The sequence below is a fragment of the Nelumbo nucifera genome, chromosome 2 (assembly GCF_055504915.1).
Source record: "Nelumbo nucifera cultivar China Antique chromosome 2, China Antique-T2T, whole genome shotgun sequence".
NCBI classification, from domain to species: Eukaryota; Viridiplantae; Streptophyta; class Magnoliopsida; order Proteales; family Nelumbonaceae; genus Nelumbo; species Nelumbo nucifera.
Window position 1 is genome coordinate 19,027,184 of NC_142650.1, and position 144,179 is coordinate 19,171,362.

The 144,179-nt window shown below is 38.2% G+C and overlaps 6 protein-coding genes and 3 long non-coding RNA genes across 18 annotated transcripts; 8 read left to right on the plus strand and 1 right to left on the minus strand.

Moving 5' to 3' along the window:
* The first annotated feature begins 1,752 nt into the window (after positions 1 to 1,752).
* Positions 1,753 to 11,751, plus strand: LOC148801970 (uncharacterized). The gene is made up of 2 exons (XR_016082663.1): positions 1,753 to 7,396; positions 9,667 to 11,751. It is a non-coding gene; the product is annotated as an uncharacterized LOC148801970 (long non-coding RNA).
* A 2,167-nt stretch (positions 11,752 to 13,918) lies between these two features.
* LOC104595041 (peptidyl-prolyl cis-trans isomerase CYP20-1-like) lies at positions 13,919 to 17,027 on the minus strand. 3 transcript variants are annotated; one of them, XM_010255596.3, is made up of 8 exons: positions 16,869 to 17,019; positions 16,564 to 16,626; positions 16,112 to 16,187; positions 15,243 to 15,290; positions 15,113 to 15,136; positions 14,595 to 14,777; positions 14,379 to 14,454; positions 13,919 to 14,189 (listed from the first exon to the last, which is right to left on the minus strand). In XM_010255596.3, the coding sequence occupies exons 1-8, from the start codon at positions 16,941 to 16,943 to the stop codon at positions 14,051 to 14,053; spliced, it is 684 nt and encodes a 227-aa protein (XP_010253898.1). In that variant the 5' UTR covers positions 16,944 to 17,019; the 3' UTR covers positions 13,919 to 14,050. The 3 variants fall into 3 exon arrangements, with proteins under 3 accessions (XP_010253898.1, XP_010253897.1, XP_010253899.1); XM_010255595.3 differs by having other exon boundaries at positions 16,564 to 16,638; XM_010255597.3 differs by lacking the exon at positions 16,564 to 16,626 and having other exon boundaries at positions 16,869 to 17,027.
* A 5,082-nt stretch (positions 17,028 to 22,109) lies between these two features.
* LOC104595042 (E3 ubiquitin-protein ligase APD2-like) lies at positions 22,110 to 35,015 on the plus strand. Of its 4 annotated transcripts, none has more exons than XM_010255600.2 (10): positions 22,110 to 22,499; positions 22,648 to 22,754; positions 22,841 to 22,966; positions 23,442 to 23,535; positions 24,600 to 24,674; positions 24,753 to 24,835; positions 25,056 to 25,202; positions 27,956 to 28,028; positions 28,108 to 28,459; positions 34,496 to 35,015. In XM_010255600.2, the coding sequence occupies exons 1-10, from the start codon at positions 22,460 to 22,462 to the stop codon at positions 34,569 to 34,571; spliced, it is 1,173 nt and encodes a 390-aa protein (XP_010253902.1). In that variant the 5' UTR covers positions 22,110 to 22,459; the 3' UTR covers positions 34,572 to 35,015. The 4 variants fall into 4 exon arrangements, with proteins under 4 accessions (XP_010253902.1, XP_088754781.1, XP_010253900.1 ...); XM_088898655.1 differs by having other exon boundaries at positions 22,115 to 22,499; positions 22,645 to 22,754; XM_010255598.2 differs by having other exon boundaries at positions 22,133 to 22,507; positions 22,645 to 22,754.
* Positions 29,540 to 31,128, plus strand: LOC148801971 (uncharacterized). Its single transcript, XR_016082721.1, has 2 exons — positions 29,540 to 30,598; positions 30,836 to 31,128. It is a non-coding gene; the product is annotated as an uncharacterized LOC148801971 (long non-coding RNA).
* Positions 35,016 to 40,526: 5,511 nt separating the features above from the next.
* On the plus strand, positions 40,527 to 55,061 carry LOC104595044 (O-glucosyltransferase rumi-like protein (DUF821)). Of its 2 annotated transcripts, none has more exons than XM_088897682.1 (6): positions 40,527 to 40,775; positions 40,869 to 41,458; positions 42,783 to 42,972; positions 43,106 to 43,170; positions 44,012 to 44,222; positions 48,566 to 48,847. In XM_088897682.1, the coding sequence occupies exons 1-6, from the start codon at positions 40,665 to 40,667 to the stop codon at positions 48,674 to 48,676; spliced, it is 1,278 nt and encodes a 425-aa protein (XP_088753808.1). In that variant the 5' UTR covers positions 40,527 to 40,664; the 3' UTR covers positions 48,677 to 48,847. The 2 variants fall into 2 exon arrangements, with proteins under 2 accessions (XP_088753808.1, XP_010253905.1); XM_010255603.3 differs by lacking the exon at positions 48,566 to 48,847 and adding an exon at positions 54,266 to 55,061 and having other exon boundaries at positions 40,534 to 40,775.
* Positions 55,062 to 56,985: 1,924 nt separating this feature from the next.
* LOC104595045 (putative pyridoxal 5'-phosphate synthase subunit PDX1) lies at positions 56,986 to 58,530 on the plus strand. The gene is made up of 2 exons (XM_010255605.3): positions 56,986 to 57,147; positions 57,265 to 58,530. The coding sequence occupies exon 2, from the start codon at positions 57,302 to 57,304 to the stop codon at positions 58,229 to 58,231; it is 930 nt and encodes a 309-aa protein (XP_010253907.1). The 5' UTR covers positions 56,986 to 57,147; positions 57,265 to 57,301; the 3' UTR covers positions 58,232 to 58,530.
* A 25,486-nt stretch (positions 58,531 to 84,016) lies between these two features.
* Positions 84,017 to 93,321, plus strand: LOC104595046 (phosphoinositide phospholipase C 4-like). Of its 2 annotated transcripts, none has more exons than XM_010255606.3 (9): positions 84,017 to 84,679; positions 84,911 to 85,107; positions 88,347 to 88,482; positions 88,579 to 88,821; positions 88,946 to 89,154; positions 89,301 to 89,418; positions 91,057 to 91,194; positions 91,273 to 91,359; positions 92,700 to 93,321. In XM_010255606.3, the coding sequence occupies exons 1-9, from the start codon at positions 84,365 to 84,367 to the stop codon at positions 92,991 to 92,993; spliced, it is 1,737 nt and encodes a 578-aa protein (XP_010253908.1). In that variant the 5' UTR covers positions 84,017 to 84,364; the 3' UTR covers positions 92,994 to 93,321. The 2 variants fall into 2 exon arrangements, with proteins under 2 accessions (XP_010253908.1, XP_010253909.1); XM_010255607.3 differs by having other exon boundaries at positions 84,232 to 84,679; positions 88,621 to 88,821.
* A 20,205-nt stretch (positions 93,322 to 113,526) lies between these two features.
* On the plus strand, positions 113,527 to 129,295 carry LOC104595047 (ethylene-insensitive protein 2.1-like). Of its 3 annotated transcripts, none has more exons than XM_010255608.3 (8): positions 113,527 to 113,764; positions 115,005 to 115,884; positions 117,076 to 117,162; positions 117,335 to 117,445; positions 117,540 to 117,752; positions 125,126 to 125,317; positions 125,494 to 128,178; positions 128,539 to 129,295. In XM_010255608.3, exons 2-8 carry the CDS (start codon positions 115,627 to 115,629, stop codon positions 128,911 to 128,913), a joined length of 3,921 nt encoding a protein of 1,306 aa, XP_010253910.1. In that variant the 5' UTR covers positions 113,527 to 113,764; positions 115,005 to 115,626; the 3' UTR covers positions 128,914 to 129,295. The 3 variants fall into 3 exon arrangements, with proteins under 3 accessions (XP_010253910.1, XP_010253911.1, XP_088754507.1); XM_010255609.3 differs by lacking the exon at positions 113,527 to 113,764 and adding an exon at positions 113,794 to 114,067; XM_088898381.1 differs by lacking the exon at positions 113,527 to 113,764 and adding an exon at positions 114,148 to 114,609.
* Positions 129,296 to 131,383: 2,088 nt separating this feature from the next.
* Positions 131,384 to 132,614, plus strand: LOC104595048 (uncharacterized). Its single transcript, XR_016082605.1, has 2 exons — positions 131,384 to 131,727; positions 132,089 to 132,614. It is a non-coding gene; the product is annotated as an uncharacterized LOC104595048 (long non-coding RNA).
* The last annotated feature ends 11,565 nt before the right edge of the window (positions 132,615 to 144,179 follow it).

The following is a 144,179-nucleotide window of genomic DNA, read 5'->3' on the forward strand; positions in this document are numbered from 1 at the left end:
TTAGCCTAGAATCCAATCAAGCTTGGCTTGTGAGGCTTGTGACTCTAAAGCCTGGCAATCCTTGAACTTTGACAAAAAGCCACTTTTTGACCTTGAAGAATTTATAGGGTTATTTTGGACCTTAAGGTTGTGTTTGGAAACGACGCAAATGGAGTGTAAATCCCGGTTTGGTAAATTTGCACTTCGATTCACTTTTCCCTGTATTTGACATTACATTTATGCATTGACAAATGATAGACTAATGCATATTTACATTGATAATAAGATGTAAAAGTACATCAGTAAAAAGTAGTAAATTTGCATTCAAGTGAGCTTTTGATAAAAAAAAAAGTATGCTTTATTGAAATTTATGTTTGCATCTATTATAGCTAAAAGTCTGTTTGGTAAGAAGGTAAATTTGTTAGTGCAAAACTAATCTAACTTTACAATTTATATGAACCGATTTACATTCTACATATTTGTATTCACATTTATTTCCATCATTTCCAAACACAACCTAAATTAAGTTGAAAAGTTCAATGTTAGACAAAAACACACAATGTTAATGTTAGAGGCATTTTTTTTTAACGCCAAAAGGCAATATTAGCGACATTGTTGATAGTTTTGTTAAATAGTGGACATAATAATATGGTTGTTCAAGTTAAAAAAAACTGAAAAAATTATAGGTAGCTTGTACTTGAAACTCCAGGATTGGGGGTGACAATTTTTACCCTACCCAGATTGGGGCGGGTTTTTTGTTTGAAGGACAGGTTTTGGGGTGGGGGCTACTTTTAGGATTTTATAACCTGTATAGGTACAGGGTATGTTATTAGGTTAAACTTGATCCTCCCTAATTTGTTGAAACTTGAAAGCATATAAACTTAATGTATTAGATGTTAAATTTAATAATATTTTAAATTTTATGTGAGGGATAATTTGATAATTTACATGTCTTAATCAAATAATTGGAAAATTTGTTGTTTGTTTGTATTATTTATTTATTTAATGCTTATAGGAAATAAGCAATAAACTAAACCCACCCCAACTAGTATATTATTTTATTTTAAGTTTATAATATTAAGTTTATATTATTTTACTTATTTATTGCTTATATATAACAAAAAATAATAGGAAATTAGATGTAGGTTCTAAACTAAACCCACCCCAACTAGGGATGCAAACAGATCGGATCGGATTTGTATAAGGGTATATTCAAATCCGATCTAACACTGTTCATGTTGGATCCGATCCGATCTAAAGATTCGATCAGATCTGATAGAACTCGATTTGAATTCGAATCCTATCGGTAAGTTGGATCTTCGGATATGATCCGATCCAACTTGTTTTCTTTAAAAATTAATAAATTATTAAAATAAAAATAAAATATACTAATTTAAATAAAATAAAAACAAAAAATACAAGTATGTTTTAATTATTTTCATCATATATATACATATTTTTTATAAAAAATAAATAATATAAGAAATTTATAAAACTATAATATAAAAATATATTTATAAATAAATAACATATATATGTATTATAAATCCAATCCAAAGATTTGAATAGGGGGATCCGAATTTGACCAAATAGGGTCGGATCTTGGATGATGATCATGATCCGATCCATTTGCAGCCCTAGCTCCAAACTTTGAATGTGGGGAGGGTTTTGTATTTTCATGTGTGGGGAGGGTTTGGATTCTCAAAATCCAACCTACCATAGGTTTTGGGGAGGGTATGGGATGGGTTGGGAGGTTTAGGGAGACAGATATAGGATCTTTAATCTCGGACGTTACCAACAATAAAATAAAAACTATTTAATGTATAATTAATAATTGTAGAAAAAAATATATAATTGGATTCCTATTGAACCTCAAGTCAAAAAAAAAAATCTAGGAAATTATAAGTGGGTCCCATTTAAAATTCTCTCGTATTCACATGTGGTAAAAAATAAAAACAAAATTAGTTATTTTATTTAATAATAAATTATTAAAATTCTCTCATGTTCCCACAAAAAATCCCCACACCTTTCTTCTTCCCCTACTCTCCCCTCTACCATAACCACCGTCCTCTGCAACTAAACCACAAGTGACAAGACCAACGTTGTTGAACTGTCACCGGTAGCAAGGGCCAAGGCCTTTCCCAACTTTTCCATCTCACGTTCTAGAGTCTCCGGGTCTCTTCCGGGCCAACCCGGTCGACACTCGAGTCGAACGTGCTGCAAACCGCGTAGAAATATCTCCGAGGGCGGTCCGGCGTGGTGGAAGATATTTATAATTTTTTATTTATATATTTATCCAGTCGATTACACCTCTTAGTCCAATCAGAAAAGGTATTAGCCACGCCGAGTCAATATTCGCTCTCTTTCCTTGCAGATATATAAATACTCGATCCTCATCCCTATGAATCCACTTGTTTCCTTCGATCCAAAACGAGCTATCCATTAGAGAGAATCCGAGAGGTTGAGACGCAGAACACTCGTTCATGTATGACAACGATTGATTCTTCCTCCGCCGCAGAATCGAGCATGGACAAAAGCTCCAATGACCACCAGCTTCGTTTCCATGACGAGAAGAAGAACGGCACCTACAACGAACGACGTGGCTGCGGTGGTAACGGATTTGGAGATGGCGACGATGTGAACTGCGACGACGATGCCGAGGGAGGTGACATGGGGGCATGGGAGACTTTAAGTAAGAGTTTTCGTCAGGTCCAGACGGTCTTGGATCAAAATCGGGCTTTGATTCAACAGGTTAACGAGAATCACCAGTCCAAGATTCCAGATAATCTTACAAAGAATGTTGCCCTAATTCGGGAGATTAATGGGAATATCTCCAAGGTCATCTCGCTCTACTCTGATCTCTCTACTAATTTCACCAATATCGTTCATCAGCGCCGCGGAATGACCTCCAAGAACAATGGCAACGCCAACAGCAACAATAGCAAGGGGGAATATGCGAAGGCATGAAGCGATCTCAGTAGTTCCAGTTCCCCCACTATTTCCTATCGTAAAGTTGGTCATGTTAAGCATTCTTCAGCGGTCAGTACTTGCTTCTCGTTAATTTAGTCGGGCTGGTCGTGTCTGCGTCCAAAGGAAATAAAATTTAAGTGGTCTGTTTAATGTGCCAGTGTGTCCTCGTCTAGTGCAGGTTATATGGATTAGTCTCCTCAGTTTTTCTGATCATAATTCTGCTAGTGATTATATTGCTTATGTGATCAAGTGTCAGTGTGTCCTCGTCTATTGCAGGTTTTATGGATTAGTCTCTTCAGTTGTCGTGGTCATAATTCTGCTAGTGATTATATTGCTCATGTGATCATGTTTTCTGTTGTCTTTTAAGGACTATTGCTGTGTGGGCTTAGCATCTTCCTCTTCCACCCGCAAACATGATGAGGTATTTATGTTCTAAATGCTTGCCTTTCCTTGCTTTCACATTTCGTTGAGAATAACTGATAGTGATTAGGTAGGAAGAAGCCTGAGTTTCTCAATCTCTGAAGTCTGATCTGGCACTGCAACAGTGCTCTGGGTTACAAAGAGGTAAATGCCACTTGAGATAGCTTGTTGGTTATTACCTTCAAACTATTGTTTTTCAAAGCTACCTATGACTAGAATTATTTCTTCCCATGAGAAAGTACAAACTAGCTGGTGAGTTAAGTTACTGTTAAACAGTTTCAGGGATGTGGTTGTATAATCAGTAAGCATAGTCCTACAGTTTCCAAGCCATTATATGAAGCGTCCAGTTATGGAAAGACCAAAGATCGTCTGTCTTGAACGAAATTTCCGGGAACGTGGACCATTACCATTAAGGAATAGATACTATTCTGGCATGCATATATTAGTAATTTTTTATATTAACCAATAACATTAGCCTGTTCTACTATGTACAACTGGTGCGAAGTTTTCTTGAAAACCTTGAATTAACTTTTGCTCTCACTTTGGACTGGAGACAGACCTAACCTCTGGATTTTTTGTACGAAGCAGCCGTTCTTAGACTAAAACCTCAATTCTCATGCTTTCCAGGCTTCCAGCCCAAGATTTAACATTGCACAAAGCAATAGCTCCTATGTTCTTTTATTTCTTCTGATCAAATGGATGGTGATTAGTTAAGTTCATAAAGAAGCCTATGGTAAGTGTATTAGTATTTTGATTTTAGTAAATTTTCTTCACCTGCAGGAGGTAATTCCAAGCATGAGAATGAATGGATAGTGAGCTCAATTTGTTGTGAGGACAAGTTATGATGGAGGGTTCTGATGATATTTTCTATCAAAGGTAAACTTGGGACAAGTTCCCTCATTGGAGGGGGGGGGGGGGGCAAAGATCAAGCCAAACAGGTGGTTGCTCTCTTGACAATCTTCAGTAGTGGCAAGAAGGGACTTCCCTGTTCTATGCAGGATTCTCTTAGGAAACATATATCGGTTCCTTGGTTGAAAAATGCCAAATTAGGTGGGTAGACCTTAATGTGGCATTCACAATGACCCCTCTTGTGTGTGTGTATGCTTTGGGGGGAGGGTTGAAATTGGATGGTGGTTAGAAATCACCCCCTTCATGTGGTGACATTTATAAAAATCCTATAATTTTTTTAGGGGGTGTCTAATTTTAAAATCCACTTGATACAGTAAGTGAGTTGAAAAGTATAGAAATAAATTCTTGCTTCCAGGATTTTGGTTTCGGAAGGGGGACAGCCCTCTTGTTCTTGTTTCCCAAGACTGCATTCCCTATCTTTCTATAGACTTAGACTTGGTGTCCTTCTCAGGGAATGGGTTGTCTCGGGACTTTGGTTTCAGAAGGGATTTTAGGGACTATGGTTGGGAGGAGGTTGTTCCCTTCTAGGTTTCCTTAAAGAAGCTCTTTTCTAGTTGGTGTTGTTGATAAGAGAATCTTGGCCCATGACACTTGGTGTTTTTCTCTTGTTCTTCTTTCTTTTGTGCTCTTAATGTATCATCCCCCTCCTCCCCTCCTTTCCCAAAAAAGGGACTTATGGAGGCCTTGCTCCTCCAAAGATCAAGGTCTTCTGTTAGGAAGCAGCATTGTACACAATCAAAACTTGTGAAATGCTTAAATGCTCCAACACAAATGGAAACTATTTTGCTTCTCATCTAATATGTGCATTCTTTGTTTCAGGAGTGGGAAAGACACTAATCACCTGCTCCTTGTCCCTATACTACAAAGTACTAATCATTTTTTTCTCAATGTTTGTGATGCACCTGGCACCATACCTAATTTATGATGGATTTGTTCTCCCATGTAATTCAAGTCCATACTAATAAGGGAAAGATTCTTTGGTCATGCACAAGGGCAGCTTGTATAATGGAGTATATGGTATGAACAAAATGTGGGAATTTTTGAAAATAAAGAATAGGAAGTGGTATAGGTGGTTCATTGGACCTTGACGTAAGGAGGATTTCAAAGGATCCTTGATGGACTCATTGCTCAAGAGGGTGGTCTACTGTTGCTGGTTTTATACATCCAAGGATACCAACCATCCAACTTTTGGAAAATCCTGTAAGAAGACTCAAACAAAATTTTGGTGGATGTAGTTATGGAAATCCATGACAGTCAAGTATAGGTGGGTGATAAGAGATGAAAATGAAACTGTATTACTAAACTTCTCATGGCCTCTTGGAATGGGTAACTCCTTCAGATCCAAGATGCTTGCTTTACGTCAAGGTCTCAGATTGGCATCATTTTACAAATTTTCAAATGTAAAAAAATAGTGGAAGGTGATTGCAATGTTGTCATTTCACGGTTTGCTCCAATAGATTCAAGTCCTTGGACTCTTGGTCATTTGATTAAAGAAAATAACTTGAACTGCTTGTTCAAGTGAGCTCCTCAATTTGCTAATAGCCTTACTGATTCTTTAGAAAGGGCTAGAGAGAATTTGATTTGGGTGGACCCCAGGCCCAGAGGTTAATTTGTATAACCAAGTGTAATTGAAGAGATTGTGTTATTGGCAGCCTTGGACCGTATTTCCTTTCTCTTAGAATTGAAGTTACCGTTTCTTTCTTTTAATGCAACATATGTTCAGTTATTGATAATAGTTAAAAAATAAAAATAGATCTATGAACCAAGGACCCTAGAGGTGTGCAAAGGTAGAATAAGATGTGCTGGATTCCTTTGAAGGATTTTGTGAACCCAGCAGTGGTATCTCACACCTTGCAAGGTATCCTCATAAAATAGTTAATAGATTCATGTCTTTATTTGTCACATAGTGGTTTTTTATGTCTATGTTGGGAAATCTTTGAAGCTATTAGGTGGTTTCAGTAGAAATTATTAGATTTCTATTCTCTTTATTTTGAAGATCAATATTTCCTAGTAATATCCAGATTTCGTCTCTATGAATTTATAAAGCAGGAATTTCTGAAACAGGGGATTTTGCTTACTAATAGAATTTTGGTTTTCTTCTTTAAAAGCTTAGAGTGTGGTATAATCCATGCATTTTGATGGTCATAAACCATAAAGTCCTCCAAATTGGACATCTTCTTATCTATTTTCACTTTTTTTTTTGGATTAGTAGATTCAGTTAAGGTTGGTGTGGTGCTAATCCAAAAATAGGGAGAGAGTTGTGTCTGTAATCCTTCTTTATATTTTATGGTACTGTGTGCTTTACAGAAATTCTAGTTTTTTATTTATGATTTTAATATTATTACCAGAATAAAAAGTCTTTAGATTTTGGATGTTAATCACTCTATCCGGTAATTATCGAAAAAAAATTGCTCTATCCAGAAAATTTTACTTCTTGTTCATGGTAGTTGAATGCTGTTTCTGATTTCTGGACATTCTATTTACTAGAAATATTCCCTAATCTTTCAATCCCAAAACTCTGCTTTATTTTGTTCCAAATTTGGCCCCAACAAACTATCAAAGTCCCCTTGAGGCTTTTCATCATTGCATGACCATTTTTGCTTGGATCTTCTCAATTTCTTCAGCTATTTTGGACCTTCTTTAATGCCCCTTGCCTTCATATTTGAGTACTCTGTAGGCTCTAGGTGTATGTTGGGATATGGGGGTTATATCTGGAATGCTGGTTATTTTCATTTACTCTGGTTAGGTGAGGAAAGATGTAGACTATGAAACAGGAATAATGGGGTGGTATAGGATCTACTTGCACTCTTCAATTTTCTGATAATGCATTTACGCTGTTCTTTCTCATGGGTGTAAACTACTGAGCCAAACTACTTAGATCTTGACATCTTGTTTCTTGTTTCTGTTTGTGTGTGTGTGTGTGTTTTAACCTTTCCATTAATGCTCTGTTTTGTTTGATGGTATAGTCGGGCTTCTACTTGCACTCTTATCCAAAAACTTGCTGTTGGATCTCCATTCCTCCATTTGACAAGGTACAAGAGCTTAGAGCTTTCCTCTCGATTGACAATCAACAACTTTGGCACAATTAAAAAGTGAAAGAGGAGCTAATGAACATAAGGTGAATATCATTTTTCCCCCGAGCAGTGTGCTGTGGCTCAAGGAATCACAATCCAATTTGGACTTGTATTTTATAGGTATTTACGCTTTAGGTCTTGAAGGCCTAACTCGTAGCCTTGGTACTCCCCTGCAGCTGCAAGGGTGTGATGCAGCAGAAACCCAAAATTAAGACTTAGAGGAACTTGTAGCCTTGTATGGTGGTTTTGCACAGAAATGGCAAGACCAGAGAAGAAAGAGAAGCATAGAAGCAAAGAAGTATGGGGATGCGAACTAGAGTAAACTTGCTTTTTTTTTTTTATTTTACACAATGGGGCGGTAGTCCATCCCCTAAAACCCACAACCCCCCAAACTCTGGTGACACCGTGACAGTGAAACCGAATGTGTTAATAACAAATGATTCCAATAAATCAACGAATAAGATACTATAACGACACATTGAAAACATCTCCCCATGATGGAGGTTGGGAGACGGGCTACCCCCAATTCGCGGCTGCAGACTGCAGTGGCTTGTTGGAAGAAGATCAAACTCTGTGACAGTAGGATTTGATCCCAAGTCTCTTTTACAAACTGCTAGAGACCTTACCAGCTGAGAAAGGGTGAGTTGTGGGAAAATCATTTAGATATTTCCTAAAGTTTATTGAACTTCCCACAATTTTATAATTCTCACTTATTTTCAAGGGGTAATAGTTGGTTCTAATATGTTGGAGGACATGCATCCTATCACCTCCTGATTTTTACATCTAAACCCTAAACCTTAAAATCTAAACTCTAAATTTTAAACCCTTAAATTCTAAATTAGTGTATAATTCTGTAAAATGGCTGTAGGACACATGTCCTCCAACATGGTAGGAGCCAAGTATTTTCCTTTTAGAAGCAAGTAAATACAGCCTTAATGAACTAGAAAGTGGAGTCTCGTGTCACCACTAGGGCTGCTTCGACCAAACCCAATCCAAATAGTCTGGTCGGGTTAGGGTTAAGGCCTTAGGCAATCTGATCCCAAGATTTCCAACATTCTAAGTTTAAAGGCTAGGACTTTTGGTGTGACACAAGTGTAATATTTCTAAATCACCATGGTTTTGTACCCATGTATAAACTAATATTAAAGCTATCAATTAATCACCTAACCTTGTTTTTAAAAAATTGGAAACGACTTTTTAGGAAGTAAAAAGAATTGAAGAAATTTGGCCAACCCAAGCCCAAGTGCCCAACCTTAAAAAATGTTGGGTTGGTTGGCATCCTTTTTGACTTTAAGGCGTCCCTCCTTTGTGGTTGTCTGAATCTTTAGAAGATGGTGGGCGTGTTTGTTTGCTTGAGCTTTGCTCGTCTTTTTGACTTTTGTTTTTGTATGTATTTTTTTTTTTTTTTGATGAATGTTTTTTTTTTTTTGAGTATGTTTTGTTTCTCTTTATCTCTTTTTTTTCTTCCTTACTTTGTATGGGTTTTCCTACCTTTCCCTTCCTTTTTCTAGTTTTTCCTTCAAACCAAACAGTGTTAGTGAATCTTTTTACCACAAAAAAAAAATGAAGGTTGACTCAATCTGAGCTTACTTTAACTCTCTTTTAGAAATATAAATCTGCTGTATGCTCAAAACTAACTGTTTTCTTTCAACTTGGGAAAAAATAGGAATAACAGCCTTGTGCAGTAAAATAGTAAATTACTAGGGTTCCTCTTGGCAGAAAACCTCGTTTGGTTTACTAGATAAAACACAAACCATTCTAAACTGTTGTTTCTAGACTCTTCAATGATGGGTAAAACAAGTGTGGAGACATATTTTCAACTTTAAGATTCTCATAGGCCATAACCAATTGATCACACTTGTTTCCTCAAACAATTCACAATTTCATCATTAAAATCCCTAGAAGGATCTCCAAGTTACAACTGCAAATGAGATTCTCCCAAACGTCTCAAATATGTTGACTCAGAACCCTCAACATGAAGATGCTCCCAAACGAAAGAATTTCATAGCCATCTCAGTTTTTGCTCGATTGTGCCCATTTGTGATTTTGATAAAAATAATGAGAGTATACGTGGCCAGGGGAAGACATTTGAGCAGTGGAATGGCCATGGATTTTTACAGAGGACAAAGAACTTGCCTGATTTAGATGCTTGAACAGAGCAACGGATACGGAATTGTTGTTAAAGTTGGGAAAGAATCTAGTGACAATTCAGAGTTCAGTATTTCAGATTACACAATGGAGCATAATCCATGGTAAAGCCAAACATGATTGAATGCATTCACAATCCGTGGACGGTGTCTAAGCTCGATTCTAGGCTTCAGGCAAAGAGCCATGAGAGACGTGAATACGTGATCTAAGCATGAATTGCTTCTGTCTGCGCTTCACCAGGATGTCTACGACATGTGGCAAGGGATACCACACTGCCAAGGTGGCCACGGAGGTTGCCACCTGGTTTGTCCTCCCATCTGATAATCTTCCTACCTGAAAATTATTGGGTATACCCCTTCCGTGTATTCAAAGCTATAGACTATAAGGTGTTTGGAACCGTGGGCGTTTATTAATAAATGTTATCACATAAGTGTCACATTAGCATTTTTCCCATTATGTGAATCCGTACACATAGGGACTTACAAAAGTAGGCTTCGGTTTATGTGTGCGTTTACTATTGGGGAATCTTCATTTTAGCGTTTCTCCCAACGGGTAGGTGTATTCACTATTTTGCTAATGTGGTGCTTAATGGTGCCTAAGTGTCAATAAAATGGTTTATTATTTTTTTTGAATTTTTAAACAAATCAAGTACAAAACATTTAGTAAATAAACGTTCGCGGTTCCAAACACATACTAAATATTCAATGTTAACTTGAAGTGGGTGTTAGCAATGGGGGAAAGAACAGAAGCCACATTAGTTCACAAGCGGGTGAAGAAAAGAGCTGTTAAGGGTTTTTTTTTGTTAAGAACAGTCAAGTGCATATTTTGAAAATTTAAAGCACAGTCAAGGGATACATTTTTGTCCTTTAATTTTTCATGTCAATCTTTAAAAGCCTTAATAAGACATATTTAAGTAGTTTTGAAAATCACAAGGTGGTAGTTTAGTAAAAATATAGGGTATAGTTAAGTAATTAACTCTATTTTTTTAAGTAATTATGGTGTTTAAACATTGGTCAACAACCAGTCTCTACAATGCAGACAGAAAATTTCGAATTCCCCTAGTTCAATTGCTACCTAGAATCTTTCTGTTATTTGATGTGCTCTGGATGCTGTATTTCTGTTTTCTCTTTGGCTTAATGAATTTCTTTGTTCACCAAAAAAAATGCTAACTAGAATCTCGATAATTAGCTAGATCATTTCACATACATGCACATATAATTAGGCATGTAGTGTTTAGCTACAAGTATTAAGAAAAGAGTAAATTGCCGAAACCTCCTGAAGTTTAATAATTGCAATCCTCTCCTAAACTTTCTGACACAGTTGCAAGTAGACCCTCTTTGTTAGAATCTTCTAATTAGAGGCACAAAAATGTTATCAACCGTTCAGAGGTAAAATTGCAACATTAAATTCTCTTATTTTTTGTTCATAAAGTTTATAATTTTCTGTAGAAATCAATCTCAATTATAATTGCTTAGGTATTTTAGACATTTTGTGTCTCTTGTAAGACTGAGAGAAGGTCTTCTTGCAATTTTGTCAAAAAGTTTAGGGAAGGTTATTGCAATTACCAAACTTCAGGGGAGGTTTTATCCTAAAAAAAAAGAACTACAATTGTTCATAGAAAGTTGATCATTTTAAAATAAAACAATATATTTATAAACACTATGCATTTTTATGGAATAAAAAAATTAAAAGTTGCCAAGAAAAGGTATAAATTTCAATTTACAAAGATAGTGAAGAAACTTTTTGCACTGATTTACCTTATTTCTATATTTATGCCACTGCATCATAAATCTAGTAGAAGTCCCTTTTTGTATTCAATGTTTATTTATTATATACAAAAAAAAAGAGGTTCAGTTAATTACATTCTACCTCCCTATTATTGGGGATGAAATTTAGGAATTCATGCAATGACCCTATATAGTTGGGACAAGACTCAAATGATTATGGTTAACTAAACAAAAGAAATATAAAAATAAATTATATTTTTAGTTTTATGAAAGATAATACAAACATGAAAAAATATAAAACACACTTAATTTTTTAATAAAAATCTGACAATTATAACAATCAAAAGAATCCTTATGGATATCTGAAAAGCTATTTTAAAAGTAGTTGGATAGAAGCTGAATATGAAGGCTTAAAGGCTATGTTTGGAAGTGATGTAAAACGTCATTGATGTAAAAGTTTATGTTGGTTCAGTTTTATCAATGTTTGGATGGAGTGGAATTTTATATCATAAATCGATATAAAACCTCATCCAAAATAAAGTTCTAGATCGATTATCAATATAAATACTAGATCAATAAAATTGACATAAAAGCTCCACGCTTTTCTCATTGATAAACTTTTAGGGTCTGTTTGATTGTTGAGAAAATTGGACTGAGAAAGGATGGGATGAGAAAAAGAAAATTTATTTTCTCAGTTAGTTATAATGTGTTTGTTTGCTGAGAAAATTTTTGTGAGAAAATCCACTTTCTAGTGTTTGTTTTGCAAGAAAAATTTTTTGAGCTGATTGTCACCAGCAATCAAAGACAGAACTTCGGATCGTCGCCAACAAGATTGGATCCAGAAATCCGAAATTGCTAGAGATTTCAATTGTCCTGAGATAGTCGGCAACCATTGAGACACGAAATTAACCGTTGTGAGGTAGAGATCGTCGGATTCGTTGGCGGTGAGTATCCCCCGAAATGGTTTTTCAACGCCAATAGAGCCACCGAGTTCTCTGGATTGCTTAGCACGAGGATCGCAGTCTGCTTCATTATGATCTTTGGCGTGTTCAACTATTCCATGTTGGGATGGCGCATCTTCAGAATTCCTGGCAATGGTTGGCTGGGATTGGGGCTCAGAAGCGAGACAGAGCTTTATCCCGTTTTGTTTGGAACAGCCACTGTCTCCGACGCCTTCCTCTTGTTTGAAATCAGGGTTAGGGTTGGGATTTGAGCTAGTGGGGGCGGTGGTGCTGGAGATGCAAGACAGAGCTTTCTCCCGTTTGCGGAGGAGAATCCTGAAATCTTTGAGGGAAATGCGAGGGATTGGCATGAGCCATCGCCGAGGGACGTCGGGCGTCCTGTGTAGGTTCCCTCTGTACAGTGAGATCGCCACCATCTCGTTACTCGAATATCGATTGATCAAAAACGACGACGACCGCCCTTCTGTTCCGTTTCCTGTCGCTTCCTTCTATTCGGAATTTGGACTCTCGAGTTCCGATCTCGGATTTTGCCCATTTTCCTCCTCTTTTGATGTTTCTCGGCCGCCTGAAGGCGAAGGGCGCCACCTTCGTGAGGGAATGCCTTTTTTCTTCGTCCGATTGGAATCTATTTTACACCGCATCCCACCTTGTATTAGATTGCTCAGCTTGCATTTTCTTAGCGTTTTCTTTTCTCACCGGGGTCACACTGTTTTGGTGCAACCTCGCTCACTTAATTTTGGGATCCCGTGTCCCTCTTGTTTCTCATCCCAAAACATTATTTACCGGTAAACAAATACAAGAAAGGAAGAATAATTCGGGAATATTCCCTTTTCTCATTCCTTTCTCAGCATCAAACGGACCCTTACATCGCTTCAAAGAGGACACCAATAGGCGCAAGCCTTGGTTAGAGGAAAAAACTTTTAAGATTCTTTTTTTGGGAAACGGTAAAAGCTTTTAAAGATTTCTTTGACAAAAATTGATATAATGAATTATAATAATTTTTAATACATAGTTTAAATTTTGAAAATTTCCTCCATGCCTGACCACAACATCCTACAGCCGCACATCAAGGACATCTCACGTACCTCATGTCGTAATTCATTCATGGACGGTCCCAGAAGCTCATTGGGAAAAGTAAATATATTTCCCATTTGCATTACATCCAAGTTAATTAAGGGGGTGTATATGATTTTGCTTTCCAAAATGAAAACCGTCTCTAGTGTAAGTTTTATCAAGATTTACTAACCCACATATTCTCTACGATTTTGTATCCCAAAACAAAAATAACTGTCACATCCACAAAAACAAAATGATTTTTATTTTTTGATATGCAGCCGTCTTTGTTTTCAGAAATCATCAACAATTTAACACAGGATAAATTGTGACTATTTTCCAGACAGCCACTGAGCCGAAGTATTTCCCTTGATCTAAGAGGTCTTTGCCAATGAGTACTACTGATGTGACAGTTATTTTTATTTTGTAAAAACAAAACTGATAAATGCTGTTGCTGCCAAACACCCCTAACACCAAGGCTGTGTTTGGTTTCAAAGAACAGGTAGGAGATGGAAGGGAAACCTATACCTTTCCCTACCTTTTCTTTCAAACCAAACACAGCCTAAATGCTCTTCACAGACCATAAATCAGGTGCCACTGCCGCTTGCATCAGGAGCCAACAGCATCAACACAATACCTTGAAGGCACAGCCTTTCTTGGCCTCCAAGAACCAGAGTGAGTCAAGGCTGAAAACTATATATAATTAAAATGCTATCGTACATAACTTATAATGTATCACATAGACGATATTGAAAAGGGAAGGTCGTTATAATAGACAAGCTTGACGTGAAGGAGGAAAAACAAGTGATCACAAAGGAAGCTCGCCACTGTCTACGATGACAACTTTGCTTTTAGGCGTGCCACTTTGTCTCCCTTCAGCCTCAATCTTATAAACCACATCCATCCCAGATACCACTTGGCCAAACACCACATGTCTGCCATCTAACCTGTATCAAAACAAGAAAAAAAAATGATTGTGAAGCCTACAAAATCATTGACCACCCTTTGGATAAGGAGTATTGAAAAGCCTCGACTGTACAGCTTATACAACAGTTGAGGTTTGCAAATTACTAAATCCCTTGATAGTTGATACATCTAAAACAATGAGAACTGAAAATGGTAGGACAGACGGTTACCAGCTTGTAGTCACTGTTGTAATGAAGAATTGTGAGCCATTGGTATCCGGCCCAGCATTTGCCATTGACAGCAGCCCTGTACTCAAGAAAAGTACCCTTTTTAGGCAACCAAGCAGTCTTTTAACATTTTATGTACACCCAATGGTTATTTAATAGCTGCTCAATCTTCAAATGGTAACTAGTAACTATCAACTGCAATGGGGTTTACAATCTTACCAGGACCAGTGTGCTTCAATTTGAAGTTCTCATCAGCAAACTTGGTACCATAAATTGATTCTCCACCTCTTCCATCTCCTAGTGTGAAATCGCCACCTTGAATCATAAAGCTGGGAATGATCCTATGGAATGTACTCCCCTTGTAGTGGAGAGGCTTCCCACTCTTTCCAACACCTTTCTCCCCTGCAATGGAAGAGATATCATATATAAGACTAACATCCATAAAATTCTAATTCAAAAAGTCAAGCAACCCAAAATGGAAAACCTACAAGGTCTCACTTGGAGATCAGTCATAATTGGTGTATTTCATGAAAAGCAAATAACCCATAAAGAAGCTGCCAAGACTCATTGGATGTTTGTATTGAGTAACCTCTTTAATTGCAACGAAGTCGAGTAGCAAAATTATGAAATTTTAAATTTAGGATGCAACTAAAATGACAGACTTAAAACAATTTGCTCTCAATACTTGAAAAGATATGAGGTTTATGAAATAAAACCCAGAGAGAGAGAGAAAGTACCTGTGCAAAGTGCTCGAAAGTTTTCTGCAAAACCAAGATGCTTGTAAAAAGAATTAGACCTAAAGAAAGGTTATCTAAGCAAACCCACTATTACCACATTTTACTTCAACATGCACCTATTATACTGTACCTGCAGTTTTGGGGACTGTTTTCCCAAAAAGGCCCATTACAATGCGACCTGCAAGTGAAAAGATTTTTATTAAACATGTTTACATCTAAAATAGCATATTAGTGGCTGATATTCACACAGAAAAGGAAACTTCATGTTCATTGCTTCAAGCAATATTAACAATGCGTGTCATGATGCGATATTGTAATCATATCATGCAACAAAAGTCTCTTCAATATATTATTTCAACTTCAAATGGAAGAGAAAGTCTTCTGGTTACTATTACTACATACTATTGCTGGGCAATATGATGATAAATAAGATAGTACAGACTGTCAGATTATGTTTCTCTCTGCAAATAGTTTGTTCTATTCTTTCTTTCTTCAAAACCTGCATGCATTTTACCTTTTCTTCTGCCATTACATCATATGAATTCTTGTTCCAATGTTAAATCAATATGATCTAGCATTCACATTTGGTGCATGCATAGTGGTTTAGATAGCATTATCAAACCATCAACTAGTCACTCAAGAGTCATACTGACTAAATCATTAACTAGTAGATGTTGGTCAAGCAATGCACACTAGTTCCTTTAAGCACTTGTGATGCAAGCATGTGGTTGGGTGCGGTGTTTTAAAAGCGAGGATGCAAAAGGAAGGGGAAAAAAAAAAGAGCAAGAGCGTTCAAGCACCCAATGTGCCAGTCCAATCTGAGTAATTGTTTTCGGTGAGGATCCAGGAATTTTTGCCTTTTTTATTGACTATTTCACAAAATTTTACCAAATAATTTTGATCATAGATCTCTTTTTGGGTTTGTTAAGCATATATACTTTGTATTCCTTAACCATGCATATATAGCACCTTATTAAAATTTACATGGAAATCACATACCAGCAGGTTTTCCATCAATCTCAATGTCGAAGTATACTTTGTGGGTCACCTCCAAATCCTCCTTTGATTTCTTTGCCTGAAAAACCAAAATATCAAATGATCAATTGGGGAAAAGGAGGTTGCTCTGTAAGACCAATTCTGACCACTCCGCATTGCTAATCCAACTTGTATATAACTAAGAGTACCAAGAACTCATCTGAAATTTCAACTCCAGCAACCAGTGGAGCACAAAATCAAGAAACAATAAAGGACAGAAGCAGATGGCAAGATGGTCGTTGTATGTATGATTAGGGGAGGAAAAAAAACCTATGGCTAGAAATATGGCAAAAGAACATCAATGTGCATAGTCAAGGCAGTAAGAGGATGGAATGAGATGTATAAACAGTCAACGCCCGAAACACAACAGTAGAAAGAGAAGGAGAAGCAAGCCCGTAGGCAGCTACTTGCCTCACCTCATCGAGCTCGCTATCAATCCCGTTTCGACCAGAGGGAACTCCAGCATTGCTTAATTGATTCTGGGAACAAAACTAACAGCAATAAAAGGGAAAAAAAAAAGCAGATTGAAAGAGATATCTGAGAATGAAAAGGGTTCTCATTCATGGATCGACTCCGTAGAACACCTAGAAGGACAATTTGAGGACAATTCATGCGGGAGAGATGAATCGACGCGGTAAAACTCCATACTCCATAAGAGTCACCAAGATCATCAACTGAGAAAGTAAGAAAAGGGGGAGAGAAGAAGTGGAAAGCGGAGTACCTGAATGATAGCTAGGGTTCCGAACAAGACCAGAATCCATAGAAGCGAGACAGACAACAGCTTTGTTGGGGACATCCTGATCCTGCTCTCCGCCGATCTACACTCTCGCCCGACCGCTGTAAACGAGATAGGTACGAGAAAAATCTCGCATTTTAAACGAATTTTCAGATCCATCTAAATGGACGGATCAAGGAAAAATCGGACGTATGGGATCCGAACACGGCATAAGATAAGCTCTCCTCCAATGAAAAATTGCCATCTTAACCCGATCCACGCTGTGCGTTTCTTACATCACAGCCCACTGCCCAGTTGGAGGACTGTTGTCTGTTGTCAACTACAACTAGCTCGGTTCTTTCCCCATTCATGGTCCAGCCCGCTTGATATTGGAATACCGAATAAGGATTCCGGACCTGTCGTGGTAAATATACCTGTTTCATGGGCCGGACCGACCGGGGTTTGTCTTTTTATGAGTAGAAAATGTGCAGGCCCGAGTCCGACTGTCTGAGAGCCTGGTCCTTTAAGTCTGATTTGTACATAAAATATCTTATTTTTAGTATTTTTATAAATTAATAAATTAATTTGTATTTTCTAACAATAAATTAATATTTATTAATAATTTAAGAAACAAATATATATTATATATAACATAAGTATTTTTTTATTATATGTAAATATCGGGCCGAATTGGGCTTATTTGAAAAGGTCCCAGTCTGGCCCGAAAAATGTTCGGGCCTAGTATTTAAAGCCCAAGCCCATGGGCCTTAAATTTTGTCCAAGCCCAAAAATAACGGGCCAAGCCAGACTGAACCATCGGACTACCTAACCCATGGCCATGAACAAGTCTAGTGGTAAGGTAAGGTTGCAACTTTTTGAAAACTGCCAATTTGGGTTAATCCGGTTTTTTCACCAAATATCATGCGCTTTTGACATCAAAGAGTTTTACAAGTGTTCCATTTCTGCTAATGTGACATGTAATTAAACAGAATTGACAAAAAAATGGCATTTGACAATCCTATTTAGTACCTTTAAGTTTCCTGACAAATAGTCTAGAACCTCCGTTGTTGTCCGTCACACTCTGTTACATGTTACATGTAATTGATATATGTTTCAAAAATTCCTAAAAATACCTTTTCTCACAAATTATTTAAGCCCACTCCATCTCTGTCTCTGTCTCCTTCACACTATCCCGCTTCCGCAGTTCCTTCTTTTCTTCGAGTCCAGGGGCTTCCTATTGGATGGAGAAAACAGAGGGTGGAATTGGCCAGCCAAGGCCAATCCGATTGGCATTTCCATTGGTCCAGTTGGTCGAGACGTTCTCTTCCGCTCTCTAGAAGAAGCCACGCAGAGATTTTAGGAAGTTTGTCAGAGAAGGGAAATGTTTCCTCAACGAGTTCTAGTTCTTCCCAGTTCCAATGGTACTGGGAAGCCCATTTTTGCGAAAGCTTGCAGAGAGTCTCTTGGGAAAGGAATATGTAATGAAGAAACTTGCGAACCCAATACCACTCTGTGGTACAGGTAAAAGAAAAGAAAAAACAATTAAATAGAAAAAGCGATTCAAATAGTACATAATTTTCTTGCTCTTTGATTGATTAATGTTCTCTAAGTATTCTAGCTTTTCTTCTTCTAGCAGCTTTTTACAAGAAATGTCTAAGATCTACTAATAAATGTGGAAAGCGATCCCCAAAATACCTACAGGAATCTCAATTAAATTTTCCTTCTGAATTAGCATCAATGGGCGATCTTGTCCAGTGAACACGGTTGTAAAGAAAATTGTGAAGGGTCAGAACCCTTATTCTGGTCAGAATTAGAAAGCTGGTACCAAACAGTATACTCATTGTAGGTATATAGTGACCATTCATACCATCGAAGTACAGAAGATACCAAATTGATACTACACGGAGAATACAAGTGTATAATTCATCGAACATCTGTAATGAGAATACGACTCAACGCACATGCACGATGAACTCGTACTCAACACAAGTCAGGATAAACTTTGACTAATGTGAACTCGCGATGAACTTTAGATGCACGCAGTTTTGCAATAAACCTCGGATGTGCATAGTTCCATGATAAACTTCGGATGTGTGCAATCTCGCAATGAACTCGAGACCATTACGGAACCTTAGGGTCACCGTAGGCCAGGAATAAATATTAGTTACACGTGCGCCTTTAAATTATGTGCGTGATAAAGCGCCATGTGAGTCTAATAAAAGTGTGTCCGCTAGTAAATGACGTCAACAGTGTCACATTGGTTAAATGGACTACAAAAGGAAGTAGCACACGCGGATTATGAGAATCCTCAAATGAAAGGAAAGTCAGTCCTTGAGGGATCTCATAAGACACGTGGCGAAACCCTAGCAGTACTCCTTAATAACTGACAACGAATCCAATATTCACTTTCCTAATGGGAATAAAACACTTTTGACTCCTTCCTTTCGGGACCTCGGGATTGCTCCTTATAAATGAGAGTCCATCTCTTAACGAGATCATCATTTAATCATTCTATTCTGCCACATTATCACTTCCATTTACCCTAGCCTCCAAATCTACTTCATGCACCCGGTTTTCCTTCGTCTTTCAAGGAGACCCCTAAACATAGCCTAACCACCTTACTTACACTCATCTCTAAATCTATTACGCAAAACACATAGAAGTCTTATGTATGTATACCTGGATGCTATTAGATAGAGGATTTCTGACATGTAAGGTTCGAAGAACTTAGAATAAAGAGATTTGTGCTCGAAGGATTTCCGACAAGGAGTTTAATCCCAGTATAACCGGTTGCATGAGAGGTCACCACGTAAAGCATCTGATACAGAAATGGAGGTGGAGGCTAAGACAAAGAGGGAGATGGAGACAAGGAGAGGGAGAGAGAAAGAGAGAGAGAGAGAGTAGTGATCTATTTCCTCATTTTTTTTTGTTAGTATTTAATGACGAGGGTACTTTAAGAGAATATATAAACATTAAGGGTAGAGCTAGTCAATTTCCTACACCATAGGGGTACTCTAAGAAATTTGCCCCAAGTCAGATCACTTTAAACACCCAATTAGCCTATATCTCGAAATTTTGTGTTTTTCATAGAAACATATAAAACCAATGTTTTTCGAACCGCCATTGACTAGGATGGTTGGATCGTTCAGCCTAGGAACCATCCTTGTAACCGGTTCCATTTTACCCCAAAACCTGATCCCAAACCAAAAATCGTTGAATTGGTCAACAACTTGTTGACCGGGCGGTTGAACCATCGACCTGTTTGATTTTTTTGCCATTTTTTATTTTTTTATTTTTTTGTTAGAATGGGTCGTCCATTTGAACTGAATGGTCGAACCATTGACCTAGAAACCGATGGCTGTAATGGTTCCAGTTCTAGTTCAGTTTTTAAAACGTTGGGTAAAATGAATCACTTGTGAATCAAAGCTAGGGATGGCAATGTCTACCCTACCTGATGGGTACCCACCCCTACCCACCCCAACGGGGAGGGATTTTTGCTTGAATGATGGGTTTTGAGGTGAGTATAGGTTATGGGATTATACAACCCATATGAGTATGGGTAGGGTATGGTATTAGGCTAAACCAGACCCTCCCTGACCCGCATATTGTTGGAAAGCATATAAACTTTTAGGGTGTTTGGAACCGTGGGTGTTTATTAAATAAACGTTGCCACATAGGTGCCACTTCAGCATTTCCCCCATTATGTGAATCCGTACGCATGGGGACTTGCAAAAGTAGGCATCGGTTTATGTGTGCGCCTACCGTTGGGGGAAGCTTCATTTTAGCGCTTCCCCCAACGGGTAAGCATTTATTCATTTTTTTGCTGATGTGGCGCCTAATGGCACCTAAGTGTCAATAAATGGGTTCATCATTGTTTTTCTCAGTTTTCCAAACAAATCAAGTACAAATGTTTAGCGTCTGTTTGGCATCGTTGTCGTTGCTCTAGAAAACAACGCCACATCAGCACCACATCGGAAAAAACGGTGCTCCAAGAAACGAGCATTTGTTTGAAACCGTTTTCCATAAAAAAACAGTGCTCCAAGCCACGCCTTGGAAATCGGGAAGGCATGGCTTGGAGCAACACCAAATTTGGCGTTTCCTTGAGCTGCAACTCATTGCTGCAAATAGGGCAATGATGTGGCATTGGATAATGGGTACCGGTGCTGAAAAACGTTTCCTGGAGCATTGGTACCAAACAAAAAAAGTTGATGTTTTTCCGGGAAACATCTTATCTGGCAACAACGATTCCAAACATATACTTAGTCAATAAACATCCACGGTTCCAAATACATACTTTATATAGTAGGTGTTGAATTTAATAATACTTTGAATTTTATGTAAAGGATAATTGCTAGTTTATGTGTTTTTTACATGTCTTAATCAAATAATTAAAAATCTTAATATTTATTTGTGTTACTTTACTTATTTATTGCTTATATATTAAAAGAAATATTAGGAAATTAGATGCAAGTTTTAAACCCAACCTGTCCATATCCTTGAATGCGGGGAGGGTTTTGCACTTTCATGTGTGAGGAGGGTTTGGATTCTCAAAAACTTGGATGTGAGTTGTTAAGTTTAGGGAGATAAATAGAGTCTAGAATTTACAAAATCCTCTCCAAACTCGCCCCATTGCTATCCCTAATCAGAGCACATTTGTGAAATAGAACGCATGTGAAACGCTCAAATACTATACGACGATAAAGTATATGATAAAATACATGGGACTCACACCCAGCATGGAGTACATGGGGCCACAATGAGAAATTAAATAATTGTAGGTTTCATGTATTTTATTACTGGCGTGGAGAGTTATCGTTGGTTCCACGGCCTGTTCAATTCAGTTAATCCTTATTTTTTCAGTTCAGAATAGTTAATCCTTACTCTATGGCATGGGCCTAGCGGTGTAATGTGGGCCATACGGCCTGGGCCGGCATGCAAGTCAGTGGTCATGCTGCCTGATCTTCTGGAGGGCCGGAACCCCTCAAGAGGGGTTCCACATGGGCTTGGGTGTGTATGGGTCATACCGTATTGGTCGCGACTCGCGGGTTATGCTGGCATGGCCCACTTTATCGTATCGTACCGGTCGGCGGGTATTAACATGTAGTCCACCTTACAGCGCTAGACGGGCCCGTCCAACGACCGGCCGACAGAGAGAGAGAGAGAGAGAACCAACTAACCGTCGAAAACCAACTAACAGTCAAAAAAGACAGAGAAAGAGCGGGGGAAGACTGCTTGGTGCAACACTGCAAGTCAGATTCAACCAGGTGAGCGAGGACTGCGCTCATGGCCTTTACTGTTTCAGTTTCCCGCTCTCACAGTCTCACCCTTCTTAGTTTCCGTCTCTATCTTTCGATCTTGTTGTGGCAGGATGGAAGAGCAAAATCACTATTTACCCATCTCTTCTTCTGCTTCCATCCATGCCCATCCCTCTGATTCCGCTCCGTCGTCGTCGTCGTCATCTTTCCTGGCTTCCTCTTCCTTGCAAGCCCAGGAAGAAGAGGCCCAGATTCTTCAAGAGCAGGACCAGCAGCGTCAGGCAAGCGTCTCTTATCGTGTCAACATCTCAATACCCGCCATGCCATCCTTCGAGATGATGGATGATGCCTGGTCCTGCCTCATCGTGCTCATCACCTTCTGGTTCTTCGGTTCATTTCCTTCTCTCTTTGTTTTGTTCTAATTGATTATCTTTCTTATACATTTAATGTAATTTGGCTTAAGCTTGGCTTGGAAATTGGTTTGATTTCGTTTAGTTTGGCTGTTGATTTCCAATGTTCATCACCAGCAGCATCCATGACTCTGATACTGGGCTTTTATGGATCTGTGAATTTACAATTGACCCCAAATTACTCCCGTCTCCTGCAAGCTAATTCGATCTTGGTGCAGGATATCAAGGTACTTTTCCGCTTCTCATTCATTTCTTTCGTATTGGTATTTGTATTGTCTTTCTGATGTTTGGCTATGGCTTGATTTTGTTCCAGGTGCAAGAAGAAGGAGACCCAAAACCTAGTCCGATCCTATATGGCTTTTACGGAACACCTCGTCTTGATGTCGAGACGACTTGGTCTCAAATCCATAATGCTTCTATTCCACCCAATTTCCACAAGGCAAGACATTTCCCACACACCTTTTTCTTTTTGTTTGAAAGATACATTGTTTAATATTGGCAAAGGTAATCCATCAATTTCAAGCTCATGCACTTCTGTTTCTTCTGCCTTTCCTTTTCTGCTTCTCTCATTCCAAGGATGTGAGTTGAGTTTACTCTTAGGGTCCGTTTGGTTCACAGCCAGAATCGAAATCCTTCAGAATTGGAATCGGAATGGTCTATTCCCATAGTCTGGTTCAGACAAGAATGGGATTTCATTCGCAAGGAGGGGCAGGGAATGGCCATTCCCTTATATGGGAGAATGCCATTCCAGCAGGAATGGGAATGGGATTCCGATTCGCTAAACCAAACAGTTGGAATCGGAATAACCCATTCCGATTCCGATTCCAGACCCCTATTCCCGTGAACCAAACGGGGCCTTAGATCTTTAGGTACTGTAGTTGATGAGGTGGGTTTAATATCTGCTTGTGTTGCAGGAGTGGATGTATTTCCTGAATGTAGGATCCCAACTGGATATTTTCTACAGTGTGAAATCTCAGAACTCCCCTTTATTCCTTGTAATTGCTGAAGGTAACACTTTTGAGCAGTCCATATGTATACACCAAACAAACACATAAGTGCAAAGAACCTAAGGACTTTTAACACTTTGTGGTATTGCAAAGTTAGAGCAGAGAATGGGTCTGTTAGAACAAAATGTACAGGAAGGGTAGCTGGTAGAGTAAGATGCTTGAAGAAGAACCTGGTGTTTGAGTCAGGCTCATTGATACTGGGTTTGAACTAAGTCTGTCATTGTATGGGTGGGAGGTGGGGTAGAGACAGGAGTGGTTTTCTATTTCCACTCCTTGTTTCCTCTTCCACCCCAATCCAAGCATAGCCTAAGGACTTTCTTCCCATTCAGAGTAAGATGCTTTCACTGTCCAAGCTAAGAATGAAGGGGATAGCAGTATCTCTTCATGTTGGTAGGAAAATGCTACTTAAAAAATTTCTGTTCTGGTCTATAGGAATCAGAGGACACATATTGCTGGGGTATGCACAAGTCTATATGTTAATACTTTTTCCCCAGAAAACTTGTTGAATCTTTAAGTGTATATTGCTTCTGCCTAAGGTGGCATTACCTGCACCGCAATCTTCTCATTCCCACTTAGACTTCCAAATGTGAGAGTTTAATAAAGTAACCATCACCACTGCAGCTAAAAAACATGCATTATTTAACTATGTTTATCATATTAATGCACGTTCTTCTTAAATAATTGCTATTTAAGTGTGCAATGAAGATACACTCCTCTCTCATCTGCAATTCAAGCTTATAGGACCAATCTACGATGCATTTATTATTATTAGGGAATAGTGCTACTAATCATTACTGGTCCATCCATTTGGAAATTCTTGATCCAAACACAGGGAACTTTAGCAATTTGCTTCATTACACTTCCATGAAGCATCAGGATAAGGAAAGCTTCTTTGGTAGCAACCACTACCAAGAGTCTAAGAACTGCCAATTCTTTTTTTTTCTGTTTTTTGGTTAAGATGGTAGAGTATGCTTGATTTCAATTTGTTTTCTAGAAATGTGTCTTAATGTATTTTGCAATTTGTGTAATCTTTCTCAATTTTAGAGTTGGCAACTTGGCATGCAGGTAAAGAAAACTTTGTCGAGTGGATAGAAGATCCATCATATCCAAATACTACATTGTCATGGAATATCATTCATGGTAAGATTGAAAATAGAGCATATATTGCATTCCATGGTAGAACTGTATTGATTAAACTCATAAAATGTGCCTCTGCAGGAAGTGGGACGATTCAACAGAAAGTTTTCAAGTCATCTAACTACTTTGTTGCATTGGGTAACTTAAATTCTGAGGAGGTGAAGGTAATAATAAGATTGTTTTCTATATTCCATTTCTTTCTTTTATTTGAACACTTACATGCTTTTAATAAGCCATTTATGCACTGCATAGATCTATCTCAAATGTGCAAGTTATAGTTGTTTGGTACTAGCTGACTATTGATTTATTATATTGTCTATGCAAGTTTCTTACCATGGCATGTGCCTTTGTTGCAAACTTATGTTCATTCTCTATGCTAAACAGGTAAAGTTGGAAATTACAATATGGGCTCTCATGTATAATACAACAGAGGCATATTACAAATGCTCCGTGTCTCACAGTTCATGTGATTTGAAGCTTTTCCTTGTGGGGTCCAATGCTGCTGTCCTAACCTCTTCTGGTCCAGAACAGGTAAAATTGTTGCACTTCTGTAAATTCTCTTGTTTGGAATTCTTGAATGGATGAATATTTTCTGGTAAAATGATAAAAAGAATCCCAAAAACGTTATGTGGACTACATAATGGGACCCATTTAGTTCCTTTTTTTTTGGTTTTCTTGGTTTCTGAACTAGAAACTTTTGTAGCTCTCAAAGAACCATTCAACCTAAAAGCTTAAGCTGTTAAGTGAGGTCCTTGAATAGGTTTTATTCTCTAACATGCCCCCTGACATGAAAGCCCATTGGGCTTGAAGCGTGAACAACACAGGCCCACCCGTACCTTGCTGAAACTTAATTAATTATAATGGGGGTGACAAGAATCAAACACTAGACCACTTGGTCAAAGTGGCTCTGATACCATCTCAAAGAACCATTCAACCTAAAATCTTAAGCTGTTAAGTGAGGTCCTTGAATAGGTTTTCTTCTCTAGCACTAGCTTTACGCTAAAATTTTTTTTCTGCAAATAATTATTTGAATGAACTTTAGTTACTGGATAAAAAAGAAATGCTTTTGGGCATGAGGTTAAAAGAATACCCAAATAAGAGTACTGACATAATGGCGGGAGGATAGAAATGGTCATAACACCCTACCTCTGCTTGACATGTGACACACATCTAGGAATATCAAACCTGTTATTGATCCCAATGGCCATAACTAAAAAACATAGAGAAAAGATGAGGAAAATTCATTTTGAGTGGGTAAAACCTCCTAGATATGCCTCGTTGAAGGGGCAAATCCCCCACTAGACCAAATACTCCTAAAATATGATTCTTCCTCTCAGGGATGCAAATGGTATCCATTTGTCTGAAATCGAATTTGAATACAATCTGGTTAAGGGCAGTCCAGATTCAATCAGTTTATAATTGGATTGGACATGGATCCATCCCTATCCATTCTGATATCTTCTGATCTAATTCGATTTAAGTATGGCACATAACATTTGTATTGTATCTATTAGTAAAATTGGTTTAAATATACATTCAAGTTTCATATAAGTTATTTTCAATTAACTTTTTTTCATTATATAATAATATATAATATTTTGATCACTTTTAGGTTAATCTATTAATTCTATTCAATCTCTGACTGCAATCAAAATTCCATTCTGATCTGAATAATGACTAGAAACAAATCAATTTTGGATCTAGGTATATCTGATTCAATGTGATCTATTTGCAGCCATACTTATTTTGCTAGGTAAACTTGGAGATGGTAGTGGGGAGGGTGAAGGCAGGAATCAGTCCTAGACCAATAGGACATCCACTGACACCAACTCAGCCAGCTGGAACCTTTTAATTTTTGTTCTTTTATTGATTGTCATATGGCATCTACATTTTTAAAATTTATTGCTCCTAATTATGCAAACCACTAAGATACCTTTACAATTATACCTCATCCAAATCTACCTATTAGAGTATATTAGATTAAGTAGAGCAACTAGAAAAATAGTAGGTTTTTGTATGTTTCTGAGTGAGACATTCTAGTTGAAGTTTCATTTTAATGAGAATAGATTTATGTCTGGAGTGTCTAATTGAAATTTTTACTAGCAAACCTAAAGGCAGGTCATACAGTTATGAGTTGCTTTTAGAGGAGAATTCCTTGGTAGGATAATCAAATTTTGTTTTCAACCTTCCTAACCATTCTGTGTCTACACCAGAACATGGAATGGCAGAACTGTACCAATAAATAGAGTGAGAGAACTGTTATTTTGGGAAACCTCCATTTTTTCAGTGTTCAGTTCCCAGGAAAAAAAGAACAAAAAGAAGTAAAACCACAAGCAAATCCAAGGTGAAAAGGTTGCAAAATGACTTATACCTATTTCAAGCATAAGTCAATTTACTTGGATGGGATCATGGAGAGTCCTGAAGAGTTCCTCTATCTCCAACAGACCAAAGAAAACCCTTTGCACTTCTCTCTCTGTGCCTTCTTCCAAATTCTTGTCCCAACAACTAAACAATTCTTAAAATGGCCCATAGATGTAGAGTTCATACTTCTTTTGGTGGCAAACTGTGATTTGAACTCCTTTTTATTTGGTGTTTACAATGGTATGGTTGTTATTGTTTTATGATTGCTCATGAGTTTGGTGTCTAGGTGAAGACAGTTGGAATCCTGATACTGATACAGCCTCCATCCTAAGAAATTCGTTTGAAGTATTAATGATATTTACATCCATATAACCATGTTGGCCCCACCTCCTAGTAATTGTGCCTTAGCTTGTTCTTTTATCCTTGAACTGTGCATTGTTCATTATGTTTAACCAGGATTGACAGGTGATGGATCACCAACATAGGAGATGCTACTAATTCTTGTTATTGTTTAAGTACAGGAAAAGTGTTAGTCTATTAATAGGACTCTCTTTATACACGTACTAGTATATATATGACTATAGAATGCATTTTCAGGGCTACAATCAACAATAGGACACACATGGGTGAAAGTCAAAGTTTTACAAACCACAGTTTTCCCCTAGTAAACATTTCTCCCTGCAAACCATTTGTCATGGAGACAATCACAGCCTTAATGAAAGCACATTGTTATGTGCAGAAGATCTGTAAGCATTGGATTTTCCCAAGACTAGATTACTGCCAATTTATAGTATGGGTAATAAGTGATGAATCCTGCAGTTTGCAGATCATTTGCGAGTTAAAATTCTCATTTTTGGTGGCATCTCTTTATGTATGTTATAGAGATTAATTTCTTTGATGCATATGGAGTTTTGGTTCCTTAGGACACAGACAGTGATAGCCAATATGTCATGCTTTCGTATGGACCACGATGGCTCACATATCTTGTTGCCTCAGGTATTTATCTACTGTCATTTTAATCTTAGAATGATATCCTCCTCCAACAGCCTATTTTTCTTATGGCTCCTGCATGTAGGTGGAATGACTTTGGTAATGTTATTGGCCTCGAAGGTATGCATCCAGTTTCAATCCACCACTGGAGATGAAACTGGATATCAGACAGTGGAGGTGAGATCTGAGAGAACCCCATTGCTTACAGACAAAGATGATGATCTCTCCAGTTGGGGCTCATCTTATGAGTCTGTCTCTCATGATGAGGAGGATTTTGAGGAATGCATCAGAGTAGGTTCCCTTGAAGCAAAACCACTAAATGATGGGGAAAACAATAGCAATCCCCGGCGCCTATGCGTAATTTGTTTTGATGCACCAAGAGATTGCTTCTTCCTTCCATGTGGGCACTGTGCAGCATGTTTTACATGTGGAACAAGGTGATTGCATTTCATTCCTATCCATTTATCTTGTGATATGAATCGATTATTTTATCTATTGTTGGAATAATGTTAAAATAACTTAGTTGCAGACGTTAGGGCCTGTTTGGATAATTAAAGTGTTTTTTATTTCGTTTTTTATTTCTGTTATGTTTGTTATTGTACTCAGGGGCACAAGGGTCTTTTCCCTTGTTATTTCTGTCGCCCTATATATAGTAAAATAAACACTGGCGCCACTAGTACTGTTACATTGCAAACCTTCTCTCTTCTCTCCTCTCTTCTCTTCTCTCTTCTCTTCTCTTCTTCTTCTCTTCTCTTCTCTCCTCTTCCACTTATCTCTGGCCGGCTACACTGTCAAGATGGTATCAGAGCGGGAATGCTGATTAAAAGAGAGCAGATCGATCAACCCTACTGTCAAGAGAAGATCGATCAACCCAAAGAACAGATCGAACAGACTAGCAGAAAGGAAATCTGATTCTGGACTACAGAATAGCTACGACTGGTACAGTTCTCCCTATTTTTTCTCTTCTTTACTATCCTTGGTCATGTGCCGAGTGAAAACCCTATGAATCTGGGGCGGCTGAATGCTGTCGAACCTGTGTAACCCTAGTTTTCTTGGATCGTGTGATCCTGTTCATGTGTTAAGACAACTGTAGGTCAATGCTGACCTGTCTTATCAATGGTTTGAGTTGACTATAAGTAAGAAGGATCTCTCCTGCTGATTAGTGGCTGTTAGACATTATGGAATTATGGTAGGTGGGGACTGATAAAACTATACAGGTCTGAAATCTGCCAAATATTACCTCAGTTTTGTCCGGAATTTGGTACTGTTTGTGCTCAATCTGGTTGGTAAACCCGAGTGTGTGGGTGTGAACTGAGTGGAGCATTGTTTTGTGGAGTGAGGAGGAGTCCTAAGTCCGGTGTGTGGGACTGATTAACTGCTTGACCATGTCGACTGAGAATTCTGCTACTTCAGAGATCTCAGGGAGCCACAATGGAGTGAGTGGGGGAATGGATATGAGCTTTCCCATGGCTGTCATTCCCTTTGATGGTCTGAATTACCTTGAGTGGTCTAGGGGGATAAAACTCTACATCACTGCTAGGGGGCGAATAGGATACATTAATGGGAGAGTAAAGGAACCGAAGTATGGAAGTGCTGAGCATGATAGGTGGAACCAAGAGAACAGTATGGTGATGTCTTGGCTCTTGGTTTCAATGCTGCCACAAGTAAGGAAGACTTTTATGTGGGCTGAAACTGCTTGTGAGATATGGGAACAAGCGAAGTCCACTTATTCAGAACAGAGACACTATGCCAAGATATACCAACTACAAGCTGAATCTTCTACTTGCAAGCAGGGGGAGAGGAGTCTCTCGATGTACTATTCTGATTTGACATCAATATGGAAAGAACTTGATCACTATCAGAATGTGAATTGGAAGTGTGATGAAGATGCAAAGGCCTATAAGTCACTTGTATCACAGCAACGCGTGTTTGCCTTCCTCCTAGGGCTGAATCCGTCATATGAGTCCATCAGGGTACAGATCTTGGGTAGTAAAGACTTGCCATCAATCCAGGAGGTGTATGCCTTGGTGCAGTCAGAAGAAGTGTGATGAATGGTGTAGAAGGGGAGTCAGTTTCCCTAGTGGTCCGGGGGAATTCAGATACAAATGTCGGAGGTGGCTTTAAAAGGGGTGACACTCAGAAAAAATCAAAAGATAAAAGCAAGCTTTGGTGCACTCACTGCCAGAAGACATGACACACTAAAGATACATGCTGGGATCTCCATGGAAAACCTAAATGGGCACAGGATTTGGGTAAGAAGTTAGCACCGGATCAGGGCAAGAAACCAAGCCAGCAGAATCAAAAAAGGTATAACTCAGCTAATATGGCATCGACAGAGACTAGTCCTTCCGTAACTCAGGAGAGACATCCCGGTTCTGACCCTAAGGAAGATATTATCAACTCCTTCCGTGAACATTTGGAATTGTATGGTAGGACTCTCCGCCAAGTGGATCCTGGGCCTACTCCTTCTACCTCATTTGCGTCTACATCAGGTAATGCCGCAGCCTTCCATGTGTCATCTCATACTACTGATTCACCTTGGATTGTTGACTCCGGAGCCTCAAATCACATGACCGGTAAGTCAAATTTGTTCCAGATATATAACCTTCTCTCTGGGCGAGATAAGGTAAGATTGGCTGATGGTTCTTTTTCTACCATAGCTGGTCGAGGCACCATATCTCTCCCACTTGGCCTTACTCTTCCTAATGTCCTGCATGTTCCGAAATTACCTATTAATTTGTTGTCCATTAGTAGTATTACTCACTCTTTGAACTGCTCAGTCACCTTTTTTTCCGTCTTCATGTGTGTTTCAGGATTTGACCTCGGGGAAGATGATTGGTAGAGGAAGCATGGTGGATGGTCTCTACGTGTTGGAGAATAATGCTGGTCTAGTGGCGACTGAGTCCACAAGTTCATCGAGTGAGAGTCAGGCCTATTTATGGCATAGTCATTTAGGTCATCTTTCTTTTGAGTCGTTAAAAGTTTTGTTCCCAAAGTTGTTTGAGTCCTTGTCAGTGAGTCAGTTACAGTGTCAAACTTGTCAGTTGAGTAAGCATTGTAGAAGTTCTTTACCTTTAAGAAATAAAAGATCTGAATTTCCATTTCATATTGTTTATTCTGATGTTTGGGGCCCTGTTACTCTACCTACTGCGGCTGGCTATAAGTATTTTGTTACTTTGATTGATGATTATTCTCGATACACTTGGGTTTACCCTATGCGATCTCAAGATGAAGTGCCACAAATTGTGAAAGATTTTTAACGCATGGTGTTCACTCAGTTCCATACGGAAATTCATATTTTCCAGTCGGACAATGCAAAGGAATATTTCCATAGTGATCTCACGAAGTTCTTTGCTTCGAGTGGGTCACTTCAGCGAAGCTCTTGTGCCAGGACACCCCAACAAAATGGTGTGGCTGAACGAAAAAACCGTCACCTTCTCGAAGTTGCTCGTGGCTTGCTGATTCATATGAATGTGCCAAAACAGTTCTGGATGGATGCAATATTGTGTGCGACATATATCATCAATCGCATGCCCTCTCGGCTACTAGAGTATAAGGCCCCACATCAGCTCTTGTTCCCTACAGCCCCGCTATCCACCATTCCGATGCGTGTTTTTGGGTGTCGTTATTTTGTCCACAACCTGTCACCTACTCGTGGTAAACTTGACCCTCGGGCTATTCCTTGTGTTTTTCTTGGTTACCCTTCATCTCAAAAGGGGTATCGTTGCTATGATCCCATTGCCCGCAAGTACTATGTTTCCATTGATGTCTCATTCTTTGAGAGTCAACCGTTCTTCTCGGTTTCTCCTCAGGGGGAGAGTAGGGTTGAGGAGAAATAGGCGACGACTCAGATTCAACTACCTCCTTTACCCGATCCTCCTCCGTTCCAGGTTTTTCATCGTCGCCATAAGAGCCAGCAGAGTTCAAGAGCCGTGGAGCCGGACACTATGCAACCAACATCATCGGATTCACCCGAGGTAGATCCGTCTCATCAGCCAGGTACACTTGCTCCCATTGCTCATTTAAATGTTGATTCACCTGTCCCCAATGATCTTAATATTCCTATTGCTAAGAGAAAGGGTGTTAGATCTTGTACCACTAATCATCCTATCTCTAGCTTTGTGTCCTATGAGCATGTTTCACCTTCGTACCGTGCCTTTCTCTCTTCTGTGGATAGTGTTCCCATCCCTAAGACCGTGGCAGAAGCCTTGTCAAAACCTGAATGGACAGATGCAATGCAGGAAGAAATTGATGCCTTACACAAAAATGGTACGTGGGAGTTGGTAGATCTTCCTGAGGGGAAGGAACCAGTGGGATGCAAGTGGGTGTTCACAGTGAAAAACAAAGCTGATGGAATTGTTGAAAGGTACAAGGCTAGACTGGTAGCAAGAGGCTTTACACAGGTATATGGAGTGGACTATGCAGAGACTTTTGCTCCAGTAGCGAAGATGAACTCCATCCGGATTCTCCTTTCCTTGGTAGCAAATCTTGACTGGGATCTTCACCAATTGGACATCAAGAATGCCTTCTTGAATGGTGACTTGGAAGAGGAGGTGTACATGACCCAACCCCCAGGGTTCTGTGCCAAAGGCAGTGAACAAAAGGTGTGCAGGTTAAAAAAGTCCCTATATGGGTTGAAACAATCACCTCAGGCTTGGTTTAGTAAGTTCCATTTAGCAGTCCAACAGATGGGATTCAAACAATGTCAGTCAGATCATACCCTGTTTGTAAAAAGAGGTGAAGGTAAAATTGCAGCTCTTATTGTGTATGTGGATGACATAGTGATCACAGGAGATTGGGAGGCTGAAATCCAGAGACTAAAAAAATTCTTAGCCACTAAATTTGAGGTGAAGGATCTAGGCCCCTTACGATACTTTCTTGGAATTGAAGTTGCCCGCTCTCACAAGGGCATCTTTATTTCCCAACGGAAGTATGTACTAGATCTACTAGAAGATACAGGCAAGTTGGGGGTAAAACCATCTGATTCACCTATTGAACCTAATCACCATCTGGGAGACAGTCAGGGAGAGTTTTTGAAAGATGTAAAGATGTTCCAGAGACTCGTGGGGAGACTTCTGTATTTGTCTATGACCAGGCCTGATATTGCCTATGCAGTGGGTGTCCTTAGTCAATTCATGCACAGCCCGAGGACAACTCACTTTGAGGCTACAGATTGGGCAGGAGCAGTCAATGATCGAAAGTCTACCAGTGGTTATTGTGCCTTTGTAGGAGGAAACCTTGTCACATGGAGAAGCAAAAAACAAAGTGTGGTGGCTAGATCCAGTGCTGAAGCAGAGTATAGAGCGATGGCTCATGGGGTTGCGGAAATCATGTGGATAAGAAATCTGTTAGGTGAACTGGGTTTCGCAGTAAGCAATCCTACGTCACTCTACTGTGACAATAAAGCTGCCATCAATATTGCTGCTAATCCAGTTCTGCATGATAGGACGAAACACATTGAAGTGGACAAGCATTTTATTAGAGAGAAACTTGAAAGTGGAGAAGTGTGCACACCATATGTCAGCTCGGAAGAGCAACTTGCAGATATCTTCACCAAAGGTCTTCATCATGTGCGGCACAAAGATTTGTGTGACAAGTTGGGCATGATTGACATCTATGCTCCAACTTGAGGGGGAGTGTTGGAATAATGTTAAAATAACTTAGTTGCAGATGTTAGGACCTGTTTGGCTAATTAAAGTGTTTTTTGTTTCATTTTTTTTTTCTGTTATGTCTGTTATTGTACTCAGGGGCACAAGGGTCTTTTCCCTTGTTATTTCTGTCGCCCTATATATAGTAAAATAAACACTGGCGCCACTAGTACTGTTACATTGCAAACCTTCTCTCTTCTCTCCTCTCTTCTCTTCTCTTCTTCTCTTCTCTTCTCTCCTCTCCTCTTCCACTTATCTCTGGCCGGCTACACTGTCAAGATCTATTAAACTAGCAATTTACTTTTTATTACTAGCACACAAGTCATGAATACTTCTCTGAAACATTTAGAAAAACAGTACTGAAAAATTATTCAGTTGGGACAAAGCTTAGTTGAGTTGAGAAGTGAAAATTAGTCTGGGATTGGGGCATTTCTTTCCTATACATTTTTCTTGTGAGATGAGTTTTACTATTAAATATATTAAACCGACAATTTACCTTTTTATTACTAGCATTTTCATGAATACTTGTCTGTAAACTTTTAGAAAAATAGAACTGAGAATTATTCAGTTGGGAACAAGGCTTAGTTGAGTTAACTGAAAATTGTTCAGGCTCTGGGGTTAAAGTGCCTCAATTTATTTTAATAACCTCAAAATATTATACCTGCATTACCTGAGTTGACCAAGTCTGCAGTCAATCAATTCATGAGAATTTTACTTGAGCCAAATTCATTCCTGAACCCTGTTTTCCCACCATTAATCCATATTCAAGGAGAAACCAGGATGATTAAAAGATCATGAACATCTGAATCTAAAATTAACATGCAGGATTGCAGAGGAGGCTGGCATTTGTCCTATTTGTCGTAGGAAAATGAAGAAGGTGAAGAAAATATTCACAGTTTGAGAAGGCAGATGCCCTTGTTAGGAAGGTGTGGCAGGTAGAGCAGTTCCAATCTCTGCTGGTCGCTGGGAACTCCTGCTTGACTACCCACTGCTACCTTAATCCATCAACAAAACGGGAGATGGTCTTCTTCAAGTGACCATAAAAAAAAAAAACCAGGAGCCAAGGCGACCCATCTCCACCTAAAATAGCTGCATAGTTTTTTCCCTTGCGATTTCAGGTGGCATTATAACAGGGAGAAGAGAAAGAATGGATGAAGCTATGGAGCACCATTTCAGAAATGGAACAGTTAACCCAAAGTTTTGTTTTGTTTTTATTTTTTAGGATTTCCACTTTCCACCATGTATTAATATGACTGTATTTAGGAATTTGGTTTAAATGCATTGTAAGTGTAGAAATTGATATTGATCTAGTCTTACCTGAAGCAAAATTATTTTGCTTTTATCATCCTTCAGTTAATGATTATGCAGGTTTAAACATAACACTTGTAATCTAAAACTAGAATGCACACTCGCCTCTCATGAGAAGGTCTGTGACTGTGATCTAGCGAGGGCATATGTCCTAGTTGCTAGTTGGTCCACATACTTTCCCAGTTCTATGCCCCCCTCCCCCTCCCAAAAAAAAATGCATACCTCTTAGTTCTTACTGTAGAAGCACCCTCCCATTTGTCCCCTGCTTCCTATGGGTGAACATTTCAGCCTGGAAATTTCCAGGCATGGGCCTAGGTTTTGGTGTTCAGGCTCCACCTGGCTCACAATAAATTATTACTTATATGTACATTTTCTATATCATATTATATTTGAGGGTGGTCGGCCTTGGCCCAATGGTTGGGTTGCTCCATTGTGACTTGGTTGACCAGGGTTCAATTCTTGGAAGGGGTAAGGCTGCGTACATCTGTCCCTTCTCAGACCCCACATTGGTAGGAGCCTTTGGGCTGCCTTTTTTTATATAAACATTATAAAATGACACATAATAGTATACAAAACTTACCTAGTGATTTAGGCCCAAAGCCAAGCCAAGCCCATGATCACCTCTGCTGCTTTCTGGGTTTTGCAGTGCTTTGTCAAAGGTCCCTGGTAGGATTGATGCATGCCATTCTTGGGGATTTCATGGAGTAGTACCAGGCACCTGTTGGTGGTTGGTCTGACAGTTCATCTATTTAACTGCTTTATTTTGGTCAATGATAAAAAGTGGAATTGGGATGCAGTGGCTCCGTCTTGACCAAGCTCGGATCTGCTGCAAGCAAAAATCGGCACATACAGCATCCAGCCACACATTGGGGATTTCTCCCATACATGTATGTTAATTTCATAGAGAGATGTTCTCAATGTGCAGCTGGATGTCAGTGCTTTCATAATGTGTGCAGAGTTTTTGCTTGCAGGAGATCACATTACATCTTGTAATCTGGCTTTTTTTGACACATGACTTGGGGTTGAGTTTTCACTATTGTCATAGTTCATCAATTTTCTGTTGGGGTAAAGTTGAGCCTCGCCAACACTTTTCTCTTAAATGCTGGATTAGGATTTGGCATTTCTAGGTTGGAGCATTGGCATGGGCCAGTGAACTTTTTCCATCACTAAATCCTTCAATCAGAGCTCAATGATCCAAGAGATAGGATTAGCTGAATTAACTGCTATTTTAGTGGTCTATGGACTGGAACCAATGACAATGCTCCACGCCAGTCCTACAACCATTCAATCTCTCACTTAGCATTTATGGCTGGCGTGATCATTGATTCCACAGCCTGCTACACAGCCACCGTGTTCAGCTAATCAAAGTTAATGATCCAATATGCAGCTTATTCCCCCTTCAGAAAAAAATGGGGTAACTTGTGATACTTAGCCCCAAGTTTTGTTCAAAGTTTTTGCAAGACCTCTCAACCATAAAACATGTTTTTAGCTTATAATCAGTTTTAGGTTCTACTTACAGCACATGGGTCACCGATACGTGGCAAAATTTTGATCCTTGAATACACATGCTTGATGAACCCCCCCCCCCCCCCCCCCCCTCAAGAGAAATATGAGGTTCTTATAGGAAATGTGTAAGGATCATTAAGGCTATGTTTGGTTTGAAAGAAAAAAGTAAGGAAAGGAAGGGAAACCTATACAAGATTTGTAAAGGCTTCCTTACCTTTCCCTACTTTTTCCTTCAAACCAAACATAGCCTAAAAGAAGACAACATAGAAAACTAGGCTCACAATGGGATCCCTTGGAGGCAAAAACTCTACATACACTTTGAAAGCATAGACATCTGGTTGCACATTGTAAACATCTCCCCATGTACCTATAGGAGATGTTCCCAATGTTTAGATGGATGCTATGTTCGCAGAGTTTTTATATAGTCTCTCTACTTTCTCTTTGAGTCCGATGTTTCTGGTCATCCAACTTCAGATTTAAAATGAACAATATTATAAATATAAAATACTCTCTCTTCCTGATATTTCGGTCATCTGGCATTTGAGTTTAAACAAAAAAAAAAAACATTTTTCAAATTTATATCTATAAATAAAATACCATAAACAAAAAAAATGAAGACAATGATTAATAGGGGCACTTGATCAGGGAAGTGATGGGGATGGGGAGTGAAGTCCCAACCCTTCCTTGACCTTTATATATATACACAAACATATATATACATATATAAATTATCAAAAAATAGCCTTTAATTAAAAAGCTTTGGGGACTCTACTACACTCATTGTTGGTATACATATATGCATACACTCACATACATATAACATGTATACATACATGCAATATATATAATTACTTAAATAAATGTTTACATAATATTTATATATAATTATAAAGCTAAATTGGGTTCTGGCGGGCCAAGGCCTCAACCCTAACCTGACCTTATTTTAAGTTTGGTTCATATATACTTTTCAACCCTAACCCTAACTTGAACTTCAACTTGACTTGACCCAACACAACTTTTCCAGGCTAACCCAACCCAAGTTGCAGCCATAAGAAAAAAAAAAAGATGCAACTAGAAAAGAAAGAAATAATGAAAGAAACTCAAATTTAGAAACCCGGGAAATAAATTTGATGTAGATGGAGGAGATACCCTACCTTATGCCCTCTCTCAATAAGCTTCACAGCAAAAAGCTCCTTGATTAACATCTAACAAGCTCAATATCTTTCAATAGGTAAGCTTTATTTGGACAATAAAAAAAATAAAAAATAACAGCTAAAAAACTTCTCTCTTTCCTAGTTTATCAGTTGTTGTTCACTTGCACATGGACATGGATGTGATGAATGAGGGGAAGGTACAACAAAAACATAAATACTTCTATCTATGCAATCAAACCAACCGATTCTAAGAGGCAGCAGGAAGATGTATTTTACAGTAGTGAAATTTAGTGGGGGTGGAGAGATTTTAAGCCGAGAGCCGGAGACAAATAGATCATAGCAAGAGGAAATTAATATATAGGGCACATAGTGAGAGGTTTAATGGTTGTGGGTCTGGTGTGAAGCATAATTATTGGTTTCAAGGTTTTTAAAACTGGATTGGACAGGGAATCGTTCTAGGGACTGGTTATTGGGTCGAATAGTCTGATTGTCTAGTTCAAATGGATGGCCCGTTCTGATTTAAAAAATAAAAAATGGCAAAAAATCGGTTTGGATTGATGGTTCGATTGCCTGGGTCAGCAAATTGCTGACCAAATCAAGGGTTTTTGGACAAAAAGCAATTTTAGGGTGGAATAGGACCAATTACCTAACTAATTCTTGGTTTTTGGGTCGGACCATCCAATTCGATCCAGTTTTGATTGAAAACCATAATTGATTTTACCAAGGTTTTAAAAACTGACCCATAAACATAACCGTTTTGGCCACCGACTTCTGGGTCAGCAGTTCGACCATTTTGGTCAAATGGTTAAAACAATTAAAACACTTTAAAGGGTGATATGTCATGTTACCCATTAGATTGAAATATTAGAGTAAGATGCATATAAATATCATGAGAAATAAGGTTGAAGAATGATAAGCTATTGCCTCAGAGAGTTCAGAAGAGAAAGAAGATTGAGTAGAAGAATAAGGAGGAAGAGGAGGAGGTCACTTGCAATAGTAGTGACAACGATGACCAACCATAGCGGCAACAACGAGACGGTGATGAAAGTAGATATGAGATTTCTCTCATATCTCACACACTCTCTCATAGATCTCTCATATGAATTGCTCTCCTAGATCTCTAAGATCTCTCTCACACACATATCTTTCAATTGATCTCTCTCTCTCTCTCTCTCTATTATATCTCATATTCGAGAGATATGAAGTTTTTCATTCATGTTTTTTCATAAATAATAAAATGAGAACCATTGTCCAGGTCCAATGGTTTAGCGGTCAAACCATTCGAGTCAACAGTTCATTGACCAATTCAATGATTTTTGGGTAGGGACTGGGTTTGGGGTAAAATGAAACCGGTGCCTAGACAATTTCCAATCCAAATGATCCAACTATCTGGGTCAGCGATAGTTTGAAAACGTTGGATTTTGTTCGAATGATGGCTAAGTTGGCTAGGGATGCCATGTGGTAGCCTCCGCGGCTGTCCTCTCTTTAGCCATGTCAACACCATATGTAACGGAATAGCACGACTAAGGAGTGTCCTACACGGACAAGGAAGTTAATTTTGTCGGGGAAAGGGAAATCTCCTGAAGACTTCGACGAATGATCTCATCTCAACAACCCCAGAAGCCTTATCCATGTAGGACATGAACACCCAACTATAATAGGTATTCCCCGCTTGAGGTAAGGGACTTTTTGGAAGAACACACTCTCATAATATCTCTGTACTATCTATTCGGTTCAGACCAACATTATTCTAACCTGCTCGACCCAATTACCTCTTTCTCTATTCAACTGACTTGAGTATCGGAGTACCTACTCGAGGAATAATTCCTCAGGCCTCTGACATTTCTCCTGATTATAGGTCCTAGTGTCCGGTTTCATCATTCCACCTCGGGTCGAACAACATCAAATTTGACTTTCACATCCTATCTCATTTTCGAAGGTGAGCCTTGGCGTAATGGTTAGATTGCTCTGATTAGGATTTGAATATTGAAAACATATGATGCTCTATATATGCTTGTGTAAAGGTAAGGCTGCGTACATACTTCTAATGGCCAAGAATAAGTTAGTAGGGGCCCAGCAGGCCAGCACTTATTTACCCAATAAACACTTACAAATGGGGACTTAATCGGCCAATTACTAACCAGAGACATAAAGCATGGAGCCGGGGTTGCAGGACAATGCATTAAAGGAAATAGGACCCCGGGCCCCGGCCTCCCGGTGGTTGGAAAGTAAAAACAAATTAACAGGGAAGTACTTTTACGCATTAAAAGAGGAAAAAGGGGGTAAAAGGCATTAAATATTTGTTGATATCGTGCTGCTTTTTGTAGATCCCTAAGCTACTCCTCTCCCAACTCCCATCGTTCAACGATATGCCAGCTGAACCATGAATGCATCTGCATATACCCCCCGCTCATATTTGCTACTAACAAAGACGCTACTCACACCCTAACCTAGAAGGAGATCGGTTTCTATCAAGGCAAAATCTATTGTCCATACCATTCTAACAGTTTTTTGCGACTTTATATTAAAAATATTTCTTTATAAAATAAAACACTCAAATATGGAGATATTTTCAATGCAAGGAAATCGGCTTGAGTCAGTACAAGGCCCGTTGGACTAGAAGACCCTACAGGCTACAGCCGCTTCTCGGAAACATCTGGAGGTAGAGTATGGGTAGCGTCTTGTAGGCAGTAGCAGATCAGGACCGTCCACGGTTCCACTCTCGCCACCAAAGCGCAGTTTGATTCATGATCGTCACATGAGCGCAACGTGTCGTGACATGCTGTAAAAAGCTTTGTTTCCTTTCTACATTCACTCACCTGCCAAAAAATCTGCTGCTCTGCTTGCTACAACCCAAATAAAAAGGCTTACGGTTTTCACCACGTGCTTACGGGAAATTGTGGGGACTGAACAGGACACCGATCGACAGGGGTGGAGACAAGAGAAAGGAGAGAGAGAGAGAGATACTATTACTAATCCACGGGCAAGATAATGTCGCAAAAGGCATCGGAAATCGCCGGGAAGGAATGGGCGTGTCGTCGAGGAATCACACAACCAAAGCCTGCATTCCCCGCTCCATCTTTCCATACATCTCTATCTTGGCTCTCTTCTCTCTCGCAGTCGTCGTCCTATTTAAGGTTCTGTTTTTTGTTTGTGTGCATTGTGTTTTTGACTCTCTCTCTCTCTCTAGATATGTTTGATTTTCTTCATCTGGGCAACCTGTCGAGCAGGTGGACGACTTCATTTTCAGGACTAAAACCGTCGTGGGTCACAACTTAGAACCCACGCCATGGCATCTCTTCCCTCCCAAAGACGTAAACGAGGGACCCAGATACGCCCGGGCTTCCAAAATCATACAATGTTCTTACCTCACATGTCTTCGCCGCAGCTCCTATGCGGTAGAGCAAGGTCCATCTCGATCTTCTTCTCCAACTTCTACCTGTCCGTCCTTTTTCCATTGGATCCATCATGATCTTGAGCCCTGGTCTCGGTCTCGGATATCTTTCTCCACTTTGATGGAGGCCCGGCAATTAGCTGCATTCCGAGTTGTGATTGTTGGGGGTAGACTCTATGTGGATTTTTATTACGATTGCGTTCAGAGCCGCGCGATGTTCACCATTTGGGGTTTCTTGCAGCTTCTTAAGAGGTACCCGGGGTTGGTACCCGATGTTGATCTCATGTTTGATTGCATGGACAAGCCTGTTGTTAATAAGACAGAGTATGAGTTAGGGACTAAGGGTCCGCCACCGCCATTGTTCCGGTATTGCACCACCAGTGGTCACTTGGACATCCCATTTCCCGACTGGTCTTTCTGGGGTTGGTAAGAATAACAACCTCTCTCAAATACTTTTTTTCTTTGCTGGACATATCTATTGCTCCATGATTCTACCTACTTGGGCATTCAAATATGAAATTGGTAGCAATAAAAAAAGAACTTGAATTTGAAATTTAGCTTTGATTGTCATTATTTAACATTAAAGGTATGTTTTTAACTTTTTAATGCATCATGAGTACACAATTCCTTTATGGCATGCATCTTAAATTCGAAATACTAGTTGGAATGAATCATTTCATTTAATTGTCCTTAGCAACTAAAAGTATGAACTTTTCTATATTTTTAACATGGAATTATAACAGGGCCTATAGCTTCAAAATTTCAAACAAGGAACCCATTTATAATTTTTATTACAATTCTGTTTTTCTGGCTTGTCAATTTTTATTTATTTGTTGATGGTTGTCGATTTTTTTGGTGAATTTTTGTATTAGCACTAAAAATAAAACAATTCTTTTTTCACTGAACGTGGCTTCCAGATGCCCACTATATGGGATCCCAAACAAATAACTGGGAAGACTAGACTGGTGGCTAGAGTCAAAACCAACATAAACGGTCCAACAATCTCTATGATTTCTATCAAAATCCTGCCGAGGAGTCAGGAAAAATCTCACTTGGGCTGTCACTCCAGAGAAGTCTTCAGAGGTTACTGCCCCACTTGTTTAGTGTAGGGACCTCTGTAGGATCAGCACTTATTTTGTTTTGTTGGGCTGATTCCCAATACTTATATCCACTATTGTAAATGTGAAACCAGGTCTTGTGCGCATGAACATGTCCTATGGGAGTGAATTAATTCAGCATGCATGAACATAACTGCAGAAAATAAGTAATTAAATAAATTATTCAAGGTTTAAAGTATTGATACATTGATACAATACACCCCGTATCGTTGGGTTTCCGAAACACCTGTTTAAAGGTGTTTTCAGGAAACCAATTATTTATTTATTAATATAAAAACATATATAAAAATGAAAATTTGAAAAGAAAACTAAAAAAATAAAAGGTGTGGGCTGTGGGGTAAAAAGTAGTGATACACCCCTGCCGATACATACTTTAAACCATGAAATTATTAGAACAGCACTTACACCTAAGAAGGATAAGACCTGATTTTCTATACAAGTTAATTATGTCATACACACAAGAACACATATTATTGCTGCAATTTAGCATCTCTTTATATTTTGAGGTCATGTATAGGTTATAGCTTGCAAGGAAGTGCTCATCACATTTTGGCAGTCAAGATCTGAACTTTCTTTGGTATGCCATTAAACATGGTTGTCATATATGAACTTATGAACTTATCATCATACAGGCCTGAGGTAAATATAAGACCCTGGGTTGAGGAATTTAAAAGCATCAAGCAAGGTTCCCAAGATGTAATTTGGAGAAGGAAGTGGCCTCGTGCATACTGGAAAGGGAATCCGGATGTTCAATCTCCTATCCGTACAGAATTACTGAATTGTAATGATTCTAGGAAGTGGGGAGCCGAGATTCTGCGTCAGGTTGAATTCTATATCATTATGGACATTGCTTTACCCAAACATGCTGTAGTTTTTACTATATTATTGATAAATATGGCCTGAAATTGAATGAAGTATAATATTTTTTACACATGTGTTTTACCATACTTTGCAGAATTGGTTTGAAGAAGCAAAAGGTGGTTTTGAACAGTCCAAACTATCAAAACAGTGTAATCATCGGTAAATTATCATTTTAATGCCACATTGTATTGAAACCATTTTATTTTGATTTTCACATATGCATATTCTCCGTATGTTCATCAATGTGGACAGATAATCAACAAGCCCTATTTACAGTAGGGCTGTAAATGGGTCGGATTCGGATTGGATCCAATTGCATTTGCATCCACATCCACATCTGATTATCATGTTGGATTTTGGATTGGATTCAGATTTAATCCACAACCATCTTATTGTGTTTAAAATGACCAAAAAGGTTAAAAAAGTAAAAAAAAACTAATTGCTTTTTAAAGTATATATGTATAAATGTATATAAATATAAAATATTAAAATTATCAATTATAAACTTTATATAATACATAATATCTATATGTATACGTAATTATACTACACATATACATAAAATAATAATTTTTTATCGAACTCATATTTTAATTGAATTGGATGGGGTTAAATCTGCATCCAATCCAATTATTAACTGTATATAAGTTCTAGCATCAAAATCTGGGATAATCTGATTTGGAGTTGAACCGGGTAACAGACTTTTGGAGTCTATTGAAGCCCTAGTTTACAGTGTACTGAAAACAGTCTGAATTGAATGTAGTAGCCATCGTTTTGATCTTTTTTTTTTGGGAGGGTGGAAATATATGAATAATGTCCACAAAAATTTCCATGAGTTTGATGGTTAAGCTTGGATGTTGGAATTTCCTTGCTGGGCTTGCCATATATACATACATACAATATCAATCCTCATTTTATTCTAAATATCATGCCATGTGATTTTTCAACTGGAAGTGTGTTACTTGTCCTATTAAAAATGATTATTTATATGTTCCTGCAGATATAAAATCTATGCCGAAGGCTATGCTTGGTCAGTGAGCTTAAAATATATTCTATCATGTGGTTCTCTTTCACTTATAATATCTCCACAGTACGAAGATTTCTTCAGTCGTGGTCTTGTGCCAAAAGAAAATTATTGGCCTGTTTCAGATATTGACCTGTGCCGGTCTATAAAGTTTGCTGTTGACTGGGGCAATGCAAATCCATCTCAGGTATCTTTGTTACCTCTCTTTAGTCCAGTTTTTCTATGCTATGGAACAAGTATAGCCATCTGTTAAACAACATGAAATACTCTGATACCATGTCAACTAACCTAAAATAGAATAGCACATCAAGGAGAAAAAAAGAAGAAATAGATAGAGAACACCAAGATTTAACGTGGTTTGGCTTACAGCCTACATCCACGGGAGGAGAGGAAAAATATCCGCTATGAGAACAAGAGATACATGGCTTCACTCTCACATTCTCTCTTCCTTACTCTTCCTCAAATCCTAATCTCTCACAACCACTAGCTTAAATAAGCAATATATATGGCATGATATTTAGAAAAATCACCGACCAAGCCTAGGCGACAAGGCGCCCTTTGAGGCTCGCCTCGCCTAATCGCCAAGCAGTTTTCTACTTCCTACTATAAAATACTTTTCTATTCATTCTTTTTTGAGATTATAATTATAAAATAGACATTATTAAACTAAAATAATCATTTTGTGTGTTTATATACTAATTTCTTTTTATTATTTTCTTATTTATTAGGGTTTAATCAACACAAACATTGCTAAATGCTTTATTGAACCCTCAAAGACTTAAAAACCTGAACCAATAAGTAAGGAAGAACTTAAAATTTTATCTAATCAACACATTTTCCTCTTCCATATATTCTTCTTCTTCTTCTTCTTCTACTACTACTACTACTACTACTACTACTACCAATACTTTTTATTTTCTTCTTTTCCCATAACAAAAATAAGGGTTCAGCCCCTATATTTTTTGAATTTTAGTTTCCTTCTTCCTTTCCTTCTCATGAATATGTTGATTTTCTATACTTTAATATGAAATTTATACTTTTCTTATGAAAATCATGAATATTTATTAAAGAAATATGGTTATGGTACCTAGGGAACTACCCTAGGATCTATGTTTTTAACATAAAAAATCTATTGCCTAGGCGCCCGCTTACGCGACTAGGCGACAAGGCGCCCCCAGTCGCCTAGCCTCGCCTTGGCGCCTTGAAAACTATGCAACTATACCCAAATACAACCAAATACAATATTTCTCTCAATTACCCTCTAATACTATTCTATCATGAATTTCACCTTACATGTTTACAACTTACAAGGTAGTAAAACTAGAGGCATAAAATAAGCAATATGGCTCCTATTGCCTGAAGCATGAACTGCACCTTCACCAAAACATGGCACAATTTAAAAATATAATGTAAAAGATTATGAAACTTAACAAGAAATGTAAATAAAATTAATGAGAGTAGAAATGTTCTAGTCTCAAATGTAACAGCATTCGCGTTACTAGTATCTTTTACCCATGCTCCACATCTCTTGTTGTGTCTTCTTGACTTATTCTATCTGGGTCTCATTGAACAATCAATTCAGTTTTTTTTTTTTTTGATAAAAGCAATCAATTCAGTATTACAGATAAGGATGCATATTTAACTAATCAAGGGCAAGGAAGAAATAGGCAAGTCTTTTTCCACTTTTGCAACAATAAAATGCTAGAGAGTGTTTTTTGGTGCCTTCTCCCATCCTCTGGGCAAATTAAAATAAATAAAAGTGAAGCAAAGAAGGATATTTATATTTTAGTGGAATAGAATATGCATATTTCTGTGACTCCCCAATGATGCTCTGCTGTTCTCTTTTGCTCCAAAGCTCATCTGCGCTAGGCTATAACATTGTCTCTCCCAACACTTCTTAGTTCTTATGAAGCCATGTAACGCAACTGTGCATTTCACAATATTCATATACAAATATGAATATTGTGTACTCTTTCACTGATTCACTCCAAAACTCCTCTAGATAAGGCTAGGGTATAATCTCTTCTAATTCTTCACATGAAGTAAGGCTGTGTTTGGTTTGAAAGAAAAGGTAGGGAAAAACCTTTACAAGGCTTGTACAGGTTTCCCTTCCTTTCCATACCTTTTCTTTCAAACCAAACACAACACAATATAAATGTATCTTACATAATATACATACTTAATCGAGTGCAGGATGATTATTTATCTATAATACATAAAGCAGATACTTGCCTCAGTTTTGGTGCAAGCCTAAAAGTAAAAATTGATTATATATTGTCAACTTATAACTTTATTGTATTTGCACGTGTGCATAGCATGTGCCATTATTATTGTTAGAGTCAATTAGAGAGGGGTATTTTGGTCTTTTTCCTTTATGTAAGGTGTTGGCTGTATGTCTCCTCATATGCAGGGGCATTTCAGTCTTTGTAATTTATTTTTTCAAGATTAAGTATATGGCGACTGGGTTAGACGAAGAGTCTTCTTAGTTCGACACTTTCTCTCCCTCTCTTCTTCTTCTTCTTCTTCTTCTTCTTCTTCTTCTTCTCTCTTTTCTTTCTATCTCTTCTCTGTTCGGCCGAACACTTACATGGTATCAGAGCCCCACTAATAGAAGTCGACTGCAGCTTTCTCTCTTCTCCTTCTTCTTTCTTTTCCATTTTTTTCTGGTGTGAGAAATCCGGGTTAGAGAAGAAACCTAGGTCTCTGCAGCAACATCTAGTGTTTCGTGACAGTAGGGTTTCTGCGGCAACATCTAAGGTTTCGTAATAGTAGGGGTTCTGCGGCATGGTGTGAGAAATCTGGGTTAGAGGACTGTGAAGAAACCCAAGTCTCTGGTGACAGTAGACGACAGTAGCAGTTCGAGTGAACAAGAAGCCCAAGTTTTTTTTGTGTGTGGATTGCTGTCACTATGTGTGACAGTTGTGGCGGTCGAGTAGGTGAAGTGGTTGTGGTCTGAACCCTCAAATGATCAGTTTCAAGAGGGATTCCCTGTGTTTTTAATTCTGCTTGTGTGCAGATCAATGGTGTTCAAAGTGGCCGAATGCATGCTAGGGCAAGCTAGTGGTGACTATAAGTGTTGGTGTGGAAGTTGAAGAACAGTAGTGCAGTAGCTGAAACTTCTCTTTTTGTGTGTGATGGGCAGGACTAGTTTCGTAGAGTGAAATGGCATCGGTGAGTGATTCGAGTGGTGACCAGAAATCGAGTGTGATGATCTCCTCTGATTTTTTAAGTGTCCAAATGACATCCATCAAACTCAACGGTGAAAACTATGTTCTGTGGGCCAAGTTGGTGGAACTGTTTCTGAAGGCCAATAAGAAAGTGAAACATGTACGGGAGGAGAAACCAAGTGCTGAATCCTCAGGTTTTAGTGATTGGGAGCAAGAGGATGCTCAGATCATGACGTGGTTATGGAACAGTATGGAGCCTAAAATCAGTGTTAACTTCATGTTTTTAGATACAACAAGGGATATATGGGAACATGCCAAGAAACTCTATCCAGGACAAGACAACACTACAAGGGTTTATCAGCTTTATCAAGAATATTTCAGTTTGCAGTAGGGAAATCAAACTCTTGAAAAATATTATGCCAACATGAAAAATCTTCGGAATGAACCTAACATCTATCATTCCTTAACCTCAGACGTTAAAATTCAGCAACAACAAAGGGAACAACTTGATGTTACGCGGTTCTTGGTGGGACTGAAAGCAGAGTATGAACCTATTAGGGCATAGATATTGGGAGGATCTGCCCTCCCTACTATAGAAGAAGTTTTTGCCCGTTTCCGTAGGATATCTCTTAGCCCCTCAGAGAATAACATTACTTTCGATAGATCAACACTGGTTAGTACTCGAGGTGGTTCTTATGGGCACAGAGGAGGTGGCCGTATAGATAAGGGAGGCTGTGGTAATTCTATGGGTGGTCGTACCAATGGAGGAGGTCGTGATTCCGGGGGAGGTTGTGGCAGAGGAAGGGGGAGCATAGCAGGGAAATGCACACACTGTGGGAGAGGACACATAGTTAACTTTTGTTATGATTTACATGGCCCACCATCCACATGGGCTAATCATGTAGCTGTTGGTGGTAGTGAAGTCAGTGATACTCAACTAGTTGATCCAGCATCTTCTATAGTCACAACTACTTCTGGGAGGGAGATGATGAGTATTCCTAGAGGAGTATGAGAGATTTCTTCAGGCCACTTCATATCAGAAACTGCCACCCTTGCTCATTCAGGTATAGCTTGCCTAGCATCCAAACCTTCACCCTGGATAATTGACTCTGGAGCCTCTGATCACATGACCGGGACTCCAGGTGTGTTTTCCTCCCTTTCTTCAACCTCTACATTAAATAATGTTACCCTTGCTAATGGATCTACTTCCCCCATCTACGGTGTTGGTAATGTTACCATTGTATCTCTATCTTTGTCTTCCGTCTTATACGTTCCCAAGTTTCCTTTTAATCTTATGTTTGTTAGCAAATTGACTAAATCCCTCAATTGTTCTATAACATTTTACCCTTCTTGTGTTTTTCAGGATCTAACAACGGGGAAGAAGATTGGTGTAGGGCATGAAGCTGGCGGATTGTATTATCTTGACGATGAAGGCTCTACAGTTGCACTTCAAACCTCCTTGACTACTATTTAGTGGCATTGTGGACTCAGCCATCCATCTCTTAAAGCTCTCAAGCTTCTTGTTCCATCATTGAGTCGTTTGTCATCTTTGTAGTGTGAGTCGTGTCAGCATGGGAAACACCATTGGGTTTCCTCCAGTCCTAGAGTTGATAGTCGTATGTTGAGTCCTTTTGATTTAGTTCATTCAGATGTTTGGGGTCCAATTAGAATTGAGTCATACAATGGTTACATATATTTTGTTATTTTTGTTGATGATTGTTCCATAATGACATGGCTTTATTTAATGAAAGAAAGAAGTGCATTATTTTCCATTTTCCAAAAATTTCATGCTGAAGTGCATACACAATTTGGTGTTTCACTTAAAATTCTTCGTTCTGACAATGGTAGAGAGTATTTTCTTTCTTCCTTTCAACAGTACCTGGAACAACATGGTATAATTCATCAGACTTCTTGTGCCCACACTCCTCAACAAAATGGGGTGGCTGAGAGAAAGAACAAACATCTACTTGAAACAACTCGGTCTCTTCTTCATCATATGAATGTTCCTAAATGATTCTGGAGTGATGCAGTTTTTACTGCTTGTTTTCTCATTAATTGCATGCCCACATTCATTCTTGATGGTCGTTCTCCGTTCTCTATCTTGTTTCCCACTTTGTCTCCATATCCCTTGACACCCATGATCTTTGGGTTGTGCTTTGTTCAGAATCGTTGTCCTAGTTTAGACAAGTTGGATGCTTGCTCCATTAAATGTATCTTCCTTGGCTACTCTAGGACCTAGAAAAGGTATAAATGCTACAATCCTATTACCCGGAAATCCTTTGTTTGTCATGATATTACATTTTTTGAATCAGTGCCATACTTCTCTGGTTTTGATATCTATCTTTTGCCTACGGAGGTTCCTCGTCCTCTTTTGGTTGATGATTCCATTTCGGTGGTTCCCCTTGTGCCTGGGTCTCCTCTGGTCCCATTACAGGAGCGTCTTGAACGACCACCAATTCATCAAGTATATACTCATCGACAGAGATCAACATCTCCACCACTTTCTACTTCGACGGTAGATCCAACCTGTTCCACAACTTAATTGGCTTCTGATCTTGACCTTCCTATTGCATTGCGAAAAGGTAAACGTAGTTGCATGCTTCACTCCATATCCAATTATGTTTCTGTATCTCGCCTTTTTGCTTCCCATCGCTAGTTTATTACCCTGTTGTCCTCTGTATCAATTCCTAAGGATGTTCAAGAGGCTCTTACATTGCCAGGGTGGCGAAAAGCTATGGAAGAGGAACTCTCTGCTCTTCATCACAATTAGACATGGGAACTCACCACTCTTCCCCCGGGTAAGCATGTTGTTGGTTGTAAATTGGTGTATACTGTTAAGTATCTACCAGATGGACGAGTAGAACGCCTGAAAGCCCGTTTAGTTGCAAAAGGGTATTCTCAACTTTATGGTGTAGACTATGTTGAAACCTTTTCTCCAGTTGCCAAGATTGGCTCCGTACGTGTGTTAATTTCCTTAGCTGTCATGCATGATTGTCCTCTATTTCAGCTTGATATTAAAAATGCCTTTCTCCATGGGGATCTTCTAGAGGAGGTGTGCATGGAGCAACCACCGGGGTTTGTTGCTCAGGGGGAAGATGGTAAGGTGTGTAAGCTCAAGAAGGCAATTTATGGGCTCAAACAGTCTCCCCATGCTTGGTTTGGAAAATTTAGTGAGGTGGTGGAGTTTGGAATTAGACAATGTCGATTGATCATTCAGTATTTAGCTATTATTTTGTGGTTGAGAAGATCTTGCTGGTAGTTTATGTGGATGATATAGTTATAACTGACAGTGATAAAGTTGGGATTGATAGATTGAAGACCTTCCTACAAGATCACTTTCAGACAAAAGATCTTGGGAAGTTGAAGTATTTCCTGGGTATAGAAGTTGCTAGATCAAAGCAAGGCATAAACCTTTGTCAGCGGAAATATGTACTTGATTTGTTGGAAGAAACATGGTTACTAGGTGCTAAGCCAGTTGAAACCCCTATGGAACTGAATGTGAAGTTGGGAAGTGACACAGGTGAATTATTTGATAATCCTGGAAGGTATAGAAGGCTAGTGGGAAAACTGAATTATCTAACTGTCAGTATGGTAAGTCAGTTTATGCAGAGTCCTTGGGTATCTCACTGGGATGCAGTTCTTAGGATCGTGCGGTATTTGAAAGGGGCTCTAGGTCGTAGGTTATTGTACAAGCTAAGAGGTAATCTTGAAATAGTTGGATACACCGATGCAGATTGGGCTGGATCTGTATTAGACAGAAGATCCACTACAGGTTATTGCACCTTTCTCGGAGGAAATCTTGTGACTTGGAAGAGCAAGAAGCAGATTGTGGTAGCAAGGAGCAGTGTAGAAGCAGAATACAGGGCCATGGCACACACTGCATGTGAACTAGTGTGGCTGAAGAATCTATTGCAGGAAATCGGGTTCTCAATAAGCAAACCCATGAAGCTATACTATGAAAATTAGGCTACAATTCACATCTCATCCAACCTAGTTTTCCATGAGAGAACTAAACACATAGAGGTAGATTGTCACTTTGTAAGGGAAAAGGTCATCAATGGTGTGATAAGGACAGGACATCTGAGAACAGGTGATCAATGGGTAGATCTGTTCACAAAAGGGTTGAGTTCAGGGGGAGTGAGCTACATATGTAATAAGTTAGGATTATATGATATATATTCTCCAACTTGAGGGGGAGTGTTAGAGTCGTTTAGAGAGGGGTATTTTGGTCTTTTCCCTTTATGTAAGGTGTTGGCTGTATGTCTTCTCATATGCAAGGGCATTTCAGTCTTTGTAATTTATTTTTTCAAGATTAAGTATATGGTCGACTGGGTTAGACGAAGAGTCTTCTTAGTTCGACACTTTCTCTCCCTCTCTTCTTTCTTCTTCTTCTTCTTCTTCTTCTTCTTCTTCTTCTCTCTTTTCTTTCTCTCTCTTCTCTGTTCAGCTGAACACTTATAATTATATAAAGCAAATGCTTACTTTGGGTTCCATGCAAGTAGGGGTGTCAATGGATTGGTTTTGGGTTGGACTTCGTCCAAATCAAAATCCATTTGGACGGATTAGACGAACCAATAAGACATTGAATTTGGACGGACTGGATGAACCAATATGACATTCCGGTGTATTTTCTGTCTACCTTTAAGCTTCCTGCCAAGGTTGCCAATAATTTAGAAAAGTTCATGAGAGATTTTCTGTGGGAACCAGGTGACTCAAAAAAGACCATTTAGTAAAGTGGGAAGTAGTTTCTAGGAAAAAGGAAGCGGGGGTCTAGGCATTGGCAATACTAGATTAAGAAATGTAGCTTTGTTAGGAAAGTGGTTGTGAAGATTTCCTTTGGAGCAGGACAGTTTGTGGCACTTGGCGGTGGAAAGTATTCATGGGATGGCAGCTAATGGATGGGATGCTGGCTTCGACCCTAGGGCTTCTCATTTCTCCCCTTGGAAAGCAATTGCTAGAGTCTTGTCTTTCTTTCAGCCTTTCATCAGATTTGATGTGTGCTGGTAATAAATTTTGTTTTGCGAGGACCTTTGGCTTGGGAACACCCACCTTAAGGATAGATTCCCAGTAATGTATTCTCTTTCCCTAAATAAATTCAAAACCATCTCCTCACTTCATGTGTCTGAGGGGACTTGGGATTTGGGTTTGATAAGAGGGTTGAGGGATTCAGAATTGGCTTTTGTAGATGAATTATTCATTGTGTTGAATTTAGTTTTCCTAGATCTCTCCTACCCAGATAGTAGAATTTGGAAAGAGTCCTCTTCAGGGACTTTCTCTTGTTCATCTTTTTTCAACGCTCTAGTTCAGTCCTCTTTTGTGTTTGTCTCTTTTCCTGCTAAAGAAATATGGTATTCTCCTGTGTTGCCAAAGGTTAGGGCTTTTTGCTGGGAAGTGGCTCTTCAAAAGATCAATACTATGGATGTACTTCAAAGAAAAATGTCAGATTGGAGCCTTTCCCCACATGTTTGCTACCTTTGCTTAAGAAATGGTGAGACGTTGACTCATCTTTTGATTTCTTGTCCTTTTGCTTATTATTTGTGGGATTGGTTCTCTTCTTTGTTTGGTTACAGATGGAACCCCCCCTTGGGTGTGCTGAACCTTTTTGACTCTAGCTTCTTCCGACAACCAAGGAAAAGGGGTAGGGTAATGTGGAGAATAACAAGAGCTGCCATCCTATGGTCAATTTGGGAAGAGAGAAATAATAGGATTTTCCTAGGGCAAGAAAAATCCAAGGAAGCACTTGTGGAGGTTGTCGCCATCAAGGTTATGCACTGGCTGAAAGTACATCACCTTTTCAAGGATTTCTCCTCAGCGGACTTAATTAGAAATTGGAGTGCTATAGTTGTATCCTCGTCTTCCTCCCCTGTGGTACGAGATTGTTGGGTACCACCGCCTCAGTTCAGGGTGAAGCTAAACTTTGATGGAAGCTCCTTGGGTAATCCAGGTCAGTCAGGAGTTGGAGGTGTGTACAGAAACGAGGAAGGAAAAGTCTTGGCCCTTTACTCGGGCCCAATTGGGGTGGTAGATTCATTAAGGGCAGAAGTAATGGCTTTACTTCAAGGTTTGAAACTGCCGAAACAATGGGGAATGCAACAATTAGAAGTGGAAGGAGACTCCAAGCTGGTAATAGGGTGGATGCAAACTGGAAATCTGGGAGTGTGGTCTCTTAGACAGCCTCTAAGAGAGATTATTAGCTTAGCAAGGGAGATTGGGGTGCATTTTAAGTGGGTAAGAAGGTCAGCAAATGGAATGGCTGACACTTTATCTAAGCAAGGAGTTACTAGGGAGGCTTTGTTTTGGGCCTGTTTGTAAGTTTTTGATTTTCTTTTTCCATCCATTTCGTGGGTGGTAAGCCTGTAATCTTTTCAATTATCTAATGAAAGTTACCGTTTCCTATAAAAAATGACATATTAGATTGGGCCTGGTCTATCCATAATGAATTTATATTGGATTGAGCCAATATCTGGTCCATTGATAGAAGATAAGAACATAGTTGTCAATGGACCAGGTTTGAGTTGAAACCAATCTAAATTAACAGGAATTTGAACAGATTGAACAGTCTCTGGATCAGTCCAAAATATTCATTGGACTGGATTGGACCAGGTCCATTTGTAATGGACTCACATTGGACTGGGCCGGATTGGACCAAATCCAGTCCAATTGACACCCCTACGTGCAAGCCATATAAGTTAAATCCAATACCATATATTACATATTGTTATTGTTAATTCTTACACATGCATATCATGTGCTCTATCACCAGTTATATAATAACAATCTAACATATTTCAAATATGCTGAAGTAATGGCATTAACAAAAAGGATATGTGTTAAACTGCTGGTTAGCAAGTACACGACAAATCTTGCCTGTGAAGACCCATCCAAAAGAGGAGACATGTAAGCTTCAGCCCTAGAATATGGCTAGGTGCAAAGAGTGCTAACTTAACCAAATGCAGTTCAACCGAGCTTAAGTAACAGTACAGATGTATTTTTGATGTTTTATTTTTTATTTTGCTTACTTTTTACCAGTCAGCTTGATACTTTTTTATCTATTGCTGAGCAGGCGGAGGCCATTGGCAAAAGAGGACAGATTTTCATGGAAAGTTTGTCCATGGATCGAGTTTATGATTACATGTATCACCTCGTTTCTGAGTACTCAAAGCTGCAGGACTTCAAGCCTGCTCCACCGTCGTCTGCTCAGGAAGTTTGTGAGGAGTCCCTTCTCTGCTTTGCAGACGCAAAGCTGAGGGAATTCCTTGAAAGTTCAACTGCCTCCTCTTCATTATCCCTCCCATGCACCCTCCAGCCTGCTGATCACGATTTGATTGAGAGTTGGATACAGAAGAAGAGAAAAATAATCGGTGATGTAAGGATGATGGAGAAGAAGCGAGCATAAATGGTGTTGGTCTTACCCATTAATTTTAAGTGTTTCCTCCCTGGAATCGGTTTCTTTCCAACATGGGGATGGTAAGATCCTTTATTGTGGAAGCACGCCTGGCCTTTTTCTTGATATTGTCTTTTCGTCCCAGTCTGTATTTTGTTATATCAGTGATTCAGTGTTGAAGTTTTTATTATCCCACAGTCATTCCCACTTATTTTTCGCCTTTTCTCGATGTTAATTGCTCTATAGTCTATACTTGAGTTAGATGTTAGATGTAGATCTTAGTACAATTAAATCCCCTATTTTTTATTTATTAAGCTCGAAACTTAGATGGTTACCTTTTATTCTTTGAACAGAAAGTAATGCTGTTGCAATTGCAGCTTCTGGGACTGTAAATAATGAGCTACAGATGGTAAACAACTATGATAGCTTATTAGCTTAAGCTCATCTTTTAAGTAGCCCAATCGTTTGATTTCCTTCATACTGAGTTTTTATTGTTAATTTTTTTTTCTTGGAACAATGGAAAGAAAATCTAAAAGAAAGTGACTTTCATTGGTTTTATTGGCAAGGGAGAAAAATAAGAAAGTTAAAGACAAGATAGAAAGGTAAGTTTTTCTTATCTCTTATATATAATATTTCTTTTTATGGGGAAGGAGGAAAGAGAAGAAGAAAGCAGTGTATGTATTATTAGTTTACAGGAGTGGTTGTGATTTGGGATCAATTTGCCAACAGAAAGTGGAAGACTGTTTCTTGCTTGTCATGCTTTTTTAAGCATGATCTCAGAACATTATTATCCAAAACTCAGCGTTCAACTCAGTGTGCAAGCAACGATCCAATTGGCGAGCAATTCTGTTGGGACCCATAAATTAAACAAGGGTTCAAGCGCCATAGTTGGGTTGGGTTTATGATCATATTTGAGAGCATTGAAAACCACAAAACAGAAATAAGGACAGAATAGCCGCCCCCCCACCATCCCGAGCGCCGCCCATTGCAGCGGTTTTGAAGCATGGGTGTGAGGGTGAGTGCGACCGAGACCTGGGCGATAAGAAGAAAACAAAAGAGATGAGAATCATAAAAGCTATAAAGTTGCGGGTCCCAAGATCCACCCCGTGCTGTGTGTGAGTCAGTGTGGAGAGCGAGACAAAGACCACCACCTCCTAATCCAGAGCTAACATTCGTCAAATCCCTAACCCTAAGATTGGTTTAGACGACGAAAGCTTCATTAGTTAAAGCATAAATAATAATTAAATATATAAAGGGAAAAGCGACCACGATTTTCTTCATCCCTCCTCTATTTCCTCCATTCAAAAACGAGAGAGAGTGAGAGGCGGGGGATAATAGAAAAAAAGAAAGTGACGAATGAAGTGAGACGAGACCAGTGACGGTTGAGTGAGCAACTTGGAACGCTTGCTATCAAATCTTTCTTGTGGAAAGCATAGCAGATTGGGAACGAGCGGCGTTCTTCGCTGCTTCCTTCGCCGCCTCATATGTGCCCCTCTTTTGTTTTCATTTTTATAAATTGCCAATTAAAATTAGGCATCACATTTATTTATTTTTTATTTTATTCTTTGTATATATATCATATTGGCATCGTTTGCATTTTGGAGCCAATCAAACGGTTGAAATAAGACATGGGTTTCGCATGAGCTGACGTCATGGTCAGTGGAGTGAATTCGGAGCCCAAAGCCCATCACCTCAGCCATTCGGCTCACACTAGTCCACTCACCAGTCACTACACAAAAGATTTCAAATCAACGGCTCTTTTTTTTTTTCACGACGATGCCCACTTTTAATTAATTAATCTATGGCCTTTGCATGCGCGCCACATTTCAGATTTCACGTCCACGACTCCCAACTTGCGTTTTTCTTTATTCATTTTTATTTATAGGCTGCTGCTCAAGCCTCAAGGGCTGTTGTTCGGGCCGGTTTCTGGGTAGGCTCGGGTTGAGACTGACCCAAAAGGCTATCCTAAAATTTACCCGATATCATATTAGTCTTAGGTCCCGTTTGTCTGTTAGTCCGTTGGTATCTCGAGGGGTAAATTAGTCAATCAAATAATTGATCAATTTCTCGGTGTTCATACACCGTTATATATAATGGGTGAATTTTCCAAAAAGTATCAATTTACCTAGAGGGTGTTTAATTGTTTATCTACCACCACCCACCGAAAACGTTAATCCTTTATTAATATTGGCAATGAAAATTAAGCGCGTTAGTTGATAAACAAACGATGCCTTAATATCATTATTGTGAAATGTTTTTAGGTCTGAAATACGGTTGGGTCATGGGGTGGGGTTGTAGGAAGAATCAACCCTAAATGCCTAAACAAACCCAACCCAACCCAGAACCGTGTAGGGTAATAAATCGGGTTTCAAAATGATCCACGCCTAAGTCCAAGACTCCAAGTTTCCTTTATATAAGGCAAGGCCGTGTGAGTGTGGAAGCGTTCAATTTCCTCGCTTCACTTATCCCTATTTTCCTGTCCCGTCTTTCGCAGCCACAACCCTCTCTCTCTCTCTCTCTCTCTCTCTCGCTCCCCCTCTATCATTATCGCTCGAGCTCGTGTAATTTTTCCTACTTACAAGAACTCGTTTTCTTCTGTTTTTTTTTTTGTTTTGTTTCGAAAGGTTTGGGGTTTATCATTTCTGAATTCTGATGTTGTTTCTGTAATTCTTTTTCAGGTGTGACTGTGAAGATCACTTTGCATCTTTAGACGAGATGGCTGGAACCGGTGTTGTCACGGTCTACGGCAATGGAGCCCTCACCGAGGCCAAGACGTCCCCCTTCTCCGTCAAGGTTGGACTCGCTCAGATGCTCCGTGGTGGCGTCATTATGGACGTTGTCAACGCCGAACAGGCTAGGATCGCCGAGGAGGCTGGCGCCTGCGCTGTCATGGCTCTCGAGCGCGTCCCTGCCGACATACGTGCCCAGGGCGGTGTCGCTCGGATGAGCGACCCCGGCCTTATCAAGGAAATCAAGCAAGCCGTCACCATTCCCGTCATGGCCAAGGCTCGGATCGGGCACTTCGTCGAAGCTCAGATCCTTGAGGCAATCGGTGTCGATTATGTTGACGAGAGCGAAGTCCTCACTGTCGCTGACGACGAGAACCACATCAACAAGCACAACTTCAGGATTCCATTTGTCTGCGGCTGCCGCAACCTCGGCGAGGCTCTGCGGAGGATTCGCGAAGGTGCGGCCATGATTCGGACCAAGGGTGAAGCTGGCACTGGTAACATTATTGAGGCCGTCAGGCATGTGCGTTCGGTGATGGGTGATATTAGGGTTCTTCGCAACATGGACGACGATGAGGTCTTCGCCTTTGCTAAGAAGATTTCTGCGCCGTATGATTTGGTCATGCAGACTAAACAGCTGGGCAGGCTCCCCGTTGTTCACTTCGCCGCCGGTGGTGTGGCTACTCCGGCCGATGCTGCGCTGATGATGCAATTGGGCTGCGATGGTGTATTCGTCGGCTCCGGTGTGTTCAAGAGTGGTGACCCGGCTCGCCGCGCTCGGGCGATTGTTCAGGCCGTGACTCATTACAGTGACCCGGAGATTCTTGCCGAGGTGAGCTGCGGACTGGGTGAGGCCATGGTCGGGCTTAATCTTAAGGACGACAAAGTCGAGAGGTACGCGAACCGATCAGAGTAGGCTTGTCCGTGTTGATAATTGGTGGTGATGAGGAACCAGAGAGGCAAATGGGTTCGTGTTGAATTGAATTGCTTGGAGGTGAGCTCTGGATGTAGCTCATCAATATATTGGTTTTTTAACTTCATCTATTGTCTTTGATAGCACTAGAAACTTCTGGTGGGAATCCCTGGAATTACTTGATTCCCTCTTCACATACAGTAGTGAGGTTATAAGATTGATTTCTTCTATGTTACTGAAGAAACTACTTTGTCCTTCTTATGAATTAATTTTAATCTGATTCAGGTATTCATTTCTGATGATTTTATGGTAGAAGATTGTTTCTCATGGATGAATTACTTCGGTTTGGTAGGAGGGGTTTTGCAAGAACATCACATGGACTATACTTTGCTCTTTTTTTTTTCTGGTTTATTCATAACTATTTCCTTTTTGGGTTGGGATTTTGAGTGCACCGATTGGGGAATTCCCCTGTTTTCTTTTATGTTTTGCTAAGCTTGTTCAGTCAGTGGTTCTCAATGATTATCTTAACTAAGTGTATAACTTAAATCGAGTGCAATTAGCAAAATGGCTCATACTTCCTTGTGTTCTCTTGTTACATTTATACTGTTGATCTGACTCTTACAAAATGAAGCAGCAGTTATTCATGTTTCTCCAATCTACTCCGTTACCAGACCCCTGCTGGCCTGCTCCTCTGCCTCTGGAGCTTAGATTATAACGTCTGACTGAAGTAATACTTGCCTTCACATAGAAGTAAGAAGGCAGAATTTTATGGGTTAGTACTTAGAACCCGAATCTTTGTTTGTATGGATTAGTTGGTAGGGGAAAAAAGAAAAAAAAAAGAAAAGAAAAAGAAACACCCTATGTTTTTGGTCTAAGGTTTTTTTCATCTCATTTGGTATGAAAAAGACAGACTGAACAGAATAGAGGCCCTAGATAAGGTGGTATTCTGAAACAGGATGGCAGAATTCATGTTGCCAACTAGCTTAATTTCCACAAGATTGATTTGAGCTATTACTTGAGACTTCAGAGTGTCATAAATTTTTTATTTTCATGGCTTCAGATATTCAAATGCTTGAGAATTGTTACCTTGGTCTTCAGTTGTTCACAGACCTCCAAGCTTCATCAGTATTGTCAGACTTAGGAAGCAACCAAATCTGTGTTTAGGCTGCTCTGTTCTTAGAAATGTTGGCATCTTTTTCTTTTTGTTTAATTTGAATGAGTTGAATGGCTGAACGAGATGATTGCACTGTTCTATCAATGATCTGTGACCAAAACGATTGTCCCTGGCACATAAAACATAATTCTATGTAATGTGAGGTTCAAAGTTGCTTATGGTTTCCCTGATATACTTGGCTTTTAATCACAGAAATCAAATGCCTTCACCATGGTTTGGTTCAGTCTGGTTTGAGTATTCAAACCATGAGAAGTCAAGTTACTATGGTATAAGTTCCAATGCGTACAAATGTTTTGTTCATGCTTTGTTCTTATCCATTTGCCTGCTTATCCCATAGTTGATAATCTATTCTTATAAAGCACATGCGTCACACAGGTGGTCACTGGGGTGTTCCGGGGTGGGTAAATAATTTTTCCACACGAGGGAAAAGTTGCCAATTTTAGGGGCTACACAAGACGGGGGTAGCCCTTCCCCCAGGAATAAAAAAAACAAATCTGACTAAGATCCGGGACTGAACCTAAACTAGTTGGACGATAGGACGGGGCATTGCGTGCTAGTCAATTAGTCGCCTGGTTTTTTTCATGATATGTATGCCAAAAGTAAATGCTTGAACTAAACTCGGACTTGAGGAATAGACACTCACTGATGATGCTTTCCAATCTCCACGGGGGCTTAACTCCTTCCTTGAGGTAGTTAATCACGAGCTTCAAGTCTTATTCAATAATGGAGGGGAATTCTTAAAATTCAAAGCAATGTTGATGGCCTCCCAAGTAGCTCAGCCTCAGCTTGATTTATTGAAGAGACTTTGATACAATAGGCTTTGAGGTCCAGAATAAAACCCATATGGTCCCTAGCAATGCACCCTATGGAGCACCAACTATCCGCCTTATAGGATGCATCAAAATTAATTTTGACAGTCACGGGATTGGGATTACGCCATCTTATAAAATTTCATTCTTTAGAAATTTCATTGGGACCAGAAGAAAAACAAGATTTGATTTTTTCCCATTCCCCAATAAGCAAGAGTCCTTTCTATAATAATTTGGGGATGTGCAAATTTATTGTTAAATCACTTATCATTTCTATTTTTTCAAATAAACCACAATAACACTGCCAACTTTTCTTTAACAAACTGTTCACTAATAGAATCTTGATTTCTCAAAGCATTAGACCATTAGTCATTTATCGAATTATCATTAGAACTTGGGATCGGTAGCAAGGATCCCATCTTTAACCAAATCTGCTTAGTAAAGGGGCACACAAGAAACAAATGCTTAGATGTTTCATTTTCATTGCAAAATTCATATTTGGGATTCAAATTCATGCCTCTAGTAATTAGCTTACTTTTAGTTGGAAGTTTGTCATTGAATAGGAGGAGTAAGAATACTTTAATTTTTGGAGGAATCTTAAGATTCCAGAAAGACCTTTTATAACCATCACCAACACCATTTCCACAATTCCGACTACATTCTTCATTGTAGGCCGATTTTATAGAAAAATTTCCATCCGAAGTGAGTCTCCAAACAATTCTATCCTCAGATAATTTAGAGGGAATCAAGATTGATTTGATGCAATGCCAAACACTACCAGGAACTAGACCTGTTCATGGGCCGGGTGGCCTGACCCCCGGACGGGCTTGAACATGCAAATGAGCCCACGGGCTTAACCTCGGGCCAAAAAGCTCGGCCCGCAATAAATTCGAGTCGGGCTCGAGATTTGCCAAAATAGCCCAGCCCAACCCGACCTATAGACTAAATTTAAAAAACCCTAAACCGAGCCTCTCTTCTCTTTCACCTCTTTCACCTCTTTCCCCTTAGCCGAACCTCTCTTCTTTTCACATCCTCCTCAGTCCTCACACTCTCAGGCCGCCACACAACCGGCGAGGCGGTGAACATTCACTAGTGCAACAACTCCGACGGTGAGTCCTTTCCTTCTCTCTCTCTCTCTCTCTCTCTCTCGTTCTTCTTCTCACTTCTCTTTCAAATCTTAGACACCGGCGAGGCAGTGAATATAGGCACCGGCGGCGGCGATGAGTTCTCTCTCTCTCTCTGACGCGAACTGACACACTTTTCACTATTAAAATCGCAGCTCACCGCGAACTCAGCTTTGACGAACACAATCACCGACGATGAGTAAAAGCCCAGGCTCGGTCTTGGGCCTAACAAATTTCTATTCATGAAGAGTAAAAGCCCGGCCTAAGCCCGACCCGACCCATGAACAAGTCTACCAGGAACAAGAGTCTTAATAAGATCTTCCTTCCAAATCTTTGTATCATGGTCAATAACATTGAAAACACTAAAATCCAAGTTTGACACAACCTCTGGATTAACAATCTCAAGGAAAGGGGAGTTACCAGCCCAAGTGTCCCTCCAGAAGTTAACATAGTTACCATTACCAATCTTCCAACTGATACCACTCCTAAGAAGATCTCTGGAGGCAAGAACACCTCTCCAAGCCCAAGAGATACCATTCTTAAACTCCACCTCCATAAAGTCTAATTTATTTAAATACATGGCTTTGACCACCTTAACCCATAAGTTGTCTTTGTTAGTAATAATCTTCCACCCTAGTTTAGCAAGGAAGGCCTTGTTAACCCGTTTCAGGTTTTTCAATCCAAGATCCCCCATTTTCTTGGCCGTATACATTCTCTTCTAGTTAACAAGATGTATAGGATTTCGACTTCTAGAATTGGACCAAATAAAATCCCTTTGGGCTTTTTCTAGCTTGTTAATGACATTATTTGGGATTTTAAAAGATTGCATTGCAAATTGGGGAATTATAGAGGCAACATAATTAATTAGGGTCAACTTGCTAGCAAGGGGGAGAGTATTTTTCTTCCAACTGGCAAGTTTACTAGCCATTTTCTTGCTAAGAGATCTAAAACCCCTTTTGAGACTCTCCCATTAATAACAGGAGCACCCAAATAACTTTTATCTTTTTTCTCCAAAGGGATTTTAAGAACTTTGGCCATAATCTTTTGAAGCCTACCAGGAATATTCTTGGAAAAGGAAATAAAAGACTTAGAGTAGTTTGGCATCTCACCAGAAGCCAAAGCAAAGCTATTAAGGATATTTTTCACCTTAAGACAAGCATTAATTGAAGTTTTCACAAAAATCATACAATCATCAACAAACTGCAAAGGGCTACTGAGGAGATTAACAATAATTTAATTAAAGAAGTTACAAATGAGGAAATTTTTAATACCACAAATTCCATGAAGGATCTCAAAGCCCTTGGCCTGGATGGACTTAATGTCTTGTTTTTTAAGAGATTTTGGAGCATTATTGGAGATACGGTCTATAGGACTATAAAGGCTTTCTTTCACTCAGGGAAAATGAGTCGAAAATTAAATAAAACTTTATCACGCTTATTCCGAAGTTGGATAACCTTGAAGTGGTCAATAACTTTAGGCCCATTAGTCTTTGTAATGTGATTTATAAGATCATCTCAAAAATCTTTGTGAATAGGATTAAGTCTTTTTGGATAATATTATCTCTCCCTACCAGAGTGTTTTTATTCCAAATAGGCAAATATCAGATATTGTTCTCATAGCCCACGAGATGATCCATACTATGGAAAAGAAGGGTAAAACAAGAATCATGGCTTGCAAAATTGATATGGAGAAGGCTTATGATAGGTTGGAATGTGACTATTGAAAGAGTCGTAAACAAGTTTGGTTTTCATAATAAATGGATAAATTGGGCTATGGAATGCATTAAATCAGTTTCTTTTCAAATTCTTATTAATGGTTCTCCTTCTAATGAGGTGAGAGCCAATAGGGGAATCAGGCAAGGGGACCCCCTATCTCCCTACATCTTTGTGCTTTGTGCTGAGGCCCTCACCAGTATGTTGGTGAAAGAATCCACGAGTAGGGATAAGCTTGTTGGTTGTAAGGCATCAAGTTGCCAATACTTTGATATACAAAATTGTTTATTTTAATAATGGCTTTTTATAGCTAAAACAGTTAGTCTTATTTACTTAAGAAAGAAAATAATATGAATAGATGCACTTACCTGGTAAATATTTCCTAATTCCTAGGAAACGTTTATCTGGGTAACTTTTCGGAAAAATATTTCCTAATTCCTAAGAAACATTTACCTGGATAAGTAACTTTTTGGAAAGAGAATGGGGCCTTACTGCTCTGGTAGATTCAAACCCATGTCTAATAATATAAAATAGACCTTATAGAATCTTAATTTTATATTTTTCATGTCGTTTGTGGATTATATCCATTTTCTTTTTTTGCTCGAGGCTTGCCTTGGCACTACTCCCAACCACTTGGCATGAGTTCCAAAGAATGGTTTTAACCATTTGCATTTGCCTAATTGGTTACTGCAACTTCAGATCTTTACCAATATAGCTAATTTCAGCTCTACATACCTCTGGCTCTTTAGTACTGTTACCTCTATGGGATGAATACGGGCATAGAATTTAGGTTCGTCTTGGATGGTATACATTGTTCAGAGATAACATCCACTCTGTGTAGATAGTCCAGTGAGCACGCAGTAGTAACTATTGAATCTTGAGTATAAGATGTTTTATGCCAAAACAGGAATTGGTTGATAGGTTTCACTGCTCATGCACCCATGTTCTAGATCGGGAACTGATTCCTCCTATCTGTGGCTTGATGTTGGAGATGATACAGCAGGATACAAAGATAGGAATATATGATCTTTATGTCTTGAGTTTCTTCTGTCAATACAGCCACTGTGCATTTTTTTTTTTATTTTTTGTTCAGATGATAATATTTGAGCTATATTTTTGTCCATTTTATCATGAAAAGTTCTACAGTAACCGTTACACAGAATGACAGAAATACAGAAATAAAGGTAGTCAACCGAAAATAAAAAAAAAAACTTTTTTCGAATTATATTTGTTTTTTATTTTTATTAATGACATATATTTAGATTGCATGTTTCAATAACAACAGAGAACATAGGCTGTGTTTATATTAGAGAACAAACTGCAGATTAAAAACCAGCAATAATTGATAATTAATGGTAAGGGTGATCATTTTGAGCACGGCCCGGTCCATAAATTCCGGGCCTGGGCCTAATACTTCAAGCCCGGTCTGGCCTGACCTGCATATTTTTAAATATATATAGTTTATAGATAATTTATGCATATCCATATCCATATATTTTATTTTATGTTATATTGTATATTTTATATAAATATTATTTTTTTGAAAAGGATATATAAATATTATAAGATGAGACCTATAATACATATTAAATATAATAATTTATATTATATAATGTAGAAAATAAATTTTATATGCATATTACATAATATATAATACAAAATAGCATATATATGATGTACTATTTTTACATAAAAAGATAGGGCCGGAATTAGTCCTGGCTCGACTTGGGCTTAGGCAATAGCCCTTATCAGAGTTGCAAAGGCTGGTCCTTGCCCAACCCCTAATTAATGGTAGTTGTCTAAAATTTAAAAAACATGGTGCATTTTTTTGCATGGTCTTTCGGTTATTTAGAAGCCTGGTAGACCGCGATTCGGCCTTTCACCGTTTGGTTTGTGGCAAATCTAAAAGCTGATGCATCAAAAAGATGCGAGAAGGCCGTGATTTTTGGAAAGCTTCAAATGGAGTTTTTGCATTTTTTTTTTCTATTCGGCTTTGCACGGAAAGATACGTCTTAATCAAATTGATTTCAGGCTGTTCAGATTTTAATGCAAAAGCTCAATACGTCTTTTAACTGTAGCTATCAGAAGATCTTCCCAAAAAGACTTGTCAAACGACCTCATAATTTACTTAATTTTAAAAGCAATTTTAATAATATCAAATTATCAATCAAATAACATGCACATTGACAGGTAGCTGGTAAGGTTTTGTGAGTCATTTGATTCCATTCTCATAGCGGATCTTAACAAAATTAGGTATGCTTTATTGGAAGAATCAGTCCGGTTTTGATTCATAAAGGCTGATTTACTAAAACACCCCTATAGTTTCATTGATTTATTAAAACCTACCGTATACTTTGTTCTACTAAAACATCCCCTAAAGTTTGCAATCAATTTATTTAATTGAACTTCTATTGGATGAAAGTGAAAAATGACAGTTTTGACCATATTGGATGAAACTCTACCCTTCCTATTTACATATTGTCTTAAAGTATCCCTAAGTTTTCGGACAATTGACATCGTTAAGATAGTCTCGATCCATTGGAAGGAGTCCATTCAGAACTTCAAAAAAACCATTTTAATGGAGGAAAACGGAGAATGTGTAGAGTTTTTTCTACAAATGAAAATGTGCTAATAAAAAACGGAGATGAGTGTTCTACAAATGTAACCATCCAACATCTTTTTCCCAACTTGTCCATCTTTAACTGTTGCATTCCGGAAATTTACAATTGCATTCCGAAAATCTATGGTTGAACAAATCAATGTTCAGCTCTAATAGATCCAGTGAACTGAAAAAGATTTGGGAGTTTCTGAAACTATTGTATGCAATTAAGAAAAGAACAAAATACTGAAAAAGAGAATTCTAGAATCTTGAAGCTAAACCGGTTCTCGATCTAGGAGAGCGGAATCGGCCAAGATGGCCTTGGAGTCGGTGAAAACTTTGAAAGGAGTAGTAGAAAAATCAACTTTATTGGCAGTTTCAGTGAAGATTTCGGTGCTGAATCGGAGGGATTGGTTTCGACAGCGATCCAATAACTCCATTCCAAGAATTCCTTGAGGAAAACCGGGGAAGTTCTTGACATCAGAGGTGGTAGTGAGCTGGCCTCCAGGTGCTATGTCGTTGGCCATCCATCCTTCGAAGAGGAGGATGGGTTTGAGGCTTTGAGCTCGGCCTGAGAGGTGTAGATGGTGAAAATGTGTGCCACGGGGTTTTAAGGGTTTGGAGATTCTCCATGGTGTAGGAGACTTTATCCTCGGCTAAAACCTAATTGGAGAAGTACAGACAGGTTCATTATAGATTTATGAATCCCACTGCAGAACTATAAACATTTGGAATGTCAAATACCCTCATTTTACACACCAATGCCCGCCTGTGAATTGGCATCAATTCTGAACTGGCACCTACCCCAAATGTACTTTGGGCTTAAAAATTCTGACTCTGGGCTGAACTGTCATTATCCCAAACCTAATAGCTTTGCACTTTATGGGCGCAAAAAATGGAGACTTGAGTCACTTTGACTGAGGAACTAACGTCCCATTGAATCTTTGATTATTGAGTAGTGGATTGAGAGAGTGCTGCCCTTGAACGCCAAATTTTGTTGGATCTCTGCCTCTGGATGTATGCCATTTGCCTATCACTATGATGTTTATCACGTTTCAGCAGATGTTTCATCTATTAAACATCCGATTTCAGCTTAATCAATCTAAAAAGAGAGGACTTCCGTAAATGCATCCATGAGCATTTACAGCTCTTTATTATGGGGTCTTTAAGGGTAATTTAGGAATTAAAAAAATATCAATAACGTGATGTCATATTTGACGGAAAGTTAACAGTAGGGAGGTTTTAGATAATTGTTAGAAAACTTGGGGGGCACTTTAAGATAACAAGGGTAGAGTTCATCAATTAGCTAAACCATAAGGGTAGTTTAAGAAATTTGTACAAATAAAAATGTCATTTTTGTCGCTAGTAATACATGAGCAACCACTCTATTTGGTTAACTTTTGTTTTCTATATGAAAAATGTTTAAGGATACTTTTAGAATAAACAACCATGGGTCCATGCCCTTGTACATTCTCCACTCCGTTTAGGTGATCATGTTACTATTTTCATATGACAGAACAAATAATTCTTAATGAAAGGTTGATTAAATAAATATGTTTCGAACTATAGGGAGTATTTTAGTAAATAAAAAGTGAAAACTATTTGTTCTTAATGAAATATTGATTAAATAAATAGGTTGCAAACTATAGGAAGTGTTTTAATAAAATGAAAACAATAGGGTATGTTCTAGTAAATGACCCATTTATAAATTTGCTACACTACAAAGATTGATATTTTAAAAATTGGGGAGTGTTTTACATTAGCTATGTTTTTGTTCAAGGTTTTAAGTATCACAAACACAAAGTATTAAAGAGGCAATTTTAAAAGACATATCAAGATTTGCTTAGGATATGCATGGATATAGACAAAAAAAATCAATATGTGTATGGATACACTAGAAAATTCAAATAAATTCTAAAAAGTTATATTAAATGCAATAAATATGAATCTTATATAATTATAATTAAGTTATCTAACATATATACTTTAATGGTTTATATAAAATGTGAAATAAATTGGAACCATTGAAAAATGTTGGAAGAACTAAAATGTATGTATGTGGCTGTGTGTGCATATATTTATAATAATATTTATTAATATGTAAATTTTAATAATCAATTTTAACATTTATTAAAAGTCATCCATAAAGAAAGCTATCCACTGAAAAGAGAATTAAGAATTAAAATAATATTACTATTATGAAGAATTAAGTTATGGTATAGTGGTTGACTTGTAGTCCTTGTAAATTAGAAACCAGGGTTTAAATCTCTTTTGTTTCCTTTTTTTTTTATTTTTAAAAGGCAAATTTAATGGCTTGTCAAATTCAAATTCAAATTCAAATTTGAACATGACTTTAAACATAATCTTAAATGTAGCATTTAATTCAATTTCAAATTTGAATATTACCTTTAATGGCGTGTCATTAATGTAACACCTAATTAAGAGTGATAATGTATACTTAATTAAGAGTGACCTAAATTAAATTTGAAGAAAGAGGGAAGTTGAATTTGAAAAGCTGTCAAAATTAAGTGAGGGGGGGCGTTAGTAAATTAGAACTGTATTAGTGAACGAGGCCGTATTGGACTCATATTGGCCAATACAAACTCGAAACAGTCTAATACTGGCTTGTATCTGTGTATCAGATCGTTAAAGGCTGTGTTTGGTTGCAGTGTAAATTTATTTGTACTAGTACAAATGTATGGAAGTGCAAATGTAAAAAATGCAAATTCTTATTTAATTTTGTATTGAATTTTATTTTATTTCATTTGTACTGCAATCAAATAAAATAAGCTAAAATTTAAAACAAAAATAGGTCAGGATTTACATTCAAATCATTTGCACTGCCATGGTTTTGCATCAGTGCAAATTTATTGGCTGACACAGACTGATATGTTGCGAATTTTCAGACTTTGCTTTTGTTTCATTTGGTTTTGAAATTGCCACATCAATATAAAAAGATAAAATACTTTTTTGAATTCTGTTTTTTTTTTTTTCTAAAGGCAAAAAGAAGTTGGTTTTGTTTAAAAAAATAATACATGTTTTTTGAACCATTTTAAAATAAAAATCAACTTTGGAATATATGAAAACACATTTTTTAAACAAAAAAGTTTCAAAAACATATATTTTTTGTTTTCAGTTTTGGAAACCAAAACACAGAGATTTTGTTTGTTTTCTTTTAAAAATCATTTTAGCTTCAAAATAGTTGGTTTGTTTTGTTTTTGGAACTGGGAACAAGAAAGATAATTCACATCCTCCGCGTTGATGGAAGAATTTATTTCGATCTCATTTCCGTGGTTTGAGGCTATCTCGAGTGATTTTCAAAGCAGAGTATGACAGTAGAATTGATTTCTTACATCACATAATTTGTCAATGCTAAATGCGTAATCTAATGCTGAGGTAATTAGTTTCGTTAGGTGGAAGAAGTACAAATACAAAATTGTACAATGCAAATACATTCAAAATAATACATAATACAAGGTTTTGTACTATAGTACTTTTTCTAGATTAAGCCTTATTTTTTAAAATATGCCTCAATAACATTGTTTTTAATATACATTTAAGTGCTATTGAAGAAATTAATGATTCCTCAAACCTCCCTTTTGAATCTTCAGGAGATGGAGATGATTTTTGACAAACATGGTCCTTCAATGCACCAGTTTATATAGTTCACATAAAAAACAGGCTAACTTAATTATATGGAACTCTCATACCTTATTGTAACAAGTGTTCTCTTTGCCGTGCCATCAAGTGCCATCCATCGTGTCTACAGCCGCCATTCCAGTGTTCAAGTGTGTGTCATGGATGGGCTATGCATGTACTTTTGTATGGGGGATTGCCAATGGCATTAATGTAATACTGTAGTATGATTTTTCACCCTTTTGATGTTTCTTATTGTCATTCCCCCAAAAGCTTAACGTACTCTTTGAGGGAATGTAGGTAGTCGAGTGAGTCATGAGTATGTAAAGGTTAAGCATGAGATCCCCTCGACATTGAACTGTGTGCTTATGCTTGCCATCCATTAATGCAATACAAGTAGCTTTTTTCTAATCCGTGTGCTATCTTTGTTGCCTTTTCTTGTGTTGTTGCTTGTTTCTTAGGCTTACTCGTCGCATTCGAGTGCCACACGGGGTCCCAACGACTAGCCCCGTGACAGTTGGTATCAGAGCAGGAGCTCCTACACACACAAATTGGACCCTGTCTTCGCCCCTACTCCAGCACAATGAAGAGCAACCGTGACATTGCCGATGACACACTACACGGGCTGCACCAAGCCCACGACACTGATGAGGCTCTACTCGATGATCCTACCAAGATGCAAGCCCCAAAGGGCCGAACAACTAAAGCCAGCAAGCGGGACAAATCTGTCGACCAACTAGCAAGCATGGACATGCGCATCCTATGCTGTGAAGCAACAATAGGTGAGACTCGCGACCGGGTCGAAGAAATCCATCTCAACATGGAGACGGTAGAGAATGTTGTGGTGGAGCTGGAGAGCCGCTTTAACGGAGCCCTCCGGGATGTCCAGAACACAGTGCAACAGGCACAAGCCGGCCCTTCCCAAAGCATCCTTCAAGGCATGATGGACAGCTTCCAAGCGCAATTGGATGAGATGAGGGCCTAGTTGACAATCATGAAAAGAGTTATGGCCAATTCCGTCAGCCCTTCATCTGCTCCATCCACCCACATCAAGGTGCGCCAACCAACTCCATATTCTGGTGCTCGTGATGCTCGGGATCTTGAAAACTTCTTGTGGCAACTTGAGCAATACTTCTCCGCGACTAGCATCCACGATGACCAAACACAGGTACGTACAACCGCCATGTATTTAAATGATATTGCAATGTTATGGTGGTGTAGATGTTGCATGGACATTGAACGTGGCACTCGGATCCTCAACACCTGGGCCGACTTCAAGAGAGAAATCAAGCGACAGTTCTTCCCCGAAAATGTTGAGAACTTGGCACGAAGGAAGTTGAAGAACCTGAAGCACCAAGACTCAATACATGACTATGTCCAAGAGTTCTCAGCCCTGACCCTTGAACCCTGGGCAAAGCTCAAACTACAACGCCGTGGGGTGAAGGACTTAGCAACAGCCATGGCGGTGGCTGAGCAACTAGTTGATTTAAGGAAGTCAGAAGAGGAAGACCTCCATCCACACAACCCGCGTACCAACAACTTGAGTGGGGGAGATCAGAAATCAGCCTCTACACAGGAGAAACCAGTGCCCGCGGTCAAGCCCTACAATTACCAACAAGGAAAGAAGCCACAAGGAGGCCCAAGCTATTAGAGCCACCAATTCACTAGGAGACCTCCTCCTACGCCTTGTTACCTTTGCAATGGGAAGCATTAGACGAGTGACTGTCCAACACGAAAGAAAATAATTGCCCTCATCGCCAAACTCAGCGATAGTGAAGAGAACGATGAAGAGAAACCCACAGTGGCGCCAAGAATGGGTGCCCTCCAACTCATCAACGCCATGGTCAAGAAAGATGCCACATCCAAGCGGCCCACCAAAGCCCACAAGGGGCTGAATTATGTAGACATCACCCTCGGCGGGAGGCCGACCCAAGCCCTGGTGGACAATGGGGCCATCCACAACTTCATTTCGCTTGCGGAGGCAAAGCGACTCGGCTTGACCACCACCAAACAAACAGGGTGGGTCAAGGCTGTCAACTCCAGGGCCAAAGTAGTAGAGGGCATGGCTCGTGGAGTAGAACTCCAAGTGGGACCCAGGAAAGGACCCATCAATCTATTTGTGGTACCCTTGGATGATTTTCAGGTTGTTCTTGGAGTGGAGTTCCTCACGCAGGCGGAAGTGACACTTATGCCACACATTAGCAGTTTACTTATTTTGGACGAACACTCCCCTTGCACGGTTCCTGTCTCATCAACTTTGCAGATACTTGGGAAGCAGCTTTCAGCCTTGCAGTTGTACCAAGAAACCAACAACCAAGAAGACAGCGCCGCGTCAACAAGGGAGAACCCCTGTCAAGCATCTCACATCGACACTGGAACTGGTTGGGAGGTTGTCACCAGGAAGAACTCTCCCTCAAAACAATTCCATTTCCAGCGCCAACGCCAATGCCAACGCCCAAGTCAGCACCAACATCGGCATCAACATCAGCTTCAACACCAACCACATCAGCGAAAGTCGACTTCGCAGTAGAAGCCGCAAGTGCCTGCAATTGATGGGCCCAACAGAAGACCCAAGGCCGTGTCAAACCTTGCTCACATCTACTACCACAACCATCGGGGAGGGCGAGTGCCACCCAAGCCATTTAGGGACCACATTCACATCATCCCTCAGGCTAAATCCAGTAGTAGCCCTGCGAGTCACCCTTGGGGAAAAATGCATGGGAACCAACACCCTAACAATCCAAAATATCATTTTCACCTAGCCTTGGCCACAAACCTTCCTAACACCAAGCTAGAGCAACCAAAATCCTACCTTGAAGCAGTCAGGCAAGGACTTACCGTAGGGACTAGCCATAGGTTTTCCCACCATCCAGAATGCCTTGAAGACTTCCACCCTTCATCATGCCTGGGCCTTGGAAGAGATAAACTTCGTGGAGCAGCTGAAGAACCTTCCTTCATCAATAGTAGATCGGAGCCTCAAGAAGAAGCTAGTCTTCGAGGATGAAGACTAAATTGAGTGGGTAAGACTATAACGAGTGTTCTCTTTGCCGCGCCATCAAGTGCCATCCATCGTGCCTACAGCCACCACTCCAGTGTCCAAGTGTGTGTCATGGGTGGGATATGCATGTACTTTTGTATGGGGGATTACCAATGGCATTATTGTAATATTGTAGTATGATTTTTCACCCTTTTGATGTTTCTTATTGTCACTCCCCCAAAAGCTTAACGTATTCTTTGAGGGGAGGTAGGTAGTCGAGTGAGTCATGAGCATGTAAAGGTTAAGCATGAGATCCCCTCGACACTGAACTGTGTGCTTATGCTTGCCATCCATTAATGCAATACAAGTAGCCTTTTTCTAATCCGTGTGCCATCTTTGTTGCATTTTCTTGTGTTGTTGCTTGTTTCTTAGGCTTACTCGTCGCATTCGAGTGCCGCATGGGGTCCCAACGACTAGCCCCGTGACATTATGGTTATGGTTACAACTACTAATCAAAGATACTGATTTGGGAGCAGTGGCAGATATAGGATTTTTTGTTGAAGGGGCTCAAAGTTTAGTAAACATGGATAGAGGGGAGATCGGATCTGCTCCTCACACAGGGTGCCTCACACCGATTTTACAGATACATCCCAACATGCATTGAAAACATTTCCGATACTTATACGTTATTATTCATGGGAGATATTCCTAATGCATGGTGAGGTGTGCCTGTTAGGTCAATGTGAGACACCCTGTGTGAGGAACATATCCCAATTCAATAGAGGGGGCAAAAATATAAATTGGATTTAAATGGATGTTGTGAAGAGTTTCAAGACATGGGGAGGGGGGCATGGCTGATGGGTGATGGCTCCCCTTCGACACCCCTAGCTAGCTACTGAACCAGTAGCTGAATGGTCAGTTGGTGTCCCTTTGAATATGGAGGCGACCAAACCTGTGTAACTGTAGGCTCTATCTTGTGTAAACCTTACCTGCACCCTGTTTGGGAGGTCTTAATTAACCTGATTGCTTAAAATTATCCATAACCAATGCTTCTGCCTTTGGATAATTTTGATTGTAAATGGTCCAAATATTTGGGACATGTCATTCATTTTGAGTTACTAAATGCAGTTCTCCTGCTAACAAAAATCTCTCCCAACATGTTCCAACGTGATGCACATCATGTGTGGGATTCACCATAAGACTCGGACTCACCATGCATGTGGTGCTGTGTGGACACAAATCGTGTTGGATCTTGTTAAAAGGGATTTTTTATTTTTGGCAAGAGATCTTAACTCTTATTCTCTTAGTGTGTGTTCGGCATTGATGTTGTTTTATGAGAAAACGACACTACATGAAAAAAAAATGGTGCTTCAGAAAATGGCCTCTTATTTGGTACCTTTTTTTCAGAAAAAACGTTGCTTCAGGCCACGTCTTGGAAATCGGGAAAGTGTGGTCTGAAGCAACGCCAAATTCAATGTTTTCTCGAAAACAGTTCATTGCTGCCAACCGTGTAATGATGTGACATCATCTTGGATGTTGGATAATACGACCAATGCTGAAAAAGGTTCTACAACACTGGTACCAAACAAAATCAATGTTGTTTTCTTATAAAACAATGCTTACAACTCACACATGCCCAACACTTTTTTTCTAGAAAAAATGGTACAGCCCAGATGCCAAACACTTAATTTAGATGACCTTATATAGTTCGGATAAGGCTTAGATGATGGGTGAATTTAAACATTTAAAAAATTTCAAGGTGTTAATAGTCACTTAAAACATAAATTTGAAGGCATTAATGGAATTTAAAAGAGAATATTAGAGTTTTAAAATGTGATTCCCATTTTAAATGCAAAAATTAAAAGCGAGATGCCAGTAAAAAACAGGTTCAACTTTTTCTCCAGGTAGCTCACAATCATACCTGTTCATGGGCCGGGCTCGGGCTGGGCTTTCACTCTGTATTAACAAATTTTTCTAAGGCCCGAGCCCAAGACCGACCCGACCATTGGGCCTACAACTTGGGCCCGAGCCCAACCCTCATAAAAAGCCCAAAATTTAGCCCATGCTGTTACTATTGCTGAAGCGGCTGAATAGCGAGAGAGAGAGAGAGAGAGAGAGAGAGAGAGAGAGAGAGAGAGAGAAATTATAAAGAAAAAATAAAAAATATATATTAAATTATAAATATATATATTTTAATAAATACTATATTATTTATATATTTTATATAATATATAAAATACATATTATGTATTTTATAAAATATATAATATTGAGTCAGGCCGGGCCGTGCTCAGGCTGAGCGTTTTTGACAAATCCCAAGCCCGACCCGAAACATAGTTGGGCTTACTGTGTTAGGCCCGAGGTCAGACCTAATTACATGACTAAGCCCGACCGGGGTGCGGGTCGGGCCATCGAGTTACCCGGCCCATGAACATGTCTACTCACAATTATCCACAAAGAAACGCTAAACTTGATGTACCTAACAGTTTTAATTGGGCTTTCGGCCTCATAAATGCATAAATTTCATTGGAGAAGCTCCCCTGAATGCGGCCTTGACGGATTTGGGGTATTGAGGATGTTTTAGGTCAGTGCTCTCATTTTTATGAGAAAACATTTTGTATGGAATTTGTTTTAAAAAACGAGATAAAACGATTTTTTTTTCACTTTATGACTGGTAGGCACCACATAAGCAAAAAAGTAAGAAAACCTTTTGTACGGAGTTTTCTTTAAAAAATGAGATAAAACATTTTTCTTGCTTTATGCCAGATAGGAAAATGAGAAAACATTTTGTCATTGCAAGAAATGTTATTTTGAAATGCATGGATACAATCATACAAATAAAAGACTTAAAAATTCTTGAATACACTATGAAAATGCATATAAATCACATAAATATATTAATAACATTAATTCTAAATTTAAATTATCTATGAATAGAGTATAAATACATGAGAAATGCATACTCTAATAGGTTACATGAAGAGAAACATTACGATCAACAATATTGTGACTCTAAAACATGTACACATCATACAATAATTGTCACACTTTCATTTTTTATAATTATAATTTTCAATTTTTATTAAATTTTTGAAAAAAAAATACTTATTTTTTTCAAATAATAAATATGTTTTCGTTTTTTAACATATAATTATGCGTAAAATTAAACATATAAATCATTTAAAGTAGATCAATTATAAATATATATATTTTTTATAATTTTTCTGTTTTAATAAAATTTAGAGAAATTAAATATTAAATTATTTATTTTTATTTATAATTAAAAATTTTAATTTTTATTAAAATTAAAAAACAATCCAAAAGTAATCAATATACAATCTCATCAAACTAGACACACTGATATTCTTCCGCATCGGTGTATATTAAATAGTCAAACTCATGAAATAATACTTAATCATGACCTTTCCCATAACCATGACCATAGATACAGATACGATATGCCGTATATTAAGAATATCACATTAAATTCTCGGGAGCCTACCTCTACCTCTTATCGTCGACTATTACATTAATTTCCTCTAATTAACTTTTAACCCATAATTTTTATGTTATAAAAAACTACATTTAAGATGATTTCTAGATCTGAACTTGAGTCATTAGATTGGTTGAAAGACAACAAAGTCACATCATCACACTACACTTTTAAGTACTTGTCACAATTAATATTATGTCTTAATGATTAATTATATCAGTTATAAATTTTGACTTTTCGACATTTTGGCTTCTTAACGTATGAGACATTAGAAAAATCAATTATTAAGACATTTATTAGTGTCGACGGTGAATAAATCGAGGGCAATTACTCTTTTACCCCACACCTATATCCAATAACATTCCCAACAGCTAGGTCCCTCAACAGGCAACAACTAAAGATTTTTCAACACAATACGAAGAGATTGCCTTCCGTAGATTTGGGCCATTTGGCTATGGATTCATTGGGATTTTCCAATCCAAATCCAGACGAGGCTAGACCCCATTTGATTTGTGGGAATAGGGACTTGGAATCAGAATCAGAATCCAATCGGGTCATTCCAATTCTAATTATTTGGTTGGATAGAATCTGAATTTCATTCTCATTCTTATTGAAATGGTATTCCCCCATTTGAAGGAATTGCCAATTTCTTCCTCCTCCTCCCTTGAGAATAAAATTCCATTTTAGTTGATTTCAATTCTAATTCTGATTTTTATTTGAATCAAACAGACTATAGGAATAGTCCATTCCAGTTCTGATAACCAAATAGGCACTTACAATCAATAAATGGATCCACTTGACCCAAGTGCCTGCGCAGAGTCATGGATGGGCCATAGATCTGGCCCAAAAATATCTTTAGGAACTGATTCTAGCTTCTGGGCCTGGGGTTTGGGATTTCCGTTTGGCACTTGTGGGTGTTTCCTTATCCACAGCAGAAAGTAGCACTCAAGCCTTTTTCTCATTTTACCTTTTCAAGCTTTTGGAAGATTAGTAATTTAGGCTGTGTTTGGTTGCAGTGCAATTTTATTTGCATAATATAAATGCATAGGAGTGCAAATGAAAAAAATGTAAATTTTCAGTTAATTTTATTTTTGGCTTTACTTTATTCTTCTTTATGTCTTAATTTACTTCATTTGTATTGCAATCAAACAAAATAAACTAAAATTTGAAACAAAAATAGGCTAGAATTTATACTCAAATCATTTGCACTGTCACAATTTTGCATCAATACAAATTTAATTGCATTACAACCAAACACAGCCTTAATAAAGAGGGTTAGGGATATACAGATGACCACGTCTTCCAAAATTAGGAGAATTGATATTTGATGAGATTCAACGACGGTCGCTTTCAGAATTAGTTAGCTGAACCACCAAAATGAGTTAAGTGCCCATTCATGCAGTGGATTCTGGTGTTGTATTGTAAGGTAGGTTATAGATGGAAAGTTGTGAAGCCCTTGGTTGGTAAAAAATCAGGAAAGTTAAAAAAATCGACAAGCTAGTTTTGGTAAGTTCTCCAAAGCAAATAAGTTAGGTGTTACACTGACAAAACCTGATAATGTTTGTCCGACTTGGATATGGGTTTGGGTTAATTTTCAAGCCCATTGAATATTTAACAAATTTCCAATCCAAGCTGCGGCTCTATTATTAACTAGACCTTTTAGCCTGGCTTACACTGTATTGAGTTCAGGCTTCGAGTCGGGCCCAAGCTCGAACCTGGCCCATAAACAGATTTACTATTAACATGAGAACGCCTCCTGCCGCCAGCCACTGAGCACTGCAATGATGGGTCCTTTTATGTCTTCCCTGATGGGGTTATAGGAGCGGTAAACAACTTTTGCCACATAACCTGGAAACAACAAAATCAAATCAATGGTTTTGATGTATTGGTATGGCCCGACCTTGAATTGATGTCTTAACGGGTCACATCAATAAGTCTAAGGCCATAATCCTGCAAGCAAAACATGTTCCAATACCCTACCAACAACATCTAATACATACATATCAACATGAGATTGAGCCCCTGTTTGATTTGACTTCAAACAAGTACTTTCTTTTATTTATAAGTACTTAATAAAAGTGATGTGACCACATATTAAGTGGAAAATAAACACTTGTGAGTATTTAATAAAAAAGTATAAAAAAAGTACTTATTTGATAAAGAAATACTTATTAAAAAAGCCAATTGAGAGTTGCTTTTTTTTAAGTACTTGTAAGTAAGTGAACTTGTGGAAAATTTGAGACTAAAAAGTCCTTGTTTATTTTGTAAATACACAGAATACCCCATATCTCCTTAAACCCCATTTAGAATAATAAGAAAAATAAGAAAAATAGAATAATAACTAATCAACTAACAATTATAAATAGAATAATAAGAAAAATCTGATTTGATTTATTCGAAAGAAACTATGAAATTGATTAGTCCTTTTTATATTGAACTATCGTAAAACACTAAGAAAAACTAATATAATTTATTTTGCCTTATTAGTTTTTCATTTTACTTTTTATTTGGTCCATAATTATTGAAGTGTTTTTCTATATGTTTTAAATTATAAAAATACATATTTTTTTTGCATTAAATCACTAATTAATCATTGATATTTGAGACTTATGCCTCATTCTGACAAAGGTTTAATCCTCACATAAAAGTTGTGAGACTTAAGCCTTGAGGCAAAATCTGTATGCCTTGCCTCAAGGCTTAAGCCTTTTACAACAATGTGTATCTGATATGTGGTGTCAGGTCAAGTTGGTAGGGTGATGGAAAGTATTTTGTTGGAAGGTGATCTAGACTTCATTCCAGGGTTTAGCCTTGCCTCTATGGCAAAAATGAATTCTAGTAGGGGTGACATTTGGATCAGGTTAATTTGAACCCAACCTAAAAATGTCAGAATGGGCTGAATTGGGTCAAATTGAATCTTGGGTTAGGGTTATGATTTAAAAACATAAATTCAACTTATGATTGTATTAGGGTTGAGGCCTTGGCCAAAAGCCATAAGATTATCCATGCCAAAAGCCAGCATCATTAGATAAATATTTGACCCATTGATTCTTGGGTTAAATGATGTTAGATCCTCAAACTAAAATGCGAGGACACACGGTCTTTTGGTGCGGGCAATGGATGGAATCCATGAAGTGGTTGGACCTGAGCCTTTCTGGGCTGTAGACAAGGAGTCTATTGTTGATCAGACTAAACTGAATTTCCTGTCCATTACTCTCTACCCACATTCTATCCACCATGAATTGCAGCCACACATCACCATCTTATACTGTATAATGTATGGCTGCTGTGTACTATGGGCAGTGTGTGAGTAGAGAAAGTGGGTAAAAAATATGGGTTTGGTGGGGATGGGAAATTATCATCGATCACTCTGGGTGTATGGTAGTTTTGATGTGATTGATTAACATAATCTCTTTACCATGTTGATGCTTGACCTAAACCAAATCAAAGCATATAAGTATTGGAGATGTTATCCACTCAGACACATTCTGCTTTAACTCCAGTTATGCAAACACTCTTTGTAAATGTTAAATTTTAGAAACTGTGCAATAATTTACAATCGAAAAAGGTGATAATTTGGGTTTTCTCCGTTCAGGCATGCATTAACTCAGATATTGTTAAATTACCCTAAACACAGCTATGAATTGCAGCTAATTCGAGCTAGGGAGATTATAAGACTTGAGCAACACATATACATACATACATACATATACACACCCACATATGTATAAATGTATGCATGTGTATAGTCGGGCCAGGCTCAGGCTATCTAAGGGTTAGGCCCAAGCTGCCCAAAAAGTAAAAAAAACCCAGAATGATGAGCCGAAGGACCAAAAAATCCAAACTAACTTGTGCAAAATGTGGGATGGGTCAATTTGGGATTGGGTTGGGCCCACTCAAGTTGCGCCCTTAATTGTATTGCATGACTTTATTTAGACAATTTATGGCGAATCATTCTGCTCTGAACTGTATTGATGGTGAAGAAAATATATAGGAGGTTTAATGGAATGGGATCCTCACTTTGGCTGTGTTTGGTTGCAATGCAAATTCATTTGCACTGATGCAAAATCATGGTAGTGCAAATGATTTGGTTGCAAGTTCTGATTTATTTTTGTTTCAAATTTTACCCTATTTTATTTGGTTGCATTAAAAATGAAGTAAACTAAGACTTAAAGCAGAATAAAGTAAAATTTAAAACAAAATTTGCATTTTTTTAATTTGCACTCCCATACATTTATACTAGTACAAATAAAATTACACAGCAACCAAACACAGCATTAAAAGATGATCGGGTCTTTTGTACAAATGCAAATTGTGTGGGTTTGGTTGGGTTTTTGTTAAAATTTGAATGGCCCCTTTAACTTACGTACCTGAGTTGCAACCCTAGTCTTATGATTAGTAAAGGTGCCCCAATTTGATTGATCAACTGGTATTATAAGAATATGAGATCTATGGGCTGTGTTTAGTTGCAATGCAAATAAATTTGCACTGGTGCAAAACTATGATAGTACAAGTGATTTAAGTGTAAATTAAAATGTGAAGCAGAATAAAGTACCCAAAACAAAATTATATGAAAATTTACAATTTTTTATTTGCACCCCATGCATTTAAACTAGTGCAAATAAAACTGCACTGCAACCAGACACAGCCACAAATTCAGCAATTGAAAGTGCAAATTGGGCTCAGTTTGGTAGAAGTATAAATATAAATATATACAACACAAAATCTTATATATTATATTTCTAAACCTTCTATTTACATTCACATATTTATATTTGTAGTTTTGTATTCCTAAACTAAGCCTTGGGGAATTCTGATATTTACCGACTTAGACCACTGTATCTAATTGGGCTTTTTATTTATTTATTTATTTTTACAATGTAAAGTGATAAAGTTAACGAAATTGACAATATCAGTTAAAACCTTTTGAAAATAGTGTGTCTGTTTGGCAATTCTTTTCCAGAATATCTATTACAAGATCTGGTAGTTAAAAGATAGGGTGAGCTTTTGTAAATAAACCTTGGAAGACCAAAGACTGTTTGGTTAAAATATTTTTCATAGATCTTAGGAAAGACCATAAAAGCTAGAAGACCGTTTGGTAATGTGATGAAAATATGTGTTATATATATATGAATGTCTTGTGTGGGGGCCAACAAACCTTTTATTTAACATGTGGGACCCACATACATTTTCTAAGGTGGGCCTACATACTACTAGTGGACATGTATGTGGGGCCCACATACATTTTACAGGGTGGGTTTGACATACCATTGGTGGGCATGCATGTGGGGTCCATGTGTGGATATGTATGTGGGGCCTACATACATTTTTGGGATTATAGCAGATAAGGACAACTTTAGGGCCCTAATATCAATAAAAGAAATACTTTTGAAAAAATTTCAAAAATAGGTTAACTTTATAAAAATAATATCAATTAAGGGCAAAAACACGGTTCATCTTCTTCCTCTTAAAATCTATTCATCCGCGTTGTCGTCCACCACCGCTGCCCTTGGCAACGCTTCCATCCGCCACTGCTGCCTCTGGCAACGCCTCTGCCTATCTCCGTCCACCTCCACCTCCGCCTCTGACAATGGGAAGATTCCTCGGCCATTTTTCGTATTGCCTAGTTCTCAAGATTGCGACAGGCGCCGAGGAACACCAAAGGGGCTAGACGCCCATCCAGACATCCACTTGAAGTTCTTCAGCCGAAGAACGAATTGGACTACTTCATTCATTGACTTCATAACTGGGGGAGTGGTGTTTGGGTCATGGCTGAACTGGCCCTACGAGACACGTGGCCACCTAGCTATCGCCCTGCCACGTCATCCTATCTCGACCGAGCTACGCTACCACGGTGGCCCCCTATCTTATCCTTCCAGCCACGTCAACTACACGTCATATGGATGAGCACAACTACAAATAAGGAGGAGTAAGGAAGACAACTCCGCTAGGGAATGAGACTCTATCCCGAATACCTCGGCGGCTAACCTCATCCCGACAACCCCGGAAGCCCAATCCGACCAGAACACAGATCTTCGGATATAAAAAGGTACTCCATGCTCAAGGTAAGGGCCCTGAACTTCTGAGACGGACACTACTATTTAGCTCGGACCAACATCCTTATAGCTTGGCTCGATCACCTACTACCTCCTACTGACTTGAGCGTCAGAGTGCGTACCCAGGGATAACTCCTCGGGCCTCTGACTTCTGTTTCCTTGATCACAGGTCTTGAAGCGCGGTCTCGTCCTTGTAGCTTGGCCCTGCCCTGCCAACAAGGACTATCTGGTTGCTCTCCTCAGTTCGTGCACCACCTCGAATCGAGCAGCATCAATACCCATTGACCAACTTTCCCCTTTTATTTACCAGTAAGCGAACGAGGCCTTAGAGTATTCTAACAAAGATGATATTTGTACAACTATGTTAGATAGGGGTGAGCATGGGCCGGTTCATTTTGGTTCCATGGTAGAACCTAGATCCTACCCTATAGGGGTCAGTTTTAGGTTTTTGGAACCGGAACCTACCCTATGAAGGTCGGTTCCAAGGTCGATTACGGCCTTGGTGGTTACAGGGTTGGTTCCAAGGTCTATCCATGGAACATGTACTTTTTTTACTGTCCCCCTTCACAAAAAAACATGTTCTTTAAAAACTTGGTTTTTAATAAACATAATATATAGTTTAAAACTTATATTATATTTATTGATTAAATCATATAACTTAATAGGTAGATTATCATTATATGGTTAAAAACTTATAAATTAAATTTAAATTTTATAAATATTACCTTTTACACTACTTATTGCAAACATTTAAATATTAAAATGAAAATAAATGGTCAAATCACTTAAGTAACTCAATGGTCAAGTGAAACCATGGCCTTTGTAACCATGAATGATTGGGTTCAAATCCTCACATCCCAAAAGTATTCTAGGGTATTTTAAGGCAAATTTGGTTCCAAGGCAGGTTCCAACAAGGTCAATTTCACCAAGGCCAACTAAGGCTGGTTCATCGAGTTGGTTTGGGTAGGGTAAACCCCTAGACCCTAGAATCGGCCTGGGTGGGACTCAATTCCAATTTTTTGGAACTGAACCCTACTTGTAACAGGTTGAGTAGGGCCAATGCAAGGTCGGTTCGAGGTTGATTCCGGGTAGAACATACCCATTTTCTCACCCCTAATGTTAGAAAGTTGAGAGGAAGTTATTGGAATTACCAAACTTCAACTTTGAGAGAGTTTTTGCAATGGTCATAAACTTTAGGGGAGGTTTTAACAATTTGTCCTATTCAAAAAACCTAGGTACAAACAATAATCACTCCTAAACATTGCCTACCTATTTGGTTGGGTAAAAGTATGATACCGGAAGAGCAATGATCATATCAATCATCTCTCTTCCTCTCTCTCTCCTTTTTTTTTGATATCATAATCGAATGTATAAATGTGGGGAAAATCTATGATGAAGAAAAGATATGGTATGGGAAGAGTTTTGACCAATCAAAACCCACCCATGAATTTTGATAAATAACACCTGATTGGCTATCATGTTTATGATTCTACTTGATTGGTCAGAAAAGATATCATATTTTTTCCATATCATAGTTGAACCCATAAATGTGTAAGTGAATTGAATGACAGGTCAATGAAGAGTTGGAGGTCCCATATAGGGGTGTAAATGGATCGGAACATCCAATCCAAAATCCGATATTTGGTCGAATTCGGATCACCCCTATTTGGGTCTTTGAATTGGATAGGATTCAGATCACCCCTTATCTGATCCGAGAAGATCCAATCCGATATATATTATATATTTATAAATATAAATAATATATATATGCTATTTATTTATTTATTTATTTATATTTTTATAAATTTGTTATATTATTTTATTTTTTTATAAAAAACACATATATATATATATATGATAAAAATATTTAAAAATATTCGTATTTTTTGTTTTTACTTTATTTAAATTAGCATAGTAAATTTCTTTTAATAATTTATTAATTTTTAAAGAAAATAAATCAGATCGGATCAGTTCCAAAACCCCTTACTGATATGATTTGAATTCAAATCGAATCCAATCATATCCGATCGGATCGAATCGGATTCGAATATACCCTGATTCGAATCCGATCCGATCCGTTAGCGTCCCTAGTTCCGGAAATGTAGGCCGCGTGAGGAGCCCATTCGCTCAGCTCTCGTTATTTTCGTATGGTCTCTCATGCGCAGTCCGCAGAATTCCCCTCCTCACTTTCTCTTGTCCCGTCTCCATTCTGGCTGCTCTCTCCATCGATCCATTTCCACAAACCAGGAAAGAATCCAAATGCGAAGCTCTGTCTTAAAATCGATCAATCGATCGTTGGGAATTCGAGAGGAAGAAGAAGATTACAACATCAACACAGAGGGAAATCGCAGGAGGAAATTGAGTAGCTACAAATGATTTGGTCGATCCTCCAAGTCTCCACATGAAGCGGAGGAAATAAATTGATGGATGAAGAGCTTGGCTTTGCATTGGATTCTACCAACACCAACCAGTCGCTCCTTCGAGCTTGGCAGAAACGCAAAAGGATAGTACAGAGGAAACCGATGCATTAACTTAAAAGGAGAGATCGGAACCAGAGAAATGGGGAGCTATAAAATGTGTATATTCTTCACGAGGAAGTTCGACTTCAACGAGGCTCAGCCTCCGCCGGACGTGATGGAGGCCTTCGAGAAGTTTTCGGAAGGAGAGTCTCATATGACAGCCGAACAACTCCATCGTTTCATGGTCGAGTTTCAGGGAGACGCCGACACGACAACCAACGATGCCAAACGAATTATCCATAAGGTTATTGATAAACGGCACGCTGTTACTAAAATCGCGAGGCATAATTTCAAACTCGAAGATTTCTACTATTATCTCTTCTCGGACAATCTAAATCCTCCTATCCATGATCAGGTTTTGCTTTCGTCTTCTCTTACATTTTCCTGATTTAATTCTTATTATTTTTTTGCTCGCTGAGCTTCCTTCAATTAGAATCGTTGTCTTTACCAAAAAACAAGAATCGTTGGGTCTCTCTCTCTCTCTGCAAAGTGCAGATTATTATTTTTTTTATGATTTTGATTTTATGGAAAAGGTTTTACTGAAAGAAGAATATTGATTTATGCTGACAAATAATTGTTAATCCAGGTTCGCCAAAATATGAATTTTCCATTGTCCCATTACTTCATATATACGGGTCACAATTCTTATCTCACTGGGAATCAACTCAGCAGTGATTGCAGTGATGTCCCAATCATAAAGGCACTAAAAAGAGGTGTTAGGGTAATCGAACTAGACATATGGCCAAATTCTTCAAAAGATGATGTTCATGTTCTTCATGGAAGGTATGGGATTCTTGTTCTAAATCATCAAATTATGGTATACTGTTCTTAGTTGTGGAGTTGTTTATTACAAATGCTATGGCTTTATTTTTGTAAGTTTTCTAGAAAATTAAGGCCGTGTTTGGTTTGAGATAAACTTTTCCTACCTTTTCTTTCAAATCAATTACAGCCTAAATGAACGAATCATTTCTTTATTGTTTTGGATATGGATAATCCCAACCCATAACCCCCCACCCCAAGTGCAGTTAGGATTCGATCCCAAATCTCTGCTACCACCACCAATAGACCTTACCAACCAGCTGGTTGGCACCTTGTTTTGATAGACTCAATATAATATTATATACTGAATATGCTTAAATATTTTGTAAACAATTTTTTTATTTTTATAAATAATAAACATGTTATTATTTAGTGTAAATTAAAATATCAATTAATAATTTATAAGAATATATTAAAATTATATACATATATGAATTTTAAGTACTAAAATAATTATTCTCTTATTAATATTTTTATTTGTATAAATTTATTGAAAGTAAAAAAATAATTTTTGAATATAAATATAATATTGGTAGATTTTTTTATTTTATTTATATTTATAAATATTAATTTTTAATATTATTCTATTTAATTTTAAGTTGGAACTATTAAACATAAACATATGACATTTCTTTAGATTGCAAGTTTACAAAAAAAGTGATAAAAAATGTGGCTTAGTGACGCACTCTAAATCAGAGCTTATACTTGGGTTTGAATCGCACCAATCACAACATTTTTTTCGGATATAAGTTAAGTGCACATTTGTGCATCACATGTATCGTTATCAGTCGATATGGTACCGTATTGTAGCAATACAGACAACTAGCATGATACAATGCCAGTCATAGTTAGGGGTGTCAACGATATTCGAAAATCCGATTTCGAATTCGAGATTCAACATAATCGAATAGAATTTGAATAATTCATATATGACCTGATTTGATTCGATAAATATCTAAATTTGACCAATTATTTGATTCGATAATTAATCAGTTGAATTCAAATCGAACTGAATATTCGAATATTTAATCGAATTCAAATTCAGATATGAATTTTCAATATCTATCAGATATCGAATCGAATTCAAATATTGGATTTTCTAGTCGGGTTCAAATTTGGATATTGCCTAACTTGATTCAAACTCGATATGTTTACACCCCTAGTCATAGGGTATCCCCTATTTTAATCCTTGGAAGTAACAATAGAGTATGAGAGAATGAACAGCTTTTGTTATCTTGGATTTGGTCCTCACAAGATTGTGCTCACAGCCTCACACCATTCATACCGTCCCTTGTAGTCTTTCATTAGGAATGTAGCCAATCTCCCTTTTATGAAGGAAAAATATATTTTTTAGGGAGATTCAAGAACATTAAAAATACTACATAACTTAGCCATATCCTAAGAACATTAAAAAAATCAATGGCTCTCCTTCCATGTGGACATTAGGACTGTAAATGGATTGGATTCAGATCAAATCTAGTTACATCCATATTTGCATTTGATTATGAAATTTTTTAGATTTGCATTTGTATGTATCTGATTATTATGTTGGGTTTTGGATCATCTTCATATTTAATCTACAACCATCTTATTGTGTTTAAAATGATAAAATAATAAAAAATAATAAAAAATGTAATTATTTTTAAAGTGTATATGTATATATGTATAATAAATGTATATAAATGCGAACATTAGGACTGTAAATATATGTAAAATAAATGTATATAAATGCAGACATTAGGACTGTAAATATATGTATAATAAATGTATATAAATGCGGACATTGTGAGATAGGTTACCTTAGATCTACACCAACCCCACACATAATGTGGACATTAGGACTGTAAATGGATTGGATTCAGATCAAATCCAGTTGCATCCACATTTGCATTTGATTATGAAGTTTTTTAGATTTGCATTTGTATGTATCTGATTATTATGTTGGGTTTTGGATCATCTTCATATTTAATCTACAACCATCTTATTGTGTTTAAAATGACCAAAAAATAAAAAATAATAAAAATGTAATTATTTTTAAAGTGTATATGTATATAGGTATAATAAATGTATATAAATATAAAGTTTTAAATTTATCAATTATAAACTTTATATAATTATACCTAATATATATGTATACATAACTATACTATATATATATACATAAAATAATAATTTTTAATTGGACTCGAATTTTAGTTGGATTGAATGGGGTTAAATTTGCATCTAATTCGACTATTATTATTTATTTGTTGTTAATCACTGCTTGACACCTCCATAGGGATCATTACTGTTATTAATTGGATGCAAATTCTAGAATCCAAATTCCAAATATATGTTAATTGGATTTGAAATCAAATTGAGCAATTGGATTTTCGAAGTCCACTAACAACCCTAGTGTGCATGTCCAAGCTAACCCCTAAGCTCAACCTGGAAACTATCTATCTATCTACACACACATGTATATAACGAATTTTATATTAATATATAAGTAGAAATTTTTATATTTTTCATAATAAAACTAAAATTAAATAAAAATTTTAGTTTATAAAACAAATCATAGTTTTATAATTAACATGGGTAAGTCTATCCCTGTCCCAAGCCCAAACAAATATTATTATGCTTGTGGTGTGGGCCGAGCTGGGTTAGGCAATGTATAAACCTGTTAATACAATATCCAAATTTGGCTGGAGATTAAGGGGTTAGGTGTTGAGGATCAACCAAAGCCCAACCCAAAGTCTTAAGCCTCTAGCTCGGAATTAGATTAATTTAATTATGACTACAACCTAACTTTATATATTTTCTAATCTTTAAGTATTTTAAATGTTTAAGTAACATTTACAAAAAATTGTAACGTTTAATCAATAATAAAATAAAATAAACAAAATAAAACACAAACAGATAATATAAAAAAATAATTATTATTTTATTAAGTAATTAGCAGTAATTTATTTATTTATTTGTTAAAACTTATTAATATAATTAATCCAATTTACTAAATTATTAAGATATAGATTGATTATTTTAAACAACATTGCATTCCTTCTTTACCCTAGCCCACTATATTTTGTCATTACGAGACATATTACTCGTGTTCTTGGTGAATTTGAAATTTCAGTTTTATAGAATCTTTTGTTTCAGAAGCCGTCAGTGGTTTCCTTGATTACTTTTTTCATGAAGCAATCTCTGTTTCTGTGTTACTGTAGGACGCTAACTACTCCAGTGTCACTAATAAAATGTTTCCACTCGATTAAAGAGCATGCTTTTTCTACGTCGCCATACCCCGTCGTTATAACTTTAGAAGACCACCTGACTCCAGATCTTCAAGCTAAAGTAGCTGAGGTGAATAGTTTTTTTTTTTTTTTTTTTTTTCTTTGTGGATTTTACCTGCACATCTTGTTTTTAATTCCTTCCTGACAATAAGAAATTTTAATTCAGATGGCCACTGAAACATTTGGAGATATGCTGTATTTTCCTCAGGCGGAATGTTTACTAGAATTCCCTTCGCCTGAAGAATTGAAGTACCGGATTATTCTTTCAACCAAGCCACCAAAAGAATACCTTGAGTCCAAGACTTGGATGAATAGGGGAAATGACCCACAGGGAGGAAAAGATTCTGATGAAGAACCATGGGGAAAGGAAGCTGTAGACCCAACAGCTGAATTTGAAACTGATGATAAGGTGTGCTTACAGAAGCCTACTTGCTATACTTCTGATTTTGCACAATAATTTTAATGTCTTGGATGGCTTTGAATATTGCATCGCTGAGTGCTAGAATGACTGTGATTGGAATGAAAACAATCAGGATGATGAAGATGCCGATGACGACGATGACTACAACTCACGCCAGTCAGGGGCACCCCAGTATAAGCGCTTAATTGCTCTCCATGCTGGGAAACCGAAGGGTAGATTAAAGGAGGCCCTAACTGTGGAATCTGGGGGAGTTACACGCCTTAGTTTGAGTGAACAAGAACTTGTAAAGGCTACAGTATCTCTTGGACCTACACTTGTGAGGTATTTTAGTTGTGTCAAGTCAAATATCAAAATACATAGTTTTTCATTTAGTAATAGGGTTGTGGAATCTTTTACTTTGGTTACTGATCTATAAGAGTGAGTTTCTTCATGTCATTGACCTGGACGCATGGTGTTTGTGTTTCTAGATTCACCCAGAAGAATTTTCTGAGGATATACCCAAAGGGTACACGTTTTAACTCCTCTAATTATAATCCACTAATTGGTTGGATGCACGGAGCTCAAATGGTTGCATTTAATATGCAGGTCAGTTTCTAGATAAAATAGCCACCAGATTTAAATATTCTTCGAATGTGATGCCTTTGTTTTCTTTTCTTTTTCTCTTTTTTCTTTTTTTTTTCCTGCTTCATGTACCCTAAATAAATTGCATTATCACCTCTTAATTGCCAAATGGTGCTATACTTTTTTTTAAAGAGATTATATCACTTTATTTGGGCAACCTTAGTTATCAATAGTCACCATTGCAACAGGCTTCGGTTTTTTTAGGTTTCAATTGTGAAAGGGTTTCTATTTCACCCTTTTCAGAAGGTAGAGTAAGAAATGGAATATTTCCAATCATTACTGAAACTGCTCCAAGTATTATTTATTTGTGGATGTGATTGAGTGGTTCCGCTTGCAAGTCGTGGGAAGGTAATAATTTGTGTGATAGTTCATATCATCTTTTGAATCAGTTTCTCCATGCTAAGGTTAGCAACTAGATTCATGTTTACACCATTTCTGAAACAGTTCAATTGGGACTATTGTCAGTTAAACTTAAAAGAGTCATCAGGGAAATGGAAATATAAAGGACTAGACCAGATAATGGGATAGGAAAAAAGTAATGAGAATTAAATCAAGTAATATTTAGCTTGGAAAATCTAGATTGCAATACCAAAGGTAAATTTAATATTAGTATAAATTTCAGATAAAGTTTATGAATGTTTGGAGGAAAATAATAAAAAAAATAAAAAGCATACCCTGAGGTTTCTCAAGTATAGCTGGCTTCTCGTGGGATTTTGTACTAGCATCAGTTATCATACATACCTCTGAGATTATTTAAATTCATCAAATTGGAAACATCTAATGTCATTCAAAAAACATATTTAAAGATAATTGTACGCCTTGGCGAGCTTTTCCTTGGCCAATAAATAAGCCATGGTCAAAATGGTATTTAAAATATACTTATTAGATAACTTGTCTTGTCCTTATGACAAATTTTTAAGAATGGAGATAAGGGATGCTTGGTGTTTACAAGGCACTTGAAGATGAGGCTCATTTCATCGGGTGTGCTTCACCTGGTTTGTTGCCATGTCTTAATTGATTAACCTTGAATTTAATATTTACTAGGTAATTTATTATATTAATTATAGGTCGTACTTTCGATGTTTAGAGTTTAAACAGTTAGTCTATGTAGGACTTGAACGTACAAGGTTAAAATCTTTAGGTTAACAACATGTTGCATGATGGCATGAAAATTGAGCTAAAAGGCCCTTTGAGATACTTATTCCTTGATTTGCATATATTTTATTGGATTTTCTTTTGTTTTTTTTTTCACAAGTATCCTTGCCTTACCATTGTCAAAATATCAGTGGTGATCATTCTATACTAGAGATTACAGGAGAGGCAATTGACTTCATTAGAGACCTATGAACTCTACCATAATTTAACCAGTAATCAAATAAATAATTATACAAACTAGAATTCAATAAAACTAATGTAGCATCAATGAACTGACATGCTTTAGTTACTATCAGTTAAATCAAATTGTACACTTTGCATTTTAATTTTCACCTTCTGTTCCTTTGGAAACTGTACCTTCCAGCATCCTTCTCTAAGGTTTAGCGTAGAAACTGTTTTCTGATATTTGCTATGTCTAGAATCAATCTGTTAGCCTTAATTTGACAGGGATATGGGAAATCACTCTGGTTAATGCACGGGATGTTCAGGGCCAATGGAGGGTGTGGTTATGTGAAAAAACCTGATCATATGATGGTCGAAGAATGTGATCTTAAAGTAATATCTCCAGTTAAGAAAACATTGAAGGTGAGTGGATTATTTGAAATCACTTTTAATTTCCGTCGCGAAATTAACTGTAATTAGAACTAACATTTCACAAAACAGGTGCGAGTATACATGGGTGATGGATGGCATGTAGATTTCAAGAAAACACACTTTGACTCATACTCCCCTCCAGACTTCTATACAAAGGTAAAGTGGTGGTCTAAATTGGGATAAAAAAACTCTGATTCCTTGGTCACTTTTATTTTATGAATAAATCATGCTCTACTTTCTATTTAATTGGATATTGAATTTAATCTATGGAATATATTCAATTTAAAATGTTCTATTAGATTGGAAAGGACCCACATTATATACATCAGCATGATTACTAATGAGTCTACTGGACCATATTATGCTGCATTTGTTTGTACATAAGAGAGCAAATAATGGATGGTGAAAAGTTAAAGCTAGATCATTTGCAGAAAATAATCATTGTTTTTGGAAAAGCAATTTTTGCATGTTTGGTTGTACATGATTATATAACTAGCTTATTTTCTTGTAAACTAGGTCTAATGTCCTGATAATGATTAATACTGAAAGTGTTTGTAACTTAGGCTCAATTTGGAAGGAGTACAAATACAAATATGTTGACCGCAAAGCCTTGTATTTTGTATTACTTTGTACTCTTTCCAAACTGAGCTTTATTTTCTGCTTTGTTCCATGTAAGCAAATGAGCCATGGATGGGAAGTAAAGATATGGTCCTTAACTATTACTGGAAAGAAGAGATGATTTTGAAGCATCCCATGCTCAATAACTTAATGGCATGCTACAGATGATTGACTCAAGCACAATCTTTTAGCATATTCTTGCCTCCTGAAGTTTTGAAAAACACTTCAGACTACAAGGATAAATATTTTGGTGGCACTGAAAACATTGAGCACATAGCTCGGACTGGGACCCCAAGGGCTGTCAAAATGTTTACATACTTGATCAGCCAAGTCTGATTGCATTATACACCTTATCCCAATCCTGTGATGGGCTTAGCATGATTGGTCCATGCCCATACCCTCTGCTCAAAATGGGACTTGCACAGGCACTTGAGTTTGGCAGTTAATTTTGTTCTCCAACCGTAGGCCTGTTGTTGGACTAGGATTTTGGCAGGCTTGAGAATATTAGATCCCTCTCAGCCTGTCCTTTGCTGCTGCTAATAATTGATGCCCACAAGTTCTTGCAGAAATTCAAGCCTGAGAGCTTGCTGATCCTGTTTTTTCCCATTGACATCTATTTCACATTTCAAGTGGCTCTCATGGGAGAGCAGCGATGAACTTGGCTAAATGAGTTTACTTCCTAATCGTCCAATATAAAGACATTTTTCTTCTATTCCTGCACATTTTATTATACTTATGATCTAGAGGACTGAACCTTTTAGTTTCTTCTTTGTTGATAAGTTGAGGGTACTAAACCTCTATCCTGCTTGAAAGTCCAAGAACAATTAACATGACCAACAATAATCAAATGGTCTCGCTGACGATCTTATTCTTGGCAGGTAAGAATAGCAGGAGTGGAAGCAGATTACGCAAAGGTGAAAACAAAGGTAGTGAAGGATGACTGGGTGCCAGTATGGGATGAAGAATTTGAATTCCCACTAACTGTGCCAGAGATGGCTCTGCTTTATATTGAAGTGCGTGAGCATGACAAGCATGAGAAGGATGATTTTGGTGGTCAGACATGTTTACCTGTTTCAGAGTTGAGGACTGGGGTTCGGACAGTCCCACTCTTTGACCGCGAGGGAGAGAAATACGAGACTGTGAGGCTTCTTATGCGATTTCAGTTTGTATGACATTTATGCTCTAGTTAGTTGCTGGTTGTGTTTCCTGTCATAAATACAGAAAGTGCTTTATGCACTCTTGGGAACACTCGATCAATGATAGGCAGATTGGCGTGCAACCAGCCTCTCCATAATTAAATGGGTTGGATCCCACATTCAAGGCAGTTATGTACTAGGATGCAGTTACAAGTTTAGCTCAGGGAAAACATGCATTCTACTGCTATTCTTCTGTATTTCCACAGTTGTTTTGTTGGGCAAGATCAGTTGCATTCTGAGAGATGATAGTGTATATAGTGTATATTCTGGTGTAAAGTTCCATCATTTTTTCTCTCTTTTCCAATAATCTTCCAGCTTGTTCTTTAATTTCCTGGTATTTGGACTTGATTTTCGTGTGGCTATATTCTTCCCAGACTATGACTCCACATATCTTCTTGCTTAATTTGATACTTGTTTGCTTCAAAAATCCTTCTCAATCCTGAGATGATGCATGGGTTGGTCCATAACTCTTATTATCATTTCTTGTTCCTTGTGCATTAGCCTAGCATTACATACAATTCAACAACAAATGAAAACAAAAACAGTCACGTTGTAGAACACCCCTAAATTAGCTAAAAAATATCTGGCAACCGGTATTTAGTTAAAGCTAGGAGACATCATTTGGATTTGGAGAGTTCACATCTGCGCCCCACAATGTCCCTCAGCACATCCCCGCCGTGTATTGTGAACATCTCTCGATGATAGTACCAGAACCGATGATGCCATCATCGGGAGATGTTCACAATACATGGTGGGAATGTGCTGTGGGACATTGTGGGGGGCATATCTGAACTCGGATTTGAACGAATACCAGGAGGTTAAGTGGTTAACTCAAAAAAAAAAATGCTTTCTTGCACCGATGCCCCACACATGCTATAGTTATTGCCATTGGGAGATGCTCCCAATACATGGTTGGGATGTGCTATGGGGCACTTATGGGGTGCAGATGTGAAATCCCCTCCACCCTATGTTCCTACATCCTAATATATGTATGGTTGGGATGTGCTGTGGGGTGCAGATGTGAACTCCCCTCCACACTTTGTCCCTATATCCCAATATACGTATGGTTGGGATGTGCTGTGGGACACTTGTGGGACTCTCTTTGTGGGGTGCAGATGTGAACTCCCCTCCACCCTATGTCCCTACATCCCAATATACGTATGGTTGGGATGTGCTGTGGGACACTTGTGTGACACTCTCTGTCGGGTGCAGATGTGAACTGCCCTCCACCCTATGTCCCTACATCCCAATACACATTCGGTTGGGATGTGCTGTGGGGCACTTGTTGGGGTGCCCTCTGTGTGGTGAAGATGTGAACTCCCCTCCTCCACCCTACACAGGTGGTTATAGAAATTGTAAGGCATCAATTATCTGCTGCATTTAGGTAGGCCAATGGCAACAGGGCTAGACGGAGACAGGGAGCCACTCCCCATCCTCATCCCCATAGGGATCCCATTCCCCACTCCGCACCATTTTTTATGATGTTCTATTCCATTCCAAAAAGAATTTAAAAAAGCATATATGATAGCATTTGCGTTGCAAATTAGTTCTTGATGGTTATGGTGTAATTTGGATTTAGAAATGCAATTTGGGTTTGGGAAACTGGAGAACAAAAAGCTAAAAACACGGACTTCTTTCCCAAGTTTTGGGCCAACAAAATATGCACTTTTTTGTGTCTCCATAAGCTCTTTTCTCTTTTTGCTGCGTCCAGAAGCACTTTTCTTGTTTTAACGTATTTATATGGGAGTAGGTCTACTTGTCAGATTGTTTTGTGAAGATGGCCGAATGAACATGACATCTTTTAATTTCTATCGGTGTGTATCGATAGCTGATATCTTATTCTGTTAACTTTTTATTTTATTTTATTTTATTAATATTAGATGGATGTCGTCTGTCATCTCAATTTCTCAAAGTTCAAAAACTTTGAAATTATTATGTCTAGATGCACTGAGGCTGCACAATTGGGTTGGGGGTTGGGTTTGATTGAGAATTTGCTAAATTTTGAATGGGCCCGAGCCCAATCCAAAATTGAAAACCCAAAAACTCAAACGCTCCTTGTACTATTCTCTGTTAACGGGGCAAGTTTCAGCCCAACAATCCTACCATGCAGGGAACCACTGGATCAAGTTAAGACTTCGTCACACAAACAAACCTTAATTTCTATCAAATGAAAGAAACCCGTAGTCAATCCAAATTGTTCATCCATAAGGGAATCACTGGATTGGTCACATATTTAATCCCACAATTCGGAAGTGGTCTGTTTATTATTCCAAGGTTCTTCGTGGTCTTGAAGATTGCTGATGGTGATGGAATGGAGAGGTTCTCCATCATCACTACTCCAAAGCAAGTCCTAATATCAGATTATCAGTTGGGTTCATTCTTGTACCCTGGTTGTTTGTTAATCTATTTCTATTTTGTTTGGAGTTTGAATTCTGTATTTTTCTATTCTAATGATTTCATTTTAGGTATCTATTTGTATTAATCATACATGAATTGAATAAATATATTCAGGAGGAAGTTCCATGGTGCATGTTGTTTGTAAATGATATTGTTTTAATTGATGAAATTAATGAAAGATTAAATACAAAATTAAGTTTATAGACAAATGACTTTGAAAGAAGAAATTTCGAAATAAGTAGGACTAAAACAGAATATCTGACACATAAATTTAGTAATAATAAGTATCAGTCAAGAGACATTTAAGATTGGAGACCAAGAGATACTCAATGTGACTATTTCTGATGTTTCAATAATCATAACAAGGGAAAGATTGAGGAGGATGTCACCCAAAGAATTAGAGCATGAAATGGAGGGATGCATTTGGACTTTTATGTGATAGGTGAACACCACTTAGATTAAAAGGAAAATTTTATAAAACAGTTGCAAGGCCAGCCATATCGTATGGAAGAGAGTGTTGGGCAGCCAAGAAATAATATGTCCAAAAAATGAATAGCAGAAATGCAAATACCAAGATGCATGAGTGGGAAAACTAAAAAAGATGGATTAGTAATGAAGTTTATCTTAGGAGTAGCTCCAAATCCTCCAATAGGTGATATAATGAGAGAGAGTAGACTAAGATGTTTTGGTTATGTGCATGGAAGACCACCAATTTCGTCTAGGCACAATTTCGTCTAGACCACCAATTTCGTCATCCGATCTGATTATCTCGTATTTGGATGATGTGTTTATGCAATCGAATCAGATTCAAATTTTGTAATATGCATCTGATTAATAATCAAATTGGATTCAAATTTAACTCCATTAGATCCGATTAAAATCCGAATTTGATTATATTATAATATTTATTTATTTTAATTTATAAAATATAAAAGTTGAAAATTAATTAACTTTTTATTTTTTTTATATTTTAAAAACTTAAAGTGGAGTTAAATAAAATCTGAATTCATTAGGATTCAAATTCAAATATGAGGTCGTCAAATTTGATTGAATTTGGACACAAGTTTTTAATAATTGAATTGAATTTGGATTTTGCTTATTCCAATCCGAATTTGATCCAATTACAACCCTAAGATGATGATGAATGATTTCATTTTAGGTGATTGTGTTTTTTTTTTTCCTTTTTGATGATTTTTAAGTAAGGAGATGGTATAGCACCTAGTGATTATTTTGCAAAATGGGACATTTCCAACTGTTTGATAAATTCACTTTCAGATTCATTTAAACTGAGCAAATTTTAAGATAAAAAGTTGGATCAAATTCAATCCTCTTTCTATTATGTTTTTGAACATTCAGTTGAATTGAAGGGCTTCATTCATAGGAATGGCAATAGGGCAGGGTGTGGATGGGGAGCCATTCCTATGAAAATCTCCATCCCCGTTCTCATCCCTGACAATGGAGATAGGGCTTTCCCATCCCTGTCCCCACAAGGATCTTCACTCCCTGCTATTTTTTTATAATGTTAACTTCATTCTATTTTTTTATTTTTATTTAATTTTCAAATAAATTAAAATATTTTCAAACATATTCAACCATATTTTTGAAAAAATTATTAATATAAATTTTAAAAATATTAACATATATTACTAACTAGGGATGCCTGTAAAATGGGGATTGCTCTCCCCACCCTTGCCAATAGGGATGTAAAATTCCCCATCCTTATTCCTATGGGAGAGAAATCATCTCCATCCCTGACCCATTTGGGGTGAGTCCCCGCAAGGATGGGAAAATGGGGAAAGTTGCCATGAATAGAATTAACATATTGGAAAACATCTATTCAAATAGTATATGCTTATCTCATTGGATTTTTCTTTTTAAACTGATGTGTTCAAAGTTCAAACAACTGATAATTGTACCATAAATCTTTTCTGTGGTACCTTCTCAAGTGTTATTCTTTTTAATTTGGAACTATTTTGGTTTTGGGGGGTTCAAGTTTTGCTGATTTTATTCTTGACCATGAATTTGATAAAAAAAGAGGATCCCAGTGTGGAAGGCTTTATCCCCTCCAAGGCTCCTAGTGCTTGAAGCATCTTTTAACGTGGCTCTATATGGAGAAGCTCTTCAGGTCAAAAAAGAACAGCAGACGCCATCCTTTTTCCTCCACCAAAGTGAGAAAGTTTTGTACTTTTAGTCTTTTTTTTTTCTCAATTCCAGAACTTTACATGCGAATATGTAAAACCTAATAACTATTTGGACTTCCATGATTGAGTGAAACCACTGTTAACTATTTGAGTCCTTGTCATTCATTTGGAGTTTTTGGATTGAAGGATGATGTTGATGATGATAATGACCTGATAGATGTAAAAGATGTAAGTTCATTTGTGAAATTAAAAAATATACATCAGCAAGAAGACAATTTAGATTCTACTCAAAAAATAATTCTCACAAATGATTTCAAACTCATAAAAATAGCTTATTTCGTTGGTATATGATAAAACATTTACTATTTAGGTGAAGAGAATGGCAAAACATGACTCATGCAACTAACCTCATAAAACATTTGGGTAAAATAATCACTCCATCATTCAACATTCAGCAATCGAATTAAGGTCTCATGTTGCTCAAATGCTGACCATCATCATCATCATCATCACCTAAACTTTACCTAAATATATGGGGTTGGCTACATGAATCCTATTTTGCCATTCTATTTTATTTAGTGTCATATTAGTGTCTTATCCATTCTTAAATTATGAACACTTAAAATCATTCATTACTACTTCAACCCATGTCCTTTTTGGTTTACCCTTAATCCTTCTAGCCCTTTCAATTTACAACAGATGGCTTCTTCTTAGGGTGCTCTAGATAGTCTTTTGTGCATGTGCAGGTCACCTTAATCTAGTTTTTCTCATTTATCACCTATTGGAGATACTCTTAAGTTCCTTTGATTGACTTCATTTTTGATCCTATTATTTCTAGTTTTTTCATCCACCCATCCTAATATATGCATCTCTACCACATTCATTTGGTGGACATGTCATTTCTTCAATGTCCAACACTCTTGCTCTATATAGCATTCAAGGATCAAAATATCAATATGATACTGTCAATACGAGTCATATTGTATCGGTATCAACAAGGATGGGTATGGGGTACACTATATATATATATATATTCGACACATATACCCCCAATTAGGAATGTCAACTGGTCAGGTTTGGCACGGGTTTGTCTCAACCCTAACCGACCCTATAGTGCCTTAACCCGAACCTGACCTGACCCACCCTAAAATACATAATTTCTGAACCCAACCTGACCTGACCCGTAGCATTTCAATTGTATTTTTTAACATGTTTTGAAGACTTAAAATCTATTAATTTAAGTTAGGAAATTGATTTATAGAATCTAAGATGTCACTTTTACCATTTAAAAAAAGAAAAAAAAATCAAAACTAACATGTAAATAAATCTTAAACTTTAAAGGTATAGAGTTGGAAGTCAAAAAGTTACAAGAAGGGAGAATGACCAATCAACCCAGTGTCAGAATTTGTAGGCTTGGGGTAGGTGCTAGCTCGGAATTGATACCAATTCATGGGCAAGCCTTGCTGCATAGAGTATGGGTTGTGGTCCTTTTGAATGTTTATAGCTCTGCAATGTAAATCAGAAATCTGCATTAGGCAAATCTGTACTTCTACGTTACAAGAATACCTTGTATATATATGCAAGGCAACATGACCCAGCGGGGTAGATCAGCCAAAACCTGAACTTGACCCAAACCCGACTCAGGTTGAATAATCAAAACCCTAACCCGACCCTAAAGCCAAATATATTGACCACAACTCGACCCTAATCCGGGTTTACCATTTAACCCGACCCATTGACATCCCTACCCCTAATCATGTGTATTGATATGATATATCCTTCTATCAGCTTGTATATGCATGCATATCGATGGATATGGGTCGTACGTATGGGTACACAAGCCTGGTTCAACAAATCAACCAACAACGTATCCAACCATTTTTCTATAAAGAATGGAAGAGGGAGAAAAGGGAATAAGAAGAAGAGGAAGAGGAGGATGAGGAGGATGTCTCCCTCATTTTCCCATTTAAAAAAGTAAATGAAAAGGTATATTTTATTTATTTAACTTAAAATTTCAGTTTTTTTATTTTGTATATATATATATATATATGCTTTCTATTAATAATTAATTAATCAAACCCATTGATCCATTAATAATTTATGTTAAAAAAGAAAGCATATTTATTAGATTGAAATCTTAGACATTGTTTAATGGAGTATTAGTAATGTTATTGTATGATATTTACATTTTCTAGAGTCCTAGTATTATTGGTTGTAATGTTTATCTTCATATAATGTATTAAATTATGAATTTTTCATGTATTCACATCTTATTAATAGTTAATTCAGCTTTAAACTTAGTATTATTAATGTATTTATGGGATTTGTATGTGTTTTCCTAATGTATCCAAGTGATTTCATATCTTTTCATTTATATCCATGTTTTTAAAAAGTGTATCCATATATATGTTCATATCCAAGTAATCCAATACGATAGATGATACTTTGATCCTTGATAGCATTGTTGTATTTTGCCTATCAACTACTGGATGTACCCCCTCTATTTTCACTTGGGATCTATTGTTTACTATGTGTAGAATTCTACATAACTAATCATGAGCAAACATGCTATTGTTCCATACACATGGGACCTACACTCATGTGTATGGAGATCGGGTTCATGCATAATTGGTTACGTAGCGTTTTACACTGTGTGGCAAGCATCAGATCCAAGTTCCTCCATTTTACCCATCCTGTTCTGATTCTATGGGCAACATCCTCAATCTTTCTTTTGTAATGCAACACCTTCAATCTCTCCTTTCTGCACTCAGTAGTTTCTCAATAGACATGAGTTAAATTGCAAAATCTTGTTTCTTGTTTATGGTGAGGAAAATTTGAAGGAGCAAGGGATCTTTTTGCAAAATCAGCTTCAGCAGGTATGGTGTATGTAAGGTGACAATTCATGATTTAAAGTTTTTAACCAATAAGTATGTTGTATCTATCCCCGGGTGGTTCTGTGGTGAGTTAGTTGTTCAATCATTTGGGTCAAATAGGTCAACCCACCATATCACAAATATAAATAAAATATAAAATACACAAAAGTGTAAAAGAAAATGGGAGAATGACGGTTCAGCCCAGGGTCAGAATTTTTAGGCCCAAAGTACAGTTGGGGTAGGTGCCAGCTCGGAATTGATGCCAATTCACGGGTGGGCATTGGTGTATAGAGTGGGGGTATTTGACAGTTTGAATGTTTATAGGTCTGCAGTGAAATTCAGAAATCTGCATTAGGCCTATCTGTACTTTTCCAAAAGAAAATTATGTAATAAATGGAAAACATCATCGTTAATTATTGGAATAAGTAAAATAGAGAAAAAAGATATATATTTAAATTCTAACCCTTAACCCATTGACCAAGTTGAATTATGGTTTGACACTTTGACAAGTCATGTAACTTGGTCCTTTTTTTCCAAATAAGTTTTTGTGCAGGTGGGATTTGATCCCAAGTCTCCACTACAACCAACTAGAATTAAACCTTACCTACTAGCCAGTTGGCACCTTGCTTTTTATCCAAATAAATGGTTCAGGTATTAAACGAACCTAAAATCCTGGCCGGGTGATGGATCAATCAATCAGATATACAGGTCGATGATAGATTGAAAATAGACTCAAATAAGAGTTTTTGACAAATAAAATATATAACATTTATTTGATTATTTTCTGCTAAGATGAAAATAACCGACTATAATCCAATTCAGATTTTAGAAATTGATCAATTCATATCCAACTATCCAAGTAAAAGAGACATAAATCTGGATCCGCAATTATGATAATTTGACAAAAGTTTTAGTGCTAAGTATCAATCTGATGCAACTCTCATTTTTTTATTTGAGTTTAATCAATAATATAAGACAAATTCACAGTACGTGTGGCTACCAACCTAAAACAACCCTCCTCTTTTGAGCTCGGCTTCAGTCAGAGCAATGTCCATTGGAACAGTTTTTACATTCTTTCATTGAGAATATCTCCATACTTATATGCTTTATCATAAAGAGATATTCCCGGTACAAGATTACAAGAGGCTGTTCGAATGAACTCACACAGACCAAAGCCGGATTCTCTTTTATTTGGGCTTAATATAAGCAGTGTAAAACAAATTTACACGGATGATGATCAACATCAGATCCAAGATCCAAGACATCCAAGATAGAGGATCTCTCTCTAAACACAGCCCAGACACAGCCCTTGTTAGGTAACAGTGAGGAATGATAGAATCATGAGTCTTAAGCATTGGAAACATAAAAATAACTGAATTACAAACGTGTTTCTGTTGGTTCTTTGCCTTGGTAGCTAGTTAAATCCCCATTTTATTTGATCAATTACTTTGTTGGATTCACTGAATCAATCTTTTCCACACCAATTAAGACATTAACCTATTACTATGTCACATTACCCCAAAAATCTCAATCTTATTTGGGCTTCGAGATCTTTTGATTTGATGAGCCCATTACCAAACCTAGTAAACAAAGCACTAATCAGGGTTCTTTGCAGCTTGGTGATTTGGGCCATGTCCCATGTTCACGAATCTCATATTTTCTTCACTCTTACTTCATAATTGACCAGTTGACTCCTGGGCTGACAGTGACAAGCCCAGTAACCCGACCCGTTTACTAGCTTTCTGCTCACAATCTGATCAGATTCAATTAACATCTCTCACCCCTATCAAACACAGCCTGACCTTCCCTGACACCAAAACTGCTCACTTGTTGAAATCCCAACTTAATCAGCGCAACTTCTGGCCCATGTTCAGGCATTCATCAGGAAGCGGGTCGGACTCAAACTGGGCATTTGCCGACCGGAAGCAGAGTGGGCTTGTTCTTAGGATGCATCATTGAGCAGATACATCGAATTTTCAGTGTTTGGGCATTATTTGTTTGGTCTCCTTAACCGTGTAACTACAGAAATAATAAAGCAATTCTGAGTTGCTAACACCGAAGAGTCATTATTGGCTTAAACCCTTGATAGAAAAAAGATTAAAAGAATGGAGAATCTATTCAAATTTAATGGGAAGATGGAATCATGTCTAAGCAGCTTAGATATTGTATTTTATGGTTTGTTTGGTTTTTCTTTTCATGTAAACTATGATGTATGATCAAAGTTCAGTGAACATGTAGAAGTAAAACCTGCCTCAGTCCCCATTGCTTCGGTACACTGTCACGTTAGACAGAACCTTGAATTTCTCAAAGCTTTCATCATGCATTTAATCATATCATCAGTCACATTTATTAAGGATTATTTAGATCAACACATATGGAAATGGGCTCAAAATCATAACTTTATATTGGGATTAGCTTTAACACAAACCTCTCTCTCTCTCTCTCTAGGATGGCAACTGGGGAAATGGGTTGTTGCTTGGAAACAGGTTTGGGAACCGGATGTAGGAATTACCCAAAACTAGTAGGCTTACTGCAGAAGTTGATGGGGGTGCATCTGGCCATCATGGGGTCCCCAAAGAAAAAGAAAAGAAGTAGATGAAGATGATTATTTCTGAGGCTTGTTTGGATGGTAGCATAGATAAGTTTGCTACATATGATCTTTGTTTAATGTGTAAATGCTGCATAAACAATGACAGTTCTGAATTCTGCACCCTAAACTATTACTCATGTGGTTCTTTCTTCCAGATTTGAGTGTCACCATACTGGTGGCCCATCGTCAAAAACCGGTGAAAACGCCGGGCAGAATAGGGCTCTGACCTGTTAGATTATACTGCAAGTTGCAGTGAATATTGTTCTTTTCAAGAATGCATCGTGTTCTTAGAATCCAGGTCATTGTCTTCCATTCAAGAAACCATCTGCCAAAACTACTCCGAACAACATGTCTCACAGTTGTCTGGGAAAACAACAGATCAAATTCCCATCTGCCCTTTTCCTTCTGCTCACATTTTATTGGTCTGTTTTGATGTTATTCTCTTCACCAGTTTGCTTTACTGCTTCTATCATTCTTGCCTTTTTGTTTTCTTCACCCTACATCATCACATTAATGTGGGGACTCTCCCATTCCATCCATCCACCCCAATGTGGTCCAATCAGAGATCAGAGTACGCCACCACCTTTGAGTGGGAAAAAGGCTTTTAAAATCCTACATAAATGAAAATATTTTTAAAACTTAATTTGGATAAATCAATCTATTCCGAAATTCATACACACACCTCTCTACCTCTGGTAAAATGTAAAATACCCACCTAGGCACAACATAATTAAACACATTAAATCAGCATTTGATAAATATTTTGGCAATCCTTCTCATTAAACGTGCTTACAACGTTGTGCTTACCTGATATGTGCATGTGGGGCGCCAATGTAAACTCAAGTGAATCAATCATCCAAATGCCTCTTAATCATGAATATATATGAATGGAAGGAAACCGGGGCCCCAGGGACTTTGGATATCTGTTTGTGGGTCTGAGTTGGACATGGGCTTTGACTTTGGAATTCACAAATCGCAACGGGTAGAAGTTCAATTTATATTTCAAATCATAATGGGCCCCATTAAGGGTCAAGTTGGTTAGTTGGGGTCGTATTTAGTAGGAGAGAGAGGGACGAGGCGCACAGATTGCCGTGAATTGAAGCAATCAAGTGGTACCACGTAAGATGGTAGAGATATGGTGGTGTGACGTGGAAGGGAGTGGTCCCAGGAGCATGGAGAGCAGTGAATGGGTGGTACCATGCTAGAATTACTACACAAAGTACCACCAGCCTTTGGGTGCAGTGGAAGGGTATGTGGATGGATTTTGGAATTTTGGATGGGTGGAGAGAGAGAGAGAGGCGTTGACAAAATGAGGGGGGAGTCTTCCATCGAGGCACTTCAATGCACACATTACACCAAGTCAATTTTACGCTTTTCTCTAGTTAATTTATTAAGGGTAAATTTCTTAAACTATTTTTACTGTTTAATTAATTAATTAATTAATTCTATTCTAACTGTTTAATTATTGTCTTGCACTATCTTTACTGTTTTTGAAAAATGAAATGGCAATTTTACCCTTCCATGGACGGAAGAATAGGATGAATGGAGGCTGAACTCAAGATTATCGTCTTCACACAAGGTGGACTCCAGCGTTTCAATGGATGACAAATCAAGGTGAACGCAGGCTGAGCTCAGGATGGACTCGATATATCGCTCCGATGATGATGGAGACGACAGAGATGACAACAGTGAAGAATTTCTACCTCGCCAATCAAGAATTCCACCCATCTGAGTGTCCTCCACCACTGCCACCGGAATCTAAGCTTCTCCTTGAGAAATTAGAAGATGAACCAAACCCTCTTTACTACTCACCATATATTGGAAGCATGGATCTTTGTATCACGGCAGGTCACTGGAAAACCAACCCAAGACGAAGCGCAGTCATGGGCAACATTGACTCTGCCCCCTTCTTCTCTATGTATTTTTGGATCGACCAAAATCGCTACTATCGCTGCCTCTGTCCCCTTCTCCTCTAACTACTTTTGGATCAACCAAATTCATTGTCGTTGTTGCCAATGACGATGATCTTCTTCTTCCTCTGCCCCCCCCCCCCCCCCTTTACCTCTGTTTTTGGTACGACCAAATTCACCGCCGCCACTACAACTTCCAGCAACAGCGGTGGTATTCTTCTTCCTCCGCCTCCCTTCCCCTCTTCAGCTCCCCTACAAGCTGGTAGATCAGTTGAAAGGGTCGGTGATGGCACTAATGAATCGGCCTCTCATCGCATTGGAACACTGACTTGCATTCGAAGTAATGAATCGATCTCTCATCGCATCAAAACACTAACTCACATTCAAAGAAATCAGAGAGATCCAATCCACAACAAAAGATGTGATTCTCATCTAGGGTTTCCAACCAAACAGGGATTGCAGTTGCAGGTAGTGATTGAAGAGAGGGATCAAAAGGGGTGCCCTCTTTAGAGCATTTCAAGCAATATGTAGTGCCTTTTCCGCCTCGTTGAATCCGGTGGTGAAGGAAGACGACCTTGGCGGTTCCGGCGGTTGAAGCAAATGATAACGATAAATGCAGTTGTCAAAACGTTCCCACAAATGCCCAATAGTGACCCATGGAGCTACCCGTTTGTATAGTTACAACCAAAAATCATTTGGTTGGGATACACAATTAAACCAGTTTGTATTCAGAAAAAAAAAAAAAAAACTGAGTAGAGGGGATTTTTGAATGATACATATTTGCTTTTGCACCAGAGACAAACACAGCCATATAGTAAACTATAATTGTTACCATATCCCATGTGTGGATTCCAAATAGAGAATGGAGAAGAGCCTTTTGTACAAAGAGGGTTTGACTATGATGTCACAAAGACATGACACCAAAAAAAGTTATAACCAATCAACGGGCATCATAAAAGTGATAACCAATTAGGTGAGTTTTCATCAAAATTCACAAGGAGTTTTAATTGGTCAAGGCCTATAAATATCATGTCTTTTCTTTTATAAATGGGCATTGTTTTGAATTCATTGATTTGGAAGATAAATTTTTCTTTTTGTGACAAAACTGAGTTACATCTAACATTGGCTCTAATACCATTGATTTGCACAAAAGAATTGTACATCACTTTTAAACCAAAAGTTTGTGCTTGAATTCTGGGTCAATCTTTATACATATTAGTCCTTCATATTTTTATCTTTTTCCAATGTGGGATTTATACACTCATACATACATCCCAACGTTGAGTTCAGCCACTTCAGCCATCATCAAATGACACCTAAGTAATATATTTTCTATGTTATATTGGAAGAGAAATCAAGAAAATTATCTATAAAAAATTGGGAAATTAGAAGATTGCCACAAGCACAATTGGACATAGAACTGTAACATTGATCATGGTCTATCACTGCAAAACTAAAAAATAAGAGAATATTAAGAAATGTTATCCATGTCTTTGCTGGGGTTTGGAACCAATGTTGTTTTTTGAGAAAATGATATTGCATTGGCATACCGTTTTTTCATAAAACATTTTTTTCTTTTTTTTTTCTATGTGGTACCATTGCTGTTACTATCACATAGGCATTTTTCAATGCCATGTCAGCATACTTTGATAGTATCAATAGAAAAAAAAAAAGAGAAAACATTAAAAGGGTGTTTTCTCACACTACATCTTTCCCAATCTTCAAGGCATAGTCTGAGAAAACTTTTTAAAAAAAAATGCATAACCAAACATCAGGCGTTTTCTAAAAAAATGGATTTCAGATGCGACTCTAATATAACACTGTTTTTAAGAAAACTGCATTGATTCCAAACACCTAATTTGTTTTCAAAATTAAAACCAACCATATTATCGAACAACCCCTAAATCATACGGTGGAGCTGCAGCTACTCAATCATCTTCGTGACCATGGCCCATGAGTCTTTTGGCAAATTTCTTTGTGATTTCTCCCTCTTTTTCTTGGTAAAAAGAATAAGGAGAAGACTCAGAAGGTGAAATCAAGAGTGGGTGTCACCCGGGTCCAGCGGCTGGTGCAGCATATTCTGTACTAGTTTGGTTAACCAAACTGGTGTTTTAATAGTTCTCAGAAGGTTGCTACCGCAAATTTGGGATTGAATTGTTTCCTTGGGTCCATGTTAGTTGGACTTATTTAATGGGTCTGGTTCTAATTCTGTAATGCTGTACCTTCTTTTTCTTTTACTGGCTCATGCTGCTGTACCTTTATTTTTTCTTTTTCATGCTCATGTTGAATTCTAGACTCTAGAATATAAGAAAAGTCAAAATTGCTGACACTAATGAATTTCAGTGAACCCAACCTACTTTTAGTATATATAACAAACCTATTAAATGAGGTGGTTCAGCAAAAACAAAACCGAGTGAGATAATATACCAGGTGAAGTTTTTACATATGTCACAAATTTCACAAAATTTCTGTTCTGTTTCTGTAATTTAGGCATTGTTTGGATAAACTTTTACTTTAAGCTTTGATTATGAAAAACAAAATTGAACCAAAAAGTGCTTTGAGGATTTAATATCTATAGTCAAAGCACTTTTAAGCCCCAAAGAACAAAGTCTAAAACATAATAATCTATAATCAAAGCACTTATCTTCCATTTTTTTTTTATCATTTACAGGCACTTAATGATTGAGATAGTTGTTGCTGGAACTAATAACACCTTGATTCTAAAGAAACTACTTCTTTTTAGCAGTCAATGAAGAACATATACTCATTCTAGTCTAGGACTTCTTTTTTTTTTGTTTTTTTTCCCTATCTTTTGTATAACTAGCTCCATTATTTGGAACATGAAAAGAAATTGTACTGAAATTCTTATCCCACTCCCATAAACATGAACCCACTTTTGCTTTACTTTGAATGTGACCATGTAGAGGGTTTCTTTTGTTACCAAAATTCTCCATCCTCCATGCAAGAAGTGCCAAATTTGTAGGGGCATATCTTAAAAAGAAAGTACTAGAGTGAGTGAATATATTAGCTATTCTTAATAAATTACTAAACTTCTGCCTATCATTTTCTTTCTTTCTTTCTTTCCCTTTTTTTTGACAAGTACAAAAGCATTATATGCATTAGGAATCTGTGCAATTAATCTGAACTGTTTGTACAATGAAATAAATGATAATGCTTTTGTAAAAGAAAGATGAGAATCCAATTATTATATGATGATTTATAGGGTACTACAACTAAGGAAGGTAGCAGTTCAAGTGGGTCCATTGGAATTAGCTGCACTTGTTGGGTGTGTTAGGAGCTGTTTAACCAATAATAACACCCCATGTCAATGCATGCAAAGTGAGAGGCTGAAGTGGTTGTGGGGTATATATACTTGATGGTTGATGTGGGACATTATTATTGGTTATAGGCTTATGGCTATTAAGTGCAGCCAATCTAGATTCTTGTGTTTTTCTGTATTGCATTTCTTTCCAACTTATAGTAGTGTTATGTGGCTTCTTCTCAAAGTGAAATCTCAATTCTCTTTGCTTAACTAATGCATTAATTTTCATGGGTCAGGACAATTAGGGTCTGTTTGGTTCATAATTGGAATCATAATGGTTTATTCTCATTATTTGTCCGGTTCAGACAAGAATCAAAATGGGAATTAGAATTAGCTAGAATGGGATTTCATTCCCAAGGGAAGGAAAAGAAATGATCATTCCCTCAATCAAATAGTTGACCCATTAATTCTGGTTCCAATTACAGACCCCTATTCCCATGAACCAAAATCGACCCTTAGTTCTTCTATTTTTTCCCTATCATTACTAGCTATTTCCCCAATCCCTTGCTAAATTGTACCCCTATTCCCATCCAAGCCCGTTTGAGAGGGCTTCTATACTGATTGAGCAGTTTCAAGAAGCTACCAAAAACGGGGAAAGCCCTCTCAAACGGGCACATAGCAGCAAAAAAGTGTCAATATTCAGCTATTGATATTGATTTTCTTTACTTTTCTTTGTTTAAGAGGGAAAGAAGAACAAATCTAAGGCAATGTTTGGTTTGAAGGAAATGATAGGTTTCCTTACCTTTTCCTTCCTTTCCCTAGCTTTTCCTTCAAACCAAACACTGCCTAAAGGAATACTATTCCTTTGAGAGAGAAGTGAAATGTATACTTGAGATGTGAGTACAATATTGACATGGCAGAAATAGGATGAATGGAATTAATTATATACAGCAACCTTTCATACGTGATGTCATGATCAATGTCCCATGGAATAAAAGTTCAGAGCCTGGGACTATACAACAGAAAGATATAAAACCAGAATTCATTCCATCTCTATTATTACTTGTTTTTTTTTTTCCTGTTTTGTTAGTCATTGTCCACCATTTTTGCCACCCTCAATACACTGAAATGACTTGCAACCTAACATTCCCCTAGATAAGGAAGAGAAGAGAAGATATTGAAATTTTGGCACTATTAGCTGAGACTGAAGTTTCAGTGAACAAAACCCTACCTAAATGAGGTACAGATATTTCACAAAATTTCAGGCTTCTGGTCAAATTTTACCCATGTATTTTAATATTATATATGAAAAAATAATGACTTTCTTAGGTTTTCTAAATGCCCATTAATTTATTTTTTGGGGAATTGAACAAAAAATTAATCAAACTGTTGTTAATATATATTGGATGCCTTTTCTTTTACATTTAAATATACCTAACTTTATTATAACAATGTGTTTATATATGACCAGTGTTGATTATTTATACAAAATTTCAGTCTTTAATGTTTCAGATTGGGGTACCAAAATGCTTAGAATATACAAAATTGAACCACTTGATATGGTGAAACTAGCTCCATTAGTAATAAATTAAGAACATATACTCTTTCAAAGTTTAGGATTTTGGATATTCTAATTTCTAAAGAATTGGTTCCATTACAAAATACAAGTATCAAAATGTTTAGTCTCTTCCCATAAAAATGAGTACTGTGTCAAACTTCCTCTTACAGTGACATATTCAGAGAAGAAGAGTCCGTTGTTGACCTGGCCAAGTGGATCAATGACTTGTTATAGGCTTGCAGTCTCAGTTCAGGTCCACCTCTAACCTTCTATGTTATTCATTTGATGAATTGTCAACCCAGATAGTCGAATCATCGATCTGTCTGACCCATTCAACGGGTTACTGAGTGTTTTTAGTATTTTTTTTTGCACCGGTGGCATCATGGATTAATCCATATCGACCTAACCGGTTAAACCTGCTGACCCGGAGGGAAAACTGTTCATCTCTCTCTCCTTCTTCTCCTTCTTGATGAATCCAAAATACTAGCATTATGGGATAAGAATCTGCACTCAACCTATAAGCTGGTTTTTTTGGTAGATAATCAACCTATAAGCTTGGAGCTACAAGATAGCTACATAGAAAGAAAACGCATTTTACCTTGTATTATTTATTTAATTTGTGAATCGTTGCGGATGAACTTGCTTTGCCAGATGAAGTTGGTGGCCCATTTCTGGTAGCCTCTTGTCAAGTTTACGTAGACACAGGATCCTGAATTGGATTATTCAAGCAGATTTCAAGAATGGCAACCCTCTCTCACTGACTTGTTAGAGAAGTGTTTACTTGAAAAATTAAAAACGTATACATCTAGAGTCAACTCAATGACTCATTCCTGTCTAGTAGTTTTTACTTTAATTCAATTTGTTCTCTTGTTTCCATGTTACGTCACATTCATCTCAATGCTCACATCTAACCCTTCAATTAAGAGTCAAGAGTCCGTTTAGAATGGCTTCAGTATTGATTGAGTTGCATTGACTGAGTATTTGGAACGGTTTTAAAGAAGTTGTCGAAAAAAAAATTTGCCGGCCGGAAAGTTGATTTTTCATTCATGTAAGCCTATTTTCGACTCTTGCGAATTTCACCAAACATAAGTTCACAGTTTTTCATATCTTTTAAGGTGTGAGCTTTAGTTAGGTGCCATTTAACAAGTCTTTTTACAAAGATATTTCCATAGTTAAGATGGATAAAAGAGTCTTTAGAAATAAAGACTGTTAAGTGGCTTGGTAGGTGTTTAGTATCGGTGTTGGGAATATTGCACCATTTTCTAAGAAAATGGTGCTTATTTTGAATTGGGATATGTTCTTTATATACCTCATAGTTGCATCCTATCGTGTATTTAGAACATCTCCCCATGAATAATAAATACAAGTATGGGAGATGTTCTCGATGTGCGGCCAAGACATATTGCAAGGTCAGTGTGAGGAGCATATCTAGACCCGCTTATTTTTTGTTTGGAATCGATACTACCACACATAGGCTATTTTTTGAGAAAACAACATTGGTTTTGTTTAGTATCAGTGTTGGCAGCAATGTTTTCAACATGCTCTATATTATCCAACATCCAAAATGATGCTACATCATTACATCGATGACAACAATAAATCGTTTTCTCAAAAAACATTAAATTTGACATTACTCCAGACCACACTTTCTCGATTTCCAAGGCGTGGTTTAGAGTAACATTTTTTTTTTCTGAAAAAATGGTATCAACAAAAATGACGTTATTTGAAGCACTGCTTTCTCTAATGTACCACCGTTTTCTCAAAAAACGGCATCGATGCCAAACACCCACTTGATCTACCAGACTTCTAAAAATGCATTTAAATGCTATTTATACCAGAAAAGATTCATTTAAAGCTTCTTGCGCGGGTCTTTCCACGCACACATCATCTTGTATTTGCAACGTTTACTTACCAAACTTATTGAATCCTTAGAAAACCACATGGAAGGACATGCCAAAGCACCGCCATAACCTTTTTTATCAAAATCCTCTGAATCTGAACAGTTCCCTTTTGCCCATGTGTTTGGATGAAATGATTTTACAGGGAAATAAATTTGTCCATCGTCCTCTGTTGGCAAGAGAAACAACGCGACATCCCATTTTCTACCTTTTTCCTGACACTTTCCCACTGAAATCTAGCTACTTTGCATAGTCATAGTATCTGGCAAAACAAAACATTATAGCGCCAGAAGGCAGAAGCATTGCACCTAGTGCCCTCTAAGGTCACAAAGGGCCACCAGGCCAACCACTCCACGGCCCATTTGGCTGGAGCATACCGCCACCAAATTACGCCCGGTCCAGACTATAGAAATAGACAAACAAAACTTAGGCCCATGGCTGTCGTACTATATGGGCCCACAATTTATATATACATACTCTGACATACCTGACGCATGAGCTATGATGCTATACCATTTTTTTTAGTTATAATATATTTGTAGTGTGATACAACTGCATCACACACCATAAATTTGGAATATTCTGTCAATTCTAGTGGGTCCCACGATTGCAAAGAATCTCCACAGGATGGAGTAGTCAGCCACTCAGCTCAGCCTACGCTGACCACACCCATACCCAGTTTCGGCGGATAACACGTATGATCCCACTAACCCTACCAAAAAGCTCACGTGGGGTCCTCCATATAATGCTGGTTTGTTTGTTTGGGGAGCTGGGGGGCTACCATTTTTCCCAAGTGGCTGAAAAGTGAAATTCGTTTCTTTTTCTTGTTTCTCGGGAAATGATTTCAGTTTTCCCATGTAAAAAGAGAAGATGACGTGGCAAACTTGGATCACGTATCTCCTGCGCACAATTCTCTCATTCACATCACATCTCCCCTTTCTATTTTTATATTATATTTTAATCTAACCAAACAAACGCAAGTGGATCAGATGGCTCTCTTGAGATGTGACAAGGTTCGTTGGCTGAAAATTGACAAGTAAATAAAATATCTATATAAGCGCTGTAGCGTTGGATAAGTTCAGAAAGCCTGAAAGCTCTCTGGTGGCGACAGTGGACCGGACGAAAACCCGGAATTGTCATTCACTAATTGGCTTATCGGTTCAATCTCTGGGTCCAACCCGAACTTGAAGACGAGGTGACGTGGCCACATCGATGCCCTTTTTTTTCATCACGTGAAGATCAGGTGAAGAAGAAGTGACGTGGCACGACGATTCTGAGTGTTGGTCAACCCTACGGTGATGATGCCACTTTCACCAAAATGATAGAAATAAAAAAGGGTAAAAGAGAAAAAGAAAAAGAAAGCAGTGAAAGAGGGTGGTAGGTACTACTAGTGTACTACCGCAGTCGTACCAAGTACCAATACTACCCCTCGTGTGCCCTCTCCAAATCATGATTATTCCATGGTTCATAGAGAAGAACGAGTGGAGGACAATCTCGTCATAACACGTATCAACCGAAAACGGAAGGGAGGTGAGATGGTAATTTAAGGCGAGGACAAGAATTAGGTCACCGCCGTTGAGATCGCAACACGTGGAGGTGGTGGAATGGACAATCGGCTGTTCCAAGTTCCAAGTAAGCTGGGGGGGGGGGTTTAACGGAACCGGTGGTAAGGATGAGGTTTTGTAAGCATTCCGTTGGTCACCAAATCGTTTTCGTTTTCAGAGCATTTATCTGCTTGTCCGAAATCCGAAATAAGAGGGAGATCTTATCACCTCTAAACCAAAAAAAAAGTAGAAAAACAGAAATAAAAAGTAAAAATAGAGAAAACGTTAACCGCCTTCTAAAGCTTCTGGGCTTCGAGTTTTAACCATTTTGACCCCCTTTTCTTGCATCTTCCAGACTCCAGTTTCCACTAGCATCTCTCTCTCTCTCTCTCTCTCTCTCTCTCTCTCTCCAGGGGGCTTGGGTTCCTCTTTAACTCCTTTTTACTCTCCCCAAGCTATCAAACAAACAAACAAACAAAATTCTCTCTCTCCATCCATATCTCTAGTTCTCTAAGGTCTCTGCTTTTCTCTACTTACAGTAGAATTTGCAGAGAAACAAAGGAAACCCTAAAAGGTAAGGAGTTTGCGGCCTTAAATTTGACGGTTTTATTTTTTTTCATGGAGGAACCAATACGAAACCTTGGGAATTACGTTTCTTACCTCTGGAATGGCCCCTCGTTTCTTGCTTGTTCATTTATTAATTTGACCTTCAGCAGCATCAGATCCGTGGAAGTAGATGTGTCAGTCATGTCTTCTCTTTTGCTATTAATGGCTTCAAGTTTGGATTGCCTGGAGTGGACTCCTATGCTCCTCTCATCCTGTAGGGTTTGTCAGGGGTTTCTGTTTTCCTCTTTCGGGGATTAGGGTTTCTTGCTAGGTAAAAGGATTTCTTTCCTTTTCTTTGCTGTTACATGAGTGGTGTGTGGAGTCTGTGGATTGTTGTAGGCAGTGGGAAGATCTGACTAGGCTTTTGTAGTATGAAACCTTAGGGAACTTTCGTTTTACTTGTCTGGGTTTTGAGATTTTATATAGATATATTTTTTTTCTTGGTTTTTGTCAGCAAGCACTGTCTTAGATGGGCAACTCATTTTCTTGAGCTGTAAGCCTGTAACAATAATTCCCCGATTTGTTTTAAGTGTCTTATTCTAAGAGGGGGGCATTAAAGCATCCAGAAATGCTACCTGAATTTTTTCATGTATTTATCCTTATAATTTATCTTCTTTTTTTGTCTTTGTACCATTTATCATTCATAAAGTTGTTGCCTTCAGACTCAATACACATTAGATCTTCTCCTTCTTTGCGTGGTTTAGTATGTGAGCTCAAATTTCTTCCTGTTAGAAAACCATGAACTCTTGCCTGATTGTAACCTCTTCCTTCTTGATCCGTTTTAGGTATTATTCTATTATAGAGAGTAGTGAGGTAAATTGACTGACAACCCTGATATTGTTCGTTTATGTTGATCTATGTATGCACAGTGAAATTGGCTGCTTGTATGCAACCCCATGGAATTTTCTATTTTTTTTTCTTTTTTTTGGGCTTAATACTGAACTCTAATATTTATGATGATGTGGTTTTCTTCATATTGGATTGATTTATTTCACATAACTCAAGACTTTACTGGGTCTTTATAGGGTTGTAGATGTTTCTAACTTAATACTTCTAGCATGAGTTGACCATCAAAAGTATTGTGCTGTTTTTAATGAGTTGGAGGTCCTATGCTCGGAAGATGCATAAAATCTTACATTTTTTTAATGTATCTCCTATTGTTTTTAATAACGATAGTGAGGTTTTTAACCTATGATTTGGTGCTACAGGTTGCCTCAGGTGGGGATGCGTTTGTGGCTACAACCTTGAATTGGATTATGTTTCATGGGATACTGGAGAAAGATTCTGATAGTTAGACTTGCTTGTTGTCTGTAAGCTTTAAGATAAAACTGGCTTTAGAAGGACACCTTGGATTTCAAATTATAACTAGGACTTTACTCCTTTTGGATGAACCTTCAGGTCATGGAAAAATTAAGAAGCAGAAAGATGACAACTATGATGTTTCACTAACATGTTATCATGCAAGTAAATGTGTTTCAAAAAGAAGCTGTGGGATTTGAGTTTTGTGAGTACACTACAAAGACCCATTAGACTTACATTTTCAGTCATCATGAAATCTATGGATATATAAATGCTTATTCTTGCTGAAGATAAGCTATCTCAGTCAGTCCTTAGAATGACTACATTTGAAGATGATTGACCATTGAAGTCACAAATGTCCTATTGGGTAACTTGTAAAGGGATGCCATGCAGCAATCTTGCAAAGGAAGAATTTGAACAGTGAACATTGTTACAGGAGACTGTCTGACTTAGTTTGATCACTGCTGGAAGTTTCTTCAAGCATCTAGAAGTGCATATTCAAGTATTGGACTGATCTTTACCTAGAACTGAATGAGAGATATGGAAGCTGATCCAACTGGTATTAACCAGATGAAGGATGTTGCTTTTCGGCTATTCCCTGCTGTTGGACCCATGCTTCTAATCTCTATGGGATATATTGACCCTGGAAAGTGGGCATCAGCTGTTGAAGGTGGTGCCCATTTTGGTTCTGATCTTGTATTGCAGATGCTTGTTTTCAATTTTGCTGCAATTCTGTGCCAGTATCTTGCAGCTTGCATTGGTTTAGTCACTGGGAAGAATCTTGCACAGGTATTATTTATTTTCCATGGGCTTCAGGATATGCTAGTCACTTCATTACACTTGAGAAGATGTTATTTGAATATTCTTTTCTTGGGTTATGATTCACGTGTTTATAAAAGGCCTGGTGATATTTCAATTTTAGGTATTTTGTGAGTAATCAGATTTCTTATGGACTTCTGACTTCCTAAGTCTATGCATGTATATAAATTGCTTCTCTGTAGTTCCTTTCTTTGCCCTCCCAGAAGATTCTATAAGAGCTTAAAATTATACTAGGGTATTCTTGTTGGGCATGGGTAAATAAGTCTGGTTACCTTTTCACCCTTTTTAATTTCCACAGCAACTCTGGTGCCTTGGAGATTTTGGTCATTATGTTGATTCTTGTTTTGGAGATTAACCATTGCTGTTATTTCAAATTTGTATATGCAACAAAGGCTGTTTTTGTATTGAGGCAGAAATGGAAAAGCAGTAGGGGAAAGGATATGTGAATATGTTACTTCATGGATTTCACCGTTTGGCTCGAGAAAAAGATCCAAGTGTAATCTGGAGAGAAGTGGATTCTTTCTTTGTTTTCTCCTGTTTTAGCAGATTTTTTAATCCATGAAAAGGGGGTGGAGGGGCTACTCTTACCCATGTTCGTTGAATTTGAACTTCTGTCCCATGAACCGTTCAGAAACAGCCTTTGAGAGTCCATTTGGTTTGCAGTCAGAATCGAAATTGAAATCCCTCGGAATTGGAATTGGAATGGTCTATTCCCTCCGCCTGTTTGGTTCAGACGGGAATCGGAATTGGCTGGAATGGATTCTCGTTCCCAAGGGAGGGGGAAGGAATGGCCATTCCCTCAAATGGGGGAATGCCATTCCACCAGGAATGGGAATCGGATTCCAATTCCACCCAACCAAATGGTTAGAATTGGAATGGACCATTCTTATTCCGATTCCCAACCCCTATTCCCGCTAACCAAACGGACCCTCAGTTTGTTATGATGGCAGGCTGCAAGAGAAGGGGGGGTGGACTCTTCCATTTTTCATTGAATTTGAACTTCCCTCCCATGAACTCTCCAAAAACAGCCTTTGAGTTCCTTTTCATGGCAGTTGATATGTGCCTTCGTTTTCTTTTCTGTTTGTGTACTTGCTTGCATTCTTATCTTGTTTCTTGTTTTTTTTGATTCTTAATTTAAGTTTTTTTCTTTTGATGCAAAAGATTTGCAGTGAGGAGTACAATAAATCCATATGCATATTTCTTGGAGTTCAAGCAGAGCTCTCTATTATAGCTTTGGACCTGACTATGGTATCGTCTCTGCTTATATTTTTATTTCTTTCTTTTTTTCTCCATTAACCATCTTTTTCTTATGGTTTCTCCAAGAATATAGTTGAAATAGAAAAACAAGACAAAATCTGTGAGATATATGGTTTATCATTTTTGAATAATCTCTAACACATATTCACCTGGATTATGCCAGATTCTGGGCATTGCACATTCCCTCAATCTCCTTTTTGGGGTGGATCTGTTCACTTGTGTCTTTTTGACTGCACTTGATGCTGTTTTCTTTCCAATTTTTGCCACCATCATGGTAAGCATGTATAAATACATTGCCTTCTGATGTCACCTCTAGTGAATAATCTCATTCTAGTACCATTATTCTCATTTCTTGTGCTCAATTTCAGGAGAAATGCAAGGAAAAAGTCCCATATATAAGCATAGCAGGATTTATACTGCTTTCTTATATTCTGGGAATGCTTTTCAGTCAACCTGAAATCCCATTTGGCATAAATGGGATGCTAACGAGGTTAAATGGGGAGAGTGCATTTACATTGATGAGTCTTCTTGGATCAGCTATTATGCCTCACAATTTTTACCTCCACTCTTCTATTGTTCAGGTACTTCTGATTCTGCATCTTTTGCCATTTTCTTTTTCTATTTCATGTGTACATTTCTCCTGTCTAATTTTCAGTCATGGAATTGCTATTACACAGATTGATTGAATTAGCAACCTCATATGGGGCATTTGCTTGATTTTTTTTTTGCTTGATTATATCTTTGGCTTGTTGTTTTGGGATCTGGCAACACTTTAATGTCAGAAGCCTTCAATCTAAAATGTTTTTTCTTAAATTTACTGCTTTTCTGATGCATGGGCGATCTGCTTTGCTGCCTTGTTGATGTTAATATCTATACAATGTGCAAAAATATGTATAGTCTCTTTAGCAGCTAAATTCGAATGTGATTGGGATGTCTGACTATATTTTGGCTTGCCTTTGTTCATATTGCTACATTAATTTTTGCACATTACTTAGGTTTATTGCTTTTCTGAATTCTGATGCAAGGAGAATACACTTTTAAACCCTGTTGATGTTAACCTAATACCTATACAATGTGTAAAAATGTATACAGTCTATTTATCAGCTAAATTCCACTTGGGGCACTTCATTCTGTCTTGTCCTTGTTTCATATTATAATTGGGCGCTGCAGAATTCATAATGTCTTGGGGTTTTGCTTCTCGGTATCATATTTAGATCTCTGAATGTATTGTTCCTCATTCTCTAAAGTCCATATTTGGATAATCAGACCTCTTTGGAACCTTTTTTCCCCGTATTATTTGATTAGCATATTTAGATTTCTTGAAAACAATTAAACAAATTATTGTGGTATAAAAAGAAAGGTTGTAGTATATTAAGGAAAAATTGAATAATTGCAGAAATTGAACTTTTTGCCTGTCATTTATTTGGTCATATTTGTCTGATTGGCATTTCAATCCAGTCCACCCTTCCCAAGACCCCAAGTAGTTTGGACCAACATTGGTTTATGGCCTTTGTATTTGTCTGATTTTGTTATGAATAATGTGATGAAGAAGAGAAGATAGAGGAGAAGAAAGGAGAGTAGAGGTCATCGGTCTAACATCTAAATTATTCAAAAATTATAAGAAAGACCCATAATGGGGATGATATTATGTTGAAGTCCTTAAAAGTAAGTTTTATTCCTAATCAATGTTTTGAAAATTGTAATTGTATCATAAATCGTAAAGGAGTTTGAATCGAATCATATCATAAATTGTAAGATTTTTTCTGATTTTTCTGAAAGTTGTAAAAAACCTAACAAAATATCTAAACATCTCAAAAAATAGAAGAAAAATGATTCTGCACTAACTTTTAGCTTAACACATTATATAAGTAGGTAATATTAGTGACAATTACACTACTTTCATATCATAGCAGTAGTCAAAAGTCAATTGATCCTATGGTATAATTGAGGAACATTTTGCTTTGGTTTATCCTTATCCCCCAACGCTTTTAAAGAAAAAAACCATAATGTTCTCTAGTTTCTATTGCTAAAATTGTTAAAATCAAACATGCATCATAAAAAATATTAAAATAAGAGACTACTAGGTTACATAGAGCCTACAAAGATCCAAGAGCAAAATAATTCAAATTTTAAACTACACATTTCAGTACAATAGTGAGACTACAAATAAACATTATATACAATTAAAGAATCTAAAGTCTAAACTAAGATGTCATGGTTCATGTATACATTTTAATTTTAAAGTCTAAAATCTAAATACATATTCGGTATTCTGTTTTCATGGAAACAAAATACAAAAACAAGAATGAAAGGAAAAAAAAAAAATATGGGGCCAAAACGATGGAAAAAAATGGGGAGGAGCACCTATTTTGCATCAAGAGAAAAAGAGGGGGAAATGGTTGTGCAAAGCCCCTGTTTTTGTATCAAAAAGAATAGGAAAATGTGGGAAAGAGATCTTGTTTTGCATTAAAAAAAGAGGGGGAAAATACTAGGGTGGAGCCCCTGTTTTGATGGAAAATACTAGTATTTTCCCCCTCTAGTTTTGTGCCCAGCTATTTTCACCCTCTAGTTTTGTGCCAAAAATGATAGAAAAAAATGAGGAAAAACCTCCATTATGCATCAAAACTAGAGGGTGAAAATAGCTGGGCGGAGCCCCTGTTTTTTTTGTTAAAAACAACGGAGAAAAATGGTATAAAAATAGGATGATTTTTTTTTTGAGAAAAAAGTAAAGTAAGTGGGGATAATGAAGGCCGGAGCCCTCTTTTGTGTAAAAAAAAGTAGAAAAAAATGGGCAGAGAACCCGTTCTTGCATTAAAAGAAGAGGGTTTCAGGTATTAGGGGGAAGAAGAAGAAGAAGAAGAAGAAGAAGAAATAACTTACCTTGAACAGATTAGCAGCAATCGAAACAACTTAGCTTTGGAGCTTTCATGCAACTCAGCAACAGTCATGGAGGGGGTTTTAGCCTTGAGCTTTCATGCAACAGTCATGGAGGAGGGTTTTTCCTCCCGCCCAAACTTTTCTTTTGTAATAAACTAATAAAGAGCTTTCATTTGATGGACTATTGAATTTTATCTACTATTTATATAAAATGACATAATTGCCCCTCCCCATATAAATGAAAGTTTAAAAAATTGAAGCCTATGACAGTCTTTTCAATTTTAATCCACTCTTTAGTTATCGTATAAATCATGATTTGTGATTCAAAATCTATGATTCATGCATAAATCGTACGATTTTTGCAAAAATCAATTTGTATGTACGATTCATATCGTTTATGGATGACTTGATATGAATCGTACCATTTAAATCACAAGTCATACAATTTTAACAACATTGTATCTTAATAGAACCCCATTCCTTGTACTTTTTTATTCTTTACAAATATGATAAAACTAGTAAGTGTACATGTGCTTTGCACGTGGCAATTTTTGAGGATTATGATGATAGTAAGTAATATGCTTCCAAATATTTTTACAATTTTTTTATATTTCTATGTCTATAAAAATTATTCTTATTTATCACACTTATTTTTGTTTAATATGGTGAATATATGATATTAGAGATATGTCAAATTTTTATACAATTTTTTTTTTTGTATTTTTTGTACTTTTGTGTGTTTTCATATTTTTTAATTTTATTATTATTTAATTATGACATCGAGGGCTTACACATTTGACCCAAAAGGTTGAATTGTTGACTCGCCACCAAACATGAAAACAACTCCATTTTTGGGTTGGTTTTAAATTTATGTTTTATTTCAATCATCATCAATAAAACAATTATTCTTTGTCACACTTATTTTTTTAATATGGTCAATTAATATAAGATTCAATGAAAGAATGTGAGTATACCCTAGATATAAGACTTAATGAGAGGGAATTGAATGAGGAGAAATGTAGTAATTCAAATTATATTTTGTGCCCTCACAATTAGAGAAAGACCAAATTCAAAAATAGGGTTATTCTAGCCATGAATATCATTCAATGAATGTTAATGGAAGTTAATACCTTTAATATAAGACTTAATGCAAGGGATTTGAATGAGGAGAAAAGCGGTTGTTTAAATTACATTTCTGTCCTTAAAAGAGGAATGAAATTCAAAAATTGGGGTATTTTAGTCAAACAAAAGTTTCACACTCTCATTTGCACTTTTGATAGTAGTATAGATTGATTGCAGTTATTGATAAAAGAAAAAGAAAAAAAAAAAGTAAAAACCCCATTCCTCATACACCTTAAAAACGAGTAAGGTTTAGCTGAATGCTTTGGCTGTTCAGCGGGCTGTGGAACCAATGATAAGGTTCCACGCCAGTAATAAAATACTTGGGTCCACACCTTTTACAGTGGGGCCCATGAATTTATTACTGGTGTGGAACCTCATCATTGGTACCACATCCCGCTGAACAGCTAAATCGTTTAGCTAATCCGAATTCCTTAAAAACTAAATGCTCTAACACTTCCCCTAGCACTAGCTGACTTGCCTGGAAAGAAACAATGTAACCTGGGTAGCAACATGACCAACTGATCTTCCAGAGCTTCTCTCAGATAGGGCAACTTGAAGATTATAACATGGCAGCAACTAAACTCTTACACTATATCCATGAGGACCCAACAAGCTTCATTGCACTCACAACAGTCTGCAACAAACTTTATTGCCCCATGATGAAAGAAATCCTAATTTCCATTATGGATTGATGAACCTTGGGATTTCTTTCATCGTGGGGCCAGTAAAAGGCTTTAATGTGGCCCACAGGTTCAGCAATCCATAAAGGGAAGTTTATTGGAAGATGTTAGGTGGTTGTAGTGTGAAGTTTCAATCTTTTAAAAATGTACTATTTTTATTTTATATTCATAATGCTTCCCATAATTACTATTTATTGTAAAACTGCAATTTATTATTTTTAGTAAAACTTGTCTATGTGACTGATGATAGGGAGATAAATGGTTGAGAATTGATTTAGGATGGCTGTAGCATGTTTAGGTAAGAGATTGGTAGGTTTAGGATGGAGACAAAGTGAAGTTCTGAAAGCGTGTAGGTATGAGAGAAAAACAATTGCTGGTGTTTCATCTTTAGTAACCTAAAGTGCAATCTGAAACAGCTTTATAAGGTATGAACTATGAAGTACAATGTGGAGACACCATTTCTTTTGAAGATAAATACAGAGACACCGTTTCTGATAAAAAAATACAATGTGGAGACTACAAGGTGCATTTGGTTATACCACGCAAGCTGAAAGGTGGTAGGAGGATGAAAGGGAGACTGGGGGATATTGTACCTCACAAGGCACAACTTCAAATCAAATTCATATTCATTTTATCTCTTTATTTAAAGCTTTATGATAGATTTATAAAGCTTTAGGGTAGGCAAATCATAGGCTTTCCTTAAGGGCAGCCCAGTGCATCAGTCTCCCACTAATGCCTTGGGGAGGGACAGATGTACACAAAGGATTACTTATGGAAGAACTTCTAATCTCAAACAAACTCTGTAAAGCAAGTAATAACTAATCCCTACCTAATTCAAAGAAACAAGAAATTACTGATGTAATTGTAAATATTAATTACATGAATTATTATAAATAGAAAGTTAAAGTTACTGTAAATTGTAATTATACTTATAGTAATTACCAAAAAAATAGACTTCTACAAAAATAACAGATCTCTAGAAAGCTAAAACTTAGCTATACAACCACTTGAGACTTAATGTTTATCATGAACTAAAAAAAGGTTCCAGAAGGTGTAGCTCAAGCATTCAGAGAAAATATTCATAAAAAAAGCATTCAGAGAAAATATATTATTTAGCCACACAGTGTATTTAAAGGTTTTGTTGCAGATTAAGAAAAGCTTCAAGACAGAGTTGGTGATTCCTATTAATGTGAAGTTGAGAAGCCTTGCATAGTTTTTGAAGATTAACTTTGTTCCCAGTGAGGATAGTCATACCATGCTTTATACTTGAGTTCTAGATCCCTAATTCATCCATCCTCACTATAATACTTAAGGGGGAATTTTTTTTTTGAACTAGGAGAGTGCAAGAACTGGAATTGAAGAGAAATCATGGAGAAAGAAATTTTCAGATTTTGAGAAGTATATGAAAAGCAAGGTTCAAAATATTGAAATGTATCAGTGTGTAGATACATATCGATTTTTGACCTCATAATATGTTGTATATTAAAATTTCATTGATTCCAATTGTTTTAAATAATATAAGGCTCCATTTGGGAAGTGTGCAAATACAAATATGTAGAGTGCAAAACCTTGTATTTTGTATGTATTTGCACTGTACATATTTGTATTTGTACAATTGTACTCAGCCTAATATATCACATGACAATTCCACTATGAAACTGTCAAGTCAAAAATTGAAAAAAAAAGTTTTGATTGGTCAAAACTGTTGATATGTTACACTTTTTGCATCGAGAGAATTGATACTTTGAACCTTAATGAAAAGTGGAGCCCACAAGTTCCTAGTTTTAGTAATATCTAGTTTACTTAGATTAGGTTAGGAAGTGCTTCTTATTTTAAAGAGTTTGTGTGACTAGAAGTTCTTGGATGTTAAAGAATCCATTTTTTTTGCTTTGATTAAGTAATCCACTTCTTGGTCATTAAGTGTTTGAATTTGAGTCTAGTAAGAAAAACCTAGGCCTGGCCCACCCTAGGGCTTAATAAACCTTTGTAAGGCTTTGCCTGAGAGATGGAATATGAATATGAATACAATTTGAAGTTGTGCCTTGTGGTCATATGCTGTGACCAGAAACACCTTGCACTTCTCCCTGTTGTACCTCACACTTTGTAGGAATATTTCAGGTTATGTTGGTAATTGGTTTTCGTCCATGCACAAGAACCTTTAAAAGTCCACCTTTTCTCCATCCTAAACCCACCAATCTCTTTACTGAACGTAGTATAACCACCCTAAATTCACTTTTTCGCAACCTTCATTGGTGTACTTTATAATCTAAAAATGAGGTTGCTGATGTATTTGTGCAAAATTGATTTATTTTGAGCTTCTTTTTCTGAAGTTTGTTCAAGTATGGGTGGGAGTTTTTCTGTTGTGATTGTGGGGTGCTATCTTAACACCTCTCATTTGGTTGTATTCAGCCTTTTCTTTTCTTAATAAAATTTTCCTTTTTTACTTACAAAGAAATGTAGTTGCTGCTTCTCCATTTAGATTGTCACATATCTGATTCGTAGAAATTTCTCTTAGATATCCTACATTTATACTATATAAAGTGAATACTTGCCTTGGTTTTGGTGCAGATCATAAAAGTTAAATTTGATTATATAATGTGAAGTGTGAACTTATATTTACCTTTTACTTGAATACGTGGATAGCATGTGCCCTTACACTAGTTTGACAAGATCCCCCCTTTCAGCTAGTGTTACGCATCTTCATTCTTCTTAATATAAGACATCTTTCATTAAAAAAAAGATGAGATCTTCCTTCCTCTTCTTCTTCCTCCTCCCCCTCCTCTTAAGGAGGCATGTGCTTGGGAGGTTTACGCCGCTTATGTTCTGTACTACTTCTCACACCTCCAGGTAATGGAACGCTTCACATCACACCACCGAATTTAAAAAATAGTCAAATTATGACTCCAAACAGAACCTGAAACAGTATGGGGTAGGGCTGAGCTGGCATGGTCTATTGTCCAGTCCTACTTTGAAGTCCTTTGATGTCATGATCAAGTGGGCATACTCTTAAACAGTGATCAGGTCAACAACTGAGTTGAATGATCCCAGTTTGGAAATGGCTTGAAGTAGATTTCCACCCAGCTTCCCTATAGTATGGCTACTAGAGTGTCTTATCCTGTAGTCTGGAGCTTACTTTATTAAGCAATTCCCCATGTCTGCATCTGCGTTCTCATGTGTGCAATCATTGTGCATTTTCTAATATATATCACCATCATCATCAGATGACAAATTTGCTGCCCAATCTAAATTTTGACATATATTTCTATTTTATGCAGCAACAGCAACTGCAGAAACCATCACATGCATCAAAGAATGCCTTATGCAATGACCATTTTTTTGCCATATTATGTGTGTTCAGTGGCATTTTTCTGGTGAACTATGTTTTGATGAACTCTGCAGCAACCGTTTTTCACAATGCTGGTGCTGTTGTGCTTACTTTTCAGGATGCACTTTTGCTTATGGACCAGGTACGTTTCATATTTCTTTAACAAGTTGGCGTATGTAATCTATCAAAAAAAAACAAGTTGGCATATGTAGTCATTTAAGGGACCGTGAATGACACATTTGTATTTTATTGTCCTTTACAAGCTGTTTAGTCTGTAAGTGCCTATTGATTGATATTTTTCTTTTAATTATTTTGCAGGTATTTAGGAGCCCTATGGCACCTTTTGCCTTGTTTCTGATCCTTTTCTTTTCTAGTCATATTACAGCATTAACTTGGAATCTTGGTGGGCAAGTAGTCTTGCATTATTTATTCACAGTGGACCTACCTGTTTGGCTCCATCGTGCAACAATCAGGACTTTTGCCATTGTTCCAGCCCTTTACTGCGCATGGAATTCTGGTGCTGAGGGAATGTATCAATTGCTTATTTTTGCTCAAGTAATGCTAGCCATGCTACTTCCATGTTCTGTGATTCCCCTTTTTCGGGTGGCCTCATCAAGTTCAATAATGGGTGCTCTCAGAATCTCTCAATTTGTGGAGTTTTTAGCTTTGATGACATTTTTTGGTATGCTTGGTTTAGAAATTATCTTTGTTGTGGAAGTGGTATTTGGGAACAGTGACTGGGTGGGTAGTTTGAGATGGAACATGGGAAGTAATATTGCATTCTCATATGTTATTGTTCTCGCCATTGCCTCTGTGTCACTTTGTATGATGCTTTGGCTGGCAACAACACCACTGAAGTCTGCAAGTGCTAATCCAGATGCACAGATGTGGAAGTGGGATCTACAATATTCTCGACCTGAGTTATTCATGGAGGGAGAGGAAATGGGTTTAGTTAGGACTACTTACCATGGAGAGGAGACTGCAGCTGAAGAGCCAGCATTTGAGAAATCTTTGGAGAGTCGATCAGATGGTTCAGCTATGGAACTTGATGTTGATTTGCCTGAAATGATTATGGATTCTGATCAGGAACCTCATGCTACTCCCATTGAGGAGAAATGTACTTCTACTGCAGTTCTTAGCTCCCCAATACGCCATTCAGAGGAATCGGGGTCCACAGTTGAGTTGGCACCGGTTGCAACTGTAGGTAGTGAGGTTTCTGATGGTGGATCCCTGGATTCTGAATCTGTACAGAAGTTTGAGTCTGTGGACCCAGTGGGAAAAACTGTTGATTTTGAGGGAGAGTTGCAGACTGAGAAGGATGAGGATGAGGGGGAAGCATGGGAGCCAGAAGAATCATCTACAGTAATCTCTGCAGGTGGGCCCACTTTAACTTCTGAGGGTTCTGGGTCTTGTAGGAGTCTAAGTGGGAAGAATGATGAAGGGATTAGTGGTGGTGGGAGTCTTTCAAGATTATCTGGATTGGGGCGAGCTGCCAGACGCCAATTAGCTGCTATTCTCGATGAGTTCTGGGGTCAGTTGTATGATTTTCATGGGCAGGTAACTCAAGAAGCAAAGTCCAAAAAATTGGATGTATTGCTGTTATTGGATCTGAAACCTGCTGTTTCTCAGAAGGTAGACCCTTTGGGAAATGAATGTTCTGGATTCCTCCCTCTAGCAGAAAGAAACTCAAGTATTTATGACTCCCCCAAGAAGCAGAGAATGCCAAGCAGTGTAGCATTATCTTGTGGGCTTCAAACAGGTTCTTCTGGATCATGGTCTACTCAAATGCAGTTGTTGGATGCATACACAAACAGTTCCAGTCGCAACATTGTTGATGCTGGTGAGAGACGATACTCTAGCTTACGCCTGCCACCTTCTTCTGAGGGCTGGGATTATCAACCTGCAACAGTGCATGGTTATCAGGTTGCGTCCTATCTCAGTAGGATGGTTTCAGAGAGAAATGCTGATCTCCTAGGTATTCCATTGGATCCACCAACCCCTAAATCCTCATCTTTTGTCCCAACCAACTACAGAGATTCAATTTCTTTTGCTTTGGGGAAAAAACCACAAAATGGGATTAGCTCTTTAAGTTCATCCAGCATTCAGAACCCAATTGTCTCTAGAAGTAGTACATTACAAGCTGAACGACCTTGTTATGATCCCTGTTCTTATGGACCTGTTGAAAATGCTGGGTCTTCAGCATACACAAAGAAGTACCATAGCTTACCTGACATTTCAGGGCTTGCAGTTCCTCTTCGGGATTCCTATTTGTCTGAGAAGAGTTCTCCCTGGGACAGCTCTATTGGTTTTGGGCCATCTGTTGGCAAACCGACATATGAACAATCTCTATATTCAAATAGTGGATCCAGGGCAGGAGTCCCTTTGCCATTTGATGAACTCTCTCCATCAAAGTTCTACAGAGATGCTCTCTCTGTAAACATGAGACCAAATTCAGACACCAGGTCACTCTGGTCTAGACAGCCTTTTGAACAATTATTTGGAGTAGCAGGTCAAACTCAGTGTGTGGGTGATGGAGTTGGAACAAGACAGAATCTGGTTAAGCAAGAAACAACTTGTCTTTTGGATTTGGAGGCCAAACTGCTCCAGTCTTTCAGATATTGTATCGTGAAGCTCTTGAAACTGGAGGGATCTGATTGGTTATTCAGGCAGAACGATGGAGCCGATGAGGATCTGATTGATCGTGTTGCCACCAGGGAGAGGTTCCATTATGAAGCTGAAACTAGGGAGGTGAACCAGATATTGGGGGTCTCCCAATATTTTTCTTCTGACAAGAAGACCAGTTCAGGACTGAAGAATGAGGAGGCTGGTCTCGCCAGGTTTCTTGTTTCCTCGGTTCCTCATTGTGGAGAGGGATGTGTTTGGAAAGTGGATTTGGTAGTGAGCTTCGGGGTGTGGTGCATTCACAGGATACTGGAGTTGTCATTAATGGAAAGCAGGCCAGAGCTATGGGGAAAATATACTTACGTTCTTAATCGTCTCCAGGTATATCTAGTGAATTTTGAATTTTAAATATTCCTTGTTGATAAAGATAAAGGTTATTTTATTTGATGAAAAATGAGTTACCCAGATGCAGGTGGTAGATTAGATAAGATGGACACAAGTTCTGTGTCCCGGTAGTCCTGTTGTGGGTTGTCACTTGCTAGGATATTTACAATAAACTTGGTTTAGTTGATTTGTGTCATAAAGGGATTTGTCAGAGTGGTGGCTAAAAAAGCTCTTATGCTCAAGACACTTATTATAGCATGTTTAACAAGTGCATCATTAATTCTTTCCTGCAGATTTTTCTACCAGTGTGTAAGTTGTGACATTGGAAGTTCTTATTTAGAAATTTATTTGCAACAGGGTATTCTTGATCTAGCATTTTCGAAGCCCCGTACTCCCCTGCCTCCTTGTTTCTGCCTCCAAGTTCCTGCAACTCGTGCAAGGAGGTCCATTCCACTCCCAAATGGGCTACCCCCATCTGGGAAACCAGGAAGGGCGAAATGCACAAGTGCATCAATGCTTCTTGATTTAATCAAGGATGTTGAGACTGCAGTCTCCTCCCGCAAGGGTCGATCGGGCACTGCAGCCGGTGATGTGGCTTTCCCTAAAGGTAAAGAGAATCTGGCATCGGTCCTGAAGCGCTACAAGCGTAGGCTTTCTAACAAACCTGTTGGAACAATGGAAGGTGGTCCTGGGTCGCGCAAGGTTCCCATACCAACCTCTTATGCCTTGTAACTGTTCCATTTCCTTGAAAATCAGTTCACAAGGCTCCTGCGGAGTAATGAACACCTCCGCCTCTTGGAAGTGTCTATATCTCTTCCATGTGTACAGAGTCTTCGCTGCAAATTTCATTTCCATATATGTTGTTTATACATATTGTAAAAGTTATGGAGCTGCAATTGCAGCGGAAAAGAAAATGGGTAGGAAAAGGTGGAAAGCTGGTTGTAATTGTTCCTGATGTTGTTGTAGTTACCGCTGTGATTGTAGTGTGTGTCACCATTTTTTATTATCAGATGGTGATATTCCAAATCACGTGGGTAAGGGGAAAAAAGGAAAAGAAAATGAATGGACGGTGGAGATATTTTGGAGGAAAATAATTTTGAGAATATTAAAGTTCCGACTTGAAGCCTTACTTTTTCGCTCTTCGTTTTTACTAGTTGCAACTTTTTAACACATGCACAGCCGGAGAGGACCCTTCTGTTGCATTGCTCGTTGGAAGAAGAACGATGTGTGCTTCTGATTCTGCACTTAGGCTGTTTTTTGGTTTGAAAGAGAAGTAGAGAAAGAAGGGAAAGGTAGGGGAAGGGGAACTTGTAGATGTTTTTTTTTATTATTTTTATTTGGTTTGGAAGAAAAGGTAGGGAAAGCCTTGGTTTCTTGTGCTTCTTTAATCTCTACTGTATCTGTGGTTGTGTTGATATTTTGTATCTAGACTCGAGCGAGCTTTATTGCAACTGGGTTGGCAAGATGAAATATTCAAAGTTCCCATGCAATATGCAACATTTCCTATGCGGACTATTTCCAGAGATTTGAAATTTTCAATCGATTGTCTGAAAAATCTGCATTTCTCTTTTATGATTGGTATCTCATTGACAAATATTGCATTCTTGCACAAGGTTAAGTTTTACTTGATTAGTTCTCATTTTATAAAATGAGTTGTTTTGAAAGAGTGCTTTTATGGTATTTGGCTGGTCACCGACTTTTTTCTTCTAAGTAGCTTTTTAAAAACGTGAAAAGATAAATAATTTTTTTCTATATTTTCATACTTTTATAATGCCGAAAACCCATTTAGAGCTTTTTTCAGCAAACATTTTTTATTGGGTTTTGGTTTCTCACACAAAAGCCCATTGGAAAATCACTCCCAAACGCAGCCCAAGTAGCAGACTGGTTAGTGGATAGAGGTGACACCGATTCAATTAAAAGTGATCAATAATCATTGATATGAATAATTGATGACGTGCTAGCTCCCGTTTTGTGTAGCGTAACCGATTGATTGTACTAGAAAATTTTCCATGAAAATCTTAGATACCTCGTCTTCTGATGAATTCAATCCTTGTCAAAGTCAAATTTTCCAGATAAGTTGATGTCGATTTGATCCTACCTACTTTTTAGACATTATTTAAATGCATAACTTAAAGACAATAAATTAATACTCTTTGGTAGACATTTATTTACTGTTTTATTGATATAATATTTAATGATAATTAAGTGTTATAAATAGATTTGTTATTATTTTTATCTATTTTACAAATAAATCAATTACAAACATTTAGTAAATAAACACCCACATCACAAAACAAATACCTGGGGATGTTTGGAATCGTGGCCGTTTTTCTGTTTCAACAAATGTTCATATATTTTATTGTTTGGTTCATGCATTTATTGAAAAAACAGGCATGCCTTGTAAATCAGGACCCCGATGATGCATGAAACATCAAATTTGACATTTCATGCATGGATGAACTGTTTCCCTCAAGGATTGATTGAATGACTATTCCGTGTATCCTATGTGGCAGAAATACTCTCAAACAAAATTATGGCATTTTTTTATGAAAAACGAATCTTGGAAATATGGGCGTTTTCTCTTGAAAATCGGTCTCAATAAACGCCCACGCCTACCAAGTGTGGATTCTGCAACTGCAAATTGTTTTCCCATTTCTTCTTCTTCTGCTCGTCTTCAGCTCGGGAGATTTCTACACTGTAAAGTTTATGGACCCCCCACTGCCCCCATCCCCCCGCCGCTCGATCTAAAGCTTCATATCCTTACGTTTGCCATGCGTCTGATGAATCACGTGGGTGGGGCCAAATGTGTTAGGCATCTAGACACCACATCTGGGTTTCATTCATACTTCAAACCATTCAGCTAGAGACAGGGTTGCTTCTGACTGTTTTTGTCATTTTCTCGAATGGGATTCAAAGTTCAAACGAGTCTCTGTAGCATCCACTCGAAGAAAGCAAGTGGTCACTTGCTGCAATTAATTAACGTGTCGGTTTAGCTTGAAACGTGGAACCTTCTCATCTTTCAGTGTCACCAAATTTATTGCTTCAGAGTTTTGTTTTCTTCTCTCAGGAGGATCAAGGTATGGGCTCTCTCTCTCTCTCTCACACACACACAGCTCTTGATCAGATATGCAACGATCATTTCAGCTGCTGGTCATCTTCTGAGTTGGAAAGCCGGTAGAAAGTAGTCTCTATCGAGGTAGGTACTAGAGTTTATATTGAATTCTGAGTACAACTGTACAAGTTTTAATTATGATCGCATAAAGCGGAGGACTCTGGTAGCGTTTTCTTTTCTATGGATGGTAGTGATTATTGCAGTGAGCACTATACTAGACTATGCTCTGCATTTTCACTTCATATATAGCCTTTTATCAGTCCCACCGAATTGCAGGTGCAGAATATATGGTGATGACTTCTCACCAGAAACCTGCGGCCCAGTCTGGGACTAACTTCCTTTTATGATCCCACAGTTCGAGACAGAACTGAATTGATTTGAGGATGAAATTAAACCTCTGTGTTCATAGCCATGGCTGGCTTCTTATCTCCATGGTACACCAGCTATCCTTGGTTTGATAGAAAATAAGAACTTTCTTTTTCAACTTTCCGTTTTTCCCTTATTTTAATTTCTATCAAACCAAGCACAGCCCTATCCTTTTACAATCTCATCTTGTTTACTTACAGTGACAAGACACGAGCTTTTTGGAGGAGGAAGGAAGGCAGTCCTCAAAGCTGTGGGATGCCTGCTTTCTTATTCTTCCTCTTCTTCATGGGCTCTTGGTTGGCTTTTGATAAGATTAATGAGCAACAGAAAATGAGCTGAGCTTCTCTGGATGAGTTCAAAGGAGTTGTGCTTAAGCTTTCTAATAGCAGCTTTCCAGTTAAAATGAGCTTTTATCTTTAATAAATGCAGGAAAGCTGGAAATTGAAGGGTATTCAATATTTCAACTCAACAAAATCAGTAGAGGAGGCTAAAGATGGGCTACGTGTTGGTCATATCACTTCCATTGATGATACTCTTCTGCCTGGTACTGGCTATTGCTTGCTACCTTTTTGGGAGGGCCAGGGGCCGAAGTCAAGCTATGGGAGCTCCACAGCAATATGGGCCTCCTCCACCTCCAATGCCAGCCCAGGCCCAGGAGAAACCTCAAGTGTAGAAATGTGAATAAACTTTTTGTTTGGGCTTGGAGTGCAGATACTAGATACTGTCTGTAACTATATTCAGGAGAAAAAAAAAATCTTATTTTTATTTTTGGGCTATTTTCCATTGTTTAAGAAAAAGAGGGGTTTTGTTGTCTTTTTATCATTATTCCACCGTTGTAATTATAAATGAACTCCTCGGCTCTACCCACTGGTACGAGTGAGCATGGGCCGGAACGGGCTGGACCATACTTATATAATTTAATATAACATATTTATATATACTGGCTGGGCCTAAAGTCAGGTTGCAATTGATTACACCTACCCACTGGGCCCACGAAAATCAAAAGAACATGTAAGATTTTTAGGGGTGTAATCGAGTTGAGCCGAATTCCGGTTCGGTTCAAGTTTGATTTGAATTCTATTTTTGAGGTCAATTCGATTAAGTTCGAGCTTGGCTTGAAAGCTTCAAATATTAATATGTTTTTTTGTTTGAGTTAGGCTCGTGAACTTTCAAGTGGAATTTTTTATTGGTTGAATTCTAATTTGAATAACTAATTAAATTTATCTTGAGAAATGTTTTTTTTTATCATTATATAATGCTTTTAGATTTTAGTAATTGATAGATAATTGAGATAAATTTCCTTTATCATTGTTATAATACTTTTCCCTTCAATTTAAATAGTAAATTAAATATTATATTACTTATTTGATTTAGATTGTGTTTGATACCGAAGATGTTTTGAAACACAAATATTACTGTAAATGTTTCTTTTAATATCAGCACACAAATATTACTGTAAATGTTTTTTTAATATCAGCACTACGTCAATGTTATATATCGGGTCAATGTTATATATCGGGTATTGTATCAGATAACTTTTTTTATGTGACCGAGAGAAAGAGTGGATTTTTTACTGGTCTAAAAAGAGGAGGGGAGATGAAGCGAACGAGGGAGAGAACGGAGTGTTATTAGGTTAGTTTTGTATTAGATAACAGGTTTGACTATCATATGGAAAATATATGATATTCAAAAAACAACTCACCAATAAATTCGAATCTAAAACATGGTGGCGAATAAGGTATCATTTATCAAAATTCATGGGTGGGTTTTGATTGATCAAAACTCTTTAGGAAACATATAGATACAAATAAAAGATATGGAGGGGTTTAGATACATTACAAAATGCATAGTGTATTACAGATACAATATACTCAATATTAAAAGTATCATATCGATACTTTAATACACAATTGTAGTGCATCGATACTTTGTGAACATTATATATGTTTTGTTAAGTTAAATGACATTACTAAGGCCCTGTTTTCAGTCTTAGCTCAACCCTACAGTTCAGGGTAGGTGTCAGTTCGGAATTGATGCCAATTCATGGGCAGGTATAGGTGTTATAGGTGGAGTTGTTTATAAATTTGAATTGTTATATGTCTGCAGTTTAAATCAGAATTCTAAGGGGGAATGCAGTCTAAAAATCCCAAAAAAGAAATGGTGTTGGCTCTCAATTCTAACGGTTCAACCATTTGTTCCATTTGAAGTTGATAAAAGTTTCTTTTAGGGTAGGGGTGTAAGTCGGGTGGGCAGTTGTGCCCGGGTCTAGCCCATAAAATAAAAATGACTGAATTTTTGGGCCTAGACCCAACCTGAATTTTTGGTATCATTGCCATTTTCTTAGTCAACAACCATGCCCTGAAATTTGGTAAAGTAATTCCAGCTTTTATGCATATTTTATGGCGATGACGCATTGATCCGTTTTTTGAGAAAACGTCACCATATCAAAAAAATCGGTGCTTCAGAAAACGCCCTGATCTCTTACCAAAAATCATTGAATTGGTCACTTCCAAAATTGTAAATGGTCCTATATATAATTTTTTTAATTAAAAAAAAACTATAAAATTGTAATAGGGCCCGGGCCCAGGCCCTATTATCTAAGCCCAACTTAATTTCAGGCTAGGCTCCGGATTTCACATAAAAGCCTGAACCGACCCAACAATATTATATATTAATATATATAATAATTAATAATATACATATTATTTCCTAACCCTAATTCTTCTCCTTAGATAGTCTCCCTCCCTCAACCTGTTCGAACCTGCAAGAACTTGGAAGTTTCTTCTCTTGCACATCAGCATCGGCGGTGCTTGTTGGATCATCTCCTTCCACAAGCGGTTGGTGACCTGTGAGCAGTGGACAGTATCATCTCTCCGGCGACTAGCGACTAGCGACTAGTGAGCAGCGTGGTCTCATTCTCGGTCTCTTTGATTCTCCCTGATCTCTATCTATTCACACCAGAGGTGGCATCCCTAATTCCCATTCTGCAACAACTTCAGCAACATCTACAAGGGCACTCCACAACCACAAACAACTCTAGGTTTCTCCTTCGCAACAGCTCTGGCAGCATCTAGAACGACACTCTGGCAACCGCAAACGACTCCAAGTTTCTCACTCGCAACAGCTCCAGCTCCAGCTCCAGCTCCAGCTCGAGCCTGGGGCTTTTATGAGGGCCAGGCTTGGGCCTAAGATCTACATCCAATGGTCGAACCAGACTCGGATTCAGGCCTCAATATATCATGTTGGTAACAGGTGAAAGCCCGGCCCATGAACGTTTAAAAAATATGAATTATGTCAAAATTAATTTGTTTTTTGTTTTCAAAACAACAAAATAAATATGAACAAGTTTTTGTTTTGACGTGATAATTCCAGAAACAAATTAATGAAAACAAGAACATTTCATGACGTAGAATACAGCCTAAGTGATTGAAGCCATGACCTCATCTTCGTGATGCTCGCGACGAACCTGAAACCTCCATCTCCGGCGCTTTAAATACTGACTAAAGAAAGGTTTTTAATTTAAAACACTCCATCAACGACGTAGAGAGATCTCTCGCTCTCTCACACACAACGATAAACATTGGCTTAACAATCACGAATTCGCGATTAGTCTAATCTAATCTTCCCAAGTTTCAAAGAGTAGGTAAGTAGGTCGGTTAAGTGCGCACGGACCACGACCTCCCAACCAATTACAAGTACCAACGCTTGAATCTAGTATGGGGCATAGCATATAAAAAGCATTTTTTTTTTTTAATTATGGGTGTTTATCAAAAATCTCAAAACCGAACCAAACCATGAAATCAAATAAAAAGTTTCAGTTAATTTGATATGATATGGTAAGAGTTCTGACAAATTAAAATGCTTTCATGAATTTTGATAAATAACAGTATAACACCTTATTCGCTACCACATTGATTATAATTTATTGGTCAGTTATTTTTCGGATATCATAATTGAATTCATATAAAAAATAGATGATTAAATAAATTAACCGGGTTTGACTATGATATAGAAAAGATATAATATCTGAAAATTAACTGATAAATAAATCAGAATCATAAACGTGGTAGAGAACATGGTGTTATTTATCAAAATTCATGGGTGAATTTTGATTGGTTAAAACTCTTTTCTGTATCATAGATTTTCCCCAAATTAACCGGTGACTATCTCTCACTCTCATCTTTCATCGAAAATGTTAACCCTTTAGTTAAACCAACCAAAGAACCATGGTGAGATATGATTAGGTAAAATCTTATATTGTCAAACTCTTTTATTAATGTCTTATTTATTTGTTTATGTTTTTTGTATTAGGATTCTTTGAGGAATTCGATCAAAAGAATCAAGGGGGACAACTAAAGCAACAAGCCAAGTTGATGGGTTGGTAGTGGGCCGTGGGCCATTATCAAAAAAGTAGGAAATTTTGTTACATTGCCCCAAGTCTTTTCTACAAGTAGATGATTTCCAAAATGGGAAAATGCAAGTATGGTTGTTGTGGTTGTTGAAGTTGGAACACTCATTGAACCCTTTTAGAGTTACCAACAATAACATATTGTCATTTACAGGCCAGGCCCATCAGCATTTTGCTTGGGCAATCTCGAGGATATGCCCATTTCATCAAACTAATGAAACTGACAAACTTGATCAATTCAACTCGAGTTGGTCATCTTTCTAACATTTACAGTCGGCTTTGGTTCAATAATTTCCCAACCCGATCAAGTTGGATCAGTTTCGCTTTGGCCATTTGTAAACTAATCAAAATCAAATGACCTAACCATATATATATATATTGAATATAATTTTTTTAATATGGGAAAGTGGCAAAATTCTCATATTTCTTAGTCTAAAATATTTTATATCATAAATTTAAATTTTAAATTTACTTTTTAATAATAACATTGTATTTTTTTAATTTATTTTTTTTTTAAGTTTAAATCTTTTGAACCGACCGACCAAATAAAAAATCAACCCAAACTGATACAACCCGAGTGGGCTGGTTTTCACAAATGGTTAGTTGGTTTCGGGTGACCAACTCTCCAACCTGACCAAATCGATTTGGTTAGCCAAACAGCCTACAGCCGAACCAAACCAACCTGTGAAGTGAACACTCCTAATTTTAGATAAATTAATAGTTTAATCTCCAATAAATAACAATAGTTTAATATCAAATAGTTATTGAAAATTTATAGCGAAAAATACACAACTATTAAAAATTTATTGATAAAGAAAATACAATAAATACTAAAAAGTGTACTAAATTATTCAACAAATAGTATAATCACAAATAATAGTGTAATCTCTAGTGAAAATTTTGTTAAATAACAAAACAAAAATAAATTTATACAAAATTATTGAAAATATGTTTATCACAAAAAACAACAAGTAATTACTAAAATACAATAAACATTAATTTTAGTATATATAATTAATAATAAATATAGATTAAGAATTTAAAATTATTATTAATAAATATTAATTTTCTTTGAAATTTATTTTCTCTAATTGTTAATTGATATAAGTGAAATTAGTTATTTACAATAATTCTTAGTTATTTAAATAATATAATTATTTAAAATTTAAAATTATAATTATTTATTGAATTTTATAATTCGTAAAATAATAATTTATACTATTATTACATAACTTCATTATTAATTTTGTAAAATATTAAATTAATTTAAATTTCAATATTATGTTATAATTGTTTTTCTACTTTTAAGAAATTGTTTACATTTATTACATAATTTCGTTATTTTAACTATTTAAAATATAGTTATGTTAAATATTTTATTTAAAATATTTAAATAATATGTAAAATATTTAAAACTTTTTGTTATTTGAATTTTATTTATTTAAAGCCATTAAATAATATTAAATATTTTTTTATATACTTATTTAGATATTTTTAGTATTATTTTATTTAGTATATTTAGTTACTGAAACATTTAAGTAATATTTTATTTTTTAATGTTAAATTTTTATTATTTGAATAACATTTAAATTGAATAACCTGGAAAATCATAATTTATATTGTTAGTACATAATTTCGTGATGAATTTTGTAAAAATATAGAATTATTAATAATGTGAATATTATTAAATCTATTAGAACTGTTTTTTATTGTGTTTTAATAAATATTTTAAAGTTGTTATATAATTTCGTGAGAATATTTAAATAATTCTTAATTTTTTTAATTCAATATTTCTTTAGATAGATATATATTGGTATTTTTTTTTCTATTGACTTCTGATGTAGCGCAATCCGGTCACTCCTAGTTGGCTCTCACACGGCTCCTGGAAGGTACTTGAGATGAAGAAGAAGAAGAAGAATCCCCGGGGAGTTTACCCGGTGGGGATACTCCGATGCTTAAGTTAGTACTCTGTAGGAGAAGCAAAAAGGGAGACGAAGGCTAAGAGTGCAGATAGCGCGTTCTCACTATACTCGGGAGATTAGAGGTTCCAAGAAGAAATTTCTCTTCTGCCCTGAGGGCTTTTATAGGGACACTTAGGTCAGGTCGGGCATAACCGCCACTGGGCTCCTGCCACAGCCGTTACTTGCCAAGGCTGCGCAGGTGGCCGTTGTGGCGTACGTCTCGCCCGGGTGAGTGACACGTTTCCAAAGTGGCAGGCACGCCTTTGCCTGTTGAGAGACGTGGAGGCAGACTACCGAAAGGATTGGGACTGCGCTGTCAGTAAGGGATATGGCGCAATCTGACCGGTACGGTCAATCAGTCAGATGCTTCCTGAGGAGCGCTCGTGCGGCTCATTGCGAGCTATTTTGTAGCGAGCTTGGAACACTCTAGGATTACCCTTAGTAGAATTGGTCCTCGGGATGACTTGTCTTCTTGGAGCTCGGACGAGCTAATAACTTTAGCTCGCGAGCTAAAGTTGCCTCGGAGTATCTCTTCAAAGGTAGCTCGGGGAGCCCGGGGCTCGCGTTGCGGCGAGCTTCTCCCTACGTGAGCTACAATGTAGCGAGCTGCTTCGTAGGCCCGTCACTTGGTCGTACCAGGTTACAACGCTGAGCTGTCGCTCGTGCTGAGTTAGTGTCCATGTGTCACCGTTTCATAGGTTGGGTCAAATCGTCCTCCATCAATTTCCCCCCACTCCTCGGGCTGAGAGCACTGTCTTAGTGTGGGGAGTTTATGAAGCGCGATGGACTGATTTGACCAAAATTCAAACTTGATTGACTACCCACATTAAATGCATTCGAGGGAATCAAGAGATTTTCTGAGTTTCCTGACTTTTTGGATTCCGAAAACGTGCTGAAGTGGCTTTTAACTCCGAACATCGTGCGGCTGCGATTACCTTAATTATGGAAGACGTGCCGCCAATCACCTTCAGTTTTCAGAAGGCGTGCGGTCAGGGCGCCCGCGGGCCGTTGGATCTGCTTTGATCTGGGCCGTCAATTTTGAAGGGTGGAGACTATAAATAGGGGGGCCTCCTGGGCCTCATTTTCTCCCACGCCATCTTGCTGTCTTCGGATTTTGAGGTCGTGCACTTCATCTAGTCTACCCGAATTCCTCAGTTTGCTTCATTTCGTCTCTTCTGGTGAGTCCCAATCGCTGTCAGCCATGTCTGGGTACCCATACCACACCGACCACCAGGGCGATAGCCAAGACGACGATGCTCCCTCGAGCTCGGAGGGAGCCTGGGAGCAAATCCCGGAGGCTCGGGAGGCCTCCAGCGATGTAGCATCTACTTCTAGGGGGAGGGACCCTGAAACTTTTGGCCCTTCCTCCATGACAACGGAGAGACTCAGGTCTCTAATCCGCTACTTTTGCCTCCCTGGGGACCTGGTCTACAGCCTCCCTACAAGCAACTTCCCTTGGGAGCATGGTCCCAATGACATAGTAATCTTCCAGGAACAGCTCGAGGCTGGCTTGCGTCTCCCCTTGCACCACTTGATAGTGGAGGTGCTAAATCACTTTAACGTCACCATTGACCAGCTTCATCCCAACGTCATTCGAAACATGGTTGGGACTATATCTTTGTGTTACGAGTATTGTCTTCCTTTGGACCTTGATATTTTTGCCTCTATCCTTTGTATAAAAAATGCTGCTCCTGGGGTTCCTCCGGAGAGGCGCTTTTACTACCTCTCTCCCTGTCACGGCTATAAGCTCTTGTACGAGCTGCCGAATAAGATTCCAGCCTGGAAGTGGGATTACTTTGTGGTCCGCAACCCTGAGGGGTGGCCCTTCCCGACTGCTTGGAGGGGCGCCATCCAGGACCGCGGGGCCGAACTGGACCCCGAAACTCGGAAAACGATGTTGTCCTAGGCATCGGTAGGCTTCCTTTGCTCGGACTACTTGGCCGAGGAGAAGCTCGTGCAGGCTGGCCTGAGCCCGGGTAGGTTGTCTTTTTAGGTCGCGTGGTTTCTGTAACGACATCGTACTCACATTCGCATGCATATATTTCATTCTTGCTGAACTAACACTGATGTTCTTCTTGGTAGCCATCATGTCTAGTACCGATTCACGCTGCCTTCTCTCGAGCAGCCAGAGGCGCCATGCGAAGAGGACGCGCCCCGACCGGACTCCCCCCCGGGAGGTACTGAGTTCGGGTCTACTGAGCCGGTTTTATCCTCCCCTCCGCCTGGGATTCCAGCACCCCCACCCGAGGGAACTAGTGGGGTTGGTTTCGGAGGGGACGAGCTTCCTCAGCAGGGGGAGGCTCCCTGTAACCCCCTCCAGCCACGCCCTTACCCCCGGTTCCTAGTGGGGAACTAGGAAGGGGTGAACGACTACCTTGTGGCTCGCCGGAGGAGCCGGAAGGCGATTAATAACGATGAGGTCTTTCACTGGGGGAATATGGAGCCCGGGCACCTCGCCGCGTTCGCCTCCGCTCACTGCATGGTGGTAAGTGACTCATTTCCTTTTTTCTTTTCTCATTTTGCTCCCTTTCATTGCCCCCTGATCTTCTCTTCTGTTGGCAGGTGAATTCCACCATCTATGCCATGGCTCTCCAGACGCGCATCGACGCCCTCGACCAGCGGGCTGCTAACAAGAAGCTCCAGGGCGAGCTCGACCGGATCTGGGGCGAGCTCCATCACACACGCAAGGGGAGCGAGTCTCAAGAGCTGCTCATCCACGACCAGGAGGCTCAAATAGCCCGACTTTCTGAACAGAGTGCACGTTACAGGGAGGAGTCATCGAGGGTGGCGGCGGAGAGGGAGCTCCTCAGGCAGTAGGTGCGGGACTTGGAGTCTACTCTTCTAGATCGGACTCGAAACTTTGATCAGATGGTGGAGGCTGAATGAGAGAAAGCGGTCAGGGATTTTAAAGCCTCCCAGGAATACCACGACCTCCAGGTGGAATATGGTTCGAGTTCGTACCACTTTGGGTTTAAGCTCTGCCGGTGGCTGGTTCGGAAAAAGTTCTCCGGGCTCAACCTCGACGGCATCACTATGAAGGGTCTGTTTCCTAAGACGGCGGACCAAGCAGAGGAAGAGGAGCCTGACTCCCTAGAGGATGAGGATGAGGAGGCGGATCCCTAAGGCGGTGTTTCACTGGACTTCTGGCGGCTTCCGGGTGCCATAAACCCGGTCTTTCAAAGGTCTTTGGTTGGCCGGTTGTGCCCTTTGATAGTCAAACTTTCCGAGCTGTTTAGCACGGTTATTGCATTGTCATTTTTCTTTCTCTCTCTTTCTTTTCTTTTTTTTTTTGAAATGATAATGAAAGTTATCCCTTTTTTCTTCCAAGTATGATGTGCTCTCTTTATCTTTGCTAAGGCGATCTCAATACCCAAGCTGTTAGAGCTACATACCCGAAGTAAGACTCCCCGATAATCGTTATCTTGAATTGTTCCTTAAATCATTTAAGGCCTCTCTATGGTGCACTACAAAGCGATTACCACGTGTGCCCGAACTATGTGCTCATCGGTTATTCTCTAGTTCGACCATCGTACTAGAACAAGCTATGCTTGGTGGGGTTCAAGCCCGAGCTGCTTACACCCCTCACTTGAACAAGCTATGTCATGGAGACGACTGGGTCTGATTGCGCCGAGATCGTGTTAGCTCGGCATTTTTGCCCTTAGGCTCTGGGAGTGACTTATAGTCTACTTTTGAAGTTCACCCATGCCTCAAAGGCGACCGGGTCTTATTGCGCCGAGGTCGTGTTAGCTCGGCATTTCGGCCCTTAGGCTTTGGAAGTGGCTCGTGGCCTACTCAATTGTTACAGATAGTATTGTCTTAAATTGACAATATTCCATGCCCGCGGTACTTGTTTCCCTTCGAGGGTCTCGAGCTCATACGTTCCTTCCCCGAGGACTCGTTTCACTCGGTAAGGTCCTTCCCAGTTAGACCCAAGCTTGCCAGCGCCGGGCTCAGGTACCATAAACTTTCAAAGAACCAGGTCGCCGACGCGGAGGTTCCGCTTCTTGACCCTAGCGTTATAGTACCGAGCTACTCTCTACTGGTAGGCTACAGTCCTGATATACGCGAGGTCCCTTAGTTCGTCGAGTAGATCGATGTTGGTATGGAGCTCATGTTCATTCGCCTGATCACTATATGCTTCTAGTCGCAGCGTAGGGACTTCGATCTCTGTGGGGATAACTGCTTCGGTACCATAGGTGAGGTTAAAGGGTGTTTCTCCCGTGGCGGCTTTTTCCGTGGTCCGGTAGGCCCATAGGACGCTAGGTAACTCATCTGCCCACAACCCTTTAGCCCGGTCCAGCCGTGCCTTCAATCCGTGGAGGATGGCTCTGTTCGTGACTTCTGCCTGACCGTTTGCTTGAGGGTGTGCGACTGAAGTAAAATTCTGTCGGATTTCCATGTCTTGGCACCAGTCTTGGAATTTGATGTCCTCGAACTGCTTGCCGTTGTCGGAAATCAATACCCGAGGTAACCCGAAGCAACACACGATGTTCTTCCAAAAGAAGTTTTGGACGTTCCGAGCCGTGATCGTTACAAGGGGTTCAGCTTCTACCCACTTGGTGAAGTAATCCGCTGCTACTACTAAGAACTTCCTTCCACTCGTTGTTGGCGAGAATGGCTCGAGTAGATCGATGCCCCATTGTGCAAAGGGCCACGGGCTGGTGAGATACTTGAGGTCGGCAGCGGGTTGGTGGTGAATATTGGCATGTCTCTGGCATTTGTCACATTTCCTAACAAGCTCGATGGCGTCTGCTTTCATTGTTGGCCAATAATACCCCTATCGAAGTGCCTTTTGGGTGAGGGCTTTGCCCCCCAAGTGTCCGCCACACAATCCCTCTTGAGTGTCGTGGAGTACGAGCTCAACTTCGGTAGGTCGCAAGCAACGCAGGTAGGGGAGCATGTAAAATCTCTGGTATAGTCGTTCGTCTATCATGACATATTTGGCTGCCTGACACTACACCCTTCTAGCTGCATTGCGATCTACAGGGAGGGTTTCGCGTAGCAAGAAACTCGCAAGCGGGTCAATCCAGCTCGGCTCTGCTTGAACGACGGGAGCGACCTCCTCTACCCCCCCAAGAATGCGAGGCCGAGGCAAGTCCTCTATGTGCACGGTTCTCATGGTGATGTCGCTGGCGCTAGCTAATCTGGACAGAGCGTCGGCATCAGCGTTCTCCGACCTTGTGATTTGCCTAATAACGGATTGCGAGCTTCGTACTCGTTGGTGACCTGGTTGACCACGAGCTGGGAGTCGCTGCAGATAACGATGTGCTTTGCTTTTACTTCTCTGGCTAGGGCTAGTCCAGCTATCAACGGCTCGTACTTCGCTTCATTGTTAGATGTCGCGAACTCGAAGCATAGCGCGTACTCTGGTTTCGTGCCACTTGGGCCGTGTAGAACTATTCCGGCTCCGCTGCCCTGTTGGTTCGAAGAGCCATCTACGTGAAGGATCCAGGGCTCCGCATCCCAGCTCGTGCTTGGCCGAACTAGGAGAGATGCCACACTGCTGCTACCTCACGAGGTTCGGACTCGACCGGCCTGGGAGCTTCGGGCTCACCTGACCTAGGAGCCTCGTGCTCAACCAGCCTGGGGGACTTCGGAGTAGAATGTGCATTCGGCTATGAAATCTGCTAAGGCTTTGGCCTTAATGGCAGTTCGCGGCTTGTACTGGAGGTCGTACTCACTGAGCTCGATGGCCCACTTCGTCAACCGGCCAGAGACCTCAGGCTTAAGTAAGACTTACCTTAGAAGCTTGTCGGTGAGAACAATAACAGTGTGAGCCTGGAAGTACGGGTGGAGCTTCCGAGCTGCAATTACCAGTGCATATGCCAGTTTTTCTATCTCTAGGTATCTCGTCTCTGCTCCCTGCAATACTTTAATAACGTAATAGATGAGTCGTTGAACCTGATCTACTTCTTTTATTAGTACCGAACTGACCATTTCGACGCTTGCCGAGAGGTACAGTTCTAAAATATCACCCTCCTCGGGCTGGGTTAAGATCGGCACACTAGCGAGGTATTTCTTGAGCTCGCCAAACGCGAGCTGACAGTCTTGGGTCCATTCAAACCCTTTGCTTTTGACTGTCTTAAAGAACGGCAGACAGCGGTCCACCGATTTGGACATGAAACAGCTCAGGGCGGCTATGCGGCCATTC

Coding starts and splice junctions, on each gene's coding strand:
- LOC104595041 (XM_010255595.3), bottom strand. CDS start 16,943: ATGTCCCCAACAAAGCTGTTGTCTGTCTCGCTTCTATGGATTCTGGTC. Junction 16,188..16,563: donor TTGATAGCGAGCTCGATGAG/GTGAGGCAAGTA, acceptor TTGGTTTTTCAG/GCAAAGAAATCAAAGGAGGA. Junction 14,190..14,378: donor ACAACAGTGACTACAAGCTG/GTAACCGTCTGT, acceptor GTTTTGATACAG/GTTAGATGGCAGACATGTGG.
- LOC104595042 (XM_010255598.2), top strand. CDS start 22,231: ATGGAAGAGCAAAATCACTATTTACCCATCTCTTCTTCTGCTTCCATC. Junction 22,755..22,840: donor TCTTGGTGCAGGATATCAAG/GTACTTTTCCGC, acceptor ATTTTGTTCCAG/GTGCAAGAAGAAGGAGACCC. Junction 22,967..23,441: donor TTCCACCCAATTTCCACAAG/GCAAGACATTTC, acceptor CTTGTGTTGCAG/GAGTGGATGTATTTCCTGAA.
- LOC104595044 (XM_010255603.3), top strand. CDS start 40,665: ATGGGCGTGTCGTCGAGGAATCACACAACCAAAGCCTGCATTCCCCGC. Junction 40,776..40,868: donor CAGTCGTCGTCCTATTTAAG/GTTCTGTTTTTT, acceptor CCTGTCGAGCAG/GTGGACGACTTCATTTTCAG. Junction 41,459..42,782: donor GACTGGTCTTTCTGGGGTTG/GTAAGAATAACA, acceptor ATCATCATACAG/GCCTGAGGTAAATATAAGAC.
- LOC104595045 (XM_010255605.3), top strand. CDS start 57,302: ATGGCTGGAACCGGTGTTGTCACGGTCTACGGCAATGGAGCCCTCACC.
- LOC104595046 (XM_010255606.3), top strand. CDS start 84,365: ATGGGGAGCTATAAAATGTGTATATTCTTCACGAGGAAGTTCGACTTC. Junction 84,680..84,910: donor ATCCTCCTATCCATGATCAG/GTTTTGCTTTCG, acceptor TTGTTAATCCAG/GTTCGCCAAAATATGAATTT. Junction 91,360..92,699: donor CTCCAGACTTCTATACAAAG/GTAAAGTGGTGG, acceptor TATTCTTGGCAG/GTAAGAATAGCAGGAGTGGA.
- LOC104595047 (XM_010255608.3), top strand. CDS start 115,627: ATGAGAGATATGGAAGCTGATCCAACTGGTATTAACCAGATGAAGGAT. Junction 117,446..117,539: donor CAATTTTTGCCACCATCATG/GTAAGCATGTAT, acceptor GCTCAATTTCAG/GAGAAATGCAAGGAAAAAGT. Junction 128,179..128,538: donor ACGTTCTTAATCGTCTCCAG/GTATATCTAGTG, acceptor TATTTGCAACAG/GGTATTCTTGATCTAGCATT.